This window comes from Notamacropus eugenii, chromosome 1 (assembly GCF_028372415.1).
Source record: "Notamacropus eugenii isolate mMacEug1 chromosome 1, mMacEug1.pri_v2, whole genome shotgun sequence".
NCBI classification, from domain to species: domain Eukaryota; kingdom Metazoa; phylum Chordata; class Mammalia; order Diprotodontia; family Macropodidae; genus Notamacropus; species Notamacropus eugenii.
The window spans coordinates 613,009,185-613,153,363 of record NC_092872.1 but is presented as its reverse complement, the minus strand read 5'-3'; the positions used below and the strand labels follow the sequence as shown (position 1 = coordinate 613,153,363).

Sequence of the window (144,179 nt, the reverse complement as noted above, 5' to 3'; positions counted from 1 at the left end):
TTCCTTGACATTAAATAAAGCAAAGGAAGGTTTAACAAAGGACGAAAGTGGGGTCATTTATACCAATGACCGTGCTGCCTCCCAACTCATCTGAGGGCCAGCTTGCTGCCAGATGGATTCTTGCCTAAAATAAATCAGACTGTAGAAGCCAAGCCTCACTGATTGAGCTTATGTAGGTAAATTAGCTTGACTTGTTGCTCATAATATATATTCTTTGTCTATTCCATACCTCTTAAATCAAACCCTTCCTCAACTAGCCAGTGCCCATTTTCCCTATAGTACTCTTCCCTCCCTAATACAAACCCTCAGACCAAGCTCCTCATGGCCAATATGCAAACTCCTTCCCAATTTCCAGTTATTACACGAAACTGTCCCTTACAGGCACTCTGAGTGCTCTCACTCTGTGCCCACCCTAGGCACTCACTTCCACCAAAAAGACTAGGGAAAACTCAGTACAACATATTCAGATAAGTGGTACAAGACCAGTTGGGACTACCAGGCTTTCACCGATATTCTGCCCCTAATGAAAAGACACCAGACACAATTTCCTTCAGTTTTAACATAGTTCAAGATAGTAAGAGGACTTCTTAATGTTGCATTTACCCAAGCACCTACCTTCTCACTTACTTTTCAGCCAGCTCACTGGATTCTCTCTTCCATCCTTCCCTCTCTACTCATGCTAAGTCCTTAGCCAAACTTCTCTCAAATGAAACCCTCCCTCAGTACAACCCTAGCACTCTCTCACTCTCTCTCTCTTTTTCTCTTTCTCTCTCTCCTTCTCTCTCTCTCTTTCTCTCTCTCTGCTCCCTCTCTTTCTCCCTCCTGCTATAATACATCACTACAGTTCATAGCTAATCAGAAACAACCAAACTGATGAAGGTCACTTCACACTTGAAATGTCTTTGAGTGATTGCATTCAATCCAAACATGTTCCCACCTGGTAAAAGTACCAGGACATAGTACTTTCTTTCGGTGGGTTAATTAATTTCACCAATTGATACAGCCTTTAAATTTGTATATGCTTTTATATGTATAAAAAAAATCATAGATTTAAAGCTGGAAGGATCCTTAGAGGTCATGAAGTCCAAACCCTCATTTTACAGATGAGGAAAACTGTCCCAGAGACTTTAAGTGACTTGGCAAGAATCACATAACTAAAAGTATCTGAGATAGAATTCAAGTCTTCCTGACTTACACTCTTATATCTTGATGCCTCTCAATGTTTTCAACCCTATAGAATATAGGTTCTTGAGGGTAGGACTAATTCATTTTTGTCTTAGTATCCCTAGAGCCTAGCACAGTGTCTCACAGCTAGCAGACAATAAAGACTCTTTGGTTGACTGACTGATGTCAAATAGGCCTTCCTTCTACTCTCCCATGATTCAACTACCATCCCATCCTAGAACTTCCCTCAGTAGCCGGGCCTTCTTTCTCTGGAATATCACTCCAACATGTTGTGCTCCTTTTCCTATTGTTAAGGTCTTTCCAGTGACCTCCATTTCGAGTAGGGCCCAGGTCAGCCATGTTTCATTCCCCTCTGGACTGTCTTTCTGATTCTAAGAGCTCACCACCAAACCCTTTCCCCAAGGTATCCAGGCCCCTACAACCACCTTTATGTGTTGCCTTCCCCATTAGAATGTCTTTCCCCATGAGGTTATCTTTCCTTCTTTTTTTTTTTTTTGCTTGTATTTGCATTCCCCAAACTTAGCATAACAAGTGCTTCAAAAATGCTTACCACCTTATCACTCTGTCTTAGCATTTCCCACATTCTATTTGCATTGTTAGAGAACTGTTTTGTGTGCCTTCACCTTAAGTACTTCACTTGGAACTTTCTCATGATCAAACACAAAAAAAGCTTCTTAATAATAGTATTAATAATAACAATATTTATATGGCACTTTAAGGTTTGCAAAATACTTTACAAGTATGCTATTTGATCCTCACAACAAAGCTGATTTTATTATCTCCATTTTACAGTTGAGGAAACTGAGGCAGCCAGAGGTTAAGTGACTTACCTGGGGTCATACAGTTAGTAAGCATTGTCCATTGAGCCACCTAGCTTCCTATTCTTGAACGAATAAACATCTGTCCTTTGTGTTGGATTTAGAGGGCAGCCATAGCAAAGTTTTAAATGATCATGTGACCTGAGGCAATGACTTTGGGGAAGAGAAGGGGGTCCTAAAGTTCAGCCAGTTCAACTGCTTATTTTACAGTTGAGTTAATGTGAAATGACTGTGAGGGAGAGCTGTGACTGAGACCCCAGTGCTCTTTCTACTAACCATGTTACATCTAATAGAAAAAACATTCAGGCCCTGGATAGTTAGAAGCTTGAGGTAGGATGAGATTGGAATTTTTGTGGGAATATGCACATGAAAAGTGACGAATTACGGAAATAAAATGCTTGCCATCCATTTTGGTTTTAAAAGTTCATTGTGGGGGAAGGGGCCTCACCAGAGCCGGCCAGAGATAATCAACAGAGTAGAGTGGAGGTGAGAGGTGAGCATGAAGTCCTCCTGGCAAATAGAGACTCATTCTTCCTTAAAATGATGTATAGCTGTGACCTTCAGCTCCTAATTAGTCCCAACGCATGCAGATAGCACTTCAATCCCAAATTGGACATTTGGGGAGAGTGAGGAGGGAGGCCAAGGTAAGAATTCTCTTAGCAATATCCAGGCCTTCTTGAGAAACAGAGACTAAAGCACCCTCAATTTTAGCCTGGGCTATAAAAACCATAAGTAATGTATTTTCTTTCCTCCCCCTGCTTAAGTTTTTTTTTAAGTGTTTCTTCCATAAGTCATTAATAACTAATTTTACAACCACCGTATCATGTGACATACATAAAATATTGCTTGAGTCTTTTCTGGCAAATTTCGGTGTTGAGCCAATAATTGAATCCAAATTATCTATTAAGTTAATTCTTTAGTAGACAATATTTTACACTTGAAGTCATTTTTCACAAGTGCTCAGGAATGAAGTAATTGTGGAATTAACGATGATGGGTTTTTTTTCCCCTGCTGAACAAGTAAAAATAAAATCATTGGGTTCAGTCCAGGGAGAGAGGGGGGTGGTGTCAAGTTGCTCTGTGAACTCTCTTTTCAGTTTGTTCTCTACCTTCTTAGAACTAACTCTTCATTCTGAAAAATCATCAGGCAGATGACAGAGCCCTGTGACGATGTGACAGTGTCTGTTAATGACAAGCTCTGGACTGCCTACAATATTTTAGAGTTTACAATCATATCCTTGCTCTTATTGGATCCTTACAACTGGTCTGTTTCCTGCCCTCAACTAGCTTAGAGTCAATGAACTCTTTCCTAAATGTCTTCTTTACACACATAGTCCTGGTGATTGGTGCTATGGGAGATACCAAGGAGAATACAGAACTGCCCTTGCCCTCACAGAGCTTATATTCTCATTGTAAGAAGGATAAAAGAAATGCCTCAAGTCAAAATCATCATAACACTGTTTTTCATGGACACATAAAAAGGGCAGGAAATGAGATTTTGGGGGATGGAGGTGTTTTCCTCCCTAGGAGGTCCCTCAGCAACCAATATGGTGATCACAATCCTCCACAGAAACCTTCCTTCACTTCCCATCCTCTAGAGGTGTGATAGGAAAAGGTGTCTATTCACCTGGATTCCCATCCAAGTCTCTTCCCTCTTAAACCCACTCAGTAGCAGGTGTGTGAATTCCACTGTGACCTTTCTTATTTCCATAAGCTTCTTTCTATTCACTTTACCACCACAGCCTCTAGGCTTTCATTCTCTTTCTCCTAGACAATTTCAGTAGTCCCCAATTGTCCTTCCTACATCCCTTCTCTCCCCCTTTCCAATACCTCCTTCACACGGGTGTCAAATATATTCATGCATCCATCGTATCAGATCTACTCAAGAAGTTTCAGGGGCTCCATATGACCCTAAGGATGCAAGGCAAACTCCTCTGTTTGGAGTTTAAAGCCTTTCACAATCTGACTCAGGGCTATTTTTTCAAACTTAATGCAAATTACTTTCTGTCAGATGCTCTCTGCCTCTGCCAGAGTGACCTTCTTGCTGTTCCCCATTCACAATTTTCCAACTCCCACCACCATGTTTTTGCATAGACTGTCACTCCTGCTTGAATTGATCTTTTCTTACCTCCATGACTTAAAACCCTTAGCTCTGCTCTAGACTCAGCTCAAATGCCTTCTCCTTCAAGAGACCTTTCTTAACTAGGTGTTATTGCCTTCCCACTCTCGGTCACTGTGCATTTTATTTTGTATCCACCCTGGATGTACCTATCTGTGGACATATTCTATCACTCTACTACAGTGTAAGCTTCTTCAGAACAAGGACTGACTCACTTTGAACTTGCAGCCCCTGTGCTCTGCATGTCACTGGTACTTAATAAAGGTTTGTTGATTGATTAGACAGTGTAGTGAATATGGAGTCCATTACTGGACTTTGAATCGGAAGACTTGAGCTCAAATCCTGCCTTAACTGTAGGACCCTGAACAAATCACTTAACCTCTCTCAGCTTCGGTCTTTTCAGCTGTAAAATCATCATTGCACCTCCCCACCAAGACTGTTGTGAGAATCAAATGAGATAATGTATGTATGACACTTTACAAATCTTACACATAAAATTATAAATTTTATATATATATATATGTAAATAAACTATATAAATTATTTTTTGCTGCTATCATTATCATCATAATTACTATTGTTAGGATTGATGGCTCCTCTTTACATAACTGGAATCACGATGGGACTATCTTCTGTACTACACATCCCTCAGTTGTGTTTGATTCCCCTCTATGGTTTCCATGGTTGTGGGCAACATGCTACTGTCCAAAAAAAGCTTCTGGAGTCAGAAGACCCTAGCTCAAATCTTGCCTCTGATGCTATTTGTGTGGCCTTGCACAAATCGCCTAATGCCCTAGGCCTCAGTTTCCACATTTGTAAAATGAGAAGAACGTTCAGGGCTTCTTAAACTTTTTCCACTTGAGACCCATTTTCAGCATTCATTGGTGTTGTGTGGCCTGAAGGTATGCAAAGTGCATGTGGTTTGTGTTCAGAACCAAGGCTGCAATGAAGTTGTTAGATGCAACACTGGACAAGAGCTACCAGAAATACTTCAGATTCATTAAGCATTTGATTTTTTAATTAATTTTTGGTTGTTGTGCTTTCAGAAACCTTTTACTGCTGCCAAATTTTTCACGACCCCGTAATTTCAGAAATACTGGGAGGACCTCTGAGGTGCCTTACAGGGCTAGACCTTTAATTCTAGGATTTGGAACCCATGATTTCAAGGACTTTTAGCTCTGCCTTTCCTCATAGCCTTCAATAGCCTAGAGAACTAGGATCTCTTACCAACACACACAGACATGCACACAAACACACACACACACACACACACACACGGCAGACACTCTGAGGCATAAACAGCCAATAAAGCCTTATAAACAGACTTCAGCAAAACCTGAAGCCAAGTATTTGTTATGCCAACAGATCATGTTGAACTTGCCAGATTAAGCAGCTGTCTCAGCAGACTGAGGGACCTGCCAACTAGAGGCAATCATCTTAGGGTGCTCTGCCCCCACCCAAGACAGTACCTCAGGGTGGGCTTCTTTCCAGGAAAGGTGTGGGCCAGCTCCTCAATAGGTATGACAGTTCAAACAGAAACATCTCTCAGCAGAAAAGGCAGACTCCAGGCCCCCTTCCAATCAGATAGGATCCTTGAAGTCACTGTTCTTGAAGACAGAGGCTGCACCATCTACTTCTTAGGACTCTCCACCAAGTAGTATCTCGATGACTATCATTGATAAATTGCCCACCCCCCCACCATGAATGAGAAAACCCCAGACCATGAAGGGATTTCAGGGATCCCCCTAGTTCTTTTTCCAGCCATCTAAACTGCCTCAGAGCCAGGGCAACTAGTTTTGAAGATCTCTAGAGAAGGGAAACCTCTTTCTTTGCTCAAATGCTTTTCTACTCAGAAAGAAGTGTGTGTCAGCTCACCATTGGGGAATCTAGAATCCCAGAATTTCAGAACTGAAATGGGCCTCAGTGGCCATTTAACCCAAGCAGTACTGAAAAGGAAACCATTCTACACCATACTCAACAAGTGGTCCTTAAAATGGTAGCTCCTTGAGGGCAGGGATTGTGTTTGCCTTTTACTGTATCCTCAGTGTTTTATTACAGTGCATGATACATTACGAGTATCCAGTGAAGCTAGAGGACATTCAGACACTGTCTGAAGACGTCCAGTGAGGAAGAACCTACCATCTCTGACAGCAGTCCATCCTACTTGGGGATAGCTCTAATGCAGAGGAACCTGCTCTAATGGTTAGACAATCTTTCTTTACAACAAGCTTAAGTCAACCCTTTTACAAATTCCACCTATTCCTGCTCCTAATTTTGCTTTCTAGAGTCAAGCAAGGGCAGCTAGGTGGAGCTAGTCTGAAGTCAGGGGCCTAGAGTCAGGAAAACTGACAAATCAAGCCTCAGACACTTACTACCTGGGTGACCCTGGGCAAGTCACTTAACCCTGTTTGCCTCAGTTTCCTCATCTGTAAAGTGAGCTGGAGAAGAAAACGGCAGATCACTCCAGTATATTTCCCAAGAAAACCCCAAATGGGGTCAGGAAGAGTCAAACATGACAGAAACAATTGAACAACAAGAGCCAAGCAAAACAAATCTAATCTTTCCTCCACATAAGAGCCCTTTAAATACTTGAATATCATTATTAAATTCTCTCCCCCTCCCACCCCACCTCCAAGTCTCTTCTCCAGGCTAAACATGCCCAGTTCCCTTCAATTCTCATATTGGCCTAGCTCCAAGGCACAAAATCATTCTAGCTGCCCTTCAGCCTTACAATGTTCTGAGGAATGCTTTCAAAATACTGTTCCCAGAATATCTGAGTTGAAAGGGAATTCAAGGTATCCTTGAATGGCTACAACCTTGTCTAGTCAAATCTTCATTAACCAGAATGGATGTCAGGAAATGGGGTACCTTGATCAATTTTCTGGTTATCTGGTATTAGGTAAAACAATCTATTTGCTTCAAAATTTATTTTTGAAAGCCTTCCTAAAATGTCTGTCTGCCTTGAAATTACCATCAAGGTGAGTTTACTTTGATACACAAGAAAAGTGGTTTCTTAACTTTATAGTCTCACCTTGTTTTTGACCCAAAATGTATTCCCCAGCTAGATCATACATTTTATTCACTAGCCTTGGCTCCAGATGGCATTTATCATTGGAGCAGATGCCTCCGAAGTGGTGATAAGAGCCTAGCCAGTCCCTTAATCTGCCCTGCCTTTCCTATGTGCAGAATAACTACTCCAAATTCATGCCTGCTGAACAGGGAGGACTATGGGGTTTAGGGGAAGGGGAAGTTCCTATCATTCAGAGAATTTTCAAAGCCTTATAGAAGTAATCCAAAACCAGATCACTACCAAAAATCAGAGACTACACCTTGAGGCACCATCAGACAGGATCTAAATCAAGGTTATGTCCACAGGTTCATTTTTCAGTCACTGATTTTAAATAACCTGTATTCAAGGCACTCTGGTAAACCAGCTCTCTGGGAGAGAAAATGTAACCACAACACACTTTTAAGTTTAATTTGTATTATTTATTAGCCTTTTCTCCATCACTTTTTTAAGTCTACACAATCACCAAAACAATAGTTCAAACTGATTTGTAGAGATTTACTGATTTCCAAGGTGGAAGTTTGACAGTTGGCTCTCGCCCATATGAACTGACTCCTGCCCAGCCCTAGGTGCATCCCCAGGCACCAGAACCAATAGATTGATATAGGCTGCAGAGGGAGTCCATATTTGGTAGACTCCTGAACCTGTCTTTCTTACTGTCTCTTCCCCATACCACGGGGAAGTTCTATACCTGCATAAAATGAGGAATGTTGACCGACATGAGGCTTACTCTGGGAAAAAGAACCCTGTCAGGAAGTCTTTTTATTAGCTTCAACCTTTACTGATTCATCAGTACTGGAGGTTCTCAGTAGCACTGCACTTAACCTTAAAAAGCAAGACCTGGGTTCAGTGCTAGGGAAGAAACATACAGGTAAAATAATCTGTTGCAGGTAAGGTATGGACACAAGTGAATATAATATGTCATCATTTAGTCATTACAGTCATGTCCAGCTACCCCAAATATAATATGAGGAGGGTTCACAATACCAGAAAAGCAGATAAGGAAGAGACAGCTTCCAGCCAGAGAAAAGGCAGGAAGGAATGCAGAAGGCTTCCTGGGGGAAGACATCAGTTTATCTGAAAAAGATCTGAAGATGATTTTAGTGTTGTGTAAATTCAATACTGATTGCTAGGTGGCACAGTGGATAGAGTTCAGGCTTTTGGAGTTGGGAGGGACTGAGTTTAAATCCACCCTTAGACACTTCCTACCTATGTGACCCCTGGGCAAGTCACTTAACCATGTTTGCCTCAGTTTCCTCATCTGTAAAATGAACTGGAAAAGGAAATAGTAAATCACTCTGGTATCTTTGCCAAGAAAACACCAAAAGGGGTCACAATGAGTCAGAAATGACTGAAACAACTGAACAAAACTCAATACAAGTTGGCCACGTGATATGGCAACTCACAAAACTCATGTCATCTTGTGATGAGGTAGGTAGGATCAAGGCTACAATCACCCCCGAATTCTTCTCCAGTCAGACGCCTTCCAGAATGTTGTGTTCAGTTCTAGGAACCACATTTTATAACGTACCTGGCTGGAGAATGTACAGAGAAGAAAACAACTAGAATGGTAAAGTTTCAAGTACATGCCATCAGAGAATCTATTTGAAGGAACAGAGGGTGTTTAGTCTGAAAAAGGAAAAGACTTAAGGAGGTTGTGATGACTGTCTTCAAGTACTTGAAAAGCCATCATTCAGGAGAAGCATTAGACTTTTTTTTTTTTTCATTTTTCTGGCTGGCTCCAGAGTACTGAACCAAGACTAATGGGTAGGAGTTGCAGAGAAGCAAACTTAAGTTAAGTAGAAGGAAAAGCTTCCTAACAATGAGAATGATCCCCAAGCAGAATGGGATGCCTCAGAAGGCATGGCACAGCAGAGCAGTGGCATGATCTAATCTATTTATTAGGAAGATTAGACTAACAGCACTGGAACAATGGAGCAAAAGGAGATGCTAAAGGCAAGAAGACCTATTAGGAAGTTATTGCAAAGGCCCAGGGAGGTAACAGTAAGAGTCTGTATTCAAGGGGCCATATTGTGACTATAGAGATTGTGGGGGACTGAGCCAATGACTCCCCTTTGCCCTTGCCCTACACATCTGAAGTCAAGAGCAAATATTTCACAAACATATCCTGAGACCAATGGTAATCCTAGCTCAGGGTAACCAGTTCCACCCATTTCCTAGGTGATCTTTCAATAACATTCTCACCCATCCTTCTCTAATTCAATCCCCTTCCTTTCCTGTTGGGGGTGTAAGCTCAGTTTTCACGTGGACAGTCTCGGGCAGGTAAAGGTGAGGACTTCTAAACCTCAGAGTTCTCATGAGGCCCCCCAGGGAACAGCTGGGAATTGAGGCATGAAACACGGGCTATCTCATGCATTTCCACCTCTTCTCAGTGGGAAACTTACTGGGGAGAGCATCCCACCCTTGAGACTGGCCCGTGGTCTGAGCACACCTGTTGTTAACTAGCTAGGGGCTGAGAGCAGGCACAGTATTCACGTGCAAACTATGCGGCGGGAGAGCTTAAGTAGGGACAGGAAAGCCTGAAGGCCCTCTTCTGGATGCGGAGTCCCCTCCGGGGGCTCTTCGCACTGAGGGGCCCTTGGAGGAAAGAGGGTCCCCCCCGCTTTTGCTCCCATCCTCTTGCTGTACGATCCTTGCCCCTTGGGAGGAGGAGGATTCCTCTCTCCTGAGGAAGAATTCACCCTGCACATGTAACCAAGACCCTGAATAAAGCCTAACTCTTGTTCGACTCTGGAAAGTCTCTTCTCTCAATACATTTATCTGGTTGGCCACCGAAGACCTGCGAAAGATAAGACTCGGGTAGCCCATCGGCCTCTAGGCCGAACACTTTCCCAAAAAACACTGGATAAAGGAAGCTTGTCCTCATTTTATATAAAAAATACACATCTCCAAGAGAAAAGACCCTATTTTCTCTGTCACTAACACTGTGTGATCTTGAAAAAGTTATTTTCCATTTCTGTGCCTCTCATAAAATAGGGGGCGAGGGGGAATTGAACTAGGAGATTATATTTAAGGTCTCTTCCAGGTCATACAAGTATCACCTCAGAAGCTAATAAGGTTTAGCCTGAAGAAAGGAAGATGATGTGGGAGAATAAGATAGCTATCTTCAAATATTGGGGAAAAAAGATAGGAATAAAAATCATAGGATCATAGACGTAAACTGAAAGGAAACTTAGATGTTATCTAGTCCAGCTCCTATTTCTATACATGAGAAAACTAAAGCCCAGAGAAGTTAGATGATTTACCTAAAAACACACAGATTAGACTGCTTGGCCCTGAGTGGCAGGCAGAATTGAGACCCTAGAGCGTCAGTGTCGTAGCAAAGCTGATTTATCATATTGAAATATACCTTATATTATACCTTATGTTATATACCTTATATGTAAGAAAGAATATAAAAAGAATGTCCTAGTAATTAAAGCCTAATAATCCTAATAATTAAAGTCCTAAATAATAAATAAATAAATGATGAAATAGTCTGACGCAGGAGGTAATGAGTTCCTTGTTCCCTACTGGTCATCAAGAAGTGACTAGATAACTATATGTTAGGGACAGTGAAGATAGCATTCATGATTTAGGGAGGGAGGGGACAAGAAGACTTTTGCAATCCTTTCCTACACTAAGATCTGGGGATGCTATGTCTCTGAATACCAGTCAGTCTAGTTGAACAAAAAAAGCCAGAGCTTTGTCTCCTAGGCCCATGGATTCCTACCCATTCTTCTCCTTTCTGTACCCATTTCCCTCCCCAAGAGGCCTAACTGAAACTGTCAGCTGGAAGGTACAGTAGCCTGGCCACCTTCTCAAAGCCCAGCCAAACCCCATGGGGTCTATCTCTTGACCTAACTGCCTAGCTCTAACTACCATACAACTTCCATGTAATTACATCCCCATTTGGAGCTGGGGGCAGAGTGGTTTCCAGGGAATTATGCACTACTTAAGGAGAAAGTGTTGCTAATAGAAAGCAGTGGATGTACAAGGGCTGTTCCAGACACCTTGCTTCTTTCCTTTAATTTAGAGCAAATCTCTCCATTTATTGACCTGGTAACATATTTGAACACGGACTCTTAAGAGGCCCTTCTCTCAGACACCATATATCTCGCAGATAATTCCCCTTCCACTGAGGTGTGTGCAGAACTCAGCCCTGAAAAATTCAATGGTGGGGGGGAAGGTTGATGGGCCACTTAAGCTTTGAGCAAGAATGCACAGCTACATGGGAGCCCTTCACCTAGGCATAGAGACTATTGTGAGGGAATCATTTCTCCACAATCCAGGTTCAAATCTCTATTACCCCCGATTCCTTTCTGCCCACTCTACTGCCAAGGGACTCTGCCCTAAACACATTAAAAAAAAAAAAAAACCAATGTTTTCTGCATAAGAAGAGAAGGTCAAAGGGATGGTTCAGATAAATATCTTTTAAAAAAATACCCTCTGACCCTTACTGAATAGAATTTTAGAGAGGAAACTGTGCCCCACTAATAGAATTTATAATACATATCATTGACTCCTTGGAAGACAAGTATCTACTCACTCCTCAGTGGGTCCATTTCCCTCTTTTCTGTTACAAGTATTCAGTGACCTTTCTTCCAGTGCTTAACGGTGCCTGGCACACAATAGGTACTGAATAAATGCCCATTGACTTGTTGACTTCCCTTTTTCCACTGTGTGACATTCCTCCTGAGTCAGATCAGGATTCTCCTCTGCCTCCTTTTCTTTCCCCCAAGTCATACTACCTCTTACATCAGTGACAATGGCTTTACATAGGGCTGGGCAGCAGTCAGAGACCAGCCTTCCTGAGGAGAGGAGGACCATGAAAGATGAGCACCAGAAGCCCAGTTTTACTCTACAGAGTCCATTTTCCTTTTTCCTCAAGTCTCAAAGTCCTGTTAAATCTCAGGATTGTAAACAGTGCAGGCCTCGCTGGAGTACACATCCCTCCAGCTGTCTTCCCTACCCCATCCATCTCCAGGGCTCATCCCCTAAGTATGAGCTGGGAGTGGTGCCAGCCGAAAGCATCCAAGCTGGTGCAAAGCAAGAGCAAATGAGAACAGCCTCCCATAGCATCTTCACGAAGGTGAGTCAATAGAATCGATGTCTCCCATGCCCAGAGTGTGGGTGATCCCCCTAATGAGCTAGCTCAAAGGAGATTCATCAATCTAGAGGTGGGAAAGGACGGAAAATTGGAAGCTGGGGGGAGGACAGTTTTTCGACTTCTTCTTTGGCTCAGTAATCCTGTCCTGGGCCTCCAGATAAGCAACCACTTGGAGGAGAGAGGGAACGGGGCAGGAAATGGGACCTCACAATCTGCTAACCTCATGGTTAGCATAAAGGAAATAAAAAATATAATGGAAGGAGGGGTTGAAGGTTCAAAATGCTGTTTGTCTTGGCTGCTCAGTCTAGCCAAGTTTGGAAAACGTGGAGAACACAAAATGGAAAGCAGACGCCTGACAACACCCCTGAATTGTCTTGGCAATTCAGACCTCGCTGCTTGCCTTGATGCTGTCAGCCCCAACTCATTCTCACTCAGCTTTTCCTTTTTTAGGAATCTATTGCTATGGTTCTTTGCCTCCACAAAGGTACCAAAAGCAGAATGAGATAAGGGGACTTGGTATGGAGCCATAGGATGGAGGGCCAGTGAAGAAATTCACCTCGTCCTCAGAGAGAAAAGTACCATCCAAGCCATGTAAGAGGCTGGCTGACCCAAAGGACCAAATGGCTTCTCAGAGTGATGGATCATGGCCCCTTCCCAGAGCTGCCCACCATGTACCTTCTGCTAGCTAATCATTTGGCAAGTATCCCATCTCCTGCTTACAATTCCCAAGTATCATTCATAGCATCTGGAAAATTCAGAGTTCTTCCAAGACAGTCTCCCCTTGTCCTCAAGGGCATCACTAAGAAGAAAAGAGGAAATCATTTCCATTTCCCAACCCTGTAACAAAGGAGGGGCCTTGGGCAGAAGGCTGAGGGGACCAGAGACCACAGCCCACACAGCAAGACCACAGTGTCACTAAACGAGGATGAGCCCAGGCACTCTCCTTCCTATCCAGTTCTGGACCCACGCCATCCTTAAGAACAGCTCTCATTTCTATTACTTTAAGATTTACAAAGCTCTTTCTCCCAAAAAAAATCTGGTGAGGTTTTTATCCTCAGATGAAGAAATAGGTTTAGATTCTGAACTGACTTGCCCAGTGGCCCCAACTAACAAACGTCTGAACCAGAGCCAAAAAGGGGCTCCTCTGACTCTGAGTGAATGCAGTCTGCCCTTCTAGGGACACCTTTCCAGGGCCTCCTGATACAGGCCTAGGATACAGTCCAAATCTGGAGTTCCTCTCCTCAGGCCCTTCCTGAACTCCTCTCAACAGTAATCTCTGGACCAGTTGCTCTCATTGGAGGTCACAGCACACCTGATCAAAAAGACCCTGCAAGGCCCCTCCAGTCCAGAAATTTCTCCCTCTTAAGTATGTCATGACACTGCCCCCTTTGCTGCAATGAACTAGAAAGAGTCCTTTGGACTAAAGTACAGAAGGGAGTGAGGGGGTGGGAAAAGAGGAGATGGGGGAAGAGGCCTTCTCTTTTCCCTTCAACAAGGTCAGTGGATCAGTACCTCCCCTTAGCTGATATTCATCCATAAAAAGGATTAGATGCAAAATGGATAAATTTGGAGATTGAGGAAAGTAAATAACAGGAGTGAAGAGGTTCTAAATGGGACAGATTATAAACTCCTTAAGGGCAGGGACAGGGACTTCCATACAGTATGCTTGTGTGGCCCCACCTCCTTGTGCTCTCCATTACACAAGAGAGAATATGCCAGGATTTGTGATGTCAACAGTTTAGAGAACTCCTGGTATTGAACTACCTCCACCAACTGATCTGTGAGTTGGTAAGTAAATTCTAGGGAGTTGTCTAAGGCCCACAGAGGCTAACGTAAGTTATCCAGGGTCACACAGGTAATATTAAAGGGGGAATCTGATCAGGTTTTCATTAGTCTAAGCCTCTGACCTGATGGGACTTCACCTATAGCATTGTACCTAGCTCTGAGAAAGAGGGAGGAAAGAAGGAAGGAAGGAAGGAACGAACGAACGAACGAACAAACGAACTAAGGAGAAAAGTTGGGAGGGAGATAAAGGGGAACATCCAGATGGAGTTGGGGCTAAGATTAACTGTCAAAATGGCTTTAATGAGGAAGAAGGAAAGATGCTGAGTGAGTGCAGGACAGACCTTACCTATCCTCCCAATGTTCCACCAGGACTGCCTAGCTATAAGAGTACACATGCCAATTCTGCATGCATTCTGCCTCCCCCCCCCGCATTCTTCCTAATTCACTCCCATTGTTCAAGGCTTTTTTTAAAAATTCACTGCCATTGTTTGTGACAGGGTTTATGTTTTGATGTGTGGTATTTTCTTAGGCAACCCACGCTGAGTGTTTCATCAATTTCATAGAATTTCCTGTACACCCACCTTAGGGCTATAAGTACTCACTGTAATTATGCAAAGCAAACAAGCTCCAGAGGAATTCATCAATCAATCAATCAGCTCTTATGACTGCAAGGCGCAGTGGGGCCTAAAGAAGGGCAAAGTCCTGACCCTCCAGGAGTCTGTAAGTCAAGTTGGACTGAGAGCCCAGCTGCTATTTGTCTGCCTCCAGGGTTGCAGGTCAAGGGTGGTACGGATAAGATTTGCAGTGTCCGGACTTGGGTTGTAGAAAGAGGCAGATAGAGTGCGGTGCACAATATCTTACTTTCCTTTTCAGAAACCCTTTCCTTTCTTCAAGGTTGCAGCACTTCCAGCAACCCTGTCTATCCCACTCCATCTCCATCCCCCTCCCCATCACCACCTACCTCCTACTCTTCAGTTTATCTCTTCTAAGGTGTCCACTGATAAAGATTTAAATCAAGACCCCTTGGGGTGGAGGGGTCTGTCATCTAGTATAACTAGACATATGGCATTCTGGGAAAGAGAATGGAAATAAGGGAGAGCATTGACTGGAGTCAGAGGAGGTGAGTTCAAATCCCACCTCTTAGGTTTGATACCTCTGTGATCTTGGTCAAGTCCCTTAATCTCCTTGGCCATTGGTAAAAACAAAGCATTGGGCTAGAAGACTTGGAAAGACATAGTGGAGGATGATGGCATGCTATGGTCCATGAGGGTATGAAGAGTGGGACATGACTGAACAACAAAAGATGATGTCATCTCTGAGACTTCTTGTAGCTCTCTTTCTATGGTCCCAGAGGTGATCCCAGAAGGTGCAAGAGGCCAAGAATGGAAGGGTATTATAATGTAAGATCCTGGAGAGGAGGGATAGTTTCATTTTTTGTATTTGTATCACCAGGACCTAGTGCATGGGAGGTGCTTAATAAATGCTTAATGACTGATTTATTGACTTGGAGTCAAAGAACCTTGTTTCAAGCCCTACACCTACTGCCTGTGTGAACTTGGGCTAGCCTCTGTAAGCCTCAGTTTCTTTAAGAAAGTTGAGCTCAGTAACAGTAATTAGCTTTGATAGAGTCCTTTAAGAACTGTGAAACACTTTCTATGTTACCTCATTTGATCCTCACAATGACCCTGGGAGGTAGGTGCTATTATTATTCCCATTTAACAGATGAGGAAACAGAGGCAGTCAGAGGTAAAGTGACTTGCCCAGGGTCATACAGTAAATTTCAAAGGCAAGATTAGAACTCAGATCTTCTTAGCTCTAAGTACAGCGCTCTGTCTACTATACACCTAACTGTCTCTTAAGATGACCTCTGAGGTCCTTCCTATTTCCTAATATCTGAAGATATAATCATGCACATTTGCATAGCAATTTAAGGTTAACTAAGCAATTTATTACAACTGCCTTGTAAAGTGGGCATTGATGAGAAAACTAAGTCCAAGGAAGAGGAAGCAACTTGATCACACAGGTGATATGCCAAGGGTTCCATCTGAAGCCACATCCAGCGCTCTCTCTACCATATCACAATGCCTCTATATTTGTATAGCTCATTCTAGTGGGTACTGTCAGTGGCATCCACTATGCTATCTTCCCCCTCCTAGTCATCTGTTCCTCAGCCCTGTGGAGACCAAAGAAGCCATTCCCTCTCTCGGTCTAAATTTCCTCATTTGTAAAAAGTGAGGGCAGCTAGGTAGCAGAGTGGATAGAGTGGCAGGAATGGAGCCAGGAAGCCTCCTCTTCCTGAGTTCAAATCTAGCCTCGGAGTTTATTAGGTGTGTGACCCTGGGCAAGTCACTTAACCTTGTTTTTCTGAGTTTTCTCATCTGTCAAATGAGCTGGCGAAGGAAATAGCAAATCATTCCAGTATTTTTGCCAAGAAAACGCCAAATGGGGTCACAGAGAGTCCGACATGACAGAAAAGACTGAACAACAACAAAAAATAAAGGAAGCAGTGGTTGGATTCAGTGACCTTTGAAGTCCCTTCTAGGTTTAAATCTATAATCTGCAGATAGACTCAGAAGAGTAGGTTCCCTATGAAATTCAAGCCCTACCACACATGCTGCTCCACAGTTCCACCAAGAAAATGAAAAATTAAGCCACATCCCATTCCACAAAGGTGGCTGACCCATGACTTCAAGATAGATAGTAACACACCCTAAGTGGCAGGCCCATTTTGGACAGAAGGACAACGTACAGTAATGGTATATTGGCCACTCTTCAGCGTTCCTTAAGAGTGCCTAATGAACAGCAAAACCTTGGTCTCCCGGAAGTTCCCATATAGAAAACGCTGACAAAGTGATGATTATGTAACTGAGACAACACATCGTTAGCAGAAATGTTCCCCAACCCAGGATGAAGAAACACTGCCCCGGGCCTGAGCCACTCTCAAGGAGCCTGGGAATCACAGAAAAATCCAAGTATTGACGAAGTCTTTTTTAAGCCCGGAATCAGACCTGATTGAAAGTTTTCTGAGAATAGCAACCTCGGGACCTAGAAGAGTACACATTATTAAGTCAAAGGGTTAGAATATTTCTGAAGTAGCAATAGAATCTTCATTCACTCCCTCTAAACTAATGGAAAAGAAGGGGAAGAAAGGGTTTTGGAAATCAGCAACCCAGCCAGGTGGTCAACAGAAGGGGCTAGCCTGGAGAAAATCACTCTGAATCCCAAGTTTCAGTCATTCTAGCTCCCCAGGACGTAGGCTGAAAATAGCTAGCTTGGAGAGGTAAAGGGAAAGTCTTCAGGGCAACCCTGCCCACCATGCAAACACCCAGAGATGACCCCTCTGTACAAACCCATCTTCCTAGGTATTTCCTTAAAATCAGCTTTCCCATCACCTTAAATTATAGGTTGTCACCCACTAGAAATAGCACTGAATTTGGAGCTAGGCAGGCCTAATTTGAGTCCTGTCTTTGCTGACTTAAACTTTTATCAGTAAACATTTTAGGAAAAATTAGCAGGAATGAGAGGTAGGCAGGGGGAGGGTGGGAAGGAGTGCTGAAAGTGCTGCTGTTAATCTGCAACCCTGGAGAAAAGAAAGGGTCTCTGAAAGGGAGAGCAGGACATACTTTGCCTGCTTCACAGAGGCTGCTATGTGGCAGAGTTTACAGGGCCTTGGGCCGAGGGTTAGGAAGTTTTATTGTTGTTTAGTTGGTCAGTCATGTCAGACATTTCAAGACCCCATTCAGGGTTTTCATGCGAAGATACTGGAGTGGTTTGCCATTTCCTTCTCCAGTTCATTTTTCACAGATGAGGAATTGAGGTAAACAGGGTTCAGTGACTCATACAGCTAGTAAGTATGTGAGACCAGATTTGAATTCAGGTCCTCCTGACTCCAGGGCCACCTAGCTGTCCCAATGGTCAGGGACACCAGAGTTCAAACGTGGCCTCAGACACTTACTAGCTATGTGACCCTACACAAGTCATTTAACATGCATCTGCCTCAATTTCTTCAACCATAAAATGGGAGTGGTAATAGTACTTAACTCCCAAGGCTTTTGTAAGGATAGAATAAGATATTTGTAAAACACAGCACAGTGCTAAACATATTTTAAGTGGTTAATAAATGCCTATTTCCTTTCTTTCTTACATTAGTCACTGGGCCTCAGTTTTCTCATCCAGTGGAAATCACTGGCTCTGGCATCAAAGAGCCTGGGTTCAAATCTTGCCTCTGGAGTTTATTCTCTGTATGACCTTGAGCATTCCTTAACTTTCCTGGGCACCACATTCCTCACCATGAACTTGAAGGGACTGACCCCAATGTCTTTAAGAGCCCTTTCAGGACCAGATCTGTGATCCTGTAACTAAGGAGGTCCCTTCCAGCTATAAATCAGTAATCTCATGGGATAGTGTGATCCTTAATTCCTAACCTTACATTAAGCCTATATAAAGAAGTAGAAAGAACACTGGATTTAGAGTCAGGAAGTCTAGATTCAAATCCTAGTAAATCAAGTCAAAAGCATTTATTAAGCACTTACTGTGTGCCACTGTTCTTTACCACCTAAGTGACCTTTAGAAAACCATTTCACTTCTCTGGTCCTCAGTGTTCTCTTCTGTAAAATAAAGGCACTCAACTAAGATTCCTTCCAACTCTTGATGTGAGCTAAGAGTTAACCACACTCTCTCTGAAACTTGGAACACTTTGATATTCTGTGTAGATTATAAATGGATGAGGGCAGTAGGAAAAACTGCAGAATAAATAAACTTTGCTTTCAAAGCCCCTAAATGTGGATTTAATTTTATCCTACAGTTCACATTTGGAAAGTTGCTAAATGCCAGCCTTTGCGTGCGTCTGTGTGCCCAGCACAGGCTACTGCTGCTGGTGTCTGGGTACAGGACACAACTTCACAGGCAACCTTCAGAATCCTTTCAGTCCATCTTCCTATTAACACTGCCTTTGAATGCGCTGCCTGGTACAACCTTGGACTGCTTAGAAACCAACTACAGAGACAAACCAAGGCCCTTGGGAGTTAACCCCTGGACTCCCCACTGACTGAGCCTTCCTCACAGCACCAGCCAGGCCCTCACTCAATCAGCAAGGGGCTTCAGAAAACAGGCAGCCAGACGAAGGCCCAACCCCTCCAGCTTCTACAGGCTGAAGTAGTCTAAGACTTTGCACACCTCCCTTGTTCAAGGCAAACTTTGTCAGCTTGGTCAAATTTCAGCTGTTCCTTTGAAACAAATTTCCAAGACCTTCCCCATGGCTCAAGTGGAGAGAATACCAAATCCTAAGAATGAAAAGAGTACAGGCCTAGCAGTCCAGAGATCAGCTCGGCTAAAAGGAACCGTGTGACCCAAGGAGAGTAACTGAGTCTCACAGGCTGCAATTTCCTCACCTGCAAAATGAATATTAAAAATTCTTACCCGGCCAAATTTGCTGGCTTGCAGTGAGAATCAATGACTCTGAAATAACACTTTATGAAATAATAGCTGTGAAACAGTACTTTAGAAATCATAAAGCACTATTTAAATGCAAGGTAGTATTCTATACCTTAAAACTGGATTAGCAAAGTAAATAGTTTCCCCTGATAGTCTAGGATAAAATCAAACCCTCTATGAACATGAATGTCGTTAATAATAATCATAACACATCAATCACATGGTGATTTCCAGTTTACAAAGTACTTTATGCATGACAGCCCTGGGAGGTAGGTAGCCCATTCTACGACTGAGAAAACTGAGGCACAAAGGGGTAAGTGATTTGTCTGCGGGGAACACTGCTTAACAAGAGGAAGAACTGGGACTCAGGCTTGAGGTTTGTAACAGAAAAGACCAGTACTCTTCCCAATGCACCACGCCGTCAGTCATTCAAGAATAACAAGTCATCCTTTCCACACTGAGTATTCATCTGGTCTGCTATCTGACTAGTGCCCATGGTCAGGGCGGAGGGGATGACAGGCAATGGAAGGATATCGGATATATTTAGAATCAGTCAACAAACACTGAACTGGGCTGGGTACTCTGGGAATGAAAAGACAACAGTGTCTACCCTCAAGGATCACATATAAAGACTACACACACACACACACACACACACATACACAACGTGCAACGTACATATATATACATAAATACACACATAGGCATACATACATATATACACATATATACACAAACACATACACATGTAGTGTATATGCACATATATACACACACGCATATATAATTAATTATTTATGTCATATTGACTACCCTGGTCTTCACTATTTGAAGGCCAGTTGTGTTATATCTCACCCTTCCCCTAGGGTTCTCTGGTATCCTTAAGGGAATTTGGGGTGTCTAGGCTCTCTGTCAATGATGCCAGACCCTACTGATGGTATTCATTCAAGTTAAGGGGGGTCCCCTGCACCCCAGTCCCATTTAACTACTAATGGTCAGATTAGTTTTTTCAAAGGAATATTTACTTCAAAAGGTATAATCAGAAATATACAAACTCTACAATAAGTAAGAGGCAGAGGGGGTGGTCTCCCATACCCCAGTTCCATTTATACTAAGTCATTTTAGCTTTTACAAAGAAATATTTACTTCCAAAGGAATTATCACAAATAGGCAAACTTCTTTCCCCAACATATTGTGGTACAATCCCCACCACCATCACCTTAGTCTTTGGGGAGGGGGATGTGATTAGGTTTGTAGCTTAGCTCAGTTTCTATAGAGCACACAGTCCCAAATCCAAGTACTTGGGCTCTAATACCAGGCACTCAGCCTTCCCCAGGCTTCCCTGACAAGCTGGATGGCTGAACAATCTCCTACCTGTAATCCCAGCTCCAAAGTCACCACGGTCCAAACTTCTAGGTTTGATGGGAGATCACAATTGACACCTAAAACTAAGGACAAAAATGTCCAACAGAAACCCCAGTCCCATTTCTCAGAACTGGGATAAAAGAGAGAGGGGAAGTTACCCTCCCCTCCCAGTTCATTTCATAGTGCCCATACTGTAGGTAAATCATAATCACCCTCTGGAAGCATCCAGAATGAGCAAACAGGAAAGGAAAGAGATTGTCCCAATTTGGTCAGTTTTAAAGATACTGCCTGTTCTGGATAAGTGTGTGTATGTGTTCATCCTTCATTGCTCAAGAAGACCATGCCATCAGAGAAATAATGACATGACTTCCATTTGACTTTGTTTTAAGTGGGGGAGGGCTGTGCAGGTCACCAGACTCACTTCTCCTCCAGAGCCATCTGAATCCAGTGACCAGATATTCATCAGGATGACTGGAGATGATCCAGGATGAGGCAACTGGGGTTAAGAGACTTGCCCAAGGTCATGCAGCTAGTGAGCGTCAAGTGTCTGAGATGAGATTTGAACTCAGGTCCTCCTGACTCCTGCACTGGTGCTCTATCCACTGCACTACCTAGCTGCCCCCTTCTGGCTAAGTAGCCAATGGAAAAAATGCTACACCCACCTACACAATAGGAAAACATAGACTGCAGGGTTCCTCCTTGTCAGGCAATCTCATCAGGCCCAGGACAAGTCCTATTCACGTACTTAGTCAATACATGGCAACTTGGAGAGTGTGGAAGGGACTGGCAGCTGGAGGGAATCAGGAAATCCCTCACATAGAATTGGTGCTTGAACTGAGTTTCAAAGGAAGGTCAGAATTCTACAAAGCAGAGATGATGAGGGCTAGCTATCAAAGCATGTGAAGCGTGACTTATTCAAAGGCCTAGGGAGGGTGATAGAATGGACATCTTGTACAGGGGACTCCAAGTCATCCTTTTGGCTGAGCAGGAGTTGGCAAACAGTGGCTAGTTCCTCTTGGTGTACTGTCAGTGAGCTAAGAATGGATTTTACATTCCGAAATACAAAACTTTACTTAACAAGGTAAAAACTATTCTTAGCTGTAGAGACATGCACAGTTGGCCTGATTTGGCCCATGACTGTAGTTCACCAACCACTAGGCTAGATATAATATAGAGCAGGGGTGGGGAATTTATGGCCTCAAGGCCATATGTGGCTTACTAGGTCCTCAACTGAGGCTCTTTGACTGAATTTTCAAGTTTGAATTCAATGGGCCACACTTGAGGACTTAGAGGGTCACATGTAGCCTTGAGGCCATAGATTCCCCACACCTGGCATATAATCAGTAAAAGGGGTATGTGGTAAACCTGGAATGAAAAACTGGAGCCAAATTGTGAAGTACTTTCATTTCCAAGTTGAGTAATTTGTTTTATCCTAGAAGCCCCGGGGAGTTACTGAAGCTTTTGGAGCTGGAGGATGTCTTGGTCAGATCTGTGCTTTAAGAACATCATGTTGGTATCTGTGTTGAAGATGAGTGAAAAGATGCTTCAAGATGCCGAAATGATGAGACTTGAAGCTGGAGACCAATAAGGAGGCTCAGCAGCCCAGGAGAAAAGTGATGAGGGCCTAGACCCAGATGGCATCAGAGCAGAAAGAAGGGGACAGATGCTGGGGAACTCCTAGGAAGGGGAGGCTGTCTCTAGCCCCATCCCTATGTGGAACAGGGAAACTGAGGCTTGTTTCTTGGGCACCTCCTTCTCTTGACCAGGTCAGTAATGGATCCCACAATATTGCCCAATAGCTCCAGGCCTCAGGGAATCTAGGGGTCATAAGATCATAGGAGCCAGAGCAAGAAGGAGTTTTGTGGGTCATCTAAGTCCAACTCCTTTATTTAACAGATTGGGAAAATGAGTCAGAGAAAACAAGAGGAAATGACCTGCCCAAGATCATAAAAGCAGCAGAACCAGAATTTGAGCCGGGTCTAACACCAAATAGGGCTCTTTCCACATCTTGTCTTCCTTGTAATTCCTAGTGATCAGGGACTCTGGAGGAGCCCTGGGAGCTATTCTGAATGAGAACACATTGACGGACACAGCCAATCAAATGCACATGTGCAGCAAACATTGTTTCTTCTTGCTGGAACCCAGGGGAAACCGTGTAGAGGCTGAGACAGCAACTTTTACTTTCAATAACCATTTAATCTAATTTTACCCACAGCTTTGAAAAGTTTGGAAGGTAGCCCATCAACCTCATGCTCAGGCCCCATCTGCAGCTTCTCAGAGCCTTCCTTCCATGTCTTCACCATCTGGACCTCCTTCTACTGTCACTGCTTCATACACACATGTACATATGTACACGTATGCATGTGTGTGTTATGTGTGTGTGCATGTGCATGCCATGTGAAACACATATACAGTATACAAGTTGTAAATGTATATTATATAGATAGATAAATAAATTCTCTTAAAATAATAATAATAAATTCATCACTTTGAAAACAACAATAGGAAAAGTAACAAATCCATTAAGTGTTAACATTTTTATAAAAATGTTTTGTTTTCAAAAAAAATTAGTGAGAAGGGAGGCATTGTGTTATGCGATTTTGCAAACTTCTTTAATATCTGGCTTAACAGAAGAGCTGGATTATTCTCATATCTGCTTCTGCACTTCATCAGTTAGGAGATCTTGTTTTGGTTGAAGTACATGAAGAAAATCCAGCTGCACCCAGATTGGGAAAAGGAGGAATATTTTAATGAGTAACATTTTAGTTATTGCTGTTGAGCTATTTCAGTCCTGTCCAACTCTTCTAGACCACCTTAGGGGTTTTCTTGTCAAAGATACTGGATTAGTTTTCCATTTCCTTCTCTAGCTTATTTTACAGATGAGGAAACTGAGGCAAAAAGGGTTAAGGGACTTGCCCACAGTCATAAACCTAGTGTTTGAGGCCAGATTTGAACACAGGTCTTCTTGACACTAGGCCCAGCACTCTATCCACTGAACCAATTAGCAGCTGCATCTAACATCATAGGCAGGTATTATGATGAAAATAGTTTTCACCTATCCAACTCCCTGAAAGGATTTTTGTAGCCCCATAGAATACACTTTGAGAACCCTGACTTAAAGAAATATCTACCTGGATACCCTACTAGTACCTTAAACTCAACAGTATATTTTCTTTCTACCCAAACCTGCTCCCCCTTCTGATTTCACCATCACTCTATGGGCACTACCATTCACCCCCCTACCTTGGGGGTCCCTGATCCTTCACATGCAAATATTTAACAAGGTCTCCTGATTCCATCTCTCACATCTCTGACATGCCTCCCCACCTCTCTTTTCAGACAGCCACCATCATGGTACAGACTTTCATTAGTATCCACCGGGACGATTACAAAAGCCACCTGACAGGCCTTTCCACTCCACACTCATCCATCCTCCATCCTGCTGCCAAAATTGTCCTTTTAATGCATACATCGGGTCATATCATTATTCTGTTCAAAGCTATTCAATGATTCCCCATTACATACTGAAAAAAAGTTCAAATTCTTTAGCCTGGCATTAAGGCCCTTTCTAACTTACCACTGTCCCAAATTTCCAGTCCACAAACCTTATTTTTGATTCTACATCCTCATTGAACTCTCCAAGGTCTTTGTCATTCATTGTTCAGGCTCTTCCTTTAGACTGGAATTGCCCCACTTTCTTTTTTCGCCTATTGAATTCTGACCTATTCTATGAAATTCAACTCAGAGATTGTACCCTTTTTGAAGAATTTCCTGATTCTCCCTGTTATTAATAGTTTTCTCCCTGACACTCCACATAGCAGATTTCCTATGACTGTAAGCTCATTGAGGACTAGGATTGTGTCTAATATAAAGTTTGTAGCTTCTCCAGTACCCAGCACTATGGCATTCTTCTAAATCAGCAGATCTCAAACTCTTTGGTCTCAGGACCTCTTTACCTTTAAAAAAAATCATTGAGGAACCCAGAGAATTTTTGTCTATGTGGATTATAACTATCATTATTTACCATATTTGAAATTTAAAATATCTTAGTATCATTATGATAACAATTTTGCCCTGAATCACCTTCTGAAAGGATCTTGAGGACCCCTGTGGGTTCAAAGATCATCCTTTAAGAACTTCTGTTCTAAATATTTAAGTGTTTCTTGCATGAATGAGGGATGAGGTACATGTCTGCAATATATTTTGAATACTAATCAATGATGTGAGACTAAAGGCCATCCCAAGGTAATGTAAAAACATTTTTCATCAAGGAAAATTTCAGTTCTGTCTACTCTGCTTACTAAGGCAGAGAACTCAACAAGCACACATTTAAAAGATTTTATGTAAAAATAGTGGAGCAAAAATAACTTTTCAGGTACACAGATAATTTGTTTACCAGGACATTTTATTCCTTAATTATTATATTTAATCAAGAGTGTACCATAGAAATTTTTATGGTTGCTGCTGCCTAATTTACCTCAGGAGCTTGTTATGTTAGAGTGGCAGGGTGCTGAGGGACTGGGGATTGATTGATCAAAATCTCCAACAGAGACAAGCTTCAATAGCTGTTTCAAACCTCTTACCAGGCTATTCCCAAATTCTTTCTCTTTCCTTTGTCTCCTATTGCTCTACCCATTCCTAAAAAAAATAAATGAAATCAACTAGAATGTTGCTTAGTTTGTTCTCAGTGGGTATCTTGCTAATATTTTTAAGGTCTCCTTCCAGTATTCTGGGTAGGTTGGATGGATAGGGAAATGTGAGACAAAAAGAAGACTGGATAAAATCACTGGAATAGTAAAGCCTACAATTCATCTAATTCAAATGCTTCATTTTACAGTTGTTGAAACTGAGAGCCAAATAAGGAGAAATGTCCTTCCCAAAGTCACACACTTAGTTAGTGCTGTACTAGGACTTGAACCCAGACCTTCTGACTTCCAGTTCTGTTCTCTTCCCATTGTGCCAATGGACCATCATTCTTTTCCCACATAACCAATAAAATGTTTTGCTCGCCATTATCAGGGTAATTTTTTGCTGCTGAACTAGTTAAACATACTAGTTTAAGATCAGTAGTTTCCAATCTATGAATCAAGAAGTCAATGAAAGCCCCCTGAGACTCCTTCAGAAACTCTTGACCAAATTGTTTCTCTCAGAATCTAAGACTCATGGAGTATCATAACATGAAATGGATTTCAGAGGCCATTGAATCCAGAAATCCCTTATACACTCAGGCAATAAATGATCTTCTATATTTTTCTGGAAGACCTCCAGTGAGGAAGACCCCTCACTACCTTCCAAGGCAGCCCCTTCCACTATGGAACAATTACAATTATTAGAAAGGGTTTGGAGTTGGTTTTTTTTTTTTCCATGACATCAAATTTAAATATGACTTTTTTCACTTCCATCCATTACATCAGGTTTTGCCATTTGGGGCCACACATGACAAATTTGATCCTTCTACATGTACCTCAATCATCTGGTTACCTGGAGCCAGTTATCAATTCTCTTCCTGTATTCCTAGCCAGGCTTCTTTTCCAGGGTAAACATCCCAAGTTCCTTCAACCCATTCTCATATAATTTGATCTTGAGGTCCTTCACCATGCTGTTTGCCCTCCTCTGAGAGTTTTTCAACTTATTGATTTCCTTCTTGAAATGTGATACCTACAACTAAATACTGGTCACATTGCATCCTGAGCCACCTCCAGTCATCCTGATAAATATCAGGCCACTAGACCCAGATGGATCAGGCGAAGAAAAAGGTTGGTGACCTTGCACAACCCTCCCTCACTCAAATCAAAGTCAAGTATGAGTCATGTCATCATCTTGATGTCATGGTCTTCTTTGAGAATGAAGGACAAACACAACAACAACAACTAAATACCATAATCCAGGTGTGCTGTGACCAGGGCAGGATGGAATGTTTACCTCAGCAAATTCTGTCTAAGTTAAAGGTGAATGATGCCATATTGCCAATGTAGAGAGGATTCATGAATGAGAATAGAGGTTCACTGGATCACTTCTGGCCTGGAATGTCCCTGCCAACTCCTAGGCTCTGTGATTTGATTATCTTCTTGCCCTTTGTCTAGTGTTCTATTTCAAGCTTTCTATTTCAGATATTGACTCAGTGTAAGGAATGGCTTCCTAATAATGGAGCTATTGGAAAGGAGAATGGGTTACCTCCAAAGACAGTGGATTCTTCCCCTGTAGAGGCCTTTGGGCAAAGGTTGAATGACCACTTGCTGGGATTGTCATAAGGAGAATTCTTACACAAGTTAGATAGGTTAGATGGCCTCAGAGGTCCCTTATAACTCTGATAACCAACTTGTGCCATGGGTGAGTTCCTTCCAAAGCCTCCATTTTGGGGATAGACTTTGGCTTTTTATGCTTCATTTCCATGTCTGGCTCTCCCTGATTTCACCACTTTGCATCAGTTGCCTTCTCACCTTGGAATTTCCCTTAGTTCCTGTGGCCTTCTCACTCTGAAATATCCCTTCACCCATTGTTGCATACTCTAGTGGAGCCTCCATCTTGAGGACAGGCACCAGCCAGACATACCTCATTGCCTATTAGCTGTGTTTCTAATTCTCTGGACTTGCTACCATGCCTCCACAGAGAATCTTCTCCCCACCACCCCCCCCAACCATCTTCAGTTCCCTTTTATGCACACCCATTGGAACGGAAGCTCCCTGAGGGCAGGGAGCTTGCTTACATTTACATCTTCAGCACTTAGTCAAGTGCCTGACACAAAGTGAATGTTTAACAAATACATGTTGTCTGCCTTTGTACCTGCCCAATAGTCCATGATTGTTTGGTGCAAGAGAAACCTCACTATAACATTATCTACTACATAGCAAAATTCTGCATAAAGTGAGTCCATACTGGGTCCCAACCAGATAGCTGGTCCGATAAAATGACATCAGACTCTTATCATAAGACAGTTTCACTTCTAAGACTACCTGACAATGACTAACCCCAGGAAATCATCTGAGTTACTTTACTGGAATTGTACAAGCATGGAAAGAAGGCAGCAGCATAAGAAAGAAAAATGTCTCAACCTACTAGGATTTTCCATTAATCTACTACTGACCCAACCACCTTTCCTCAATAATAGTATCACAAATTCTTTTGCTTTCCCTGGTCACCCATCAATGGTGGTCAGTGGCACCAAGAAAGTTATAATGAAAGACACATGATCACCAAAAGAATGCTATCTTTGGAATGATTGAGAGAAATGGTGCTGAATTCATACTCCTTCTCTTTGACAGACCTTGAGAGAAAGACCCTGAGAGACACAGAGAAAGAGAGAGAGACAGAGGGAGAGATGGGGGTGAGGGGGAAGAGGGGGAGAGAGAAAGAGAGAGGTAAGCAGGGGAGGAAACAAAGATGGTGAGTCTTCAAGGGAAGATAGTAGGAGAGTAGCAAAGCATTCTCCACCTCAATTTATCCTCTGACCAAATTGGCTGCTATATTTCCTGTTCCTCATCCATTATATTCTCTCCAAACTCTACGCCTTTCTATGCTCCAAGCCCATGCTACTTTTCTAATGAAGCATCATTCATTGTAATCCTTAACTCCCTTCAAGTTTCAGTTCAAGTATGACTTCTTTCAAGAGACCTTTCCTGATTCCCTCAAATGTAAGCATCCCACTCCCTAAATGACTTTTTATTTTGTATATTTCCCAAATTCATTCATCTTTGTATATGTTGTATCCCACATCAATCATGTCAATCCTACTCAGTAAACTCCAGTGGCTCCTTCTCACCTCCAGGATCAAATACAAAATCTTCCGTTTGCCATTCAAAGCCCTTCGTTACCAGGGCCTCCCTGTCTTCTTACACTTTATCCTCCCTACCCTATACACTCTTCAATTCAGTAACACTGGCCTCCTTTACTGTTTCCCAAACGAGACTCCATCTCCGAACTCTGGGCATTGTCTCTGGCTATCCCCCTTGCCTGAAACACTCTCCCTCCTTATCTCTACCAACTGGCTTCCCTGGATTCCTTCAAGTCTCAACTAAAATCTCAACTTCCACATTCATGAAGCGATTCTCATTTCCACCTTAATTCTACCACCTTTCCTCCATCAATTGCTTCCTATTTATCCTGTACATAGCTTGTTAGTGAGTGTTTGTTTGTTTGTCTGCTCCAGATTGTGAGCTCCTCAAGGGCAGGGACTGTCTTTTGCCTTTCTTTGTAACTCTAGTGCTTAGCACAGTGCTTGACACACTGTTCATGCTCACTAATAGCTTGTTATTGATTGCTTATTAACTGACAATACTTACTGACTGACAGACTTCACCATATCTAAATCAACATGTGCCAAAAAGTTCTGGAACAGTGTCCAGCCTCAAACTTCAATATCTTAATAATTGGAGAAAGCAGCATTCATCATTTGGAGGAAGCCTCTGTCATCTGATTTTATAAGCGTGGAAATTAGAATACAGAAAGCAAAACTGACTCTGACAAAATGTCCGACTGGGATTGAGTTAGAAGATTGTTAGCTTCTGGAGAGCAAGGGCCGGGTTCACCATTCTTTTTTCATTTTCACATACCCGCAGCAATCTATTGTGATGCCATGTATACAGCAGGCCATGTATACTATTAAGGCCTGCTTTCTTTCATACTTCTACCTACCACCTGTCTACAGAGAGGAGGGAAAACCGTATTTCACCATCAGTCCTCTGGAGTCACTGCATTGATCTATGTTCTGATTTTTTTCATGTTATTTTCTTTTACATTTTTGTGATCAATATAAGTATTGTTCTTTCTACATGCTACTCTTTGCATTACAAGCCTTCTGAAATCTCTTTCCTTCTAGGATGGCATGGAGTGGCAGAAGGAACACTGAAACTGAAATCACAGGACTTGAGTTCAAGTTCCCACTAGGCCATGTATGACCTCTGTCACCTTGGGTGAGTCATTTCATAATGTCTCTCCCCTCAACTACTACCACACCACACACACACACACACACACACATACATACACACACATATACACACACACATACATACACACACACACATATACACACACACACACACACACACACACACACACACACACACTGTCCCCTGTTGTCTCCTTTTCCTCATTTGTAAAATGTAGGGATTGTACTGGATGATTTCTAAGGTCCCTTCCAGTCCTAAATCTATGGTTCTCTGACCTAGAGACTATCCCAAAGTGTTGTCCCCATTCTGCACTTTCCTCTTGTCTCTTAAAGAAAAGGAACAAGCATTAATTAAGCACCTACTATATGCCAGGCACTGTGCTAAATGTTTCACAGATACCATCTCACTCAACTCTTACAACAATCATGTAAGGTGGGTGCTATTATTATGCCCATTTTACAGGTTAAGTGACTTGCTCAGGTTCACACTGAGTTAGTTAAGTAAGATTTGAACTTAGGTCCTCCTGATTTAGGCCCAGCATTCAATCCACTATGCCTTCTAGCTGCCTTTTGGCTAAAGGGTCAAGGAACTCAATTACCAGACTGCCCAGGACTGATCACCAAGCCCTGACCTCTGCCTTTCCCCTTTGTCCCCCTTCCTCCTATCCCCTGGTCCCCATTGTTCTTATTCTCCATCATGGATGCAGACAAGATGCAATTATCATAAAGGAAGCTGTTCAACAGAATAGGCTTTTTATGAAGTTATGTTTGTTTGCCCAGGCACATTGGAATCTTTCAATTTTATCATCCTCCTGAGATTGTATCTATTTCCTTCCCATTTCGAAAGGCAGCTGTTGATCTCTGTTATAATGGCCTGGTGATTTCTAACAAGCTCCTCGCCCTTCCACTGATGGCCCCTCTCAATCACATACCTGAACCAGCAAGACTTGAATTTTCCCCTTTTGATTATCATTATTTTCTCTGTTAGTAAACAAAACCATCCACCACCACCACCACCACCACCACCACCATCCAGGCTCTCTTTTACTTAACCCTTCCAGAACCAACCAGGAGGCTCAGTTAGAGTTTCCTGTGCCAGCTGCCTAGATTTATCAAGTGGCAATACTGCACAGACAATATAGATTATATCACTTCTCTGAGGCTATGTATGTATAGAACTCCAGAGTTTCAAAGCTAGAAGCTTCATTTTGATGAGACCAGATTGGGGAGGTCAATGGAGTCAGTTGTTGGAGGAACAGACTAGAAAAATCTAAATGCCAGTCACCTTGGTGAGTGGGCAGAGCTGCTTATAGAGGAGCCCAACAGAGCTACCCTCAGTAGAAGTCCAAGTCTATCTCATCAGCTCAGCTAGCTCCATCCACAGAGTGATCAATATTCTCCCCAGACATTCATACACCCCCAACTGAACTCATGAGTATGGATGAGGCTTCCCCAGGTTCCCCTTTGCACATCTAAAGGGGGAAAGGGGAGTTGTAAAGCAAATTCCTAAATGCAAACCAGGTTTCAGGGGGAGACTGACCTACTTAAGAGAAACTGTTTTCAAGGACACAATAAGCCCTAAGCTAGAAAATGGGAGACCTGGGTTCTGCTTCCTACTAACAAGTCTCCATGGACCTTTCCCTCAGCTGTACAGGGGGAAGAATGCTGTAACACTGACCCTCCCAAACTTACAGACTTGTTCTGGGGAATCACATATGGTAATGGATATGAAATAATCTTCCCAAACTACTTTTTGCCTAGTTTAATGACCAGAAAAAGATGACGTGGATTTAGAATATCAGAGTTTCAACCTGGGCAGTCCAGAACTCAAAAGCAATTTGTATTGGATTGCTTCCTAGGCCAGGACTGCTCAGGTTGGTGCCTGGATATCCTAATTCCAAATCACTTTTCTTTGACCATTAGACTAAAGATACTTAGTTTTGTTCAACTTACTGTACATACTTGTATTCATTTAACAAGGACTCACCAAGTATCTATTTTGTGCCAGGCACAAAGTCTGTTAGGCATCGAGGATTCAAAGATTAAAAAACCAATTGAGGTTCACTCTCTTGTGCTCTAGAAATGAGTTGTGGGGAGAAGAGATGAGCAACATGTATGCTAAGTAATACTGCTTCTTTTAAAATGTTAATAGAATTTAGACTTTTCCTAGTTTTTCCCTTTGCCCCAACTCTCATCTCCTAAGGCAATCGCGTGTGTGAGTGTGCGTGTGTGTGTGTGTGTGTGTGTGTCCTTCGTTGTCAAAGAAGACCATGCCATCAGAGAAATGATGACATGACTTCCACTTGACTTTGTTTTGAGTGAGGGAGGGCTGTGCAGGTCACCAGCCTCACTTCTCCTCCAGAGCCATCTGAATCCAGTGACCAGATATTCATCAGGATGACTGGAGATGATCCAGGATGAGGCAATTGGGGTTAAGTGACTTGCCCAAGGTCACATAGCTAGTGAGTGTCAAAGTGTCTGAGGTGAGATTTGAACTCAGGTCCTCCTGACTCCTGCACTAGTGCTCTTATCCACTGCACCATCTAGCTGCCCTAAGGCAATTAGTCCATATAAAGAAAGTATTTCTTCTACAATGCATATTGGCATCTTTGAGAGTTGCCTGGACCACTTAGAGATTCAGTGATTTGTCTAAGGTCACATAGTGTATATCAAAGAGAGGACCTGAACCCAGGACTTTGTGACTCCAAGGCTGGCTCTCAATGTATTCTACATACAATGCTTAGCGTAGTACCTGGCACATAGTAGGGGTTTAATAAACATTTATTGATAGATTGACCTACTACCCTGACTCTGGCTATGGAAAAAAAATGATCTACTCCTAAATCATGTAGGATTGATGGGGTCCCTAGGCAGTGGAAAATTATCCAAGAACTGGTGGAGATTCTTCTTAGAGGGTTGGGGTCCCCATTTTATTGAACAAACTCTATCACTCATGAATCAGCTAATCAGCTTTGATTCTCCTACTATCCCCCAAGCCTTTCTCATTCTATCTTTGAGCCTTTTTCATTCTGTAGAAGACATATTGGATTTTATTTCTTATAACACTTGATGGTGAAATAGCCTCATTTAATGGAGGAAATTTTAAAGATTAAATTTTTACTTTAACAGCACATGGATCAATGGTTTCCCTAAATGGTTTCCTTGCCTTAGGTCTCTCCTCTCCAATTTACCCTCCACACATCAGCCAAAGTGATTTTCCTTCAACTCTGACCATGTCCTAACCCTTCTGAGGCAGCTAATAGTGTAACAGATAGAACTCTAGATTTAGAGTCAAGAGGAGCTAAGTTCAAATCTAGCTTCAGACCCTTACTCCCTTTGTGACCCTGAGTAAGTCACTTAACCTCAGTTTCCTCAATTGTAAAGTGGGGGTAATAACAGCACCTACCTCATAGGATTTCTGTGAAGACCAAATGATATAATATTTGTAAGTACTTATACAGTGGCTGGCATATAGTAGGTGCTATATAAATGTTTATTCTCTTCCCCTTATTTCCCCCACCCCTACTCATTAACTCCAGTGGCTCCCTATTACCAAATGGGATAAAATACAAACTCCTCTTTTAGCTTTTAGAACCCTTCACCACCTGGTCCCAGACCTATCTTTTCAGTTTTAGTGGTTATTCTACCTTGTTCTGTGCTCTGAAATCCAGACAAACTGGCCTTCTCTCTGTGTCCTTCACATCTGATACTATATCTCAATCTAATCTATGATGCTTAGCACAGTGCCTCACATAGTAGATGCTTAATAAATGTTTGTTAATAGATTGACATACCATCTTGCCTCTGGCTATAGGAAAAAAAATAATCTACTTTCTCAATGTTTTTGCATTGGCTGTGCCCAGTGCCTAAAATGTACGCCCTTCTCATCTCTGACCCATGGAATCACCCTCTTCCTTCAACATTCAGCTCAAGCTCCATCTTCTTCATGAAGCCTTTCCTGATTCTGCTCAGCTATCTGTGCCCTTTCACTCAAACTACTTTGTATTTATCTGGATTTATCCATTTAATACTTACTCAGTATATATTTGTAGATGTACTTGTATCCCTCTTTGACTTGAAAGGATTGTTTCATTCTTTGTATTTGGATCCCTAGCACTTAGCAAAGAACCTGGCACATAGTAGGTATTTAAAGAATAGTTGTTGATTGAATGATTGACTGACTTCAAGGCCAGATAAACACTCACTTGCCCCCACCCTCCCAAACAGCCTCATGGTCCAGAGAGGTCACAGGAGTTGGGACTGTCTGGCCAGATTCAAGCCCTTTGCCTTGTCTCCATTTAGCTGCCCTTTCTTCTGATCCTACCCCCCTTCCACACTTACCAGTCTGTCAAGTGAAACTTAGGAAGTTCACTTAGAGTTTGTACTGAGGGGCATCATTATGCTATAGGCTATAATCTTCCAGGAAACATGATAACAAGGAATTTCCCCCACAAAGGAGGATTTCTCACTCCCAAGTATCAAGGGAAATGAAATCCACAATACCTTCTCTACAATTCTAAAATCCTAGAAAGCCTGGTAGAGCCAGAAAATGGGACCTAGACTTTGATCCTAGTCAGTCAGAGCTGTCCTTGGTGTCTGGCAAGTTAAGGCAAACTGATTCAGTGCCAGAGAGGAAGGGCCCTGTTTCTGGGAAGTTTCTCAAGGAGGGAGTTCTCAGAGAAGAAGATAGCTCAACTTTTCCAGGAGGCTAAAACAAACCTAAGGCTCAACCATAATCACATCCAAAGCTGAGCTAATTATCTTTCCTCCAAGCCCTCACTTCTCCCTAACTACCTTACTACTGTCCAGGGAACCACCAGCCTACCACGTAGGCAGTCTCCAAACCTAGATGTCATCCTCAATTTCTCACCTTTTTTCACTCCTCATAGTCAATTTCTTTGTAAAGTCTTAACATTTCTATCTTCATAATATCTCTCCTATATGCCCCTTTCTCTCCTGATACTTCCTTCACTCTGATGCAGGCCTTTATCATCTCAATCTTGTACTATCTCAATAACCTGCTGGTTGGTCTTTCTACCTCAAGTCCTCCCCATTTCTGGTCCATCCTACACTCAGATGCCAAAATGACCTTGCTAAAATGCTGGTCTGACCATGTCCACTCCCCCATTCCCATTGAATAAACTAAATAGCTCCCTATCATTTCTAGGATTGAAAATAAAATCCTCTGTCTGGTTTCTAAATCCCTTCATAACCTGGCTGCTTCCTACCCTTCCCATCTTCTCATACTGTACTTGTCTCCATGTATTCTTGGATCCAAGGACATCTACCTTCTTGCTGTTCTTTCCACTTAAACATTCCATCTCTGTAGTTTGTGTTCACTCACTGTTCCTCAAGTCAGAATGGCTCTCACTTGTCACCTCTGCTTGCTGGCCTCTCTGGCTTCCTTCAAAACTAATCTCCTTCCTCATACAGGAAGACTTGTCTTCCCCTCCCTATTACCCCCATTGCTAATGCCTTTCTTTTGATATTACATTCCATCTACACTGCATTTATCTTGTTTGTATATAATTGTTTACATGTTGTATTCCCCATAAAAATTAACTACTTGAGGACAGACACTGTGTTTTTGCCTTCTTTGTATTCTCAGAGTTTAGCATATTGCTTGGCACATAGCAAGTATTGTTGACTGACTACATTTCTACCAATTTATGTCTTCAGAGTAATCTACCCTGGCCAAGGTGTCCAAAGCAATGTTCTTAGCCTAGTCAAAGGGAGGCCAGGCTGATGCTCGTACTGGGCTTTGAATTTTGGCATCCTGGGAAACTGATTGGTTTTTCAATGTTCCAATATCTTTTAAGAGGAAGGAGTAAGGTTATGCACCATGGGTATATGAATACATGCCCCCCCTCCCTGCCTTACCCCAAGTGAGCACTGTTGTGACAGCCCATGCTTCTTTTCGCAAGGCAGAGTGAGAAATTGGAACAAGCCAAGCGGAGTAGCTATGTTTGCCGAGAGGGAGATTGATTTTGTCTCATTCCAGGCTGTTTCAGGCTGGGCAGGCAGAACGGGTTTAGAAATAGCTGATAGTCAGGAGCTCATAAATGTTATTGCTGGAAGGGGCCTTTGAGATCTTCTAGTCCGACCTCCTTATTTTACAGAAGAGGAAATTATTTTCCAGAGAGGGGAAATGACTTGCCCAAGGACACAAAATGTGTTAGTGAGAGAACTAGAACCCCCATATCTTAATTACCCGTTCAGTTCTCTCTCCATTGCACTGTGAGTCACCCCTTGGTCCCAGTTTTTGTGGTCAATACATGACCTTTCTTCCCCACCAACTACTGTTGGTACATCAGAGATGACATCTCTTCCCTATCCTTACTCCAACAATCAAACAACTCAAATGCAACAAACAATTTTCCTTCTCTCCTATCTGTTCTCTTATGAAGTCAAGCATTATACCCGTCAGTCACTGCCTTGAGCTAAAAAGTACCTTCCCACAACCAAACTCGTCAGAGTCCACTGCAGTTACAGCTTTTGTACCATTCCTCTGCCCTTCACCCTAGCCATATGTTGCCAGATTCCCTGCCCACACTTGGGGACCAGGTCATTCAAATCCCACTAGACCTATAACTAGAAAGAGGTGGTCAGGATTTAGAGGCCACTGAAAATTCTTGCAATTTTTATCAGTATCAGTAGAATTTATCACCTAGTTAGCAAGAATAATTAATGAACCAAGAGGGGCCCAGGCTCATCTTTTGGCAGACCCAAGGTCCCAGGGGATTCCCTTTATTTTCCCTTGTCACCTAATTCTTGCACTGAAGTTCATTAAAATACTCATCCAATAAACTTGAAAGCATGCCTGTTCCCACCTCAACTTGTGAAAAAAAATCAATAATTAGTGAAAATGGGAACCTGCTAGATGTTGACTAGGCTGAGCATCTTCCCAACCTGTCCTTCACGCTAAGCTTTCCAGCCGCACGCCTATCTCCCCTTCCAACAGAGCATAGTCCTAAATGTCTTCTCAACTAACAGTGTGCTTCATGTCATCTTGCAAGCCACCACTTACAACTCCCCTCCCACTTTGGAGCATCCCTTAATGTGTTGTCTTCCTCCATTAGAATGTAAGACCTTCAAAGACAGGATCTCTCAGAATTTCTTGTAGTTCTATCCTTAGTGCTTAGCACAGTGCCTATCATATATAGGAAGTACTTAATAAGTGACTTTTTTCATTCATTTATTGGTCTATCCTTTCATTCACAATTGAATTGTTTTCATGATGGAAGGTCTTGTAGGATCCCAAGGAGCCATCATCATCATGGTGTGATGCAGTAGGGAGAGCACGGCACTGGGAGTAAGCAGGTTAAAGGCAAGTTTTTGCCTTGTTTTGGGCAATTTTCAGTTTTGTCACTCAGCCTATCTTCTCATCTGTAAAATGGGATTATGAGATCTCTCCACTACTTAGTTTAAAGGATTGTTGGGTAAGTGTTTTGCAAACTGTGAAGCCCTAAACCAAACCAATATACGTTGTTATCATTATTACCTGGGACTACAAATTGAAACATCAAAGGTATAAGAGAGAAGGCTGTCTGCCCACTAAGCCCAGGACATACCTTAGAATTCCTTTTATTTGAAAGAGAGGCAGGCTAAGGAGGTTACTTACTGATAGGATCATAGCCTACCCTGGAAGGGAGCTTAGTAGTCATTTATCCCAGCTTTATTTCACAGGTAAGGAAATGGAGGCCCACAGAGGTTAAGTGACTTGTCCAAGGTCACCTGGAGACTATGGAAGTGAAGATCAGGTTCACTTATTCCAAATCCAGCATTCATTCCAGTGTACCATTCATCAATGTGCACTCCTTTGTTATTTGCCTTTTCCCAAAGTGGAAAGCAATAATATTGTGGTTGACTAAGGTTCTAAAATGACTTGAATTTTGCAAGTATATATTTTTTCTAAAGACACAATTTCTATTATTTATACATGAACTTCAAAGATAGTATGGCACTGTGGATAGAGACCCAGTCTTAGGAGGGAAGATGTGGATTCCAGTCCTGCTCATGATACATGACTACTGGGAGCATGGGCAAAGTCATCCATCCTCACTTTCAGTATCCAAGGCAACTCTATTAAGTTAAGGAGATTACAGAGAGTTGGAGAAGTATCCTTTATACCCAGGAGTTTCCCACTCTGTTGAAACTGACAAATCCAGACCCAAATCAAACAAACAAAAAATTGTCAATATAGACATAGGAAGGTGCTGAAGACTGGATATGTTAACTTGGCTTAATATAGTAAGGAGTTTGTCTTATCCTCCCCGGCATCTCTGAGGTCCAGAGAGGGTGGGTATTATTGAATCAATGTTATGAATAGGGAAATGAGACAGCAGGAGATTCTCTCCAGCAGGAAGGCTAGCCTGTGTTTTATCCCTAGTCTGAGAGAAGGCTGACTTCTAGCTTCTCTACAACTGATCCTTTCTTTCCAGGCACAGAGGTTTAAAATGAGAGTGTAATTTCCCAGTTAAGTTTTGGATTCAATAAGGTATTGAGGATGAGAGCTGAAACACCCTTGCAGATAGCCTCATGCCCTGGGCCAGTAACAACTCCTAGGGTAGAGGCAGCACAAAAAAAAACACACTTATTATGTGAACTTTACTGCCTGTGGAGTGTAGGCACAGAATGTTGGGATAGACCTTGCCCCAACTAGAATTATGAAGCAAGCAAAGTCAGTTTGAGGAGGAAAAATACTAAGGCTAGCATTAGATGATATGGGTAAAAGTCTTTGCTGTTTATTAGCTATATGACTGTAAGTCATTCTAGCTGCACTATCCCATCCCACAGTGTTGTGAAGATAAGGTTATTAGGATTCCATACTTTGCATCTACTCTTTCTGTGACATTTTCCTTCTTCTTAGCAAATCATTGCCTGCTCCAGGCCCTGAATATCTCCACCCTACTACTGAGTTCTTGTGTAATCCAAATTGATAAATTAATTCATAACAGGGGTGTTTTTCCTCCAACTGAAATTCAGCTATTTAGAGATTCATTCCTTTGGGCAAAGGACAAGATGTGCTAGTATTTGTTTAGTCACCAGCTTGAGGTGGGGAGCCACAGAGAAAGAGAGAGAAAAGTGTGCTCACAACACACTTTCAAGTTTAATCTGAATTACTCACACTTTCTTAAATTTAGACAGTCAACACAACAATAAAGCTCTGATTTGTAGCCTTGCCCATTTCCAAAGTGTAAATCCTCACAGTGGAAAACTAACAAATGGCCCCTGATCAAGTTGGCCCCAATCTACCCCCGGCTAAGGACCTGTGTCCTCTTTTAAAATACAATCATCACCCTACCTAGGGAGGCAGATGGTAAAAGATTTCCAGGCAGTGGTGTGCAAATCATACAATGTAGGCAGCTGCCCAGTCTCTCCACATGGCAGACTAGCCCAGGGTAGGCCAAGAGCAGGCTGACAAACATTTCTGGTAGTTCAGTAAACTTGCTGCCTTTACCTATGCTTTCAGCACAGGTAAGTAGAGGATAGTAATTGGATCTTTTCATCCTTGACTTATGTTTAACAGTAGCAGTGGTTTCAGGATGCTGAGACCTGGACCAACCCCCTTTCAGGTAATGGTTATAAAGTAACTTAATGATGATGCATTTGGGTAGGAGAGAAGGTGCAGCTGTTAAAGGCCCCAGGAATCACTCATGGTCAATTTGAGGCCATCTGGATCCTCCTCATTTGGAATATGGATTCACCACACAGTGCCCTTCACATTTTGGACAACAGCCTTCTTAGCCCTCTTTAGGGAAAATATGATCTGCCTTGATGGTGTTGGTATTGTGGTACTAGGGGAAAGCAGAGGGAAGAAAGAGCAATTGCTTTCCTTTCTTCCCCCCCTTGGTCATGTCATCTTGAATGGCTATATTTTCTTCTCCCCTTGGGACCCAAGAAGCAGAAATAAGTCATGAATAAAGATCCCCTACCTCCTAGAAATATGTCACTGAGTCATAGACAGTGGGAGGTCATTCAACTTAATGAAAAGTAGGAACACCATCCCAAAGGGAATTGGCCTCTGGTTAATAAAAAAATTTTTTAAAGGAATTAGAAAGTGGATAATTTCAGTTGTTTCACTCTTTTTTTCTAAAACTGACTGTTCAGAGATAGCCCAGGTCATATAGGCTAGGAACAGATAGAAATTCTTTCTTCCCAATAAACTTCAAGATGGAACTCAACCCATCCAAACACCTACAATAGACACATTTAGCCAACTCAAGTTTGTCCAGGCCTTTGAAGGATGAAAGGGAGAGAACCCAGAGGTGCTGAGCCCAGGAGAGAAAACAACAGTAGTCAGGGGACAGACGCCTAAAGTGAAGTTGAAAGCAAATTGCTTCCGAGTACATTTATTGGAACCATTGGTTAAGCGTGAATATTGGTCGCTGCCCCCAGCCTTTTCCAGCCCTATTGGTGAGTCTGGACCAGGAATACAAAGGGGTTAAATTTCCTTTTTTTCCATTATAGACAACATTATTAAAAAAAATAAACTTTACAATAATACATTTCGTTCATCTTCTGGGTATTTTTTTGTTGTTTTGTTTCTTAAAAAAAGGAAAGGGGGAAAACCACACAGTATATGTATATGGAATGTATATATACATATATGTCAATAAAGGAGAGTTCACTATATTCATACAGTCTATGTATTTCTCAGGAGGGGCTAGGAAAGGAGAAAAGAGAGAGGGAGAGAGAGTTAAACACATATAGACTTCTATCTGTGGCCTCTCCCGTGGCTCTGCTCATCTCCCTAAAGGGAAATCCACCAAATAAATCAACTAGAAACAGAATAAGTACTTGCTTTGCTTTGCTTTGCTTTTTAACACTCTTACCATGATGGTGGAAGGAAGGGCCCCACCCCTTCCTTGAGACCAAAGCTTGTTTTAGTGATCACTGCCTAAGTACTGAGGAGGGCTAAGCGCCTTAGCCTCGCACAGATGAATAACAAGGACCCAGCCTCAGAGGGCCTTTCCCCAGAGCCTCCCCCCTCACACACATACACCCTTCACAGGTATCCTTAGGGAGCAAAAACACCAGCATAGAGATTGATTGGAACAGGTAATGCCCGGCCCCTCTAAGGGCATGGGATTGTGGGGAAGGAGGAAGAGAAAAAGAGGGAGGGAAAAAAAAGACAGTTTTTAAAGGCGCCATGAGGAAATGCTCAAAGGCTGCTGCTGACTGGCCATGCTGCCAGTTTCTCCCCCAGCCTCAGTGGCCACACACACACACGGCTGCCGAGCTGCTGAGTTTGGTCCCATGGACAAGTTCCAAAGGTAGAAATGTACCAGGAGGGCATCTCCCTCCAGCCTCTTCTGGTCACAGCTTTGGGTCCTTCCAGAGTCAAGTGCTTCATGGCATCACCTTTGTCTCTTGTTTCCACAAAGAGAGGGAGAAAGGAAACACTGAGAAAATGCAAAGGGCATTTTGAGAGCCGATTGCCCTCCCCCGGCTCTGGGGGTACCCAGCGCCAGCTCTCAGGCCAATCACTTGCTTTGTCTGTTTGCTTTAGAAAAAATTCTCCAGAGCGGAAAGCTGAGAGGAGATGAGTTCAGAAACAAGGTGAATTTTTTTTTTGCAAGGAATGTGTGTGTTGGTGTGTGTTTGTGTCTGTACATATTATGTTTCCATTTTGTCGGGCAGATTCTTGTGTGTGTGTGTGTGTGTGTGTGTGTGTGTGTGTGTGTGACATTTTGTAGCTTTTGGAAATCTTCAGATATGGTCCTCCCCATCACCTACAATGCCAGGGTCAGCAATAGGAAGGTGACTGCAGTCAGGGTAATCACAGGTCTGGGCTGGCCATCCACTGAGTCAGGAGATCCCACAAAATTGGATCCTGGAATGATGTTCGTGGTAAGCTGTATACATGAGACAGGAGGAACCCAATACAGACAAGAAAAGCAAAAGTTAGTATCACTGCAGAGTCAATGTGGCTTTCTTTAGTGATTCTGCTGGGGATGGAAGGAGATTGAGACTCTGGAAGGAAATGTGGCTTGTGAGAATAGTGACTAGGAAAGAAAAGGCAAAAAAATCTCAAGAATCCTGCCTGACCTTAGTACCGATTATACATGGTAGACACCAAGTTTGCCTCTGGGGATACGTAGACAAAAGTGATACCATTTCTGCCCTCATGGAGATTATATTCTATCAGGAGAGGCAACATGTACATATATAGGGACATGCAAAATTAATTCAAGATGATTTTGAAGAGAAAGGTACTAGCAGTTGGGAATCAGGAAAAGCTTCATGTAGAAAGTGATCCTTGAGCTGAGATGACAAAAGGATTACTATCAAAATGGCGTCTCTCCTGCAGGGATAGCTTCAGGCCTTTCCTGGCCCCTATCCTGCTGTAGGTTCATAGGATTTGAAGCTGGAAAGGAACTTAGAGATAATCTATTTCAACTCCCTCATTTTGCAGATGGAAAGAGAACTTGGGCAAGAGACAGTAGTCAGCAGAGGAAAAATTTGAGCCTAGGTTCCCATGATGTTTCCATTATGCTGTGATGACTACTCCCTCACTTCTAGAGGTGAACATCTTCCTGTCTTTGGGAGCAAGTCCTGCCCACCATGATTTCATTGATGGACAGAGTAAGTCCCTGTCCAGCTTAGAGTTGAAACCTTAGTATTAGTGTAACAGGGTGTAAGGGGCTGGGTTAGATTGCTTCTGGATCCCTGGACCAACAGACCCCATCTTCAAGTCTACTTCCTGCCAGGCACTAGGGGTTCCAGCTATTCCCCTTCCTCTGGTTCCCCCACCTCAGCTCTCCTGCCTCCTTACCTCTGTGAAGCACATGCTCAGTTCTTTGGACTTGTTGAGTTTTAGCCCCTGCTCCTGTGGAAGAAATGCACCCTATAAGAACTGCGTCACTGGGATTTGGGTAAAGGAGAGTACTGGACCCAACCTTCTGACTTGGGACGAGGGTTATCATTGCTTTTCCTAACATCTGGATGGCCCTTGACAGTTCACAAAGTACTTTCACAAACATTCTGTCACTTAAGCCTCATGTCAGCAGACCAAGTTGTCTTTTTTGTTTTAGAGATGAGCAAAGTGGTACAATTAGGGTTTGAATCCAGGTCTCCTAACAGTAGACTCCTATTTAAGTAGTAACATCATCCAAAGAGTGCTGGATTTTGAGTTAGGAGGCCTGAGACACTTGTTAACTGTGAGCAAGTCATTTAATCTCTCAAGGACGAATCACCCTTGAGATTAACTAATCCAAGCATGCCTGGCACACAGTAAGCATTTAATTAATATTTATCAAATTGAATTCAACTGATGCTTTTTTCATTTCTGAAATTGGAATACTATTTATACTACCTAGCTCACAGAGTTACAAACCTTAGAGTACTGTGGAAATGTGATTATTATTACTATTATTTCCCCTATACAACAATATCTCTGCCTCTATAGGTGAAACTCGCCTCCCTGCCCTCCTTTCCAGAACCCTGTTTCCTCCCCTCTCCATACATGCTTTGATCTTTCCCCACCAGAATATGGCAAACCTTCTTCAACAAATCCATTTCTAGGAGACCTTTACAGACTACCCAGCTCCTTTCAATAGCTACCACAGCTAACAAATTCCTCTGATTCTTTTCTCCCTCACTCCCATACCACCTGACTTTCTTACTTCCTCATATCTGCGGGTAGGAAGTTGATTTCATCCAGTTATTTGGATAAGGCCATATGTTTTTCGTGATACTCAGTATTTCCTCCTTTTATTACTGTATAGCAAAGTACTAAAGGTCTGAGGTCAGAGTACAAAGGTTTAATCTCTAGATGGGCTAGTTAGCTTCAGGTTTTTTTATGTCCTCAGACTAACTATATAGCATCTCCCTTACCCCAGCCAAATGTCTTAAACCTGAGTGCTATTACCCACAAAGTATAGTTAGCGAGCAATGGGGAATAAAGGCTAAGACAATGCAGATGGATCCTTACAATCTTTTGTCACTACTGGTCATAACAAATCAAAGCATACACCTTATTAAAAGTATTCTTTTTGTGTGAAGAAGAAAAACTGGCATCTATGCAGTATTTTAAAATTCTTTGAAGTACTTTACAAATGTCATCTCATTTAAATCTCACAAACCTTTGAGAAAGGTGCCATAGGCAGCCTCATCTTACAGATGAGGAAACTGAGGCTTAGAAAAGTTAAGTGATTTTCCTTGGATTGTACTACTAGTAAGTTGTCAGAGGCAAGATTTGAACTCCGATCTTTCTGAGCCCAAGTTCATCACTTTATTCATCATACCATCCTGCTTCTTCACAAAGTACAACACACTGATTAAGGTGAAATGGCTCGCGAGTGGCAGCAGCTATTCTATTGCTATCAACACCAGAAATCAAAGGGAAAACTGAGAAATCACACCCAGACCACTAATCTAGCCAAAACAAGTCCTTGAACATTACAGGCATGCTATAGCACAGGGCATCTGGGCTGCTGAATAAGGTCTCCAGACATCCCTGAGAGACCCACACCCATAATGCAATCAGTGATGACGGTAGTAACGATGGTTCCTCTTAGTACCATAGTTATATTACAGGGAAATCTATCTAAGGCAGAAACATATTGATGTCAAGACAATACAAAGAATTGTCAGGCCTGATAATATGGTCATAGCTTGCCTATCCAACCTGATTTCTCACAATTTGAGGAGGCATTTTAGGATAGGAAAGAGCAGCAAACCAAGGGTCCAAAGACAGTGGTAGAACCACGTAGATTGAACCCATCCTTTTGTATGACCTCGTCATCTCCAGGTGGTCTCTGACATCTGTTCCAACAAGGGTCTTCTCTCTTTTAAGGAGAACCCAGAGATCAAGCCTATTCTGAAAAGTCTCATATCTGGTATATTGGATTACAACTCAAGGTGAACACATGGTGAAAAGAGTCAAGGGAAGTCTCGCCATCACCAAGTCATCTAGACTAAAGTGTTTGCCATCTCTCAGCCAACAGCTAAGCCAAGTGTATGTAAATGAAGTTTGAATTCTAATGTGCTCTGATCAGAGCCAAGCATGTGATTGAATTATATTGGCAGGACTTGTTTGGAGCCTTCAAAAGAGAGGAGGTAGAGGAAAGAGATAAGATGGAGAGAGAGGAACATTGGAGAAGGAAGAGGATGAACAGGAAAAAGGAGGATGGGAAAAGGTTTAAAAGAAGAGGGAAGGAAAAGAGAAAGGGGAAAAGAGGAATGAGGGAAGAAAACTAAGAAGAATAGAAGGTAGAGAAAGGAATAACTCCCATCATCTGTCCCACGCTGTCATAAGAATACTGATCATACATACTGGCTCAGGTGCCTTCAGCCTAGGACTCCACCTCTTGTCAGGAGAAAAAAGGGACAGGTTGTGGATCTAGTAAGCTAGGATCAGGTAACCAGATGGTTATTTTCTACAATGTTACCTCTGAAAGTTAAGGATATCCTCCTTTCCCCTTACTAGCCTGCTACAGATTCAAAAATGCATCTGAACCATACTTAAACATACTGATGTTTCTAGGAATGAATTAATGAATGAAAAGGCATTTATGAAGAGCTTGCCATGTGCCAAGCATTGTGCTAAATGCTGAGAATACAAAAAAGAAAGTTTAATCATTTTTTTAACTTTTGAGCTCCAAATTCTCTCCCTCCCTCCTACCCATCCCCCACACATTTTGAAGGCAAGAAATGTGATAATTTTACATGTGAAATCATATAAAACATATTCCCATGTTAGCCATGTTGAAGAACAAGAAGAAGAAGTAGTAGGAGTAGGAGTAGTAGGAGTAGTAGTAGTGGTGGTAGTAGTAGTAGTAGTAGTAGTAGTAGTAGTAGTAGTAGTAGAAGGAGGAGGAGGAGGAGAAGGAGGAGGAGGAGGAGGAGGAGGAGGAGGAGGAGGAGGAGGAGATGATGAAAAGTAAAGAAAGTAGAAAAAAAATATTCTTCAGTCTGCATTCATGTCCATCAATTTGTTCTCTGGAGGTAGATAGCATTTTTCATCATAAGTCCTCAGAATTATCTTGGATCATTTTTTGATCAGAATAGCTAAGTGAATCACAGTTGATCATCATACATTTGGCTATTACTATAAGCAATGTTCTCCTGGTTCTGCTCACTTTGCTTTGAAATAGTTCATATAAGACGTCTCAGGTTTTTCTGAAACCATCCTACTCATCATTTCTTATAGTGTAATAGTATTCCAACACAATCATATATTGTGGTACAGTCTTTAACCACAGTCCTGCCGAATTCTGCTCTGGCCAGATCTCATTTGAATTATTGTGTTGAATGCCTGAATGCCACATCTTAGGAAAGCCGTTGATAACTTAGAGAGTTCCAAGGGTAACCAGGACAGTGAAGAGGCTCGATTCATACTTTATGGAATTGGTTGAAGGGACTGGGAGGCTTATTGTGGCCAAGGGAAGACTCAGGGGAACATAAGGACCACCTTTGAAGGCTGTCATATAGAAGAAGGATTAGACAGGTTTGATTTGGTACCCAAAGGACCAGGAGTATGGCAAGGTACAAAGATGCAAACTTAGTATTGATTTAAGGAAAAACTTGCTAGTAATTAGAGCCTTCTGAAAGTGGAATGGTCTCCCTTAAAAGGTTATGGGCTCCCCTCCACCTGGGGTCTTCATTCAGAGACTAGATGACAGAGTGTGTTGTAGAGGAGAATCCTCTTCAACTGAGTGACCGGGGCCTCCTTGTTATTCTAACCCTGGGCATTTTCATTGGCTGTCTCCCATATCTCCCTCCTATTCTCCACCTCCTGGTTTCCCCAGCTTCCTTCAAGTTCCAAATAAAATCCCACCTTCTGCAAGAAGGCTTTCTCAATCCTCCTTAATGTTAGTGCATCCCTCTGAGATTATCCAATTCTTCCTCTATCTAGTTTATTTGTACACAGTCGTTCACATATAGTCTTCCTCATTAGACAGTGAGCTCCTTGAGGGCAGGGATTGGTGTTTGCCTTTCCTTGTCTCCCCAGCACTTAGTACAGTAGATACTTAATAAATGCTTATTCACTGACCAAATCCTTTTTAAGGAAAGGCTGGACTAGATGGTCATACAAGTCCCTTCCAACTCTATAATTCTGTGGGTATGGAGATAATGTCATACCGAAAGTGCACTGCAGTATTTGATTTGACAACCCCCTCCTTCTTGGAAATCACTCATCTTTTGGATTTCATGACACCCCACAACCCCAATTCTCCTCCTATCCTTTTGATCATCACTGTTTGCAGTCTCCTGTTCCTCTCTGGGCGTCTTAATGGAAATGCTTCCCAAAGCTCTGTTCTTGATTCTCTTTTCTCCTATTTTTCCCCCCTTGGCAATCTCATTTATTCTCAGTAGTACGATGGAGTTAGGGGTGGGGGTGAGAAGCAAATTCATAAGATCTGCATATCTCAGGCTTTAATTGAAGTAGTTTGCAGGTGTCTATGGGTATAGGGAACAGAGAAGAAAAAAACAAGGAAGAAAATGGATTGCCTAGCAATGTGAAATACTAGCTTTCAGTTCCTTACACTAGTGGAGCCCATTGCTCTTAGGGTACCAGTGAAATTCAAGGAGCTAGAGGTCCAAGTCCCACCAATATGTTCCCTTTCTCACATACGAATCCCAACTTGATTTTAAGCAAGAATAGGGCAAAAGGTTAGTCAGCACCCTGAGTGAGCCACCTCACTGAACGGAGAAGAATCCTTTGCCTTGGGCTTCCTGGAGGAAGGGTTACCCCACTAGATGGACTGTGTGTGTGTGTGTTTGTCCTTCATTGCCGAAGAAGACCATGCCATCAGAGAAATGATGACATGACTTCCACTTGACTTTGTTTTGAGTGAGGGAGGGCTGTGCAGGTCACCAGACTCACTTCTCCTCCAGAGCCATCTGAATCCAGTGACCCGATATTCATCAGAATGACTGGAGATGACCCAGGATGAGGCAACTGGGGTTAAGTGACTTGCCCAAGGTCATACAGCTAGTGAGTGTCAAGTGTCTGAGGTAAGATTTGAACTCAGGTCCTCCTGATTCCTGCACTGGTGCTCTATCCACTGCACCACCTAGCTGCCCCAACTAGATGGACAGGCTGAGGGGGAAACACTCAGCAATTCTGAATCCCACCTTAGCTGCTTACTCATCTATGTGGCCTTAAACAAGTCATTTGCTGACAAGCCATCCAGACAGCACCTCAGACACTAAATCCTTTATAGAGATTCCATCAGGGAAGTCCTAACCCTGGACTTAGAAACTTTCATCCTTACCCTGTTATCTTCCTCCCCTCCCCACAGTCTTGCCGCCATGGCAACAGGAGTGATAATGGGGGAAGGGGAGAAAGTAAGGAAATGGAATCTTTAGAATATCTGTATATTCAGAATTGAAAGAAATAAACGTAGGAGGGGTGAGTAAAGCCCCCTGATTTTCTGAATGGAGCACCTCTCATGGAGCTAACCTTTGCTCAGGGGAGGTATTCCAGGAAGGATCTCAGACTCACCAAGGAAATCACTTTTCTTCAATCCTATGTGTTTGTCTTATAAGCAGCTACGGCTGCTTGGGGTTAGGAGGGAGTGGATTTGGGGAGAGAAGAAAGTAAATCACCCCCCTCAAAATCCAAAGTTGAGAAAGCTAGTACAAAGAGAGAAAAATCTTAAAAGTGAAAGAAGGAGTCATTTCCATGACTTTCTTTATAGACTACAGGAGGAGGGGATTCCTCAGGGAGAGAGTTTATCCTCTGATTCTCATTCACCAATCATCCTTGTTACAACCTTCTTCCCCCGTCACTAAAGACCAATCAGAATAGTTCACTATGTTGTCCTAACAAAGAACTAGAGCATACGTCCTTCAGCAAGGAACCAGAGCACATGCCCAAACCCCTGGGAAATCCCCCAGTTCAGCAAACAAGGGGTCCCTGCTACACGAAGTTGACCCTGTAGGTAGGTCTGTCTACTTGGTGACTTTTTGTCCCTGAAACCCTCCCCCCAACTCCACATAACCCAAATTTCTTTACTTCACTTTTCCACACTGCCTGAAATTCCAAAAATTAAAGTGACATTTGGGTTAATAAGCCTATGCTTTTAAAAATATTAATACCCCATGGGAGAGCTCAGAGGCCAGCATCTATCATTAACACCTGAAAGGGATTCACATTAACTGCTAGATAAGACCCTAGGGGAATTGATCCTAGGGTACAGGAATTTGGGTGGAGATAGAATGGAAGGGGAAAGGAGGCTGTTTTGAAACAGAACACTTTGGGGAATAGGACAGGCTTCGGTGGGGTGTAATTGACTCAAACTCATGGCTGTATAAAGACCCTAAATATCAGGGTCCCTAGAGTAAGACAGAAGCACCACAGAGAGAGTCAGAAAGTAAGGGAAGGAAGGATGCCAAATACAAACTTCACCTAATTGTAAAGTGGAACTGGGTCTAGCCCTGAACTCAGGAAAAGGCTGAATCATCGCCAGAGACTTGGAGCTGGAAGGGATTTCAGAGGCTATCTAAGCCAACCCCTTCCTAAGCAGAAACTTCCTCTTGCCATATTCCCAACTAGTGATTCTTCAGACTCTGCACTCTACTCAATGGCTCCAAGGGATGGAGACCATTCCCTTGGTGGAAAGGGGAGATACTCTTCTTCCTGGTCCTTATCTGTTGGACAAGATGATCCCTAATGTCCCTTACATCTCAATCAATCAATCAACATTTATTAAGCACCTACTACATGCCAGGCACTGTGATAACCACACAATTGTGTGGCCTAAGACCACCTAGGCTCTACTCCCAGGAGCCACATCTCAGGCCTAGCACTATTAGCACCAAAGTCCAATCACCCTGTAAGTTAAATAGGCCTTTGTGGGACAGCATATGAACCTACACTAGAGATAACAATGCATGGAAAAATTCACTCTAACTTCCCAACAACTGACTTACAAACTTTTGGAACACACCCTGTTCCAAGCTGGAGGCCACCCATATCATTTTTATGATATTCATTATACTTGTTTATTTGGTTCCCTTGTCCAACATCTTCTAGTTAAATCATCTTACATGGCCAAACTGGCAAATGACTCTTGTTGAGATTTCCAGAGGAATGTGTATCTGGTAACAGATTCATTACGGGCACTGGGGAACATTAGCAGTGCAGGAAGACGCTAACTGGCTACAGTCTTTGATGATGGGGAGGGCTACCGCCCTACAGTCCAATCAACCCTATTTATAATTCTGCCAGGGACTTATTTGGCAACACAAAGGGTGAGAGCAGAAATCGATTGGGGTTTGGATCCAAGAAAAACAAAGGCAGCATCTGGTCAGGGATTCTCCCGGATTTAGGGAACTTTGGGAAAGGAAGCAAGAATGCAAAAGCTTTAAGTCGATTCAAAATTTCAGTGTCCCCCAGGAGCTTGCATCCAGAATGCTGACTGATCCAGGGAAGTTCGAAAAACTCCACTCAGGAAGTGACAATGTAGTCAAACTTCCAAATAAGTTAGCCAACCAGGTTTTAAACAGTTCCCTGAGGCCCCAGGGCCAACCCAGAAGCCCAGAGGAAGGTAAATCTGAAATCTCTCCAGTCCTGTTTCAAAGTAACCTCTCCCTGTTCATCCACCCCTTTGTTCCCTGGTCCATTGTGATAGAAAAACATTTACCCCATTCTCTAGTCCATCCCCAAGGTCCCAAGGTTCTGCGGTTCAAAGACTGGGTATAGGGGAACTAGGAAGACGAGGAAGCTGCTCCATCACCCAAGTCACATCCAGGGGTGTGGGGGTGTTGTCCTCATTCTTTGCACAAGTTTAAAATGCCAGGAATCTACACAGGACCCACATGCACCACAAAGAAAATATCCCACCATTGCTTTTCTAGCAGGCAAGTAGTGAGGCTTTGAGACTCAGCTGTCAAATAGGAAAAAGGACAGGGATTCTGCTCCCTACATTCCTAAAAGTAAATTGCTTTCTGGTGTGATTCTGCGACCACCAGCTTCATTTCTGAGCCCCAACCCAGGTGCCAAACAGATGGATCTGGACAGAGACATTCAGAGCTGGAAGAACCAGGCATCAGAGGGGGAGCAGAGATGCAGGGGGTGAGATGAGGACCTGGGGTAGGCAGCTTGATGAAATTTTAGTATCAAACCCTGGAGAGGAGCCACAAGACCCCTTTCTACTGCCATAGGCTTTTTGTAGTTCCAAAACGTTCAAGCCAAGATGAACAGGTGGGCATGAACAAGATACATTCAGAAGACAATGAATGCATTGAAAGCAGAAGCTCTCTTCCACAAAGCCTTTTATTCCTTCAGGAAAGGAACTCAAAGAGTAGGTGTGAAAGGCATTGAGCCCCTCAATGGCAAGTCTCTTTCTTCTTCTGTCCTCTAAGGGTGGCTGGGAGTTCACAATTATCTGTGATCTTTCTGTTGCCCATAGCAAGGTCACCAGAGGTCTCAAAGCCAGGTCTGAAAATTGCAGCAATTTATGTTGTAGGAAGACTCTGAGTGATGCTTCACAGACTTACTCCCTATAGGCTCAAGAATTAAGTTAGCCATGAAAAGGAAGAGAAGTCCCACCAGACTCAGAGTCTAGAAAGAAATCAGACTGTAGAGAAGTACAGCTCTGGGAAAAAAATTAGAAATCTGAGGAAAAGTAGAAAATTTTAATTCGATGTTTTATATATTTAATACTAATAACTCATGCCAACTCTACTTTTTCAGGTAATCACCATAAGCAGAAGCACCATTGCTTTGACATGGAGAGAGTTGCAGAAAAATTTCCAGGTGAGCAAAAGGGTTTATTATGGCCTGATTTTTTTCATCTTGAGAGGCTAATGCAAATGCATTTTGATGGAAAGTTGTTATATTCAATGATTGCATTAATTTGGGTACACCACCTTTTGGTTACTTAAGAGAAGAGGTGTCTAGCAGTCAACTGACCTGTAACTGTCTAGTGAAGAAGGAACAGGAGCAAAGATCTGGACTTACTCAAGCATATCTCATCTAATTAGAAGCTGTCTCTTTTACCCAGCCTTAACAGATGGGCTAACAACAGCTCTGGTTTCCACAGGAATGCCCTCCCCCTCTCACCAATAGGCAGCCGAACAAGAAATAGAGTACTGCCTGGGTGGTTTCAGTCATTAAAACTAAACCCACTAAGGAAAGGCGAGGAAGAGGAGGCAGGTACTTTTGCTGGCAAGTGACAGATAAAGGAGAAAGAAATGTATTAGCAGGGCAAGGTATCAAGCATGCTGTTTCCCTTGCCAAATTCCGGCATTCAAAGTCTTCCAGACTTTGTGCCAACTCTATCTATTGACCCTCCCTTATCTCCTTCCTAAGGCCACTACAACTCTGCTTCTGTAAAGCTGACCTTTAGAGGAAAAGGGGAAGAAAGGGACTGGGTCTTATATTCTCTGTCTCTTATATCCCTTATATTCCTTAGTGCTTAACACAGTTCTAGGTACAGAGTAGGTACTTAATGAATACTTCTTTAATATAAGAACAAATGAATGAGTGAATGAATGAATGCAGTGACTCCAGGGGTGACCCAATGAGAGGCAATACCTTCTTCCCTAAATTTCCACCTAGTATTCCACTTCCATTCTAATCCCTTAGCCTGAGATCTTTCTCTTGATTCCCCATGTCACACCTCCATATCTTGGAATGCTTTTATATGAATTGGGTCACATCTCCTCACCTGGATAGATGTACAGGTAGTGATGACACTAGTCCCCAGGCTGGTGCTGTCATTGAGATCATCTGGCAAGGATGGGGTCTTCTCCATCCTAGGAGACTGAGTGGCATGGAATAGGGGATTCTTGGGGGACACATTCACATCTGTGCCATTGCCAAAAGCCTGGATGGCATTTCCTAGAAGGGATATGGAAGAAGAAAGACAAAAAGATTCCAAGATCACAGTGACCACCTCACACCACCTTTCCCTCCTACCCCCCTACCCTCAACCATCCTGTGACAGCACCAAAATTAAATGAGAAAAGCCACCATGGACAGTGGCTTGGTAGAAGAGTATCCCTAGTGGCTAAATTAACAGGGAAGATTTGACTAGAGCCATCAGGGCAGCTGCATTAGAAAACAGCGCAAGTTCAAGCCCCCAGAACATAAATCCCAAATGACCAAACACCTGGTTTGGACCTGGAGAATCTGCAAAGACTCAATCTATTTTATAAACCAAGGATCATCTATTTAGAGATGATCCATGCCAAGCTGTCAAGAAGTAAAGCAAGAGCAGCCAAGAGATGGCCAGGGTATTCCAGAGCCACAAGAACTTACGGAGACATGGGTTTTCTGTAAAGTCTTTCAGGAACTTTTCACATTCTTCCTCCATGTTTCCACTCCCTCGGCAGCTACACCAAGGGGACACCACAATGCTGGTGGGGTTGGAGTCCACGTAGTTTGGTGTCATATCAAACCCTGAGAAAACAGGGAAAGAAGGAAAGAGGAAGGTGAAGATGGCAGCAGATTTTTCCCTTTCTCGCTCTCTTCCTGGGACCCAAAGACATCATATACCCTAAGACAGACATATGCTTTCTATTAGCATCACGGTATTAATTCAGATGTCACTGTTTCCATTACCACCGGGGGAAATTGAGGCATAAAGAGTCACCTGCCTCCTCATTCATTAAGGCAGAAAAGAAAACTCCAGAGTCCTGCTACCTGAATATCAGAAAGTTTGTTTTCTCCTTTATTAGGGCAATTAGGTGACATAGCTGATACAGACCTGGGCCTGGAGTCAAAAAGACCTGAGTTCAAATCTGATCTCAGGCACCTACTGGCCATGTAATCCTGGGCAACTCATTTCAACTCCATCTGCCTTGGTTTCCTCAACTGTAAAATGAGGATAACAGTAGCACCTACCTCCCAAGGCTGTTGTGAGAATAAAATGAGATATCTGTGAAAAATGCTTAGCACAATTCCTGGCACATAATAGGTACTTAATAAATCCTTGTTTCTTTTCCCTCCCCTTTATTAACTATCCTTCCTTTCCAACCTTTTCCACATTTCAAGTCCTACCTGTTAACCCCCAACTTCAGTATCCCTTCTAAACTTCTGGATATCCCAAAGGCAGCTAGTTTACTCTACCACATAGCAGAGCTGGTGCCATCATATCTCTAAGTGGCTCCCTAGTAAGGAAAGAACATCCTGTGATTTCCACTACTAGCTGCCAGTGCCTGAGACCTCAGCAAAGTCAACCCACACCCACTGAACAACTGACTCAGCCTACAAGCCATTCTAAACCCTGCAAAGACTAGGAAAGGCAAAAAGGTCACCTTCACTCCAGGGAAGATCAGCATAGAGGCTTACCAATCATGCCTGCATACGAGCCCAGACATGCCTGGTAGTTGTCTGAAGGGCAGCTGGTTGTTGTCTGGTAAGAGACACGACAATTGGCATGGAAGTCTGCCAGCCGGGACCTGATGAGATGTAAAACAGAAAAAGACATGAGTCTGATTTGGCTGGTTTTCTTCTCCTCCTTTTTTCTTCTTCTGGTCCAGAGGAGAAAGTTCTCTTTTCCATACCTTCCAAGGAGTGCAGGGTTAGAAAGGGAGGAAAGAAAATAAAGAAGTGAGAGGGAGAAATAAGAGGGAATAATTTTATGCTCTCTTATACCGTTCAGTGCTTTTTCGTGTGGGAGTGTAAGTCTTGTGTCCCTGCTAGATTGTAAACTTGTTGAAAGCAGGAACCCTGCATTTGTGTTTGCCTACCTACTTCAGTCAGTCGGACAATAAACATTAATTAAGTCCCTACTATGTGCCAGGCACTGTGCTAAGCAATGGAGATACAAAAAGAGGCAAAAGACAGTCCCTGACCTTAAGGGCCTTACAATCTCATGGAATTGTGAAGAAAACCCTAAAGTACTATAGAATATGAACTAGAAGTAGTAATAACATTTATCATCATATCTCCCAACTCCCACTCCAGCACAGTGCACAGCATAGATAGTGCATGTAATAAAGTGTCACATATCATTTTATATGTAGCATTCATTACATTATGAATTGTAGGTATAGAGCTGGAAAGGACTTTAGTAGTCTTCTAATCTAATTTCCTCCTATTACTAATATGGAAACAGTTCTGGTGAGACAAAATTACTTGCTCAAGAGCATAGAGGTACTCAGGAGCAGAGTCTGGATTCAAGCCCAGGTCCTCCAATACAAATCCAGGGTTCTTGCCACAGCATCATGCTGCTGATAGGGAAAAGAATGAGAAATAAAAATAGAAAAGGGAAGGAAATAGAAAAGAAGGGGAAGGGAAAATGGGAATGGGAGAGGAAAAAGAAGCTTTGGGAAAGGGAAGAAGAAAGGGAGAAGGGAAGGAGCATAGAACATATTTGTTTCCTGTGGTTCTTTCACTCCAAAACAAACTAATGGCCCAGCAGACTGGGAAAGGATGGAAGGAAGGAATGAAAGAAGGAAGGAAGGAAGGAAGGAAGGAAGGAAGGAAGGAAGGAAGGAAGGAAGGAAGGAAGGAAGGAAGGAAGGGAGGGAGGGAGGGAGGGAGGAACGAAGGGAGGGAGGGAGGAAGGAAGGAAGGAAGGAAATAAGCACTTATTAAACACCTACTATGTGCCAGGCATTGTGCTAGGAACTTAACAAATATTATCTCACAACCCCAGGAAGTAGATGCTATTATTATCTATGTTTTACAGTTGAGGAAACTGAGGCAGACAGGTTAAGAGATTTGTCCAGGTTCATACAATAAGTAAGTGCCTAAAAATGGATTCAAATTCAGGTCTTCCTGACTCTGGGCCCAGGGATCCATCCACTGTACCACCTAGTTTCAAGAAGAGCTAGGAAAAGTGACTTGGGCCTAAGGCAGGAGACCCAGGTTCTAGCTTCCTCTCTATTCAACTGAGTGAGCTTGGACAGATCCCTTTGAACATCAGTTTCCCTATTTATAAAATGAGAATATCACCACCAAGCCCATCTACCTTACAGAGTTGTGTGAGGTTTAAATGAGGTCATCCTTTAGACAGAGACAAATATCAAGCATTCATATTATTTATTGGTCTCTCTCTTGGTTCAAATCTGAACAACAGAATCTAACCTATGTAGAAGTTTCTTCTGCTGTTCTAGTTTCCCAGGTCTGAATCACCACACGCCTTCCAAAGCTATATAGCCAGTTCTGAACAGGGGAACGCATGGTGTAGTTGAAAGAACACTTGACATGTAAGAGGTCCAGGTACAAATCCTGACAGCATTATCTCTATTAACTCATTATCTCTATGACCCAAGGTCAGTCACTTCCCCTCTCTCAACCTCCATTTTCTCATCTCTAAAACAAGATGGTTGGACAAGAAGATGCCTAAGGTCCCTTGAAGTTCTATGACTAGAAAAAAAATTATCTTCTAATCATTTACCATTGAAAATTCAGAGGAGGGGGTGAGGGTGGGAATCCAAACCAATGGATTCTTTGAGGAGATGCCAATGAAACTCCAACTGAAAAGAAGGGGCAAGACCTATGACTTTGGGCAGAGGCAGGGGCTTCCTTTCCCCCTTTCACCTTATGAAGAAAACGCCATTCAGGCTGGCTGAGAAGAAGGCATTACAAATTTCATCCAACCTAATCACCCAGCCTCCTCACTTCCCACCCTCACTACCACCTAGCTCATACACTAGTCAGTCTAAAAACTGTGTGAAAAATCTCAGGCTCCAGTCTGTAAAAATTCACAGGGTAAAACCTATCTGATCTTTCAGGGCTCAATGTTCTCACAGTCTCAGAGGGATGTCACTGAGAAAAGCTTGGACTAAAGCTGAAACCCTTCCAGACATCAGCATCTCTCCTACTTTGCTTTCTTCCTCCTTTTCCAGCCCTGAGGACACCTTTGCTCATCCTCATGGCCCTTCAGTCCCTTGAGCACATTTGGAGTCAATGCTTTTTTGGTCTTTTCAAGGAGTCTGTTCAGGCTGGGCCATTCCACTGGTTCAACCATGGGGTTTATGGGGCCAGGCTTATTGGTGTGATCAATAGCCACGGAATCATAGAGTCACAGAATTAGAAAACTGGAGAAGACCTCAGTAGCCACCAAGTTTAACACACATGTGAAAGGAATCCCCACTCTGCTTGAAGACTTCTAAGGAGAGGGGAACTACCACCTCTTGAAGTAGCCCATTCCACTTTCAGACAGGTTCCATTTGTACCCACATGAATCATCAAAAGCATATCATTATCACCTGTTTTGATAAGTTTCAGAAGTTCTCTGTTGTCTTGGTTACACAGCCCAGAAAGACAACAGACATCTCTACTGTTGCTTCAGGTCCACAAATAGCTATCTCAGTAGCCCTTACCAACTACCACAACTCTGCTCTTAGTATATACACATATATATATGTATGTATGTATGTATCTATATATTTATGTGTAGGTATATATGTATACATGTACATATATACATGTATACATACACATGCATATACACACACACATACATATACACTCTGAGGAGAGGTTTTGCTTTGGAGCTTAGTTTTAGAAGAAGGTTTATGTGCCAGAGGAGACTCTGGGAAACTGCTAAGCAGCCCCTTGGCTTTGAAAACCCAGATGTTGATGCTTCCCTCTCCAGTAACTATGTATGTATGTATGTGTGTATGTATGTATGTAACGGTCAGACAATTGGAAGTCTGTCTGTTGGTCCTTGTATGTTGAATGTAACTAAAGTGATTGCTGATCCCTGAAAAGTTGCCTTTCCTTTTAAAAATGCAGACCTAAGAACCTGTGATAGCAGGTCCCCCCATGTATGTCAGGGTGCTTACTGATATAATCATCCAGACAAGGATCCCACTTCAGGTTCCTTTTTCCCATTGAAGCTTTGCATCTCTCTCTGTTTCTTTCAGGAACCCTTCATTTTCCCTAACAAGGTAGAAGGTGGTTCTTTGAGTTCCTTCAATCTTCCCCTCCAGGAGACAGATCAATCTACCTTTGGAATACAGATGATAGTCACTCAGCTGCAGCAGAAATACTAACATCTCACACTAGATACCAGTTATTGCATAAGTTCCTCTACTGTTCATAATAGTTGAGATTTCCAGGTTTGTTTCTTGAAATTACTTGTGGATATTTATACCTCTAACCTAAGTTAAAAAAAAGTTACAGCCAATTCTTAATAACTTAATAATTCTTCATAATTTAACAATTCTGAATTGAGTTCTATTTTCTCAGTAATTCCAAAATCCCAACCCTACCCATCTACTCTTTAACCTTGCACCAATCTGTTTCCACAATTCACCCCTCCCACTCACTCAATTAATTTGCTCACCACACTAATTTTTGCACTTTTCTTAGCTTTCCAATCAACCAACTTCTTGACTTGCCAGCTACCATTCCCTTCTCCTTCTTGAATTCACCTCTTCCAGGTTCTACTCTCCCTAGTCTTCTCCTCCTTAAACCTACTTCTTTCTTTTGTATCCTCCTTACTTGTTATTGATCTTACTTCTCTTATAATCAAGCACTGGTGTCTGGAGCAGAATCTGGATCTGGAGACCATTTTTCAATTTTTCTCAACTTCTTCCAAATTCTGCCAAATTTCTTCTTCCCAAATTTAACTTCTGACTTCATCACTAGTCCAAACTATTCCAAGTTACGTAGGTGATTTTCTTTTCATTCAGCCTAAGTCCTCTCATTTTCAAAGCCCTTTATAACCTAGCCCCCTCCCACCTTTCCAGTTTTCTCACACCTTATTCCCCAGGATGGCCACATACTTTTTCTGATCTATTCTACAAACAAAGCATTCCATCTCTTGATTCCATGAATTTTCTCTGACTGTCCCCTATGACTAGAATGCTTTTTCTTGTACAACTGCTTCGAATGACTTCCCTGGATTCCTTTAAGTTTCAAATAAAATTGCATCTTTTACAGGAATCCTTTCTTAAGCCCTCTTAGTGTCTTCCCTCTCTATTATTTCCTATTGATCTTGTATATAATTTGCTTTGTATACACTTGTTTGCATGTTGTCTCCCCCATTAGATTGTGAGCTCCTTGAGGGCAGAGAATACCTTTTTTCTCTTTTTGTATCTCCAATGCTTAGCACATTGCCTGGCATATAGTCATCACTTGAAAGTTTATTAAGCGATTTATTACAACCTTATCCCCACAGAAAATGGAAGCAGAGTGATCCTTTCAGCCATAGACAAATCAAACCCCTAAGCCAGGCTGGTCAGCTAGAGATAGAATAGTGGCTATCATGCTGAACTCAGAGTGATGGAAAGCTTGGAAAGACCAGCAGCTGTGTGACACACTCTCTCTCTCTCTCTCTCTCTCTCTCTCTCTCTCTCTCTCTCTCTCTGTCCCTCTCTCTCTCTCTCTCTCTCTCTCTCTCTCTCTCTCTCTCTCTCTCAGTTTCCTCATCTATAAAATGGAGATAGTAAAAGTATTGATAGAGGATCAAATGAAATAACAAACAGAAAAGTGCTTTGCAAAACTTAAAATGCCATATCAATGTCAGCTAGCAATAATAGTACACGGAGATGCAGAACTAGACAAGGGTGTGTAGATGGTTCAAGACAACCCCATCCTTATTGCTGCAAAAGCAACTCCCAATACATGCCTGAGTGAAGGCATGTGAGCAACATACTCTTTACACAAGACTAGCCCACATTATATTACTAATTTCCTTCCAATAAACCTGGAAAAAAAAGGCAGATGAAATAAATCCCATCTCCCACATCACAGTAAAAGGAAACATAGATTTTTTTTCATTCCTTCCTCCTATGCCTGAATTATACATTCCATAATCAGGCCCCAGAATGGAAGAAAGTATTTTAGATTGTTCTTCCCATCTGCAGGACCTGCTGGCCTTCTTTCCCAGACCAGAATGGTTTTTGCCACAACAGTAGAAAGAGAGAGATGCAATGTAGGCTAGATCAGAATCAGTCTGGACACTATTTATATGAATAAAGAAAAGCTGAATACACCCCTGATCTTTAGAAATCTGAATGGGGCTCATAGCCATAATAACCAAAAAGAGGCAGTTGGTATTTGAAGACTCAAAAGAAGATAAGCAATGTTTTGGTCTTCATTCTTTCAATCCATAGTTACTTTCACAAGATATCAGAGGAGATAGAACAAGGTCTCAGCCCTAAGGAGACTCTAGGAAAGGGATGGGGAGCCTACAGTCTTAAGTCTTCAACTCTGAGGCCACACGTGACCCTCTAGGTCCTCAAGTGTGGCACTTTGACTGGATCCAAACTTTACAGAACAAATCCTTCTAATTCACGTTTGAGGACCTAGAGAAGGCTCCCCAGCCCTGGACCAGGACATGGTGTTGGGAAACTACCAAGGACAGGATCTCCAAAGAGCTAGCCAAATTCCATATCATATAAAAGGGAAAAAAGGGTATTATTCCAATACTTCAATGACATCCACAACATTCAGGATTCTTCATGCCTTCTTCTATCTGCACAAACTACCTATCATTCAAGGCCCATCTCCTTCATGAAATCTCATTCATTCTTGCAGATGCCATTCATTCGCTGAGGGCAGGGATTGTTCCTTTCTTTGTATTAATATCTGCAACACCCAGCATGGATCTTGGTACGCAGAAGGTACTTAATTGTTGATTAATTGGTCTCTCCCTCCTTTGGGAACCCATAGTATATTGTAATCAAATAACACAATGTAGCAATAAACTCAATCATGACTTTCATTATTCTCTAATTATTTCACCTCTTCTCCATGACTTAAGAGGTAAATTTCTCCAAACAGGAGAAAACTACTTCTTTCTTCTTTTCCATCCCCTACAATCCTGGTGGAATCTCAGGTCCAGAACAAACATTTTATACTTCCTGGTAGACTGACGGACTGATAGAAATTAAATATGATACATCACAAAAGAGTTTCCTTAAGGCCCGTTGATCTGTGCTAATCAGAGGAGATAAAGTACATCTGCTTTAATCTTCCTGGGAATAAGCATATTGTCCATCACATTTGGCTTCCATGCTCTGGTTCTGCAGGAGTTGGAAGCCTCCCAGATACTTTAAATTTTAGCATGACGTACTGGAGATCTCTCTTTCCTTGAGCGTAGTCATTTCTCCCTCCAACTAGATTGCCTCTCTGGCCTTCAGCCTCAACTCCAAGCTCTTTCATCAATTTTTCTCTCTCTCCCTCTCCCTCTCCCGACTATCTAGCTATTGCTTAAGAGTATTCAAGGGGTAAGTGTAAAAGTTGGGGAGAGAAAACTTTACTTATAAATTAATTCTCCAAGGAATGAAAACATTTTTCCTAAAAGCCCTAAAGGAAGGAGGATAAGCCATTTGTAGGAGGAAGTAAGTAAAAGAGAAGGTAAGAAAGGCCATGACGAGGCACTTTTGACACTGCAAAGGCCTTTGGGGAACGAGTCAGGATAGATCTCAGGTAGCTGGGTACAAGGCAGTGTGGTACGGAGGTGTACTTAACTGCCCTCAAACAGGCTTGCTGATCATAGTTCAGTTTTCAGTGTGACCATTTCCACCTCAAAAATCAGCAAATCAGGGCTTGAGTTACTGTTTTACTAACTGCCTATGCTTTAGAAAGTAATGGAGAAAATGTTGGCAGATTAAACTTGAGTCTGTTGTAGGTTCATTCTCCGCTCCCCCCCCCCACACACACACACACACACACCCCTTACTGTTAAACATTCATGACCAACAACAAAACCAGCACAATCCTGAATGGAAAAGGTCACGGGATTAGGGCTCAAGGCCAAAATCTAATTCACAAAATAGATAGAGAAGTTTGTCTGAAAAAGATCTAGACCTTACAGGGGACCACAAGCTCAACAAAAGTCAATGTCATGATATGGAAATCCCAAAAAGTTAATACACTCTTGTACTTCATGAAGATAGGCTGATGAAAAAAGGGGATGATCGAGAAACTTGTTGTACAAACGCCTGGAATTCTGGGCTCAGTTTAGGAGGAAAGCTGATAAACTGGAGAGCCACTAGAATGGCAAAGGGACTCAAGTCCATCACATCTGAAGACCTTTTGAGGAACTAGGGATGCGAAAAGACTGGAGGGAGGGAAGGGAAGGGAGGTACCTTAAAATACTTGAAAAATCTATCATGGGGAAGATACCCTATTTTTATAAAGCACAGTAGGTGCTTTATACTTTAAGAATTTCTAAAACTGTCCAGCTATCTTAGAACCTGAGGGTAGAATAGAAGTTGAAAGAATTCACCAGTTATCTCCTGAAAGAAAACTGCAAAATACAAATGTTCCTTGGGTTGGACTGAATTTAGCTGAATTGAATTCAACTGAGGAGGGGCACTAATTTTGCTTAGCTCCAAAAGATAAAAGTAGAAACTATGGGGGAAAGGGACAAATTTAGGCTTGATATTGAGGAAAGTTACCTAACAATTACAGCGATCAAAAAGTGGAATTAGCTTCCGCAGGAGGTAAAGGGTTCCCCCTCACTGAGAGTCTTCGAGTAAAGGCTGCATGACCACATATTGGGCATGTCATAGTGGAGCTTATTTCTACCTCGGTGGCATCTCTCCAATGTGCCCCTTTCTCTCCTCTGACACTGCCACCACCCCATTGCAGGTCCTCAATCACCTTACTCCTGGACTACTATGATAGCTTGCTGGTTGTGTCTTCCTGCCTCAAGTCTCTCCCCAGTCCAGTCTACCTTCCATTCAACCAGAAAATGGACCTTCCTAAAATGCAGGTCTGACCATGTTACTCTCCACCCCTTTCAATAAACTCCTGTGTTTCACTGTCACACACCCCCAGGATTGGCATTCAAAGCCTTCATAATCTGACCAACCCCTTCCTAGCTTTCCAGTCTTCTTATACCTTACTCTATCCACATATTCTTCAATCCAGTGGCACTGGCCTCCTGGTTGTTTCTTACACAAGACTCCATCTCCTGATTTCAGGCTTTCCTCATGTCCTGGGTAAAATCTCACCTTCCACCAGAAACTTTTCCTATTCCCACTTACCTTTAGTGTCTTCTCTCTATGGATTATAACCAAGTAATCATTTGTGTATATGTATGTATATATATATATACACACACACACACACACACACACACACACACACATATGTATATATATATATATATACAATATGCATATTACACATATGTGGGCATACACATATATGTATGTACATATATATAGTCCCATGTAACTTTAGTATACAGCATATAGTATAGTATTTAGTATATAATTCTACTTAACTTTAGTGGCTTCTCTCTGTTGATTATAACCAATTAATCATATATGCATGTATATATCCACATGTGGACATATACATACACATATGTGTACATACATATATGTATACCAATATACATGTGTGTATACACATGTGCACATGCGTATGTGCATGCACACACATGTGCAAGTATGTGTTTATATAGATATATATACCCCTATATGTATGTCTACATACATACACATGTGTGTACACACATACATATATATGAATTAGATAGACAGATCTTGTTTATACATAGCTTCACATTGTTTCCTCCATTAGACTGAGTTCCTTGAGAGCAAGGATTGTCTTCTGCCTTTCGCCTTTCTTTGTATCCCCAACACTTAGCATGGTCCTTGGCATACAGCAGGTGCTCAATAAATAGAGATGACTTCTCCAGTTCCTCTCACTTCTGACATCCCTCAGACTCTTCAGGAACTTCCGGCTTCTGCTCTGTCACTCAGTCTCTCTGGGGCTGCTCCTCTGTTGAGCTCGGAGGCAGCTCACTGGTAACCTCCTTTAGGGCGGGGCTGCACCTGATTTAATTTTTGTGTTCCTAGCACTCAGCACAGTGCTTCATGAACACTGAATAGAAGACCTGCCCTTAGATCCCTCACAGGGTGGCAAGCGAAATCACAGAAATGAAAGAGTTTTGAAAAAAGAAATAAATAAAATGGGCTTTACAAATGTGAAACAGTACTATTTATATAACCCTGCCTGCCAATGACATTGAAATGGGGGGGCGGGAGGAGCGGGGGGCTGCTGTCTACCACTACTAAGTAAAAGGAGAAGAAGAGCTTCTCTTGGGATCAGCTTTGGATGTAAAAGGAATCTTTGCCTGCCTTGAAGATATGAAGTCTGTCATCTCAAAGGAGTGAGCACACACGAGACAAACATCTCCTGCCTCCTCACCACCTGACCAGGACCAAAGAGTCTGGTGCCACAATGCCATGAACCCAGAAGATCCATTGCCCACCATCAAAAGCCCTCTTTCTACCACCCTGAAGGGGGTAAGCAGAGAAGACCCCACAAGTAAAATGCTCTTGAGATGGCAGCGGGTCCTGTGCCAACTACTCAGCAAGACCTCCCCAACCCAACAACTCCCTTCCTCCTCAGGTTGCTGATATCCCCCTGTGACAGAAGGATCTTATCCATGCCAGGACCTCAGGAGAAAACATCCTACTCAGTGAAAATAGGGGAGAAGAGCAGAGGGCAGAAAGGAAAGGTGAAAAGAAGTGATGAAGCCTTCTGTTCATTCATTCATCCTCACCACCCTTGAGTCCAAGGCAAGCTAGGATGATAAATGATGGCAGGTAGAAAGACACCAGGTTCATATCACCGCAGGCTGCTGGGTTGCTGGGATTTCTCTCTACAACCCCACTTACACATGATAGAGCCCACCATATTGGATGCCTTCTGTCAGTATCAGACACTGAGTAGTATCTGTTTCCTCTGAGGTACGTGAAAAGTTCCAGGCCCAAATGTGATGCAAGGCTGCCTTTGTGCAAACACTCATGGCCCCATCCTTGGTAGCCAGCATTCTCCAAGGCAAATGTTATTCTTTTCATAATACATGATGTGCCAGTTGGTAATCTCTGCACAATCTCTAAGCCAGATGTCACTCTTCAGCACAATACACCAGGAGTTAGTTGGTTTCTTGGATGTAGTGCTATCTGTCAAGAATAGACCTTTTCTGAAAGGACCCCATGCTTTCTCAGATTGCTGCCTTTTAATGTCTTCACAAAAGATAGAGCAATGGAACATGTGCACGCGCACACACACACACACACACACACACACACACACACACACACAGAGTCCATCTCAGCAGCAAAGTGAGGAGAATGAGCCAACTGCCTACTCCCAGCACAAGGCACCAGAAAACTAACCTTCTCTTTGGGTTTGCATCCTCAGTAGCTGTGGCCATTTCAACCAAAGAAAGGACACTCATAGGAGAGGTGAGAGAGAAAACTGGACCTCAAATTATTTCTATATAGGAAATGTACACAGAGGGAGTGAAGGAAAGAGAAAAGGGTTGGATTTTCAGAAAACTAATTCTTCAGCCCCACCTGTTTCCTTTTTCCTCCCCATCTCCTCCCAAATTCACTCAGATTATGTGTTTTTCCTCCTGTAGCGAGCACCTCAAGCAGACATAGCACAGGTTTCAAAGCTCCATTATGATCACCTTTTAGATTCTCTCTCCCTCTTCCTTCCCATCTCCCCATCTCTCTGTCTGTCTCTAACTTTCTGCCTCTGTCTCTGTGTGTCTGTGTCTCTGTGTGTGTGTTTCTTCAGCATCAGGCTTGAGGGCCAAAACGACAACCCAGATACACACACACACACACACACACACACACACACACACACACACACATATTTGGGGACAGCAATTAGCAGCCTTATTCCTAGAAAGTCAGAGGTTTAAAACAGAGTGACAAAACCCCAGAATCTCTGACCCTCTGAAGCCATCTAGTCTACCGTGTCACTGAATAGGCATGTCTTCTATGAGATCATCTAGAAGAAGAAGAAGGAGAACCTTCCTCTCCCAGGGCAGCCCATTGCCCTCATGAATGCCTCTCATGACTGGGAAGCTTCTCCTTACACCAGACAGAAATCTTCCTCTCTGATATTTCTGCCCATTGCTCCTGAATAAAGAATGAGAATCACAAAGCCATGAAACCATCAGACTTCAAACCACTAAACCCAGATTGATGAGGAATTGGCTGAGCTACTTTTAGGCCCAAGTACCTGGACAGAAAAAAAGGGTGCCCACTGACAATAAATGAGACCCTCACCCTCACTGAGGTCTCATTTACATGCATCTCCCCCATTCAAGACACTTTTTCCAAAAGAATTCATCTAGAAAAATTCAGAAGAAACCTAAAGTGAGATTCCCCACAACAGAGCCCTCTCAGCCAAAGTTGGAAATGTTTCCAGAACAGCTTTGTGGTTTGAAGGCCCTTGGCATCTACGAACTCAGGAATTCTCAAATGTAGTCGCCAGATTCCTCCGAACCTTCTCAAGGAGGAGAGAGCTAATACAAGTGAAATTTCCCTTTATGCCCCTGACTCAGAATCCAAATTGGATTTGACCCAAGTGCACTCATCCACATTCATCTCCAGAGCTTCAGGAGCAGGGGGAGTCCTTGTTCCACCCTGGGCCCTCTTTTCCCTAGGAGAGACTCATAATTTGGTGACAAAGGATCAAACTGAGTTTTCTCATCATCCTCAACACTGACATCCCTTGCGTTGGGGACCCTGTCCAGCAGTCTCCAGCTTCTGGGTTCAGTGCAAGCAAAGCCAGCTTTTCCATTTGTCACTACTCTGGCTCCTCCCTGCACACAAAGACACTCCTGGGGCCCTGAGATCTCAGGCAGTAGGCTTGGCTCCTGCACCACACTGACTCACGTTCACACCACACACTAATCTGCTTCTGTTCAGTTTCAGTCACCCTGACCACAAGGCCGACTGTCCACCTGAATTCTCAGGGGTCAGCTTCTCCCAGCCATGCTTCTCAAACACCTGCATTGCAGGAATTTTGATGTCCCCTTAAAGGGCCAGGCTAGAATTAGCTATGGCAAGCAGCTTTGTTCTCCTACAATCCTACAATCTGGAGTGCATGGGCAGACCCCTCCCACCTTTGCCTATGCCTCTTGACTCTGGCACTGCTCTCCGTAGGATATAAGCCTAGCAGGCTCCTGGATAGAAGTAGAGGGCAGAGCCATCTCTGAGGTCCTCTGTACAGGAGATGGTCATCAAGGCCATATTTCATCCAGGGCTTCCATTTTCCCCTCTTTTCTTTCTGTAGTCTATCTGACCCAGAACTACGGTCATTCCTGCTTTTTTGAAGAAAAGAATCCAGGATAGCTGAGAGACAAGCTGCCACCCACCCTAGCACCCCAAAAAGCTGCTTCAGCTAGTCAGAAGGCTCCCAAGTACGACCTAGCTTCACAGGGTAATAAGAAGGAACCAGAACAACAAGGTTCAGAGGTCATCCCCAGGAGCAGCCCAAGCTGCCACCTGGTACAAACAAGCAGAGCGTGCAAATATTGTGTTCACAGGAAAGAAAAGGCTCTCAAGAAGCCCAGATTATTCCATATGGGCTTCATAGATAATTTGCAAGAATGTGGGAGTGGGGAGGGGGAATGACTTTAATAGAAGTGCCTTGGAATGGCTTTCAGATGATTCACTCCAGAAGTACAGGAGATACCTGAGCAGAATTAATGTTCCATGGCACCAGGAATGTGGAAAGTGAAATCACCAATGGGGCTGCTGTGCTTTGCCTTGTCTTATCTTCCCAGACACTCCATTCACCTCTGTGCCAGTAGACTCACCTCTTTAGACTGCCCATTGCCACCTGCTTCATGAGACCAGATACCAACAAAATGAGGATTCTGTCTTTCACTAGAATACCTGCCTTTTTATCAGATCTGTAAATGGAATTTCTATGCCCAGGGCAAGTACCACAAATTGTACCCAGGGTAAACAGCCCAAGGTGAATGGGGAAGGTGCATAGCACTATGGGGCAGAAATACTTCTAAGTCATGGATATGAGTTGGTAGATAGGCTTCCCTGAAGAGCAGGGAGAGCAGGATGGGGTGATCCATCCCAGAATACCCCCAGGTAGTTTGCTATTTTAATTATTCTAATAATATAATTATATTGTATATAATTTATATAATATGTTATATATTTACATGTTATATAAAATATAAAACCATATATTATATCATATATTTATATAATAAAAATAATATAATAAAAATTCCTATTTTTCTATTTTAACTAATTATTCCTGCTAATTAAATGCTAAGCATTGGGGTTTCCCACCTACATTGCTGAAGGACTGCAAATACTATTAGCACCTTCTGAATTCAATGCCCTCCAACTTCATTACCCTACGTCAGATCTCTAGTTGCCTTGTCCTAGGTATATCTCTGCTTCTCAAAGTGCCACTGAACCTGTTATTCTCTCTATGGCTTCCACTCATGGGTGAAACTTTCAATCCAAATTCACATAAGCCAAAATATTATAAATTTAAAAAGACCCAAGCAAAAATCAAATCATCATATCTGGTGCTTAGCACAGTGTCCAGCACATAGTAAGAACTAAATAAACATTTGACATGACTTGATACATCCATTTGTACAATCACCTACATTTCTTAGTTCAGCAGTAAGAACATTTCAGGAATAAAAACTGTGCACAGGGATTGTAGTGGAATCAGGGAGGAGGGAGTGATGAGGGAGAAGGGCATCCTGGCCTTCAATGATCTAGGATACAAGGACAAGAGGAGATTCTCTAGAAGAGACTCTGCATTTGTCCTTCCCAAAGTCAGATAAAGTCCCAGCCATATTAATCCACCAGGAGAAGGAACCAAAGCCCCCATTGTTTCCCACCTCTCTGTCTTTACTGTTGTAATATCACTAAAGTGGATTGTGGTAGATTATTTCAAACAGTTGGAGCAGAAGGAAACTGCCTCTCTGCTAAGGAAAAGCCAAGAGATAAATGATATCTCCAGGCTACAAGTCTTTAATTCCTACCCTTTACACAAAATAAAATGGATCTCATGAGTAACAACCTTTCTCTGGAGTCACCTAAGAAAATCACAGTCCCCTTTGTCCACTATCTCCCTACTTCTCCACTTCATCCTGTGCCTGCCCAAGCCCTCCTCCCCATTCGGTGAGTGCCACAAGGATTTTTGTGGGAATCAAGGAGTAGGATTCAGTGGCTAAAGACAATAATCCCAGTTGACCAGAAGCAATTGATAGGGTACAGGTCCCAGTATGGACACACACCCAACTCCACCAGGACACACAGAAAGTAATAAAGCTAGGTGGGATAAAAGCCATCCAAATCCTTATGGTTCTAACAGTCCTCTATTCCCTTGCTCCTCCCCACCACCATCACATCTGCACACATGTAGATGTACACATCCCCAGACATGCATGCATGCATGTATGCATGTACTCACAATCCCACCAGTAGCCCCTAAACAGAAGAAGAGGTGTTTCCTTACTCAGGGCACTGACTTGGAACACGATACCATATGGCCTCTCCCAAAACAGACAGACATGCAGATACAGTCGCCCACATTCCCCCCACCATCCCTTCACCTATGTTCCAAACCTATTATTACACTGTAAGAAAAAAAAGAATTAAACGTATGCATCATTTGATTTTAATTGAAGGACTGTTCTATTTCATTGAACTGCTAAGTAAGCTGAACAAGAGATTGTGTTTACATAAGCAAACCCCTAGTCACTATAGACTTGCTGTCACATTAAGTCAATACTTATGAAGGCTCTCTATTTAATTATTCAGTGAGGATTGACTTATTATTGTGTTAAGAGTGTGGTTAGCCTTGAGCGAGGTAGCCAGCCAGCTGAAAGATTTCTTTCAACTTTCTCTGAATGCTGATACGGTCCCTGCCAGTGGTTCGAGGTTGCTTTTCTTCTGTAGCTCAGAGAAATGTTTTTCAGGTTCCATACCCTTGGGTGGGGGTGGCAGGTACCTGTGGAGGCAGCAGGAGCAGGTGGGCAGGGACAGAGAAACTAAGCAGGTCCAATTCCACCAGCATCAGTGGGTTCCTGAAATGCTCTAGCCTCACCCTGCCATCTGTCCCACCATCATGGGTGGACCATGTGCAAAGGTCCATTTTGCTGTTTGTTTTTTTCTGGGCCTGGCAGTCTTCAGGCTTTATTTTTTCTTTCCTCATCAAAAACTCTGAGGGTCTCTGACTCAATGTCCAATCAACACTTCTACCTCCATCCCTTCCTCTCCCAGGAAAAGTTTCTTTGTCTTCCTAATCTAACCAAACTCCATTATAGCATGGCCAATTACTACATGAATGTAGTTAATCAGTGGCACAGAGAGGAGCCAAGGGTCATGTCAAAAGGATCTGACAGCTGCTCAATTTCTGAGAAGGAGAAGAGAAGGGAACAGGTAAGACATAACTAGCACTTGGAAGGACGAAAATTCAAGAACACCTTGAACAACAAAGCTGAGTCAATTGATGCAGTATGTTTTTTACCCATAAGGTACAGAAAATAGAGATAGGAAGAGATTCTTTTATCTCAAAGTAAAATTATAATAAAATGTTTGCCTGATGCTTTAGTGCTAAAAATTGAATTTTACCAATGACCTTTCAGGTAATGACTGGGATCAGTCATTGCTTTCATTAGGGCTTTGGCAGGAATCTTTTAAATGCCCTGATCTAGAAGCAAGAAATAACCAGAGGCAAGGTGAGAAAGCTTAACTCAGGAGCTCCTCCAGAAAAGAGTTGTGCAGCAAATGGTCACAGCAAGGCATCTTGTCATCACAGTTAGCAGAGAGAGTTGCAGGGTCTTGTGAAGGGTCTCCGGCATCAACAATTAGGGAAGGCACAGAGACTATTCAGGTAACCTGGGGAAACTACACCATTCTGTTTTCTGCCAGTGCCAGACAGTAAACTACATATGCGTAGAAGTCCAGGGTGGTCTCCTATAAGAAGAATTAGAAAAGGGAACTAAAGAAAATGCTTCTCTAGCATTCCTTTAAAGAATGGAAGGAGCATTACAAAGGAAAAAAAAGAGGAAAGAGAATTAAAAGAAGAATCCCAACCTATGTTAAGAGGCTAAACCTTTTATGAAGAAAATAGCTTCTTGTTCTACGTAGGAGGTAGGTATGTTCAATGGTTAGAGCTCTGTGCCTTGAGTCAGAAAGACCTGAGTTCAAATCTACCCTCAGATACTTACTATGTGACCCTATGCAAGTCATTTAACTTCTGTCTGCCTTAATTTCTTCAACTATAAAATGAGGATAATAATAGCACCTTCCTCCCAGGGCTGTTGTGAGGATTAGATGAGATAATAATTGTAAAGTGCTTAACACATGCCCTGCACATAGTAGGTGCCCGATAATGTTAGTTGTTATTATCATGTTGCACAGAATATTATGAGGAGCCATAGGATATGGTTACATTGGTTACAAAAAGCAGAGAAGAGTCATGGACGTTGATGAGTTCCCAAGGAATGCCAAGGAAGCCATATAAGAAAATGGTAGTGTTTGTCAATGAAAAGAAAAGTAGAAGGCATGTACTACAACCCACCCAGTCAGAAGGGGGAGGTGGCTAAGTTCTGAAAAACACATCACAAAATGAGCATGTGAGTAGGACATAGTGATGAGAGAGGACTTTGACCATCCTGACATATGCTAAGCCTTTCTGCTAAAAGCATAAAATAAGTAAAAGGTTCTATAAAGACAACATTAGCATGAGTTAAAATCTCAGCAGGACCTGAGGCTGGCCATGAACGTTAAGGATGAAAAAAAGAGCTTTTTACATTCCTTAAGCTATGCTTGGAGCATGGACAAGATCAAAGAAGGGGTAGGACTAACTATGTGGGGTGGACTAGATGACATTTACAGACACCTGAGATAATTGAGAGTAGGTTTCAGAACCACTTAGATTTCATATTTTTTCTCTACCAAGGAGAATGATCATCAGACAAGAGAGTTAGACCAAAAATGCATAAGGGGTCATTAAAACCAAAGGTAAATGATAAGATGGCAAAATATTTAGTTATCTCCAAAGAATCCAAGAACCAATCATATCTTACATTCTATTACTGAGCTGCGATGGTGATCTTCAGAGGGCGAAAAAACATGGGAAAGATGCTATAGGACTAAGGATACACAGGTACTGTCTGGATTTACAAAAGTTGGAAGATGAATTCTTCGAAATGCAAGGTGATGAGTTTGACATTTATTTCTGGCAAAATTCTAAAATATGCTGTTTTAGAGGTTTTTGTGAGCATTCAGGAAGGAAAGCAGTAATTACTAGGATAGGTTTCTTGGTTCACCAAGGAACATGAAGTCAAATCCACCTTCAGGCATTTGCTAGATGTTTGAACCTGAGCAAGTTATTTAATATCTGTCTACCTCAGTTTTCTCAATAGTCAAATGGGAATAATAATAGCACCTACTTCCAGGGTTGTAGTAAGGATCAAGTGAAATAAGTTCTTAACACAGGGCCTGGCATGTTGTTGTCCAGTCATTTCAGTCATGTCCAACTCTCCATGACCTCATTTGGAATTTTCTTGGCAAAGACATTGGAGTGGTTTGCCATTTCCTTCCCCAGTTCATTTTACAAATGAGGAAACTGAGGAAAACAAGGTTAAGTGACTTGCTCAGGATCATAAAGCTAATAAGTGTATGAGGCCAGATTTGAACTCAGGAAGATGAATCTTCCTGACTTCAGGTCCAGCACTCTATGGGTCACCTAGCTGCCCTTGCCTGGCAAGGTCTCCCATTGCATCTTGAACCATCTCCAATCATGCTGATGAATATCTGATCACTGGATCCAGATGGTTCAGGAGGAGAAAGTGAGGCTGATAACCTTGCACAGCCCTCCCTCACTCAAAACAAAGTCAAGTGCAAGTCATGTCATCATTTCTTTGATGTCATGGTCCTCTTCGAAAATGAAGGACAAACACAAACTGCCCTTGCCTGGCATATGATAGGCGCTTAATAAATGCTTGTTTCCTTCCTTTCTTCCATCAAGAACATGTTATATCAAAATAATCTTATACCTCTTTGGTCCAGGGCTACTAGACTTATAGATCAGAAGAATGCCATAGATTTTGTATAACTAGATTTCAGGTATACATTCAATGAAGTCCCTCGGAATTAATATCTTCATAGATGAAATATAGAGACATGAACTAGCTAAGTAGATTAGGAACTAGTTGAATGATCAGTCTCAAAGAGTGGTGACTTTCAAAGAGTGATGAATTTCAATGTAGAGAGAGGTTTCCAGAAGAGTACCATATGCCTCTGACCTTGAACTCACTTGGTGCAACATTTCTCTTAATGACTTAGCATACATCAATTTTGCGAATGACATGAAATTGGGAAAGCTCATATTGAACCAAGCAAAAATCTTGCCAGTCTAGAACTATGGGCCAAACCAAATAAGATGAAATGCAACCAGAATAAACTCAAAATCTCATGTTTGGATTTTTTTTTTAATCTACTGCCCAAATACAGATTGGAGGACACGTCGCTTCCCAATAATTCCTATGACAAAGAAAGGGATTTTCACGGACTGCAAGCTCTGTAGGAATCAACAGCGTGACTGGGCAGTCACAAAAGATAATGTTGCCTCAGACTGCATTAATAGAAGTATAGTGTCTTACATAAAGGAGGGTTGGTTTTGTCATACTCTGCCTTGAACAGATCATAGATTGAGTTCTGTGCTCAGCTCCTGGCACGGATTTTCAGAAGGACACTAACCATCCAGAGCACACCCACCAGGGGAAGATGACCGATGTAAAGAAAACTTTTCTAGCAACTAGTGCTATCTCAGAAAGAAACAGGCTGCCTTGGGAGGTATAACCTCCCTATCGCTAGAAATTTAATGGAGGCTAAATTACGGGAGATCTTGTAGAGGAGATTCCGGCCTAAGAAGAAGTTAGAATAGAAAACATCTAAAACTCCTTCTAAGTGTGATGATGATACTTTCAGGTTAAATCATTTCCTTTTAAATCTCGATATAGAAAAAGCCTGCAAGATAGATGGATGTTAGTCCTCTTGTTCAACCACAAAGACCCCACTGTATTTAGAGCCCACTCTATGTGCTTCTAACCTTACCCCTACTCTCCACAGACATCTACTGACCCTGACTTTTCCTCCTAAAGGATGACCCCCTCAGGTTCTCTTTTTATAATGTTGGTTCCCCAAGCATCTCATTCAGGGAAACAAAATTTGGGTCAAGACCTCAGGCAAACTGCATGGTAGGTAAAGGAGACATGGCATTGATTTAAGGACTTCAATTCCAATCTAACCCAATGCCCACAAATATGCCCCAACAGCTTCTATCTACCTCATTGATCAAGAGGATGCCAGGTGATTCACTAAGGAGCACGACCCCTTTCATTATTTCCTAGAAGCAGAAATGCTCCAAATGAGATCCCATTGACTAGAAAGAAGACCCTAATTCAGGCATTATTAACCTGAGGTTCATAAACTTGGTTTTTAAAAATATTTGAGTAAGATTTGTTTCCTTTGCATTTTGTGCATTTAAAAATATTATTCTTAGAAGGGATCCATGGCTTTCACCAGACAGCCAAAGGGGTTCACAACACAAGAAAGGTTAAGATCCCCAGATTTAATTGCTGAGTTTTTCCTTACACAAGGAGACAGCCCCATTTCTCTTCTGCTCAAACTCCCCTGTTTGACTCACTCAGTAGATAAACCCTCAAAGAAAGGAAGCCAAGATCATCCCCAGGTATGGAGTAAGAAAAACAGAGGCTAAAAAGAGCAACAGAGTGAACAGCTGGCCACCTAGAAGGGGGAACACAGATTTTGAACCTTCTACTGATTTCAAAGGAACAAGAGAGGACCTCTAGCAAGGCCCCAGTGGGCCCCAAGCTGTAGCCCCTGAGCCCAGAGAGCCTAATCATCACCCCTGCCCACGAATCCTTATTCTCAGCACACTATATAAGCATCCAATTTTATTTTTTTTACTACCAGACAAATATCTGGGCAGGTTTGCTTTTGCCGCTGCTCAGAGACTCTCTCATTATATAGACTAATGAGAATGCTATACTCCTCAGGAGCAGTTTATCAAGGCAGCATCCATTATGAATGACATTTTTCCTGAACTAACAAAGGATGTGAGGCTGGAGAAACTGGTTAAAAGGAAATGTTTAGCTGATTCCAGAAACTGTTCAGAAATTAATTACCCACCCCCTTCCTGGCCCAATGCTGTTCCTCCTCCCCTCCCTTCTGCTCTGACTCTGTGCCCTGTCCAACGGGCTTCTCCTCCGCCCAGGCAGCTAGGTTGGGTAGCAGGGAGACGATGAAAAATTAAGTTTCCCCTTGTCCCTGGCTCCTGTGAATATACTGCCTTTGGAGGATAGGAAATTCTTAAGCAGCAGCATCAGTGAAGCGTATAAGACCAGATTATTTGTGGTCCCAACTTGCTGATGCAAGATGAAAAATACAGCAAACTGCAGCTGCTGAAGTCAGCTTTTCTGCTTTTTCTTCTTTCTTTCCCTTTAGCTGTGCTTAGAGTTTTGCAGAAGGAGATACATAATCCATATATGCATACAGATATATACTATTGTATGTATGTGTTATAAATATCATATATCTACATGCACATGTATGCATACAGATACATACACATACATAACATACATATATGTGCATTATGTGTATATGTCTGTGTGTATAGATAGATACAGATATTGACATAAATGATATAGATGAAACAGATATAAAAGGTTAGACCCTGTAAGCTCAAGCACAGAGAACATAGCACCCAAGTAGGCTCTTCCCCATTGCTGGTGGCCCCTTCATCCAAATCATGTCCCCACACTCTCCCCTGCTAAGATGTCCATAACCAAGGCATCTTCCAGATGTGCCTCGCATACACCTGGATACAAACATGGAGGTTCTGTCCACACACTCCCACACAACCACACATCCTATTCCTGTATATACACCCACATCAATCAATCAATCTCTCCATCACATAGGACCACCCAGCTTTAAAGAAGCCATGTCTCACTTCCTCCAAATTCTGCCACAGGTATTTCTAAAAGACCAGAGATGGGGAACCTGCAGCCTCAAGGCCATGTGTGACCCTCTAGGTCCTCAAGTGTGGCCCTTTGATTGAATCCAAACTCTATAAGTCCCCACTTGAGGATCTAGAGGGCCACATGTGGCCTTGAGGCTGCAGGTTCCCCATTCCTGCCTTTCACAAGGAATTAGCCTCCGCTTCCCTCCACTTCTAAGGCCAGTCACTTTTGCTGCCACATTTCTATCTCTTCCTAGGAGGATGGAATGAAATAATAAATGGAAAGAACTTTATAATTTCAAAGCACTACGTAAACGTGAGTTATTGGAACACTAATAACAATGTAACTGATGTTCTGGACCACTTTGGTTTGCAGAGCGCTTTACCTACATTCTCTCAGCTGACTCTCACAATAATCCTATGAGAAAAGTAAAATATCCTTGTCCCCATTTTACAGATGAGGAAACAGCAACTGAAAAGTTATATGACAACAAGGGTTAAACTGCCCCAAACATCCTGTCCCCCATCCTCCCTTTCCAGTTTTCTTGTATAATATTCTCCTCCCACTGACCCCTACCCGCATTCGCTATAGATTCATCAACACTGGCCTTCCTGCTATTCCTCACACATGAAAATTCAGATCCTGACTCCAGGCATTTGCATTGGCTGTACCCCATGCCTGGAAGGCTCTTCCTCTTCATTCCATCTCCTTGATTCCCTGGCTCAATCCCACTTTCTATAAAGAAACTTTTCCTGGTTCTACTCCCCCACCCATCCAGGTACTAGTATCTTTCCTCTGAGGTTATCTCCCATTTTCCTAGTCTATATCCTGTACGTACATGTTTATTTGCATGTGTTTCCCTCATTAGAATGTGAGTTCCTTGAAGGCAGAAACCTTGGGGAGTGGGGTTAACCTTTCTTCCTCTCCTCATCACTTGGCACTACGCCTGGCACATAGTATGGGCTTATAAACGGTCATAGACTTGGCTTGATACCAAGTGAGTGTCTGGGGCAGCCCTTTCACCTAAGCCTTCCTTATCCCAGGTTCCAAGTACGGCCACCATTGGCTGTACAGAAGCAATAAGATTCTATCCTGCCTGAGTACTAAGGTTGCCCCATTTTTAGGGTTTAACTTGTGCTATCCTTTATGCTACATATGCATCACAGAATCTCATAGCTGAAAGTGACTTTAGAATTCCATTGTTGTTTTTTCATCTTGTTCAATTCTTCATGATCCCACTTGGGGTTTTCTTGGCAAAGATTCTGGACATTTCCTTCTTCAGCTCATTTAACAGATGAGGAAACTGAGGCAAACAGAGTTAAGTCACTTGCCCAAGGTCACACAGTTAATTAGTGTTTGAGGCCAGATCTGAACTCATGAAGATGAGTCTTCCTGACTCCAGGTCTGATGCTCTATCCACTGCACCACTTCAAGTGTAGAAGACATCAAAGTGGTACTGAAGATAACATAGAAATAGGAGTGGTCCAGACACAACCAAGAGAAGTAAGACCAACAACACTTCAAGTTCTAGCTCTTCAACAAGCTTTCCCTGAGAAAGTTGGAAACAGGAGCTCTCTATTCCCTTACACCATCTCAGCTCTAGTAATCTGAGCATTTTCCTTCCAAAGCCTCCCCTGGAGACAAGCTGGATGCTGAGAACAGGGAAGGGGGATAGATCTAAGGAAGCTTCGTGACAACCCACCCCCAATCACTGGGCTTCAAGGGGCCTCAGGTACAGGTAATCCTGCCCAGACAGGCTCCCAATGGAAGACTCAGATCAGATAATCCACAGCATCTGCCTTTCGATCAAACAATAAACATGTATTGAGCACCTACTATGCAACTAGGTGGAGCAGTGAATAGAGTGCCTGGTCTGGAGTCAGGAAGACCTGAGTTTAAATCTGGCCTCAGACACTTACCAGCTGTGTGACCCTGGGCAAGTCACTTAACCCTCTTTGCCTCAGCTTCCTTATCTGTAAAATGAGTTGGAGAAGGAAATGGCAAACCATTCTAGTATCTTTGCCAAGAAAACCCCAAATGGGGTCAAGGAGATTCAGACATGACTGAAAACAACACAAAAAAGTGTCAGACGCTGCTAATAATGTTCCTTAGGTACAAGTCCAGCTATGTCATTCTTCTCTTTCAAGAAGCTTAAGTGTCTCCTTCTTGTCTTGAAGCTAAAATACAAACTCCTCCCACTTTTTGCATTTAAAATCCTTCCCCGTCTTCTGTCTAGCTTGCAGGCTTATTTCAAATGACTCCCCTTCACATAGACCATGTCCCAGTCAAACCAGACTACTTGTTGTTCTCCAAATATGGCACTCCATGTCTACACAAACTTTCCCCCTCCTTCCAGTGGGCTCTCTCTTCACTCCTTCCTCTCAGAATCCTTGGCAACCTTGAAGATTCTGTAGCTCTACTCTCTCTTAATGGAAAGACTTTCCTCATCTCTCTAGTTGGTACAAAGTTTCTACTTCTTCAAATTATCGGGTCCATACTTACTATTTATAAACTGTATCCCTATATCAGAATGTAAGACTATCGAGGAAATGAAGGGACTGTTGTCTTCGAATCCCCAGCACCTAGAAAAATAATGCCTTACCCAGAAAATGAACTTGGCAAATTCTTGTTGCTTTGGTTTACTGTGAAATCTACCAAAAGAGCTCCAGAGGGAAGCTCCAAGTTGCCTGTGTCCCAGGCCTTGGAGAGTGGCCAGTGGGGGGCCTGCCTCAAGTCCCTCCCCATGCCAATCCATCCTCCATTCAGCTACTGAAGTGATTTTCCTAAATTGCGGTCTGATTATGCCACACATACCTCCAATCAATAAACTCTAGTGGTTCCCTATTGTTTCCAGGATCAAATACAAAATGCTCTGTCATTCAAAGCCCTTCATAACCTAACCCCCTCCTACCTTTCCAGTCTTGTTACACCTTAATCTCCACCACAGATTCTTCGATCTGGTGACACTGGCCTCCTGGCTGTTACAAAAAAAGACTGTCCATCTCCAGATTTTTTCTCTGGCTGCCCCGATGCCTGGAATATTCTTTCTCCTCTGCCTCAACTATGGATCCCCTTGGCTTCCTCTGAGTCCCAATTGAAATCCCATCTTTTACTGGAAGCCTTTCCTAAACCCTCTAAATCTGAGCACCTTCCCTCTCTTCATTATTTCCTAGTTATCCTGAATATAGCTCACTTCGTATGTATTTGTTTGCTCGTTGTCTCCGCCTATTAGACTGTGGGAAAGGGCCATCTTTTGCCTTTTTTCCCTTGTATTCTCAGTGCTTAGTCCAATGCCTGGCACATAGTAGGTGCTTAATAAATGTTTATTGATTTATTGGATCCTCTCAACCTTCCTTCCCTCCCAAAACAATATAACCCCATAGCACTTTTTCTGCCTCTTGCCCCAGATGCCAAAACTCCCAGTCACAGCTCTGATTTCCATATTATGAAGTTTCTCTTCCCTCACGCATTCCCATATACATATGCAATTCAAAACATACACACTGAATATCCAATGCCAACCTCCTCAGAAGGATCTAATTACATCAGCCAGAATTACATGTAAAATCACTCCATCTTTTAAGGTTTCACTCTTCTGTTACTCCTCCTCCTCCTCTACACAGAACACACACACACACAAACACACACACACACACACACACACACACACACACACACACTTCATTTCCCTCCACCCCCAACACCATTTCCCCTCTTCCTCCTATTTTCATCTCCCTTTTATTTATTGTCTTCCCCCATTAGAATGGAAGCTCATTGCAGACAAGGACTGTCTGTCTTTCTTTTTGCTAGACTTTGTACTCCCAGCACTTAGAGCAGTGCCTGACATATAGTAAGCTATTAATAATAAGTGTTCCCTTCCTTTCCTCTCTAACTTTGAACCTATTTCCCTCATAGACCATTTACTCCATGTAACTGTGAGAGAGAAGTGTGCCTCAGACTTTGGGAGGGATTGGCTTTGTAACTTGCTATCCTTATTACATCTTAGTGAATAACCCTTTCTCAAAACTAATTAATTCTGGTTGGCTAATTAATAATCAATGAGGAGCACATCAGATGGGGGCTCATTAGAAACACACCAGAAGCCACAATCCTTCAAGTAACCCCTAGAATCTTAAAGGGAGGAGTAATCGGCTAACCTCTGAGTACCCAACACACCAATGCAAGTAAAAGTTAAGGAGGTAGCTCTGGAGGGGCCACTATATTTTTCAAGATCCTCAATTGGAACTCCCTACCCTAGTGAAATTGCAGGTTCAAACCAACAATAAAATAAAATAATTATTCATAAGGATTTATGTAACATGATATAGTGGTCTGAGAGCTGGTCTCAGAATTCAGGTTCAAACAGTCCTGAGTTCAAGTCTTGTCTCTGATACATACTGGCTGTGGGACCTAGAGGAGCCATTTGATCTCTTGCTACCTTCCTGGTTACTACTGAAGACTTCAGTTGCAGAATCCCTTTAGATCATAGGTTGAGAGCTGAAAGAAGCTTTAAAAGGCATCAGTTATAACACTTTCATTTTATGGTTCAGGAAACAAGATCACAGAAGTAAGATAGGTGGCAAAGATCCTGACTCCAAATCCAGGTGACTTTTCCACTATGCTGGAGGGAGCATCATGCCACCTTCCTAGTAATTTTTAATGTCACCACTTACTAGCTGGGAATTAGTACCACTAAACAAAAGGTTTAGTGACAGCAAAATTATGATCTCCATCTCTTTGTCTGATGGCATATCACAATAACACCCTTTATTCAACCTCCCTTTTTTAATCATAATTCCAGCTGTTTCTCAGATAAGCTTACTTAACCCTGGGAGCAGAAAACTACCCAGATTCTTTTTCAACCACTTTGAAAATGCAGGGGTGGGCTGAACCTAGTTCTGATTGGTTGGCCACCTGTTGAATTTTCAGTGTCACCTTGGAAATCAATAAATGCTATAAATTAGAGCTTGATTTATTATTTTATTGATTGTTTCAACTTTAAAAAGGAGTAAATGTTAGTAACTCCTGTTAAACTTAAAACTGTGTGGAGCATACTTTTTTGAGAGGTGGGGGAGAATAAGTTGTTAAACATTTACCAGCACATCCCCTTCGATAACTATAGTGTAAGCCAAGTGAATACAGCAAAATTCTAATGGTAACCAAACCAAACTTTTACTGAATTTAATATATTAACAATGGAATGAGTTTCATATTTTGTGTCTTACTAACTCTCTTCCTCCTCTTAGAACTGAATCTATTATTTTTTGGAGACAAACAAGTTAAGTGACTTGCCCAGGGTCACAGAGACAGTAAGTGTCTGAGGCCTGATTTGAATTCAGATATTCCTGACTCTAGGGACTAACTGCCCCACAAATCTATTGTTCAGTAGAAGTTCTTGTCAATCAATCAACAAGTTTTACTGTGTGCAAGACACAGAGCTAAGTGCTGGCAATATGAAGAAAAATCAAAAACAGCCCCTACCCTCTAGGAGCTGACATGGTAACTGAAGAGATAGCATGTACATAAATAAGCATATACAAGGTCTATACACAGTAAATAAGATAGCCTTAGTAAGAAAAATATAGACAGCTAGACTTGCAAAAGGTGGCACTGAAGGGAACCAGAGATTCTAAGAGATGGAGGTGAGGAGGGAAAGGACTCTGGGCAAAGGGCCAGGATGTAAAGAGTTATATTTGATCCAAGAGGCAATAGGGAGCCACTGGAGCTTATTGGGACACATGCATTTTATAAGCACTTCCTGGAGTACACTGGCAACTGAGTTAAATTTCTTGCCATAACTACAGCTTCTCTTTCATACCTCAACTAGTTTTCCCTACTCAGGCATTTTTAAGGATTGAAAACCATTCTTCAAAAATAAAGACTATTTTATAATTTAATCAACAAGATAGCCAAGTGGAGTGGATTCAAGATCCGCCTCTCACAGATACTAACCATGTGACCCTGACTGAATTACTTAACCTATCAGTGCCTCCCAAGCAACTCCCTTTCTACAGTGCAGAGCAAATTCTAATCTGCCTTGAAAGGATAAGTGTCCCCATTGGGAAATCTAATAGAGTAGGCAAGCTAAGGTCTGGACACCTTACCTGGCCCTCTGCCTTTTTTCACGCTGCTTTGAGCCAAGAAGTGTTTTCACTTTGTTTGGCTAGTGAGTCTTGCCATTGAAATCACAGTTTTGGGTTTGGAAAACAACAGATGAGGAGAATGATTAAACACCCTTTGTTCTCAACATTGGTGAAAAAACTGCTGCCCACACTTATTTAAAGACTCAAGGGAAACTATCAAACTTGAATTTCGTATTTTCAAATTATGCTTTAAAAAGAAAAATAAATTTAAATTTCACTGCTTCAGATATTAATCTGAGGCCAGATTTGAACTCAGAGGGCTTTCTGACCCTAGGCCCAGTATTCTTTCACTACGCCACCTATGTACTATGCAATTCAGTGACACTGGCCTTCTATCATGCATGACAAGCCATCTCACAATTCCATACCTTTTCAACGCTGTCTGTTGCCATCCTCTCTTGCCTTCATATCCTGGTTTCTTAGGTTTCTTTCAAAACTCAGTTCAAACCTACCTTCCATAAGAGGCCTTTCTGGATCTCTGCCTCTTCTACAATCCCTTGCTGCTAATGCCTTCCCTTTGAGGTTACCTCCTATTTGCACTGTCTACATCTTGTATGTAGTTGTTTGGATATGTTAGAATGTGAGATCCCTGAGAGTAGGATCCTATTTTTGCCTTTTTTTGTATAACCAGAGCTTAGCTGACACATACTAAGTACTTAATAAATGCTCATTGGCCAACTCCACTCCACTACCTTTCCTCATCTAATCTAATCCCCATCATTTTACAAAGGCTGAAATGGAAATCCAGAGAGAGAAGCATCCTGGCCAAGGTCACATGAGTAGAGCAGCCATGCCAGGAGTCTTGGTCTTTTGCTTCTTAGTATACTGTTCCTTGAGGGTATGAACTGTCTTTTGTTGCTATTTGTCCTCCAGTGCTTAGGCTGACACACAGTAGGCACTTAATAAATGTTTATTGACCAACTGACTTGACTATTCCTTCCCCTATATGATACTGACTTTCTTTAGAGCAAACAACAAAGCCTTCCAAGCAGTCAAATTAGATGTCACAAAATCCAGGCACTAAAGCTTTTACACATCACTCATACCCTGTGGCCCTTATTCAAAGCTTCCTGACTCTTGTTTTATAAACTGTTTCAACAAGCCTGATTATCTGGTTTCCCTCTAAAAGATGAGAAGCAATAAATATAGGGACAGACCTATTAAAAAACCTGACAAGAAAGAGACAGAAATATTATTCAAAGCAGACACCAGAACTTTTTTTTTTTAAGGCAATCTAGGGCCATTTAGCACAAGGACAAACAATTCTACACACTTCAATAGCCTTTGAGGATGTGGCTGTATTACAACATGAGTACATTGCCTGGTACGTGTAACAATGAACCTGAGTCATCAAGACAAGCTTAAATTATGTTCAGCATTGTCTCCTTAAGAAGGCAGGGAAGTGTGTAATATGTTTTATAAAGATTTTCACTTAAAACAGTTATTTTTTTTAACATGAGTGCATAAAATGATAAGATTTGGTTTTCTGGAAAATTTGCTTCTATGAAACAGCTCATTCCTAATGGCACTGAATTAACAATACTAACGATAATAACAGTATTTACATAGTACTTAATAGATTGAAAAGTACTTTACATGGCTTAACTTCTTTAATCCTAACAGCCACGTAGTGTTTCCACTGTTATACCAGTTTTAGATAAGGATACTGAGACTGATTAGGCAATTTGCCCACCTTGTAAGGAGGATTCAAACTCAGGTCTTCCAGATTCCAAGGTCAGCACTCTACCACCTGGTGTTGTTCAGTTGTGTCAGACTCTTTGTGATCCCATGGACCACAGGATTTTCTTGGCAAGAATGCTGGAGTGGTTTGCCATTTCCTTCTCCAGTGGATTAAAGCAAGCAGAGGTTAAGTGACTTGCCCAAGGTTACACAGCTAGTAAACGTCAGAGGGCAAATTTGAACTCAGATCTTCTACACTCCAGACCCAGCAATCTATCTACTGACTCATCTAGCTGCACCTACTGTATCACCCAGCTACCTCTAAATGAGCCATAATAATGGAATCATTGCCATGTTCACATAGGGTACAAACAGATTATGCTCCTGAAAAATTCAGCCCTGTGGTTTGTAACATGTTTTGGCCCTTGAGGCAGGACCTTGGACATAACCAAGAAGAGAATTCCTAGGACCCCCTGAGAATTTATTAGACTGTAAATTCCCTAAGAGCAGGGACTCTTTTGTGTCTTTTTATATCACCAGCCATTAGCACAGTGCCTGGCCCTTAGGAGGTGCTGAACATTGGTTAAGTTAATGTTTGTTAATTAATTAATTAATGTTTATTGATTGACTGATTAAAATTATCAAATAATCCATTCTCCTCCCAAGAGAGGAAGGGGCAAAAGCTCTTGTCCTATCTGCCCTTGCACAGAATTCAGAGGATAGGAAAGCATATTGGCAGGATCCAACAGTGATCAGAAGCAAACCTCCCCTATGGCAATCAGTTCCAATCTTATCAAACCTTTCAACCCCTCCTCCACCGCTTTTGTTCACACCACACTCCCCACCTGGAATGTTCCCAAAGGTGGTGGAAAATATTTAACAACCAGCTCTTAGAGGGTGGTATGCAGGACACACTTTTATGTTTAGTCTGCATTATTAACATTTTCCTGATCACTTTCTTAAGTCAACACCCAGTAGAACGATAAATCAAGCTCAGATTACGGAACCATACAATTTGAGATGAAGCCCTTTAGGGCTATCCCTCGCCCTTCCCCCAGGAGCCCATAGTAATAGGTTAGGAATCACTGAATTAGATAATATCTTTGCCCATTTTCAAGCAATAAAGGGTGGCTCTGAAAATTTAACAATCACCTCTCAAGAACCAGTTTGAACTGACTCCAGTACACCCCTGAATGTCTTTACTCCTCTTTCCCATCTTTTCCCTCTGAGATGAAGTATGGTATGGTCAGAAGAAAGCTGATCTGGGAATCGAGCTGACCTGGATCTGAATTTTGCATCTCATACGGATTCACTGGGTGACCATGGACAAGCCACATAACATCCCCAAGCTTCAATTTCTTCTTCGGTAAAATGATAACCTGTCCTACCCTGCCTCCCAGGGTTGTGAGGTACAGATCAGCAAATATATATAAAGTACTCTGCAGGTTTTTAAAGCAGATTAGAGAGGTCAGGCATTACTGTTGACCATCTGACAACCTTCAAGGCTTAAGTCAAAACTTGCCTCCTCCAAGAAGCCTTCCTTGACTTCCCTAACTCTTCCCTCACCTAAATTATAGCTCTCACTATCTGTACCACCTCCTGAGGTTTATCCTTTCCTTGTATTCTTTGTTAGCTTTTCATTTTTGTCTGTACTGTCTCCCTAACTGGACTCTGCTCCTTAGGTCAGGGACCATCTGAATCCTGTTTGTATGCCCTGAGTCTCCAACACACTGAGAACATGTGATGGGTAGTCAATACACACATGGCTATTGATTCATTCGTTGATTCATTGATTGATGTGGTTGTTTGGCTCCAAAAGGCCCCAAAGGCTGGTGGAGAGCACTCCAGGTTGATTGCAATGAAGACTTATTGGAAAGGAGAGAAGTCACATGCTTTATAGTTTATACTCTTTGCCTAGGAATATATGTATACATATATGTGTATGAATGTATGTATGTACATATATGTGTAGAGAGAGAGAGACAGAGAGAAAGAGAAAGAGGAGGGGAGAAATGGAGTGAAGGGAGGAGGAAAGAAGAGAGAAGAGAGGGAAGGGGAAAGAAGAGGGAGAGGAGGGGTGAGGAGAGAAAGGAGGGGAAAGGAAAAAAGAGGAAAGGGGAAGGGAGAAGAGAGGAGAGGGGAGGAGAAGGGGAGGGGAAGGGGAAGGGAGAGAGACAGACAGACACAGAGAGACAGAGACAGAGACAGAGAAGGATCTCTTCTATCTGCCATAAAGCCAGATATTCTAGATCACAAGACTACAGAGTAGCACATAAAAAGCCCCCCCCCCCTGCCCCCCACATTACTTCTACTCCCTGGGCCTCAATTTTCTCATTTGCATAATGGAAAAAAAGTGTAGAACTACATCATTAGTTGCCATTCTTTCTAAATGAGATCTCCTTTTAGAAAAAAAAATGTCATAAACTCCTATGATAGTAATTGTGCTTTTAGAGGCAACTAGGTAGCATAGTAGATAGACAGAGAATTGAGGTGGAACCTGAATTCAAATCTTGTCTCAGCTACTTACTAGCTAAATCACTTCATCTGTTTGTCTCAGTTTTGTCTCATCTGTAGAATGGGGACAATGAAAGCACCTACCTTCCAGGATCGTTAAGGGGATAGAAGTACTTTGCAAATCTTAAAACAACGTATAAATGCTAGCTAGCCTTAGTAATAGTATCCACTCATTAAGGAACTACTTAATTTGATAGGGAGTTCTTAAAGGCCCTCCCTCACCTTTTCCCCAGGAGCCCACAGGGCATAGGTTGGGAATCAATGAATTAGATAATCTCTAAAGTCCCTTCTGGCTCTAAAATTCTATGATGTCATCCTGGAAGACCCTGGGGAAAGGAAAGGGGGAGAGAAAGTGATGGCTCATTTTGATGGGCCTCTCCCCTCTTAACCACCTGGTGGTTTATCCCAGGCAAAGCCAGGCCCTGGCTGAGCTGGGGACCGCTGGAAGCCCTGCACTAGTTAAAATACATCTATCTGCAGCATTCAGAAAATAGCTATCTACAGTATTGCTTTCAGCTATAATGGAAAACTGATGGCTTTTATCTCCCCAAGTTTATGACTATTGATGGGATGGAAGCTGGAGTTTGATGACCATTTAATAGCCGACCCTGCACAGTTAGAGGAGCAGGAGAAAGCAATGAAAGCACCGAGATGATTGTCTGGCAGAGAATTCTCCGCTGACGTCCAGGAAGCAAAACAACCTCCCTCCTCGGGCTTGGACAGAAAAAAAAATCAAAGTCATCATCATTTTTGTTTTTCCCCTCCTTTCTGTCACTGACCTCTAGGAGGCTGATGTAAGGATGAGGGAGAGAATGCCTACCTAATCCTTTATGGATAGAGAAGAGGCAAGAGGAGGCAGAAGGAAAAGGAGCCCAAGTCAATAACCCAAACAGACACACACCTCTTTCCCCTCCTTACCCTAGCCCAGCCCCAGGATTCTGAGCTGCCAGGGGATCAGACTCCCTTAGGTACCAACATTTTTTGGTGACAAGGTAAGGCTGGGTTCTACTAACCATGGGAGAATTCTGATAATAAAGAACCCAGAGAGCTTGCAAAAAGAGGGTGGTAAAAGGAGAACAGGGAGTTTTGTGCTTCTCTAGTTTGGGGTCCTATCCTGGGTCCTTCTATACTGTCCCAAGAACCACTAGGACCTACTAGCCCTGAACACTGCAGTCAAAAGTCTCTGCAGTTATGGATCCTACAAGTCATTGAGGACTTCCTCTTTCTGACACCTTTCTCTCTTCCTTCCTGTGGTCCAAGTCCACCCTAAACTGATGTCCTAAACCAAAACCCTTCATTTTTTCAGTTACCTTCTGAGAACCCTCTGAAAATTTCTGTAATAAGCTGGCATCAGAAGGTATAATCGTAGGTACCATGAACCTTTACCATATCAGGTCAGCGTAAAGCAACGGAAAGAACATCAAGCCAGGATGAAGAACACCTAGGTGTGAGCTCCTTCCCTGCTTCCTTTACACCTCAGAGTATCCACAATTGACTAGAAAAGGAAGAAACTGCTTCCTTCCTTCTGAAGATATTCATCAAGCAAGAGACTGGAGGTGCAGAGACAGGACTGAGCAGGCATTCTCTCCTCAACCCTTCCATCAACCTCCTCAACACAAAGGAAAGGGAGAAACATACACGATGATGAGTACACTAAGAAGGCAGCATGGAACCATACCAAGAATAAGAACTGGATATTCTGAGAACTTAGGCAAAAATGGAACCTGGGTTCACCAAACCAGCTCCACTCATTAAAAGTAGCCAAACACCATTCCCAAGGAATAGAGGGCAGGTAGAGCTTAAGTACCATAACATAGCAGGGCTCTTTAATGGCCACCACTTTTTATTGGGCATCCTCACTCTAGGAATCTTTTCAGAGCTTCCAAGCCCACAATTTGACCTAAAGTGCTCTCTCCAAGGTTACTAATGACCTCTTGACTGCTAAATCTGATGGTCTTTCTTCAGTCCTCACACTCTTTTTGCCTTCTCTGAGGTTTTTGATACTGTTAATTATCCTCTCCTTCCTTGATTTCTGTACCATTGTTCTCTCCTGGGTCTCTTTCTATGTGTCTGTCCCCTTTGTTGGATCACCATCCATCTCTTCCACTCTTTGCCCATGCTCCCCAGGATTCCATGCTGGGTTCTCTTCTCTCTCCTGGAGATCTCATCAATTCCTGTAAGTTCAACTGCCACCTCTGTGGTGTAGATGGCTCCAAAATCTATATACCTAGCCCCAATCAAATTTAAATGATGCAACATCATTTGCCTGCTGAATGAATCTTCTCATGGATGTCCTATATGTATTTCAAATTCAACACATTAAAAATAATTATCTTCCTTCTTAAAATTATCCCCTTCCAAATTTCTCAACTTCTGATAAGAGCACTACTATCCTCCCAGTCACCCAGGTTTGTAGCCTCAAAATCATCCTAAATTTTCCCCCCAATGTCCAATTGGTTGTCAGGTCTTCACAATCTTTCATTCCCTCCAAACTGGACTTCATCTTGATATGCCATCGCCCATCTTCATGCATTATATAAACAGACTCTCCTTTCCTGTAATGAACCTCCTCAGCACCACCACCTCTCCTCCTTCAAGCTTCAATTCAGGTGCTAACTTCTATATAAAGCCTTTCTGATCACACACACACACACACACACACACACACACACACACACACAGAGCCAATTTCACCTTCCTGAAATTACTTTGTATTATCTTATCTCTGTGTATGTTGTAGCAAGTCATAAAGCTTCTTGGGGAAAGGGAGTGTTAAGTTCTTGTATTTGTAACCCTAGAACCTTGGACAGTTCCTCTACAATTACATTCATATGTGTTGAATTCAATTAAGTCCTATCTCCACCACATCTCTTACATACATCTCTTTTTCTCCAATCATAAAGCTAACACCCCAGTTCAGGCCAGCACCTCTAATCAGCAGGATGACTGCAATATCCTGCTAACTGTTCTCCCTCCTTCCAGTCTCTTTCCTCCTTGAGCCCAACCTCCATTCGTCACCAAAATAATCTTCCTAAAACACAAATCTGACCATGCCATTCTTCAGCTCAGAAGTCTTCAGTAGCTCAGGATCTCCACAAACTGACTGGTGCTTTCCCACCTGTATTTCATACTACTCCCTTTCATGAACTCTCCTCTCCAGTCAAAATGAACCACTATCTGGTTCTTGAATTCATCATCCCATCTCTCACCTCCCTCCATTCACACAAGCCATTTGGTAACTTGGTTCCATAGTTGCCATGCATGCAAGGCCCACCCTGTATATCTCCACTTGTCTGAATACTTTTCTTCCTTCAAGTTTCAACCTTTTCTTAGCCTTCAAGTTGTCAGTATTCTCTTCTTTTTCTTATTTTGTATATGGCACATCCTCCGGGTCAGACGTAAGCTCCTTGAGGGCAGGGACTATTTTTTCAATTCACTTTACCACACATTTATAAGTGCCTATTATGTGCCAGGAATTCTTCTAGATGCTGGGTTTACAAGGATTAAAATGAAATTCCCTGCCTCATGGAGCTTACATTCTATTGGGGCTGGATTATTCCAACCATCTACTGCCTTCACTCCTATCACCCAGTGGGTAAGTGAAACTGTAGAAAATCACAAAGCTGTGCTGATGGGGTCTACTCCAAATGTGTGTTACATCATCTCACTTAGGTCCTCACTGTGGCAAGGCAATCCTTTTACATCTCCCTCATTGACTCATTAGCCCACCCACCACAACTGTTCTAAATCTTCTCATCTCTCCTCCAACTTTCCTTTGCTCCCCACTCCCCACCCTGACTCTCTCAGCTGAGAGCCTTGCCTTATATATCACTGAAAAAGCTAGCCTGGTATCATATGGGTTAACCCACACTATCTACTCGGTATTCTCCCCTCTTAGCCCAATTATTAAATGATAAAGATTCACATCTTCTCCAACTGCTTCTTCCCATTAGTGAGGAAAAGTTGGAGCCTTGGTTACCCCCTGCTGCCTCAGCCCCCCAAGTCTTATTTGCTTACTGGTTGCCACTCAGAAGCCATTGCTAGCAGATTTCTTGAGGAATTTCAAATCAGCCCACCTGGAACCAGGGGAAGATTGCTGTTGTTCAGTCATTTCAATCACATCTGACTCTTTCTGACCTCACTTGGGGTTTTCTTGGCAAAGATACTGGAGTAGTTTGCCATTTCCTTCTGCAGCTCATTTACAGATGAAAAAACTGAGGCCAACAGGGTTAAGTGATTTGCCCAAGGTCAGACAGCTAGTGTCTGAGGTCATATTTGAACTCAGGTCCTCCTGACTATTCAGGACACCACCTAGCTGCCCAAGAGGAAGATTAGCATGTATCACTCAATGATCCTTGCTTAATATAGTTAAAGCTCCCCAGGAAAAACAAAATACTTAAGAAATGGAATGAAGGGACTCAGAAACGGGACAGTGCAAGAGCTAAATACCCTAAAACCACATTTTTTTATTGGTTTTTAGGGATTGTACCTTAGCATGGGTAGGGAGAGAATATATCCTAGCTAGTCTTCTCTGACAGGCCTCATGGTCTCTCCTTGGAGCACTCTCACTGATAATGTTGTAATTCTAAATTCATATTTTAATCGTTGTCCAATACTTATCCCTCTCCTGTGTTTTCTTTTTATTTTCCTTGGGGTCTTGGAAAATTGCTCAAGAGTATGTGATATGTGCAATCACTCTATTATTACCCCCAAGCTGTTTTTTTTTCCACAAGATGATACAAGGGCCATATTCTCTCTAAAAACCATGCTTAATGCTTTCATTCTTAAGAGAGTGACCCAAATCAACAAACAGATATCACACCCAAACAAACGCAATTAACAGTAAAGGGCATTTACATAGACTTTACAATTTACTAAATGCTTTACTCACTTTATCTTTATCCAGCAACTTTGTGAAGCCAGTAGAGCAAGAATCATTATTCCCACTATACAGATTAAGAAAAAACTACTGCAGAAAGGTTAAGAGATTTGCCCTAAAACACACTGCTAATATGTGATTCAGCATTTGAACCTAGGTTTTTCTATTCCAGATCTAATAATCTATTCACTATACGGTAATCTCAAATTCAACATGTCCAAAATGGAACTCATTAACTTTCCCCACCCCCACCCCTGAAATCCACCTACCTCCCCTCCTTCCATCCAGCTGTTCACAACTTCAGTCATCCTCCACTCTTACCTCTCCAGATCTCATCAATTGCTAAGTTTTGTTGATTCTACCTCTGTAACTTCACTTGTGTCTCTCCCTTCTCTCTATTGTTACTACAACCATCCTTATTCAGGCCCTTATCACCTCTTACCTGAATTGTTGCAATAGCTTCACAGTTGGACTCCCTGCCTCAAATCTCTCTTTTCTCTAATCTATCTACCACACAGTTGCCAAACTGGTCATCAGAAAGCCCATGTCAGATGATAACATTCACCTACTTGGGAATCTCCAGTGCTTCCCTATTTTCTCTAGGAAGTGATACAAACTCCTTGTTGGCCTTTAAAGTCCTTCACAATCTGATTCCAACCTGTCTTTCCAGGCTGATTTCATCATACTCCCCCTTCATGCGTTGAACAGTTTAGCCAAATAGGCTGTCTTGTTACTCCTGTTCTCTGGACAGCTCCATAGCTTTGGATTGTCCCCTATGCCTCAAACAGAGTGCCTCCTCACATCTAGCCCTGGTAAGCCCAGCTCCCTTCAAGGCTCAGTTCCAATGGAATCTGCTATACAAGCCTTTTCAGATCCTCCTCTCCTGCCCCATCTTCAGTCATTAGTGGTATCTCCCACTCAAAATTATTTTGTTTACCTTTTTTATTTACTTATCTTGGTATGTATTGTTTTCTTCCTCCAACAAAATATAAACTCCTTGAGGAAAAATACTATGCTGTTTTATCCTTTGTAAGCCCAGTTCACAGGCTGGATTTGGATTTGGATTTGCATACAACACCCCCAACTTCTCAGCCCCTGCACTTGAATTCACAGGTTGTATCCTCTGGGAAGATCACTGACCCAGGGTCAAGGTACTCTGTGGGTCTGTACTCCTAATGCTCTAATTCAAAGGCCCCCCCAGATATGTTTACCTTTCAATCACCAGTCAGACAGAGGACACAATTAGCCCAAAGCAAAGACATTTACTGAAATGGCAAAGAAAGAAAAGAAACGACAAATATCTCCTCGGAAATGCAGTTTCCCTCAAATATGCCTTCTATCAGTAGGATTAAGGGACACAAATAGAAGTCATGAGCAGAAGGACACACACTTGGGAAGCATGAGTGTATTCCAGGAGGATACAGAGACAGAGCAGGAGCTTAGTGGAAGTTTGTTGTACAGACAACCTCCTAGCAAAAACAAAAATTAAAAAATGCCCTAGACTGTTTGCCCTACCATCCACCAAAGAAACTCTGTTCCTTCTCCCTATCCTCCCATCCTTCCCTTTCAGTGTCTCTTGAATCAGGGGCACAAGAGTCTTCTCTTCAGGTCATGTGGCTTCAGTATCTCTTGCCTTCCATCCATCTGGGATGTGAGTTGTTCTCCAAGCCCTGGACAAGGGGCCTCAACTGATTTAAGGCACACTGTGGTCTAGGAGGCTTCCAGTTAGAAGTAACAAAATAGAGTTGGTAGCGTTGCAGGCTTAGAATAGGAGACCTGCAGTTTTATTCCAAGCTCCAACAGGTATTAGCTACGATTATGGGTAAATCCCTTCTGAACCTTGGTTTCCTCATTTGTGAAATGGGAATATTTATACTACCTGCCCCATAGGATTGTCATGGTGATCAAATGAGATGTGCATGTAAAGGACTTTAGGGCCACTAAGGGTTATATAAATATAAATATTCTGTGTCTGTGGGGCTTCTGATGGCCCATGGATGTAAAGGTGAAAGGTAAAACAGGAAGTAAAGGTGAAAAAGTGAGGACAGAATTAGAACGTTCCAGGTCACTCACTGTTCCAGAAATGAGGAGCTAAGGGGAGTCTACATGGGTTTTTCTCCTCTCCCACCTCCCACCCCATGCTCTGCCCCAAGATTCTGCCTGGAGAATCATAGATTGTGGCACATAGAGTCCAAGCAACTTGTTCTCCAGGGCCACACAGCTTATTAGTATCTGAAGTGGGATTTAAACCCAGGTCTTCCTGACTCCAAGGTTGTACAACTTCATCTGTCATACACAGTACACACTTCTCTTCCAGGCAGGGGGGCATCTTCAGGGTCTCATTAGTATCCTAAGCTCATCCCTTCCACAGTGTCTTCATGAATGTTGTTCCATCTGTTTGGAATGACTTCCTCTCTCTCAGTCCCAAAATCACCCACCCTTCACAGCCTATCTCAACTCTCACCCCCCTCATTGAAGCCTCTCTTAGCCACCCTGGAGCTCAATGATCTCCCCCTTCTCTGAACTCCCCAACATACTTAGAGTCTGTACCATATAATTTAGCACTTAATCATCAAAGTATCCAGCAGGATGTCCACTTCTGGAAGCCGACCTACAATGGCCAAGCTATCCTGTAAAAAGAGAAGAGGCACCCTCAGAGTAGTGCCCAGCAGAGTATAAGTCAAACACAGGATTCCTAAGACCTTCTCTCAGTCACATAGCAGCCCTGATTCCACTGCTGGGGACACAAAGCCCTGCACTCACCTCCCTCTTGTCCTACAAAGGGACTTGAGGCTAACCCTGGGTTGGAGTCCTATTTATATTCATCTGTGGTGGCTGACATTTTTTTAAAAAATAGCATGCCAGGAAGTGGTGTTTGGGTCAGCACTGAGTTGTTCATAAATCTTGCACCTTTGGCCCACCGAGAAAAATGTCATTTATTTCCAAAGGCCTATCCTAAATGGGATCTCAAGAAGCACTATTTATGGAAAATGCACCACCCTCCAGGGCCCATCACTATATATGAATATAAGCTCCTTAAAGGAAGGGACTGTTTTCAATTCGATTTTCAATTTGTATACCCAATATCTATCTAAAACAGTGCCTTACACACAGCAAGCATTTAATAATCATTCGCTGGATTGAGGTGAAATGTAAACAAAGATCATTTTTTAAGAGGCATTGCACTGATAGAACCAGAAGTTGGCAAAGCTTGTGGGGCAGAAGGAGGGCACTCTGGGGTTCCTAGTCATATTCTAAATCTAAAAGGTTCCCTGAATTTCTGAGATTTCAGATTGAAAACCCTTTCAAGGAAAATGAGTCTTTTGGTATTTCCTAGGATCCACCACTGATTTAACGAAAATCTGGAAGCCCAGCATCACATGGACGTATGACTCAGCTAAATTTTATAGGGGGAACCAAACCTTAGAACTAGTTAGAATTAGAGGTAACCAACCACCTCAAATCCTTACCCCTTCTCCTCACATTCCACTTGTAGTCAGTAAGCATGAAAGCTCAGTAGTGAGATGGGTAAGACATTGCATTTAATTCAATAAATATTCACTAAAAACCTACTGTGTGTAAGGCACTGTGCTAGATGGGGAGAGAGGGGGAAGAGGAGTGGGAGTGTAGGCCAATATACAACAAATCCACAAATAAGCAAATATGAGTATAAATAAAAGTATATCCAATGTAAGACAAAATAATTTCCAGTGGTGATACTGATCACCAGGAAGGATATGGAAAGGCCTCACGCAGACTGTTGGACCCAAACTCTGCTTTCTGGTTTGGACTTCCCATCCCACCCCCAAGCTCCACCGAAGAACTGTCGATGTGTATTCAGAGGCTTCATCGGATGCCTTGATTTTTAGAAGAGGCTTAGACACTTTATCGTTAGTGACATTTAATAAGATGGCATGGCAGAGTCCACTAAATATCACCCCAGTGATGTATTAGACCTGTCAAAGGTGTTCCTCTCAGCAAATCAATGAACCAGCTCTGATTTGGGGCCGGTCCCCGTGAGCTCTGGCAGAGCCTCCTTCCCAAGATTCCATGTCAAAGCTTTAAATGATACCAGGACAAGGACAGGTGGGCTCCGTTTTGAAGGGGAGATAGGACATGGCAGTCCTAAGAAACTAAGAAATGAGTAGCTAAGGCACAAGGCGTATATTGGGAAGATATCCAATAATGGAAGCTTCACTTCCAAAAGGCCAGATCTGAGAGGTATGTTTGTTATTCATCAGTACTGACTTCAGCTCATCCAAAGGAGAAAGGATCATCCACGTCCACTCAGCCTCCACCATCACTATCACCATCACAGTTCTCAGCTTCTACCTTGTGAATCAACAAGGTTTTCCACCTAAAAAGTTCTCCATGGAGGAATTATATTGCTTAACTGATAAGCAAAGATGGAAAGGGAAAAGAGGTATTCATGCCTCCACAGTATGAGAATTGAGGGGTCTAGGAAAACAAGTGGTTAACTGTGGAAACTGAATGAACCACACTGACACCATCTTGTGACTCAGTTCTGGAGCTAGCTTGGTTTCCCTTCTATATCCTTTCTATTCATTTATGGTTCTAGTCCATTCAGTCAATGAGTCACACTTAAGGACCTAGAGGGCCACATGTGACCTTGAGACTGTAGGTCCAACTTCTATCCTATGAGAAAATGTTATTCAGTTGTGGGAATTGAAAGAAAACTTGTTTGCATTGTTTTAACCTAGCCCTGTGGGGCTGGGAAGCTGGACCATTTCTATTGCTTAGAGACTCTTAACTAAAGACCTAGATTATGCTGATCAGAAACTCAGTCAGATCCAAAGGCTGATTCTAGGAGTTTTCTCACAACTGTACATCTCAAGCAGCCCCTATGTCTTTATCTGAAAACTGGCCCCACACTGAGTAGTCAGTTAAGTTAACCAAAGGAACCATGTTCCTTTGATTGTTTACAGACACCATAAGGAGTGAAACACCTCCTTTTCTGATTTCAGGGAACTGTACCTGTTCACTCTCTCCCTCCCTACTTAGAAAGTTCTTAATCTTTTGTCCAATTAGAAATCAGATTATCTACTGTTGTATTGTTTCCTTTTAATCAATTGGCTTTATTTGATTAGTTGTTTTCAATATGTAGAAGTCTATTTCTCCCTTTATTCAGGGTCCAGATCTAAGTTGAGGAGGTCTGGTCCCCCTTTGTCAGGTGATTGGGATGCGTTACTGAATAAATTGATATGCTCAGAAGATACAACCTTTGTTTCCTCAGTCATTTCCTCTTTCACCCACGAGAACAGTCCACCTGGGAACCAAAGTCAGGTACTGTGTTCTCTGGATTCACAGTTGGGGTTCATAGCACATCCTAAACTGTCAATGGGTATGCCCAGGGCTCCAGCCCATGGTAACCCACCCTGGACCTTCTTATGGAGGCTAGTGGAGGAAGGATGAATACACTTCTCAGTGTCCTGACCAGGGTGGGCTTATAGGGGGAGGGGAGAGCCAGCTTGAACCACAGCCAGCGGTAAAATTTTCAGCACAAGCATTTATACCTAAGAAACTGGCAAACACTATAAATCAAGGCTTGATTTATTATTCTGATGACTGTCTAGACTTAAGAGAGTGATGGAGAAAAAAATTTTTTTTAAGTGTGCCCTTTTTCAGAGCCAGTTGTTAAACATTTACCAGGACACTACTTCCTGAGTGTGAGAACTCCTGGAAGAAAAGAGGAAACCAAAACTTTTCCTCTTTTCTCTCAGCCCTTACCCTACGAGCATGCAGAGAGCCCTCCAAACATACCTTCCTGCCTTGCCAAATTTGGTGAATCTTATTCTTAACAAATCAGTGGGCTTACAGCAAAGCCACTCCCCCAAGAGCATTTCATGAGTGAAGGATGAAATCAACTGGTGACACCATAAAATTATAGAACTTCATATCCTAAAGCAATCAGCTTTTGTGTATAGTGATCTCCACACACACATTCTGAAACATGTTAATGTTTATTGATGGGTTGATCTATTCCAACCATCTCTTTTTAAATACAGGCAATCTGAAACCATTGGAAAAACTATTTCATCATGGTCATTTAGTGGTAGATTCAGAATTAGAACCCAGATCTCCTAACTCCCAGCCCAGTGCTACTGCCATTACATGGTTATCCAATTCTTCATGACTCCCATTTGGGGTTTTCTTGGCAAAGACACTGGAGTGTTTTTGCCATTTCCTTCTCCAGTTCATTTACAGATGAAGAAACTGAGGCAAACAGGGTTAAGTGACTTACCCAGGATCACACAGCTATTAAACCTCTGAGGCTGTATTTGAACTCAGCTCTTCCTACTCCAGACCCTTTGCTCTATCCACTGTACCACCTAGCTCTCCACCATTACATGGAAGTGCCTCTATTTGTTATTAGTCTTTTATCTCCTGCCTGCTACCCGCATCTCAACCGTGGACTTTGCTATGGCTAAATTAAATTTCAGAAGGAAAATAATTTCAAATGAATATACCATAAGAGCAATTCTTGATTTATTTATATCATGGAAGCTTTTAGGCCCCTTCTCAGAATTTTTAAATGCATAAAATAAAATATAAAATATGTCAGAAATCAATGGAAACTCATTATATTGAAATAAAGACGTAACTTTTACCATCTAAGTTGACAGAGCCCCTGAAATCTATCCACAGATCATCTGGTGGATAGGAAAGAGCTTCTTCACATGAGAAGTATAATAGATCCCAGGTTAAGAATCCTCTACAGCTTCACGTTTTTCCCAGTCCCTAGCCATCCAAGATTCCAGAAGGTAATTCCATCCCAGCTACCTGAGTGGTCATGTATGAATAACAGATAGCTTGATGGGAATAAATGGTTCTAAGATTTAAGGCTTATCTGGCCACTGCTGTAAGCAAATGAAACAGCCTGCTCATTGCCCTGGCCTTAGACCATTCCTCTTCTATGGGACAGGACCCCTTGAGACTTTAGAAAAATGTTTAAAGTATACAAATGGCAGCCCCCCTTCCATTACCCAATAGTGCATAAAAAATTTATCAGCTAAAAGTAACCCTGAACAAGCTTGGTATATCTGGTTTAGTGCCTCTACTTAGCGTCAACTCTGAGACCCTTGGTTTTCTTGACCCTTAATGTTCATCACCCATTGGTCTTTTGCACACTCCCTTCTGGTTTATCTCTACTTTTGTACTGGTTAATAGCTATTTGACTCTTTAAACTCTTTCTCTCTGGGGTCTAACACCTACTCTGGGCATAGAAACATAGATCTATATGAGAGCTGGAAGAGATCTTAGAGATCGTTAAAGTGAATCCCCTCATTTTTGAGGGAAGTGATCTGCCCAAGATTACACCATCAGCCAAACCATAACTAGGACCCCAGTATCTTTAATCTGTTGTTATTTCTATCACTTAGAACAATTATGATTCTTTCTACATGCTTTCTGATCTCACAGACTCCCATGGAGAGCCTATGCAGGTGACTCCTATATCTACATACCCAGCCTTCAACTCTCTCCTGAGCAATAGTCCCTAATCCTCAACTGCCTGCCTGCTATCTCCACCTGCATACATCATAGGAATTTCAAAGTTAGCATGTCCAAAATGGAGCCCATTATCTCTTCTCCTAAGGGTATCCTTCCTCCTAACTTCCCTATTTCTACCAAGGGCACCATATTCCTCCTTCACCCAAGTTTGTTAGCCAGGGAATCTTCCATGAGTCTTCATTCTCACTCATCCCCAATATCTAATCACATGCCAAATTGTGTTGATTCTAGACTGTGAGCTCCTGAAGAGCAGGGACTGTCCTTCACCTGCCTTTGTATTCCAAAATCCTAACACAGTGCCTGACATACAGTAAGTGCTTAATAAATGCTAAGTGACTGACTGACATTTCTCAGATCTGTCCCCATCTCTCTGCTTGCCCCACCTAGTTTAGACCTTCCCTTTTCCAATCCACCATACACTGATATTCCTAATGCACAGGTATGCCATGTCATATCTTTAGGTTTTGTGTATAAAATGGAAGCTTTTCAGAAATTAAAAGCCCATTATAATCTTGTTCCAGCCTAATTCACTAAACTGATCACTGTTCTCATGCACTCTGCACTGCAGTCAAACCAACTTCCTGCTAGTCCCTTTGCAACATTCTGTCTCCAGAACTTTGTACAGGTATGATTTTCTCCTACAGGAGTCCTTTCCTGATTCCCCTAGTTATTAATGCCTCCGCCCCACTTTTTCTCTGTGAATATGTTGTATCCCTGTAAAAGAATCTAAAGTCTTTGAGGGCCAGAATTTTCTGATTTTTTTCCTTTATATTCTCAGTGCCTAGCCCAGTACCTGGAGCGTAGTAGACACTGCATAAGTTATTATTGTTTAACCAATTGATCCAGGCTACCTATTTCATGAAAAATCATGGTACCTTCCTTTCCATGCACTTATCTCTAGGTGGATGAGTCTCCAGTTGTCTACATTTAGGCCCAATCTCTCTCCTGAGCTCCAGACCCTTATCTCCAACTACCTAATGGACTGCTCTACCTAAAAGCCCTATCTGAATCTCAAATTTAACATGTCTAAAATCAAATTCACCATCTTTACTACTGAAAAAGCTCCTTCTCCTGACTTTTGTTTGTTGGGTTGTCTTTTAATCTTGTCCAATCCTTTATGACCCCATGGACCATACTGTCTGTATGTTTTTCTTGGCAAAGATACTAATGGTTTGTCGTTTCCTCCTCTGGGGGATTAAGGGAAACAGAAGCTACGTGACTTGCCCAGTACCATACAAGTAAGTCTCTGAGGTTGGATTTGAACTCAGATCTTCCTGACTCTAGGACCAGTGCTCTCTTTACTGAACCACTAGCTATCTCCTCTCTCCTATCATTTTCTGTTAATGCAAGGGTTCCTAACTTACAGTCCACAAATTATTCTTTTTAATTGTTGAAAGTTGTATTTCCATATGATTAGTTTCCTTTGTGATCTCATGTATTTTATTTTTGCATTTAAAAACATTTTGAAAAGGGCTCCATGTCACAAAAAAATTAAAAAACACCTTTTTTAATGAAACATTTTTCCAATCATCTCAATGACTTCTCCTCATCCACCTACCCCCCATATCCAATCAATCATAAAAGCACTTCACAATCACAAAGTTAGGAGGTATCCTCAGAAGTTATCTAGTCCAAGCCCCAATAGAAATCATTAATCTCATCTATAATGTGTCCCAGAAGGCGTCACCCAGCCTCCATCATCACCCATGTAATTATCTATAAATTGTTACTTATATTGAACTGGAATCTGCTTTCCTATTAATCCTATTTCTACCCTCTAGGGTCAAACAGAATAAATTTAATCTATTTTATACATGACAACCCTTCAAAGATCTGAATGCAGAAATAATATTTTCCCTAAGTCTTTTCTTTTTCAGTCTACATTTCCCCAGTTTGTTCAACTACTCCCCATTTTAATTATTTCAAATCACTTTACCATCTTGATCATCCTCACCTTGACACATACCAGCTTGTCAAATATCCTTCCTCAAATGTGATGCCCACAAATAGACAGATATGCTGACCAGGGCAAAGCAAAACAGGGTAAGAATCTGCCTCACTCTGAACGCAATGTCCCCTTGTCTATGACCTAAGATCATGGATGCTTTTGGAATTACCATTCCATACTATTGACTCATGTTGAATTTATCATCTCTTTTACATGAAACACTATCTAACCAAAACTATCCCTTCCTACACTCATGCAGGTAATTTTTTGGACCCACATATAGGACTTTACATTTATTCCCCATTACATTTATTTTTTTAGATTTAGTACATTCTTCTATCATGTCAAAATCTTTTTCATGCCCTTTCTGTCATCCCAGCCCAATGGCTATCTCTTTCAGCTTTGTTTTACTCTCACATTTAATAAACATACCACCTATGCTTTCCTCCAAGTCATCAATGAGAATGCTGAACAAAACAAAGCTAAAAAACAGTCTTGGAGCATTCTACTAGATACTTCCCTCCACAGTTACATCCACCATTAATCACCTGTTTGGGGTGGGGGTGAAGATGAGAGTGGGGGTGGGGCAAACCATTCTTTCAGTTCAGAATCCATCAAAAGGAATTCTATCAAAATTCCTCTTTAAATATCTCAAGCATACATGTCCTTTTCACTCTCTTTACTATCTGCTACCCTCATTACTTCTCATAGAGATGATGAAATAGTCTCCTAACTGGACTTATCTCCTCTCTGGCTCCAGCTCCATCCCATCCATCCTATTTACCACTGCCAGAATAATCTTCCCAATACACAGATCTAATCATGTCACTCCTCAGTTCAAAAACATTCAGCAGTTCCCCATTGCCTACTTGGACTTCTATGGACTTTTCCATCATGCCTTCCTTCCCCAAGAATTTCATCATTGGACAATTTCATTATCCTGCAAGACAGAATCAGCCTTGATATTCATTCAAGTTTTATCACTATCTTCTGCTCCTCTAATTGGATATTCTGGCTGCAAGACTGGGACATGGGTTGTAGGGGCCCTATTTAAGGAGGAGACTGAGCACTGTTTTCTCCCCATTGTCCACCAGAGACACTGCTTTTGGACTTCTCCAACATGTTCCCACATTAAGTACCTCCCCTCTTTTCCCAACCACAATCCTGCCTTTCAGTTTCCTTCTATGATGTGTTGTCATTAGATCACAAGTTCCTTGAGGGACAGAATTTTTTTCTTTTACTTGTATTTCCATCCCCAGCAGTGGCTGACGCTCAGTAGGTTCTTAATAAATGTTTACTGACAGACTGATTACAGAAAAAAGTCCAACCTCCTCAGTCTAGTATCAAGAACCACAATCATTTGATTTTCTTATTTTTTTATTTCCCTCTACTTAGTGGTATGCCAGTAAATTTTTAGCAACCATCTCTCCAAAAAAAAAAAAACCTGTAGGTGTATGACATACTTTTAAGTTTAATCTGCATTATTAAATTTTCTTCATCACTTTCTTAAGTCTAGGCAATCTATAAACAATAAATCAAGTCCTGATGAGTAGCATTTGCCAATTTCCAAGGTATAAATGGGCACAGTGAAAATTTAACAATAAGCTCTTCTGAGCCATTTTGAGCTGGCTCCAGCATAAGTCTGCCTCATCTGTAAATTTTAACTCCAGACAGGTCTTTCTCCCTCTTCTACATCCTACCCTCTATTCCTCCACGGCAGTTTGTTAGGAGTTCTCTGCTGAACTTTCACTTTTCTTTTTCCTGGTACTATACGTGATTCAGAAGAAAGAACACTGAATTCAGAGTTCACATTCTGGATCTAAACATATGTGACCACAGACAAATCATTAACCATTTCTAGAACCTTGGTTTATTTGTAAAAATGGTGGGCAATAATCTTTCCATGATCTACCTCGAAAGGGTTATTGTGAAGAACGCTTTGGAAACCTTAAAGCCCTAGACAAATGTGAAATTATCTTCTGAGCTTTTCATGCACATCTCAGCATAAAGGAACATGGACCATGACCACTTAAAGTATTTATAGGGCTTTCAGGATCTCATTTGGCCCTGTTCACATTGGATTCAAGTGTTATTGTAGCAGGGGTTGGATCAGGGCAAGCATGACTGGGCAGCTCAGTGTATGCATCATGGAATGGTCTCTGCAAATCCATCCCCTGAACATATCATATACTCCAAGCCAAGCCCGACTACATTATAATTATGAGCACCCCAAGAAACTCTAACTTACTCTCTCTCTCTCCCCTCTCTCTTACTCTCTCTTCTTTCCCTCTCACTCTCTCTCCTCTCCTCTCTTTCTCCTGTTCCTCTCTCTCCCCCTCTTTCTTTCTCTCTCTGTCTCTCTCTCTGTGTCTCTCTCTCTCTGTCTCTCTCCCCCTCCCTCCCCCCTTCTCTGTCTGTCACACACAAGCACACACATACTCCCTGCCAATACTCTCTGGTAACAGAGGACCACTGAGCTGCCCTCACCCTCCAGGGGCAGCAGTAAGCACCAGGGGTGTTCTCACCGGCACAAGTGGTCGGTCCGGCACACATTCCGCAGGTCTAAGCAGTTGGGCTTCTCCTTGTCCTCGTAGGAGCAGCTGGGGAGGATGGTCTGCCGGCGGCGCTCAGCACAGGCCTGGTCGCGGCATGAGCAGAAGAGCATGCGGTAGGTGTACTCGCTGGGTACCCTGTCGAAGAACTGGCGCAGGGCCTTGTGGCACTTACGGCGGTTGCAGCGCTCAAAGTTGGAGATCTCGCGGTTGCAGGTGGAGATGTAGGCTGAACGCAGCCTCTTGCAGTTCTCGTTCAGGTTGCAGGCCTTGGCAGCGTCTAGGCAGTGGTTACTTTTCGCGTTCATGGCCGGATCTGCCCCTGTCCCTGAGGAGGAGGAAGGGGGTCAGAGGTCATCAGGAGTATGGAGCAAAGGCAGAAATATAAATAATAATGAACCCTCATGCCTTTTAAAACACACATATACATCATCCACTATCTCATGGTGGTGCCCACAATAGTGGGCACTAGGAGGGCAAGCCAGATGAAGAAGCTAAGCCCAGAAAGGCTAAGTAATTTCCCATCAGAGGGCTTGAGTTGGAATGCTAACTTTGACTTCTTGACCTATGTGACCTTGGGCAAATTACTTAACTTTTACAGGCCTCAGTTTCCCCATCTTGATGATTTCTAAAGTCAACTCTAAGTCAATGATCCTTATTATTTAGGCTACAACCCAGTTCTACTGCTTACTTATACTATATTTAATAATAATCACTATAATAGCTGACATTCCCTACAGACTTTCAAGGTTGCAAGCACTGCTCATGCATTATTTCATAAGCTCCTCATCACAGTTCTACAAAATTGATAATACAGGTCCCCCACTATCCTCATTTTACAGATGGAGAAACTGAAGGCCAGAGAGATGAGTGAGCTAAGATCATAGTACCAGAGACTGAGAACTGGGAAGGATCTCTCTCAGAAGTCATTCAGGCCAACTCCATCATTTTACAGATGAGAAAACTGAGACCCAAGGCAGTAAGTGATTTGCCCAGGGTCACACAACTAATAACTGTCAGAGGCTGAATGTGAGTCTCAGATCCTGTGACTCTAGGTCCAGCTCTCTGGCCGCTAGCCTACCCTGCCTCAGTCCAGGGCTCTGTTCATCACAGTACAAAGTAGATGGCCCTGGCCAGAGCAGGATAGTTATGACTGATGGGCTAATAGATGCAGAGCTGGAAGAATCTTAGAAGATATTGAGCCCAAGCCCATTTTAATAGGTGAAGAAACTGAGATCTAGAAAGGTAAAGTGATTAGCTCCAAGTCACACAAGCTACCAGTGTCACAAGCAGGATTAGAATCCCAGATCCACTGCAGCACATTGCCTAGCTTGGAGCAAGGGCATCACATAAATATGGACTGCAAGACAAAGCAAGAGAGGGAACTGAAACGTCGCTGGACAAAGAGAAGCTTCAGTCTTGTTACTACCACCCCAAACCTTATCCTAGGAGTCCACCTGACTGAGCCCAAGGAGGATGTATCACAAACACCACCACTACGCCAGCGACTGCGGATAAAAAGACAAAAATCACACTCCCAGCAACCAATGAATTCACACTCCATCCTGAAGAACAACACCACATACAAAATAAATACAGGGTAATTTGGGGTTTGAGGTGAGAGTGAACACCTGGAGGATGTCAGAAAAAGACTGATGTATGAAGTGGTATTGGAGTTACTTCTCAAAGAAAACCAGAGATTCTAATAGGTAGATGGGAGAAGGGAGATCGTCCCAAGCATGGGAGCCAGACTGCACAAAGATGGGGGATGGTAGGTGGAGTTTCATGTGGGCCGAGCAGCAAGAATGACCATTTGAATGGATCAAAGAGTGTGAGAAGGAGAGAGACTTATAATAAGGCTGGAAAGGTACTTTCGCACCAGGCTTTTTGGTGTCAGCATTTAGATTTGATCCTGGAGGCAATAGGGAGCCAGTGAAGTTTACCCAGCGGAAGAGTAACAGTCAAATCTGTGCTTTAGGAATATGAGCTTGGGCAAGTCACTCAAATTCTCTGGGCCTCAGTTTTTCATCTGCTCAGTAAAGCGTTGAACGAGATGGTACTTCTGGAATGTTTTCTCTTTCTTCTCAAGTGACATTTCTCCATTGGCAAAAAGCTTAGGTTCAAGTAGTTGCTAGATGACTTAGCTCTATTTGGTATATGCCAGGCAAAGAAAGCTAGGAAATGATTCAGAGGAACAGCTGCAAATCGACTTTACCATCTAGTGGGCATTTAATAAATATTTACTGACTAACTGACTGTGTGACTTTGAACAAATTTGTTGATGTTTGGTCATTTTTCAATTACGTGCTATTCTTTTTGATCCAATTTGGGGTTTTCTTGGCAAAAATACTGGAGGGGTTTGCAATTTCCTCCTCCAGACCATTTTACAGGTGAGGAAATTGAGGTAAGCAGGGTCATACGGATAATAAGAGTCTGAGGCCAGATTTGAACTCGTGAAGATGAGTCTTCCTGAATCTAGGCCTGGAACTCTATACACTGGGTCACCTAGCTGCCCTTGAACAAGTTACTTCCCTACTATGGACCTCAGTGTCTTCATCTAGAAAATAATGTGGCTGGACTAGGCCCCCTCTGATATCTCTCATAGCTCTGACTCTCTGATCTATGATTTCTAGGGTCCCTTTCAGATCTAAGTATAGGACCCTCTAACTGTGGTGTTCTCTGAGTCTTGGAAGCTACTGACAAGTTGAGCCTCCAAGATTAACTGAAGGTTTTGTAGTGGTACTCTCTCTCCCTTCTCCCAATTAGCATGAACAAGAATCTGACAAAGCATTTTACCATGTGATATCAGTGGACGGAATCCATCAAGCCCTTTGTACCCAGAGTTACCCCTTAGAGTCAGGAAGAGCTGGGTTCAAGTTCTGTCTCTGACAAATATTGGGTGGGCCCAGCTAACCAGCAACTAACCTCTGAGTGCCCCAAGGGAATCCTTTAAGGCCATAAGTCACAGATAGGTGGCAGACCTTGTATTCATTTCATATCTAATTTTTTTTAATAGAATATAAACTCCTTGAAGGCAGGAACTGTTTTTTCCCTTATTTTTCCCTATTGTTGAGTTATTTCAGTCATATCTGATTTTTCTTGACCCCATTTAGGGTTTTCTTGGCAAAGATACTGGAGTGGTTGGCCAGTTCCTTCTACAATTCATTTTACAGATAAGGAAACTGAGGCAAAGAGGGTTAAATGACTTACCCAGGGTCATACAGGTAGTAAGTATCTGAGGCCTGATTTAAAGTCAGGAAGATGAGTTTTCCTAACTCGAAGCCTAGAGTTCTGTCTACCTGGCACCTAGCTACTTCTTTATATTTCCAGCACCTGGTAAGTAAGCACTCAGTAATTGCTTCTTTTATTGACTGAGCTGCACTCCAAGAAAAGTTCCCCACATAAGTACATAGACCCAAAAAAAAGTCCACCTGCTAGATTGTGAGGATAAAAAGATTAAGTCCTGTCTCTTTAAGGACTTACAGGGTATTTAAGGAAACAAGACCAATCGATCAACAAGCATTTATTAAACACCTTCTAAGGAAGGGAAATGGAAGGCAATAGACATTTATTAAATACCTACCATGTGCCAAGTACTGTGTTAAGTGCTTTCACAAATATTATCTCATTTGATCCTCACCACAACCCTAGAACTAGGTACTATTATTATCTCCTTTCTACAGTTGAGGAAGCTGAGGCAAACAGAGGTTAAGTGGCTTGCCCAGGGTCACACAGCTAGTTAGTGTCTGAAGCTAGATTTTAATTCGGGTCTTCCTGACTCCAGGTCCAGAGCTCTGTTCATTCCAAGCACCCGTGCTAGGCTCTGAGGGTTTAAGTCCAAAGAATGAAACTCTCTCTATTGGCCTATCACACACAAAACATGGTAAATTATTATCAAGCACCAATTCACAGTATGTCCTAAAAGTGCTAAAGGCCATTCAGGGGGCAGCTAGGTGGTACAGTGAATAGAGCAGGGCCCTGGAGTCAGGAAGACTTGAGTTCAAATCTGATCTCAGACACTTACTAGCTGTGTGACCTGGGGCAAGTCACTTAACCCCAATTGCCTCACCTCCCCCCTCCAAAATAAAATAAAAAATAAAGGCAATTGAGAGAGTGAAGGATAGGCTATGTCCACCAACATGCCTGTCCCCGAAAAAACCCCATATAGGTAGAAAGAGAGCAGCTGTTCAAAACCCCTTTCTTTGAAGTACTGAGAAAGGAAGCAGAGCTACCATAAATGATCAGGGGCCATGCTTTTGTTCCCCCAGCTCCCAAGTTACCCACCAGCCGAGGATGGGGGGAGTGGAGGGGAGAGGAAGGGAAGGGAGAAGAAGGGAGAGGATGGTTGGGGAGGGGAGGGAAAGGGAGAAAGGCCTCACCAAGGAAGGGGCTACTCAGAGGGAACGGGCCATGGTCGGAGGAGCTGTCCATGAGCATCCAGCCTTCTCTCTCAAACCCCAGTGTAGCTCCTGGGCAAGGAGGCAATGGCCCAGAGCTAAGGAGAAGAAGACAGACAAAAGGAGGGCTTGGGGAGAGACAAGTGCAAATAGGAACGGTAGCTAATTTAGGCCCATGGCTGCGTTAGGTTTCCCAGGTGCTTTGTTCCCTCTCCTCTCAGCATGTTCCTGCGCTAATGCCCGGGTAATTATAACCTCAGTTGCTTCCATTTGGAGCTTGAACAGAGAAAGCATTTGCTATGGGGGAAAAAATGGAAACCCCTGGGCCAAAACTTGGTAAATTTCCTAGAAACAAACAAACAACGTAAAATAAAAAGGCAGGAAATGAAGCAGTAGAAATGGGCAATTGCCTCGTTACCGGGAAAACAGCCCCTTCCCTCTTCTTGCAGGAGAAGAAAGGGAGGGCAAGGGACCCAGGGTCCCTTCTATGCCAGCAGATTTATGCCTGGCATATAGTTGGCACTAATGTGTTTATTGACTGATTGATCTCAGAAGAGAGGCCCACTTCAGAGTTCATCAGGACAATTGCCTTCTCTCCAGTACCCTTCTCCAAGCAAGACCCTTGCTATTAAAACAAGTGGCATTCCTCCTAGGTTTCAGAGCTGGAGATCAGATAGCTTGAAGTCTGTCTGGCTCAGCCTTCTCCTTGAACAGATGAGGAAACAGAACCAGAAATTGACTCGTAACAGCCGAGAGTCAATCCCAAATTCACAGGATTATTGATCCGAAATTGTAAGGGGCCTTATCCAACAAGGATCTAGCAGGCTCAGAGTCTCACATCTGATCACAGTCATTTAGGGGAAGAGTCAAGACTCGAACTCAGATCTCTACATACAATACTCTTTCCACTACACTGTAAAATAGTGTAAGGAGAAGTGTCCTCACCCCGCCTCACACACCAGGAGAAAGGCCCAGATGAGCTTTTCTGCCAGCGAAGAAAGAGACAGGGATGCATTCCCCAAGGAGAATCTCTGGCCCCCTCAAATTCCTTTCAACAAAGTGAAAATGTGAACCAAGACCTCTCTGCTGCCACACATTCTCCTTCCTAAACTCTCCCTACCTTTCATTCTACCAGCTAAACAATGGAGTTGATAGAGTGCTGAGCCTGAGTTTAAATCTAACTTCAAAAGCTTCCTAGCTATGTGACCTTAGGCAATTCACTTAATCTCTGCCTCAGTTTCCTCAACTGTAATAATAATAATAATAGCACCTACCTCTCAGGGCTGTTATGAGGAACAAATGAGATAATCTTTGTAAAGTGCTTAGTAAGATGCCCAGCACAGAGAAGATGCTGAATAAATGTGATTCCCTTCCCTTTCCTCTCATTAGAATTTCATTCCTTTGGGCCTTGAAGTCTTTTCCATCTTCAAGGATTCTCTTTCAAAAAGGAAATAGTGCCTGGAGGAGTCCCACTATAATATCAACTAACACTTTAATAACTAGTTGATCCCTGAACAAAGATTAGTTAACAACCATCTGAAAGCAAGAAGGGGACAAAGGATTGGGGGTAGAGGGGCAGCATCAGGAGGAAGGAAAGGGTCCTCAGTAAAATAACAAAAAGAAAGGTCGGAGGGCATCAGAAATAAACATCACCAACTTCCCAACTGACTATGTCCCCCAAGAGCACGCGTGTCACCAGTTGCCAGCCTCTTTACCAAAATCAGAAAGGTCTGGCTAGAGCCAACTCATACAAGTCGAGGAAAGCCGATTGTTAAATTTTCAGTGTGAGCATTTTCACTTCAGAAATTGGCAAGAGTTACAGATTAAGGCTTCCTTTCTTCTTCTGTTGATTGTAAAGACTCAAGAAAGCAACAGAAAAAAATTTTAATTATACAGATTCAACCTAAAAATGTGTCACGTTTATATTTTTTGAGAACCAGGAGTTAAACATTTACCCTTTTGTCTGAAGTCTCCCTCTAGTTAAGGGAAGCTGTAAGGGAGTAAGTGTGCTGAGTTACTGGAGGGCCAAGCAGAACAAACTAAGATCACACAAGACGTAAGGGAGAATTCTAGACTTAATTGTCCCAGGTCAAGAGAAACCAGAAACACAAGGTCATTCCCATGATCCTTCCCAAGCAAAACCTCCCCGGCTTGCCATAAAGGCTGGTGAGGAGGGAGGGAAGGGGTTAGCCTCAAGCATAGGTGGCAGATGAATAGATGGCAAGCGGCTGCCTGGGTGAAAGTCTATGCTTTAACGACATTTGGCACTTTCCAAAACATTAACAAACTGATCCTCCCAGCCTCTGGGGAGACAGTTCTGATTCATTATCCTCACTCACCCCATGTCACTGATGAGAGGCAGGTGTAGAGAATAAGGAGGAACCAAGGCCTAGAGAGTAGCAGGGCCTCTTAAAACCGTAATACTTTGTCTCAGGCCTTCTTACCTTCTTCCCTCTTCCCCCCCTTCCTCCACCTTCCAAACACACACTCATCTTTTTTTCTTTTCTGGCATTGTTACTGGAAATAATGCTTTAATTTTTTCTGGGGTTCCACAACTCACGTATTAGACACACAGAATATTCATTCCCATTTCACCCCAAACAAACTGCCCAACCCCATTAAGCACCTTTTTTCAGTCAACAAACATTTATTAAACACCTATATGCCAGGTACCATGCTAAGTATCGGTTATACAAAACAAGACAAAAACATGGTTCCTGCCTTCAAGGAATTCAGAGAGAGACAACATGAGAATAACTGTGTACATACAAGATATATCCAGTATAAAAGGGAGATATTAGCAAGAAGGAATTAGAAATAAGTGGGATCTCGGATGGCCTTCTTTAGAAGGCAGGATTTGAGTCTTAAAGGAAGCCAGGATGAAAAGGGAGAAGCATGGGTGAAAGCTTGTACAAATACCCAGAGACTGGAGATGGAAAGTAGGAAATAATAAGGTCAGTGGGGCTGGATTATAGAATTTAAGAAGAGCAAATTCTAAGGATATGGGAGAGATAGAAAGGGGCCAGATTGTGAAGGGCTTTAAATGCTAAGCAGAGGATTTTATATGTGATCCTAGAAGTAATAGGGAGCCACTAGAGTTTGTTCAGTTGAGAGGAGAGAGAGGCTATGTGGTCAGAAGTGTACTCAAAAAAGATCATTTTAATGAGCAGGTGGACTTCAGAGAAACCTGGAAAGACTTACATGAACTGATGCTGAGTGAAGTAACAGCAACTTTGTGCAGTGACCAACTTTGATGGACTTAGGTCTTCTCAGTAATACAATGACCAAAGACAATTCCAAAAGACTCATGGAAAATGCTGTCTGCATCCAGAGAAAGAACTATGGAGTCTGAATGCAAACTGAAGAATACCATTTTCTCTCTCTCTTTTTTTGTTTTCTCTTTCTCATGATTTTTCTCTTTTGTTCTGATTCTTCTTTCACAAAATGAGTAATGTGGAAATATGTTTAATATGATTGTACATGTATAGCTTAGATCGCATGCCGTCTTGGGGACAAGGGAGAAGGAAAAATTTAGAACTCAATATCTTATACAAGTGAATGTTGAAAACTAAAATTAAATAAATTTTTTAAAAATAAAAAAATTAAGTTAGAGGCAAAAAAAAGTTCATTGTGATAGCTGAGTGGAGAATTGATTGGAGTGGGATGAGACAGAAAAACCAATTAGAAGAGTGTTATAATAAGTCAGGATCCCAGAGCCCTAAAACAATTGGTCTCCTATCATGGACACACCTACCTAAGGACAAACACAGGGACCCCTGACCACCTATGGGTCACTGGGAAAAACTTCTAAAAGGGAAAAAAAGAAGGTGCTGGGACTCTCAGGGGTTGGAGTTAGGGCTTAGCAATTTCCTCTGGATTCTCCCATCCATGAGAACCTCAGTCAGTCAGATGTGCAAAAAAGCAGAGACTCACAATTGATCCCTGCCCTTTCCTGAGTTTCTCATATCCATCCTTCCTCTCCATCCCTCGGATTCCCCAGTACTTCCCTGGGCACCAGACTAGGTTCCAAAAGGCATACATATATCCCCAAAGGGTACTTCCTGACTTTCTTGTGGCTGTTACTGGTGGTAGGACAAGGATAAGGTCTGGTTGTGTGGCTTCTCCATGTGGTACAGTGGAAGGGGGCAGCGCCTGGATTTGGTATGAGGATGTATGTACATTAAAATCCTGGCTTGTATAACCAAGGACAAGTCTCCTACCATGGGCTACCCCTACCTAAGAACAGAGGGAACCCTCTAACCTCCTATGGGTCACTGGGAAGAGCTTCTGATGGGGGGGGGGGGGAAAGAGCTTTCTTTATTCTTCTATCTAAATGTAAGATCCTTATAGTAAAATTTGTCTTTGACTCTCCCCCTCATGCAGCCTCCTCTTATTCCCTTCAGGATACTAACCCTAAGTCAATCTGCAGTGGTTTAAGATATTCTACCCTGTGGTTTCTTCAGCAGGTTCTTGAAAACCAAAAGGCTTTCAAAACCCAAAGGACGCTATTTCTAATAGTGAAAATTCAGACAGTGTGGGGAGGAAGAGAGGGTGCACAGGAGGACCTGCCCTGACATTACCGCAATCCAACTGGCCTCTTCCTAAGACCAGCCCTGACTAATCACCCTTAAATGACAGAACACCATCTCTTCAGTATCCCCAGGCAAAAACAGACAACTGTAGGTCACCTAGTCCGTAGGCTGTGGGAAACAATATGCTAATCACACCCTCAAAAATAGGATTCTATCCTGATTAGAAACCTCCAGAGACCCCAACACATACAAACATACATGTACGTACAGACACACAGGCTTACAAATAAAACCATCTGACATTCTTTGCTATGTAGGATGGCTCTGTGGGAGGGGGGAAAGAGAAGAGACATTGGGAGAAATTCAGACATTATAAAAACCAAAGATATAACAAATAAAATTATTTTAAAAAACCAACATATCCATCTCCCCCACATCTTTTCCATGTGCAGCACCTGAAAAAATGAAGGGCTGGGGATGGGGGCACATATTCGACGACCTCTAAGCTCCACCATTCTATGCTTCTGTGATCTCCCGAGCCCCACCAACAGGAGCATGTGCTGTGGGTAGCCAGTAGTGAGCAAGGATGGCAGAACAAAGAGGATGATAGTAAACATCCTCCAGACTGGGATAGAAAACAGCCACCTCGGAGGATGCTTGTCTCCAGGCCCGGCCCATGCCTGCAGGAGGCGGGGCAGCCTCTACCAACCCCCACTCCAAAGAGAAAAACGAGGAGGGAGGAGGAAGCTTATGGCAATGATGCGTGCTTTAGTTTGTCCTTGGTCTCTACATCCACTCCCCTTTGTTTCCTCCTGGAATCCTACCCTACCCCCATGACCATCCTGTAGCTTGCTCCTACTCTCACCTGGTTCTCTCTCATCCCTGCTAAGGTGTTAATACATAATTAAGAGCAGGGTGCCTTCATAAGTTGGCTGAGGAACCAAATTCTTCTCTCTCTCTCTCTCTCTCTCTCTCTCTCTCTCTCTCTCTCTCTCTCTCTCTCTCTCTCTCTCTCTCTCTCTTCTCTCTTCTTATCTCTCTCTCCCTCTCTCTTTCCCCTTTCTCTCCTCTCTCTCTCTCTCTCTCTCTCTCTCTCTCTCTCTCTCTTACACACACACACACACACACACACACACACACACACAACTCCTGCTGAGAGGATGCCTAAGAGCCTGCATGCCAATAAAATAAGCTAGAAAAAGCTTCCTTACATACAAAAATGGGGATCATTGTGGGGAAATCTAGCTAGGCTTACCCTTACTTCTTCATACATACCACTAGTAATCCTTCAGGTCCAACCCAAAGCACATGGAAGAAATGACTCCATCCTACTAGCACCCCTACCAGCAAGGGAAGTAAGGCTGTGGAGAGGCATGATTTGCTTACTTCAAAGACTGGCAAGACATTAGGTTGTGGGACATTAGGGAACACCTTTCCTAAACATTCCTAAATATTCCTAAACATACCTTATTCTCCCTCCTGCCCTTCTTCTCTCCCAGTAAACCACAAACCATTGATGAATGCCCTTTTATTATAGAATCATATATCCAGAGATGGGAGGGACCTCAAAAAACGCTTAGTCCAGTTCTTTCAGTGTATACATGGGGAAACTGAGGTGGGGTAGGAAGCAGAGTAAAAATGAAATTACTTGCCTGAGGTCAAACAGGTAGTTAGCACCAAAGTCAGGATTTGAACTCAGGACCCCTAACTATAGAGTATTTTTTCCACTGTGCCATGCAGCTAGCCTCTACATACAAATTCTGTATTCCATACTTACTTCATGTGCCTTCTAATTCCCACCACATGCACATATGCGCACATGCACACACACACACACACACACACACACACATTCACACCCTCTAGATATTTATCCCTACAAGTTCACCAAATGGTATTCAAGGAACAGGCTGGGGAAAAATGTCCGACAAAAATTCCCAACTTAGTCCTTTCCTTAATTCTTATTTTTCAGAGTATGTATATAGTGCCACAGAAGGAAAGGGAAGAAGATAGTTCAGTGGTCAAACCATGTACAGAAGTCTGACTCTCAGACAAAATCTAGGTGCTTGTAAAGGTATGGTCAGACTAGACTTAGGAATTGGGAAAGGAAGCATGGTTGCTGGTCTTTGAACTAGGAAAAGACAACAGTCATTTGACGCATTGGCTGCCAACAATGCTGATCTTACATGTTGGTGGTGAAATAGATGGTTCTCCACATGACATAATTTAAGGGAATTTAAAAGTACTTCTCAATCACTTGGTACAAAATATCTTTCCTACTTGGTGCTATTCAGTCATTTTAGTCGTGTCCGACTCTTCATGACACCATTTGAGATTTTCTTGGTAAAGATACTGGAGTAGTTTGCCATTTCCTCCTCCAGTTCATTCTACAGTTAAGGAAATTGAGGCCAAAAGCATTAAGTGACTTGCCCAGCATTGCACAGCTAATAAGTATCTGAGGCTGGATTTGAACTTCAGACCCAGTGTTCTATCCACTGTGCTACCTATTTGCCCATCTCTCCCCCTAATGTGCCTGAAATTCTACTAGTTGAGATTTAATTCCCTTAACTAAAGTTGTGCCAGTTCCCTAGGGTCCTTAGTGCAAATTTTCCAAGGGTAGAAGGGAAGGGGCTCAGAGTAGAACCTTATGAGGATCATAGCTCTAGAAGGGATTTCAGAAGTCATCTAGTCCAAACCTCTCATTTTCCACATGAGGAAACTAAGGTCAGCATCATATTTAAGGGAAAGTTTTGCCATCATTCTCCCAATAAGAGGCCACTGGAACCATCTGTAAATACTCACAAGCTACCTGAAGGCAAGGGATGGGAGAGAAGAGACAGAAAAGAATCTGCAGAAGACCAGCTTCACAAGCAAGACAACTCCTAGCAGACCAACAGCTGGCTCCCTCTCCAGAGAGGCCTGAAAGTTTTTCTCAGGGGGCACACAGCAGGTCAGCAAAAGTGCAGCACCATCTGGTTTCCTCATTACCCCTAGGACTCTCAAAGCCCAACTAATGGGAAAGAAGAAAAACTAGTTCCATTCCTAGTCTCTTTGGACCCCATGCCACCCCTTATCCCCCTTCCCCAGATGATTTCCCCCTGGAGAGAGAGGTATAAGAGGTGACAGCTCTGCTAAAGCCCCATTTTTCTTGACACTCAGAGAATCTGACAGCTGTTAGAAGAGGAATGTGATTTAGAAATTTAAATAACACACTTCTGCATTCGGCTGGGGAGACAACCTGAGGATAAGCAGTTTATCTCCCCAGTCACAGTGAAAGGTGAGCAGGGAGCAGGACTAATGATTTCCTCTCTACTCCTTCTCCTCTTCCTTCTGAAGCCCCACTCCCCTCCCCTTTCATCAGAGGCACCCCAAGATTGGTCTGCCCCCACTCACAATGCTCTGGGCCACACCACCCATACTCAATGTATCTGCAAAATAGCCCAGGGCAGAAACAAGAGTAGGGCTTCTTCACTTTCAGAGGCACAGATTAGGAAAAGATCTTCGTCCAGAAAATTGAGGGTCAAACCCTACTAGCAGCACCATACACTGGGTGAGAGTTGAGCATGAAGGACTGAAGTCATGACTGCTGTCTGCAATCTCTTCCCTCTGGGATAGAGTTAGGGGTGATTGCTCCCTACCCAAAGGTTAATGCCCCGCTCTTCCTGCCAAAACCCACCATAACAAACCAATACTAAGAGCCAGAGAAGAATACTGGAGAGCCTTGCAGAGAGAAAGGAAGAAACAATAGGCAAGAGCTTGCTCAAAGAACCCTGATCCTAACTCCACCAGAGAGATCCACTCCTCCACCCCTACCACACAGGTCCCCTCTGTTCCCTAAACACACCCTGTACATCCCCACCTCTTCACTTTGGCCTTCATGTCTTTAAATACTATCCATCCTTCAAAACCCAGCTCAAATCCCTCTCCCTCCATGAAGCGTCTCCAATTCACAGGGCCTTTCACTTGTTTTCATCCCATGTATTATCTTTGACATTTGCTTGGCCCCAGACATCTAGAGATTTGTTTTTAATTATCTTTTTTGTACATTCTGCTTCCCCCGCTAGCAAGACTATGAGTTCCTAGAGGATAGGAACCTAGAGTTAGGGTTAGGTTATCAGTCTTTGTGTTTGCAGTCAAAGAAAATCATGATGTGGTGCTGGACACATAATGGATTCTCAGTTCACAAGTTGGTTTACTGATGACCCTGATTGGGCCCCTCTGAATAATAGCTAGCATTTAAATAGTGCTTTAAGGTTTACAAAGTGCTTTCCAACGATTATCCTCACAACAACCCAGTGAGGCAAGTGTATCATTACCCCAACAGATGAGGAAACATAGGCAGGCACAAAGACATTAAACAACTTGCCCAGGGTTACATAGCTGGGTAATGTCTAAGGCAGGACTCTACTCAGGCTTTTCTGACTCCAAGTCCTGAGTTCTATCCACTACACAACCTAGCTTCCTATGGGACAAGGGGTAGTCCTTTAAAGAAAGATATCTACAAAGGAACCAAAAAGGACTATTCTGAATCTCAATTGTTTCCTTCAGAATATGGTTTCTTACCACTATAGAAATAGAGGCAGCTAAGTGGCACATTGGATAGAGCAGGTCCCTGGAGTCTGGAGGACCTGAATTCAAATCTAGCCTCACTTACCTAGCTGCGTGATCCTGAGCAAGTCACTGAACTCTGTCTGCCTCAGTTTCCTCATCTGTATAATGAGCTGGAGAAGAAAATGGCAACCACTCTGGTATCTTGGTCAAGAAAACCCCAAATGAGATCCCAGAAAATCAGACATGACTGAAACAATTCAACAACATAAAACCACAAATAAGGATCCATTTGGACAACATACGTAGACTTAGAAAACTATGTATTAATATTACTTATGCTTTATTGTGCTGTTTATTTTGTTAATTATTTCCCACTTACATTTTAATTGGGTTGGGTCACATGCCCCAGGCTGCAAATCTGATACCTCTGCTCTAAGGAACGCCCTTCTAAGGGAGCTCAGCTTTGTGCAGGTCCACCACTGTGGGATTTTTTCCACCCTCAGAGATCCCTCTGAAGCCAGCTAAAGCCATCATCACTTCAGAATGGGCTCCTCACTTACAGCATGGAGTCCATATATAAGTTCTAGTTCCCTAAGGGGATCATGATTCGAGAGAAAAAACCAGGAGTTCCAGAATAAGCTTAGTCAGAAACTTGCTGGGTAAACACAGGCAAATCATCTCATTCAGGAGCTCTTGTTTTATGTCATGGTAGTCTGGTCAAAGTCTCTGAACTCCCTTCCCAGAGTGTTTTCAGATGCATCAAATAAGATTCATAGAATTACATAGGAAACAATCATATTTAAGTCAAGATGTATTTTTTTCCCTTCCTAATTCACACATGCGCTGAAATACGCTCACAGACCTATGGAACCCAAGTTAAGAACCTCCTTCTCTAGGCCCCATTGGGGTCCTCCTCTATAAAATAAAGAGGTGGGACCAGACAAGCAGCCTGCCAGCAACATTCCCAAGGGGGGTCCTGAACCAGCCTAAAACATAATTGGCAGATAGTTAACAAAATAAATAAACATGACAATAGAACATAGATAATGTTTCTATTTGGTTTTCTAAGATAATATGTAGACTGCAAGGCACCATTTCTATACGTGTTTGTTGGCATCACTGGGCTAAACTCTCCCTAAGTTCTGTTCCAGAGCTGAAAACATCCAGTGATTCCAGGACTATTAGCCAGGGCCCAGCCTGAATCCTTCAGTTCTGCCTCTGGTGGGGGAAAAGGAGGGTGATGAGGAAGAAGAGGACCTGTGACTATATTCCCTCCTTCCAGGAGAATTCACAAGCAACTCCCACTGACAAGCAAAGGCCATCTGCCTTTCTAGTCTCTCCTGTCACAAAGCCCTGTGTCCCAGTTGCTGTTTCTAAGAAGAATTCCTTTCATCCTAGCTTTGATCTCTGGCTGGGCTCCTCCAGCTCTGTGTACCTACCTCACCCCAGCCCATCCCAAGCAGAAATCCACCCTCTCCCTCCTTTCCTCCTCTCCCCCTCCCCCATCCCCCCCTTTCCCCCTCCTCCCTACCTCTGTTCTCTCTCCCTCCCTTCTCTCTCTCTCTCTCTCTCTCTCTCTCTCTCTCTCTCTCTCTCACACACACACACACACACACGCACACCCACACACATATACACACACACTAAGTCATGCACCCCTGGGGGTTCCTCCTCACCTGCCTTCTCCCTGAGAACCACAGCCCCCTGTGCTGCCTCTGCTTTAAAAAGTCTTTTCTTCTGATATACCTTCCTCTTGGTTCTTTCTTGCTTTCACACTTGGCCCACCCTCTCCTTCCCAGCTACAAGCACTCTGACTTGGGAGTAGAGACACATAGATTTGAATTCCAGCTCTGATGATTATCAGCCTTCCAACCTTAGACAAATTGCTTTAAACTCTTTATGCCTCAATTTCCTCATCTGGAAAATAGGCATAGTTATGAGAAACATGCTTTGTCAAATCGCTACCAAAAAGTAGGTTGTTATTGTTAGGCATAATTATCATTTCAGTTGTAACTTGAGAGAGTTTAGAATAATAAGTATCATGCTGGGTCACCACACATGACATTCCCCAATGATCTAGGGGATGACTTGCTTCATAAGCCTTGGAGACCAAGAACAGAGCAGCTGGCCAAGGGATCTCAGGTCCCATAACTAAATCTAAGGCCTGGTTAGTTGGGGACAAGAAGAGAAAGGAATGAAAAATGAACCACCTACCCCAACCTACCTAGGTTAGGATGGTATTCTGAGGGGGTCTGGGCACCTTGATTAGCATGTTCTAAGTGGGCACCAGCAAGTGGGGGTGGGGTGCTTGAAATAACAATAATAGCTGTGATTGATAGCAAGCTTAGCCAAATGTTTTATACACAGTATCTCATGTGTGCCTCACAGCCACCCTGAGGTAGGTAATACAGGTGTTATTATTCCCATTTTACAAATAAAGATGTGGATTTAAAAGGGGTTGAGTGACTTGTCCAAGATCACGTAGCATCTAAATGTCTGAGCTGGGATCTGAACTTAAGGTTATCCTGACTCCAGGTTTAACATTCTCTCCATTACAACACACTTCCTGACAGTATCCAAGTATCCAGCTGAAGGTCCTCAGGATCCAGGTAGAACATGATATAATGAGACGAATCAATATAAAGTTCTCAAGAAATAGGCGCTGGAAGAAAGAGAGCAATTGACCCAAACACCCAGGATGCTGCCCTTCCCCCAAATCCCTGGTATCCCAGGCTTGAAGAATAATACTGATAATGGTGTGATGTACCCCACGCACACTTATACACTCATACAGCACATTTATATAGTCTATATGAATACCAAGAGTACTCTTGAAAGGGGAAAAAAAAACAGTATGCAGGCTCAGTCTTGCGCATATCCATATATTCACACCACACATATATCCAGTGGATAAATGAACCCCTAAGAGTAGCACTAAAGGGGAAAGAAAGCCAATAAGCAGCTTTAACCTTGCATGAGATGGGACAGAGGGAGAGGAAGGCCCACCTAATCCCATTCCATCACAAAATGGCGGCACTCCTAGGTTTAGTCTAGGCCCTTTGCTTTTAGACTTGAAATAGAGACCCAGAGGAGAAGTAAATTGCCCAGGATTAGTCAGCAATTAGGGGCAAAAAGGTTCCTAATCCTCATGTCTCCCAGTTCCCAGTCCTGTGTTCCTTCCACTGCCCTGGGGTGTTAACTCCTATCTGGTGCTCTTACCTCTCCATGGCCCTATCTAGCAAATACTTTGTCCTACAGGGCATTAATACCCCAGCAGCATCAGCCCCTTTTCCTCCTTCCTACTCCTTCCTTCCCCTACTACTCTTCAGACTTAACACACAAATAAGACTACTGATTCACCATATCCTAGGGATGGCTCTAGTTAGAGGTGAGCTGGCAGAGGCAAACAGAAGGCCAAAGAGCCCCAATGCCCAATGAGGCCTGGCATCTATACCAGCCAGAGGTAACATTTCTCTAGCCCTTAAAGACTTTCAAAGAACTCTACATGCACTATCATATTTGAACCTCAAAATACCTCTGTGAAGAAAGGACTATTGGTATTATTATCCTCAGCACACAGAAAAGGAAACTGAGGCTCCAGAGAAGATGTGATTTGCCCATGATCAAACATCTAGTAAATGTTGGAGGGAAGATTTAAATTGAGATCTCTCCTAACTACAACCAGAGCAGGAGGACCTCAGCTCAGATCTGGCCTCAGACACTTACTAGCTGTGTGACCCTGGGCAAGTCACTTAACCCCAATTGCCTCCAAAACTGAATAAATGAATGAACAAATAAGTAAATGAATAATAACCGCAACTGCAGCATTATTTCCTTATATGCCCTCACTGGTGGGGAGGCCCCAGTGTTCACGCTTCGGATCACAGTTCTGGAGCTGTAACCTATCTTAGAGGCGATCCAGTCTGACATCCTGGTTTTACAGATGGGGAAATAAACAGGAGTATAACAGTAAGTGTCTAAACACCAACTCTCAAATATACACAGTTATATACACATATATACATACACACATTTTAAAGTTTCATCTACATTATCGATATTTTCCCCATCACTTTCTTAAGTCTCGACAATCCACACAATAATCAATCCTTGACATAGTGCTTGCTGACTTTTGAGATACAGTGCTCACACTGAAAATTTAACCATCAGTTCTCACAAGAGGTTAAGAGCTGGTTCCATCAGACTCCTAAAACTGAGGCACAGAGACATTAAATGGCTTTCTCAGGCTCACACAGTAAATGTCGGAGGCAAGATTTGATACCAAGTCTTCCCAACTCCCAGTTCAATACTATATCCACTATGCAAAACCGCTTGTCATTCCCTCAAAGTATTGTTCTATATGTACAGGGGAGGTGGGCAGGAAGATAAGAAAAGTGGCTAGGGAGGAAGGGGAGGGGGAAAGAAGGGGGAAATGTATGTCTGACCCAGCTGCCTGTAGGCAGCAGATAATAGGGAGCTGATACTGTGGGTTAGAGACCCAGTAATTTGCTCATTTGTCTTGTTGACATCCTCGTCTAGCAGAATGTCAAGTCCATTAAGTAAAGATTTTCTTCTAAGAGGACACTTGGGCTTAAGTTCAGAGTCACCTGATGTATGGGCTGGGATAGGGGCCCAAGGTGTTCCATAGCCAAGGAGGCACACTGATGCCCACTGGAGGGTGGACCACTGGGTGCCACCTCATTTCACCTGGAATTCCTCCAAAGGCCCCCCTAATTCTGACATCTGTGGTTCACCTCCCATCTGCCACCCACTCTTCTGGCTTCATGGTGTATTTCTTTCTCCCTTAGAGATATCCCTTGATATTCATTTTGACATGATTTCATCTACAAGCGTCATCTGGCACCTGTATTAATGTCACATTTGGCCTTCAGGGCCCAGAGAGGACAGGGCGGACAGAAAGGACACATTTGGTATAGCCAGGGTAAAAGCAGCTTGAGCATCCACAGGCATAAGAAGGAGAGACACGGCTGCCCATGACTTTCATCTCATCAAAATACCTCTTTTTTTCAGGGGAAGGGAATAGCCCAAGGGCAAGGTCTTTTTCAAATCCATTCAAAGAATGCAAGAAATCACATCTGGAAAGGACTTTAATAATTATCTAGTTCAACCACCTTATGAATGAGGAAAATAAAGTCTTTGAAGAGGAAAGGACTTGGTCAAAGTCACACCAGTGGCAGAACCAATGCTATCATCCAGGGCTCCTAATTCCCATTATAGGGCTCTTTCACCTGTACCACAATACATGTAAAGGTAGGGTGGAAGGAGAGAAGGGAGGACTCAATTTAGATGCCAATCCATTTTTATGGTCTCCAGATGTATTCCCAATAGGAGTCTAGAGAGAGAGATCCTTAATTGGCTAATTTGAACTGCAGCAACCTTCTGCTTGTGGGTCTAGAATTATTCACACACACACACACACACACACACACACACACACACACACACACACGGCACATTTGTCATCACCCTATCTACCCTTCTAGAGAATCCTTCATTCATAAAGTTTCAGTATCACACCAGGAAGATACTGCTTACAAAGCCAAAATACCCCAAGCCTTAGAAGATCACAAAGTTATCCTTAGATAGCCTAACAGCCCTGAGTACTGAATTTCACACCCAGAATGCTGCAGAGAAAGTTCTGGTCCAACACTTTTGTTCCCAAAGACCTTTTTCCCCTATGAAGAGTTCCATTGAGAGACTTTACCTGACTAAGAGAATGCCCCAACACCCTCAGATTCATCTCCCAATCAGAGTTCCTTCCACCTCCCAGCCATGGCAAGACTTTCACATCTTGCATCCCCTAGTTTTCAGAGGCAGGAAAAGAATAAGATGAAAGAACCAAGATATATCTAGTTCAGGACCAATAACAAACAACCACCAATGAAGAAGCCAGGACTAAGTACCCACCTTCTTCCTTGTTCCCTATAGCAGGCCCAAAGTAAGAAAAAGCACAAGGTCCAATGACTCCTTCTTTAAGACTACTCCTCTGAGCAGTAACAGATTTAAAAGCCAAAAGGAAAGAATGAGTTGGCAAGAAAGGCAATGGAAGTAGAGACCAAGAGCAAGATGGCAGGAGACAAAGATACCTGGAAGGTAGATGAGGTGAGATAGCCAGGTGTGATGATGTAAAGCATGTGAGGTTGGTGAGAGAGGGAAGGAAAGCCCTGGCATTCAGGACTAAAACAGGGCTTCCCAAGGAGTCCACTTACCTGAGAAGATTGAAGCAAGCCTGAAGATGTCTGAGAGGCGGGAGGTGATGGGCTCATAGGGTGAGGCTTCATAAAATTCCTCTCCTAAAAGAGAGAGAAGAAAGTGAAACTGATGGAGACAGGGTGAGGGGATGGAGGTTTAAAAAAGTAAGCTCTCCTTCTCTTCTTCTGCCATGATCCAAATGACCTGGGTTCGGATCATGCCTCTGTTACTTGTAACTTGTGAGTCCCTGGGCAAGGAATCTAACATCTCCAGGCTTCAGATTCCTCATCTGTGAAATGAGGGGGCTCAACTAGATGGCCTTCTAAGGCCCCTTCCGATTATAAATCTATGGAGTCACAGGATTCTTAGCCCTTTTTGCATGTCATGGACCCCTCTGACAAGAAGTCTGGTGAAACCTATAGACTCCTTTTCAGTGTAATATTTTTAAATGCATAAAAGAAACGCAATAGCGTTACAAAAGAAACCAATATGTTAAAAGAGAGTTATCAAAATGTTTTTAAAAACAAAATGACAAATGCATGGATTCCAGGTAAGAACCCCTGCTGGAGAGAAAGGGCAGGAACATTGGCCAAGTAGGAATCCAGGTTCTCCCTGACTCCCATATTCATATAGTGCTTTGTTCCTGGCCCTCCTTCCAAGAACCTCAGATCCCTCCCTTCTAGAACCCCATTCATTTTTTCTTCCTCCTATTTTTCTCCTTAACTGCATCTGTCAACTCCCTCTAAGTGCCTCTCTCCTTCCCTCCCATACCATCACATTCCCCAGTTTCACAGTCTTGTCATAGAAGGGTAGAAAGAAAAGGGAAAAGAAAGGATGGAGTGACAGAAGACAATTGGAGAAGATAGAAGACAAGTGGCATATTCTAGTCCCTAGCCACCTAGGCTAGGAGCATCTCTCACTCCATGACTTGCTGGGAATCTCTCTCTTTCCACTACCCCCCCATTTCCAACTCCAAGCCCTCAATTGGAAAGGAAAGAACCTCTTCAGATAGCATGGAGAGGAGAAATCAATGGATTCAGAGTCAGAGGGGAAGGAGAGGAGGGAACGACTCACAGCCTCCCCAACCCATTCCCAATCTGTCGTAAGCTTCTGGCACATTGAAGGCTAGGGTTGGTCTCTCGGGATCCACCTTTTCCACAAAGCCTACCCTGACCTCAGTCAGCCCACCAAAGCCTTCCTTGCTCTGAATTCCTAGGACCCTGATTATCTCTCACACTTATTGGGCATTGAGTTTGCACTGTCGGCTGACATCTCTTGTATTGATAGTTAAGTATCATATAGCTAATTTACAAGACTCAAGGGAAACACTTGGGAACCTGCCTTCAAAAGCACAAAGGGGCTATGAGCAAAGTACTGGACTAAAAGGAATACAAAGTATTGTGATGCATGACACTTATTTAATGTATGCTGTGTTCCTCCAGCCAGACTGTAAGCATTGGGGAGGGCAGGAACTGAGTGTATTCATCCTTGTATGCTCCCTGGCACCCAGCATTCTGTCGGTGCTCAATAATTTAAAGTAGGTTAAATGAAAGAAAGATGGTCTTTATCAAGTCATTCAGAAATGAGTAATTCTATTGTTTGTAAAATGCAAGGGGGGATTCTACTGATGGTTGATATCACATCAGGTTTGAAAAGAATACTCAGAAAACTAAGAGAAGCAGCAAGTCCCAGGAACACTGGATTCATAGGTTCATAGGATTTAGAGCTGGAAGTCATATCTAGTCTAACTCTCTCATTTTACAGATAGGGAAAGTGCTGAGGTTCAGAGCTAAGGTCACACAGTCAGGAAAAAGTAGAGTTGATTTGAACCCAGGTTCCCAATCCAGTACTTGACTCCCAAGCCTAAATCATGGCAGGATTCTGATATAGGGAATACCTGGCTGAGAACTTTGTGAGAAAAACCTACACAGTTTCCAGTTGGAGCTTATGGATAGCCTTCAGTTATGAAAGCATCTTTTTCCAGTACAGAAGAAACTGAGTGAAATGTACAGATGCTGGCAGCCTGGGCTGCGTAGATAATAGGAATAGGAAAGATAATGATTTAAAAGGAAAAAGACAAGGAACATGAGCTCATTAAAGAAACGAAACACCTCTGGAAGGGAATGAGGTAACCAGGTGTCAGCAGGGATTCTGCCACTATCTTGGTTACCTTGGACAAATCCCTTCCTCTTCAGCAGCCTTAGTTTTCCTCCATGTAAAGTGAGGGCGCTAGACCAGATGGTCTCAGAGGTCTTTTCTCTGGTTCTCTGGTTCTTTGATTCTATGATTATCACAAACTGAACAGTAACACCACCAAAGGGAATTTTGATTTCATATTCATATCATGCAGCATTTCCCTACTACCTCCTGTCATCTTCCTAGCTCCAAGGGCCTCAAATTCCAAACTTAACTTTATCTCTGCTAAAGGCAATTACATTTAATAAAGACCCACATCTAACCTTGCCCATCAGAAGACACCAAGAAAGTGGGAGGAGAGGGGGGTGAATACTTAGAGATGGGAAAGAAACCAAATCCCAGCAAGCTATTTTCCCATGTACAATTCTTCCCCATCCCTCTGCCCCAAACCCCAGCAAGGTTTGTTAAGCAGAGCTATTAAGAGGCATAGAGGAGTCACTGGGACTTCCCCTCAGGAGGTCCAAGGATAATTAACTCCCAGGTGGACCTTGCCGCTCACAGAAAAATTATCTTCCATTCAAAGACTCCCGGCTTTCCATGGCCAGCCTTGAGTGTGTGAATGATCCCTGACCCAGGGCCCAGAAGAGGACTTTCTTGTGGCTTTAAGAAAGCAGCCCTGTTCCAAGGAGGAGGGAGGAAAAAACTGAGAGAGACAGACAAGAGGAGACAAGGATGTGCCTGTCCTTCCTAAAAGGATTATGGAGGAAAAATCTCATCGCAGATAATTTTTGAACAACTGGTGCTGTGCTCTAGGAATCCTAGTAAATCTAAGTTTTAGGAGGCTCCTGGAGAATGGTCACATAATGGAAAAAAACATTGAATTTGGGGTCAGAAGAGACAGATTTGAATTCTAACTCTACCCATAACTCTATGAGCTTGGACCTACTCTAAGCTTCAATTTCCTGCTTGGTAGCATTAGAGAATTAGACTCCTTTGCATAACAGTAACAGCAGCAGCAGCTAGCATTTACATAGCACTTTAAGGGTTATGAAGTACTTTACAAATATTATTTCTTTTGATTCTTGCAACAACTTTGGGAGGTAAGCACCATTATTATCCCCATTTTATGGATGAGGAAATTGAAGCAGGCAGAAGTTAAGTGACTTGTCCAAGGTCACACAGCTAGGACGTGTATGAGGCTGTATGGTAAATTAGGTCTTCCTGACTCCAGGTTCCACTGTACCCACTGTATCACCTGACGGTTTTACATTCTATGAAGATAGGAGGAATAAAAATTTATGTCTAGGCCTTCTATCCAGAAAAGAGGTATCTGCAATCAAGAGCTCCTGAGATGATGGATGTAAAAGCCCTTTCAAAAGCATTGAGATCCATGGTTTCTCCCATTCATTTTATTTCTTCTATGCAACATGACTAATGTGAAAATGTGTTTAAGAATGTATGTGTAGAACCCATATAAGATTGCATGCCATCTTGGGGAGAGATGGGGGAGAAAGAGGAAGAAAATTTAAATTTATGGAAATGACTGTTGAAAACTGAAAACAAGATAATTACATTTTTTAAAAAAGCATTGAGTTCTATATAGTATAAATGTAGGGTATTGCTTAGCTGTATAACTTATTAGAATCAAAGAATTTCAGAGTATGATGGGACCTCAATGGCCATCTTATAAATGCCATACCTAACAAAGAATTTCATCTGTCACATAATCCAATCAGTGGTCATTCATCCTCTGCTTAAAGACCTGGGGTGAGTGGGGCACTCGCTATTTCCCAGGGTAGCCCACTCCACTTCTGGATACCTTGAATTGTTGGGAAGTTCCTCTTATCAAGGCTAATTCTACCTCTACCACTTCTAGCCAAGGTTGGTGGACAAGGCCAATCCCTCTTCCACAAGATATCCCTTCAAATAGTTAATGCCAGCTAACCCTGTCTCCTCCCCCTCCCACCCTCCATGCAAGTCTTCTTCAAACTAAAAATCCCTTCAGCTGCCCCATTACTATCTTATGAGGTAGTATAGAGGTACGTGAGGTTAGTTAGGACCTCTTAGGGCCACTGAAAGCAGACTACAGCACTTTTATTTCTAGCCCATGAATTTTCTGTTTCTTCTTTAGAGATTATTGTTGTCATTCAGTCATGTGTGACCCTTTTGGGAGTTTTCTTGGCAAAGATACTGGTTTGCCATTTTCTTCTCCAGCTCACTTTACAGATAAGGAAACTGAGGCAAACAGGGTTAAGTGCCTTGCTCACAGTCACATAGCTAGTAAGTGTCTGAGGCTGAATTTGAACTCAGGAAGATGAGTCTTCCTGATTCCAAGGCCAGGTGCTCTATCCACTGCACCACCTAACTTCCCCTCTAGTGGTTAGTTGTTACTAGTAACTGAGAAGACCACTTAAGGTAGACCTTCTATGTTGTCTCCCCTCTGCAACACCCAGTCTCACTCCCCTCCCCCTATGTTTTCAATATAACTTAAAACAGAACTGAAAGTTTCCAAGAGAAAGCAGATAGGTAAGCTTATTAAATCAATAATGTTGATTTTACATGAGGCATTAAGTCAATGTCTTTGGCCTTGGGTGGTTCCACTTTTTCTGGGGAATAAGATGCAAAATGTCTATGGTAGGTCTCTCCTCCTTTTTCCTCATTGCTACCTGGGGATGTCTTCCAGAGCTGAGGATGATGAAGCGGAAGGCATCTCAGAGGTCGTCTCATCCAGGCAGCTAAGGGATGTAGAAGCTCTGAGTTCAAATCCTGCCTCAGCCACTAATTAGTCGTTTGTGACCCTTGCTGGAGAAGTCACTTACTGTGTGATCCTAAGTAAATCAAAAGGAAATTGCACTTGTGGGCCTCTAAGGGGTCCTTCCAAGAATTCTGAACAAAGATTTCTTAGGAGGAAGAAGCTACCCTCTGCCAAAGGCTGCCCTTTACCATTTCTGGATAGCTGAAATAGTTCACTTCCCTCTTCCTCTAACCCACTCTCTTCCTCTTTTCCCCACTGCTGTTCATCCTCTCATAGGAAAGCCCCAGGAAGCTTCCACACCCATGGATTAAACATCTCTGTTTCCTGCAAATGATCCTCATATGGCAAAACCTGGAGTTGATTACAAAACAAAGCTAGCCTATTTTGTAGTGTTACGCTGTCATTTTCAACTACATACCCTGATTTCTTTTTTTATGGTAGATTCAACCTATGTTTTCCAACTGGGTCCTGAGTGGTCGGTTTGGCCTGAGTGGGACTTTGGATGAATCCCCCAGGATTCTAAGGCTTCCCCCTGCCCAGCCCCTCTCCCCCTCCAAAAGGAGACCTAGCAAGGGAGAGGTGCCAGCTTGGGTTTGGGAGTCAGGCTAACGTTGTAGACAAGGAGGGTGTCCAGGACTGGCTTACCCAAGTGAGGTCATAGTTCCTACTGATAGTGCAGTACTCAGGTGAATAATTCAAGTACTTGGAGCTGCCACCAAACACGCCTAGCTTTGAAGCCAGGATAATAACTAAACAGGAAGAATTGTCCAAAGAAGGGACCTATTGAGAGCAGGAGAATTTCTCAGTGACAACAGTGTGTTTGCGCCACTATTTTAATCTCTCCTCCATCTTAACCTCCTTCCTTAACCCCTCAGCTCTGATAGGTGAGCCTCTGTCACCTTCCTTGGAATCAGGCTATGGTCTAGCTGTTTCTCCCACACCCTTTTCCAATTTCTCTTTATATTTTGTCTTCCCCCATTAGAATATATAAGCTCCTTGACTTGCTTATATTTCTTTCCCCAAAACTAGCACAATTCTTGGCACACATGGTAAGAATTTAATAAATGTTTTATCTCTCCATCCATCCATCCATCCATCCACCCATTTATTGATCAATCTATCTCCAAGAGTAGATTTCCTGATTGGGTCATCCAGAGGAATGTTTCCCTTATTCACAACTGTATTTCTTTAGAGTGTCAATCTGAAGACCACCTACTGATTCCATTTGTGGTGAGGGGCCTCACCCTCCATCTCTGCCCCATTGCCTAACCTTCCCATCACCATCCATTATTTCTGTGTATGAGAGAGAAATGTGTCTTGGCGCTTATAGATCTTCTGACTTTTCTCCAGCCTCTTTGCCTTTCTCCTCTTCCCAACATCCCTGACCTCTCTCTATTTCTTATCTTTGATTCCTCTGCTAACTATCTTAAGAATCAAGCACGGGCTACCCCTCTGCATTCACACTGCTAAGTGAATGTAGTGGGAGGATTCCTGGTCTTAGGATCAGAACGCACAGGTTCAAATCCAGGCCTTACTACTTATTGGCTGACTGGGTATCCTTGAGCAGTTCACTAAACCTCCCCACGCCCCAGCCTCAATCTCCTACCCAAGATGGGGACAACAGCATTTACACTTCCCACCTTTCAGGGCTTTATAAAGGTGCCGAGACTGTTAATAAGCACCAGCCTTTCCAATCTATTGGCCCATTCCTTACACACACACACCCAAGGCCCAGGCCTCTGGGCGTTCCCCATGGCTCTGTCAGCCATTCCCCAGGCCCTCCACACCCACTTTCAGCCCACCTCTTTTACTTACCCTCTGTAAGCCCCAAGTGGATGCTCCAATAGATCTGTAAACACTGCAGCTCTTTCTTCATGCCCCGCTTGCACCGGCAATCATACAAGGGACTTTCCTGTAGTACTTCCAGGGCAGCCTGGCACTCCTTGTTGGCGAGCATGGTGTTCCGGTCCCGGCCAGCCAGGCACTGCCGCAGAGTGCGGTACCTGGAGCTACAGTTGGACTCAGCTGCACATAACTCATTTGCCCGGACACAGTCTACGGGGGGCCGCCAGCCGTGGAGCTCTGAGCCCTGCAGGGAGGAGGGGCTGGCCAGGGAGCGCAGGGACTCGTCTGGGAAGTGGGGTGGGGGTGGGAGGGGAGGGAAGAGAGGTATGAATGATAGCAGCCAAGACCAGCGACCAAGAGAACAGGTCTAGGGAGGTGATCTTGGGCCCTACCAGGGATTTCACACTCATTTTACAGGAAGAAAAGGTGAGGCACACTGAGACTTTCTTGGCTCTGCCTCTCCTTAGCCTCAACAAAGAATCATTAGAAAAACTAGGGAAAAAGAAAAAGAAAAAACTCAGAGATTCAGCATACTCATTATCTAATGCTGAAGAAGATTCAGGAGTCATAAATTCAGCAGCCTAGCTCTCACCCAAAACCCAAAGAGAAATACAAGACCTCTCAGACTAGTTCAGCTACACCATGGTGCTTGGTCCCTTGCTCTTTTGCCAGTTTGCTTATTTTCACAAACATTTATTAAACAACTACTGTGTGCAAAAAACTGTATCAGGTACTAGAAGAGCTGTAAGTCTTCCCTAAGACAGGGCTCCTGCTTCATGGAGCTCACATGAGAGATGGGAAGACAGATGGCTAAAAACAACCCTTGCTAGGATAGAGTCCAGGCAGTTTACTCAAAACAATCCTATATCACTGCAGTTATTGTCCTCCATTTTACAGATAAGAAAACTGACTCTCAGAGAAATGAAATGACTTGCCAATGGACAAAGCAACAAACAAGGTGAGAGTTGAACCCAGGCCTTTTGACATCACACTACTAAAACAGCACCCACATCAAGGTGATGTTTTAGTACAAGACAAAAAAAAAATGTTAAGAGAGAAGGTCTCCCCCTGGGTCCTGAGCTGTAAGCTGAGGCCAAGTCCTTTACGGGAGTCCAGAGAGTTCATTCATGGCTTTAATAATAGAAAAGCTGGAAACTATAGGACTTCCCTGGACTAGAAGAGGGAGGTTCTGACTGCTTTGCTCCAGTAGATCTTCAGTCCAGCTAATATTCAACCACCAGGTTACGATATAATCCTGGGGAACTTAGAGCTACAGAAGTAGATGGACAGAAGACCCAGGATCTGAGGGCTGCCCTGATGTAAGATAAAGCTCAAATCACATCTCTCTAGTTCCCCTTATTTTAGGCCTAGAAATAATTTATTTTCCTAATCCTACCATGATCCCCTCCACCGGGCCTTCCCAAGATACCCTCTTCATCCATTTACTGCTTCACTACTGTACTCCATTAGAAAATTGGCACCCCTCCCCCACATTCCCCTCTTGTTTGGCCTTTCTCCATTCTCTCCAAGTTTCTTTTTCTTTCTGATTTCTTTCTGATCTTATTATACATAAACCAACTGGGAAAGAATTTTCCTTTTAGTGTTCCTGTTCTCACTCTCACCCTCCTCCTTCTCTTCTCTTTCAACTCTCTCTCTCTCTTTCTCTCTCTCTCTCTCTCTCTATATATATATATATGTGTGTGTGTGTGTGTGTGTCTCTCTCTCCCTCTCTCTTTCTCTCTCTCCTTCTCCCTCTCCCTCTCTCCCCTTTCTCTCTTTCCTCTCTCTCTATCTTTCTCCCTCCTTTTTTCCTCTCCCTCCCATTCTCCCCTTCTATCTACACCTCCTTCCCTTCTCTCTTTCCCTCTCTCCATCTTTCTCTCTCACTCCTTTATCTCCCTCCCATTCTCTCCCCCCCTCTATCTACATCTCCTTCCCCCTCTATCTACATCTCCTTCCCCTCTCTCTTTCCCTCTCTCCATCTCTTTCTCTCTTACTTCTTTATCTCCCTCTCATTCTCTCCCCCTCTTTTTCCCTCTCTCTCCATCTCTTTCTCTCTCACTCCTTTATCTCCCTCCCATTCTCTCCCCCTCTCTATCTACATCTCCTTCCCCTCTCTCCATTTCTTTCTCTCTCACTCCTTTATCTCCCTCCCATTTTCTCCCCTTCTCTATCTCCTCCTGCTTCCCTTCTCCCCCTCTCATTCCCTCTCCATCTTTCTCCCTCCCCCTCTCTATCTTTACCTCCTTCCCCTCCCTTTCCCTCTCTCTCCATCTTTTTCTCTCTCATTCCTCTATCTCCCTCTCATTCTCTCCCCTTCTCTCTTTTCCTCTCTCTCCATCTCTTTCTCTCCCTCCCATTCTCTCCCCCTCTCTATCTCCACCTCCTTGCCCTCTCCCCCCTCTCTAAATGGCCTTAGCAGTAAATCAAATACAAAAGACCCAGCTTTCTATAAAATCAGAGTCTGGAAGTAAGGAAAGGGACTTCTTTTTGGACTCTCATCATCAAAGGGGCCAAATCATCTTCCTTTGGATTACAAGACTCCCAAGTCTCACCAGGACTGGGAAAAAAAACCACATGGGAACAGTCACATACACACACGCGCATGCACACACACCCGTTAAGTGATAAACTCCAGCCCTTTTCCCTCTGCTCAGCCCTGTTCTCTGCAGAATTACTCACTCCAGCCCTAGTCTGGTCCCCCAGCCCACCCCTGTTCCAAGGCCCAAACTCAGGGGCCAGGGAAGAATTCTCAGGGAAAACCCTTTAAAGCGCATTTGAATTTCCCATCAAAACCCACCAGAAGTAAAACTGATTTCCCGGTGAATTCCACCTTCCCCACCCACATCGGTTCTTTCTTCCCACTGCGGCCCTGCTTAGGGGGTGCTTCAGCAAGGAGACAGCGGCACCTAGAGGCAAAAAGGTGGATTGCCTGGCCTTTGGACCCACTCCCTCCTTCCCACCCAAAATAATCCAGCTCTTAATACAAATGACTATGGACCAGGGTCCAGGTAGAACAGAAAGAAAGTGGGGTTTCTGAGTAGAATGAGCAGATGGAAAGATGATAGATCAAAAGAAGTTTCTTTCACATGCACTGAGCACTCCTCTCTCCAAGATAAATCCCCCAAACAAGAATGGAGATGGGAAGAGGTTTCAACCTAGGGTCTTTGAGGGGAATGGGATCATGAATGCTCTGTGAAGCTCAGAAGGGAGTATCAGCGCTGGAAATTTGCCCATTAGCTCCAAGCAGAAGCATTATCCCAGTTTCTAGAACACTGCTAGGACTGTACCTGTGAAAGTGATTCAGTCTTGGGGGTCTAGGAGCAGCTGAGCTGACATAGCCCTGCCAAACCATCCAGCTAGCCAGCTGAACCACAGAATCTTCAGTTCTTGGACTTCCATGACCAGCATAAAGGTCCAATTCTCACCTCTCCCTTTGGTAGGGCAAGTTGACCCAATGTTGGGTCCCTCACTATAATCTGAAGCTTCTTTGCCAACATGAGACCTAAATGATATATTCCTGAACCCTTGCAGATTCAGTGCTCAGAAAACTTTTCTCTTAAGGGATAGGAAAGTATCTGCAGAGTATGGAAAATAGAGCAATTCTAACCCTGCAAAAGTATCTAGAAACCAAAAAGACAACTCTTGCCAGACTTCTGGGCCTTGGTGTTTATTGCAAAGGCCTTGATTATCCACTAGGTGTCCAGTTAAATAGTCATAGAGCATCAATGTGATGATCTCTGAAAGATGCCAGTTGCTCCTTCATTCACCCACCTTTTGTCTACCATCTCATTCTTCACCTTCTAATTGCCTTGATGAACCCTATTAACACCCAACAAGGATGACAACTTCTAAATACAGACGCAATTGATTCTCAGTCACCAACTCTGAACAGAAGAGGTTCCAGAAATAGCTCCAAACTCTGGAATAGGAAAAAGTTCACATCGTCCAAGGAAAGGAACATATAGACCACTAAACAGGAGCTGACCAAGAATGAGTGAGATGATTCCACAAAGAAGTGATATGCCTTCCCCCTAAAACCAAATACCAGCCCAAATGGGACCTCTGACCAGCCTTGCCCAGATGGCTTTCTTTCCTATTTCAGTCATTCTGTGCATTCTTCATTGAGATATTTGGCCAACACTACATAAATGCCACTCAGTTAGTGGCACCAGTTGCTTTGTTGAGGCACCAGTCAAAACTAAAGCTATTTAGAACACACCTCACCAAGCCCTCTACATTCTCATGTTAGAATCTTCTTCATCAGACCTTCCAAAAAGGGGTCAGAATGGGATTACTTTCTCTTCAAGCTCCAGGCTTGTTGTGGTATTTGTCCTTGGTTCTCTAAAAGGACCATGACATCAAGATGATGATATGACTTGCAGTTGACTCTGGGAAGACTTAACTCAAAGAGAAATCATCTAATGGTGGTTCTGGACCAAAGTTTCCTGGGGATCAATCCAATCTCTTATGAAATTAGCTTGATCTATACCCTGTGTCACTCCCAGACCTCTCAATACCATCCTACAATGTGAATTGCCTCCTCCCTGCCCATCCCAAATCCTACTTTAATAAAGTAAAAGGTTTCAGAAAGGGAAGAGAAATGAAAGGCAGAAATCAGAAGGGAATGTCAGATTCTGATTCGATCTCCCCTTTTCCCCATCTCTCCTTACTCCTTTTCCCCACCACTCAACACACAAGGACCCATCCAACATTCATAATTCCTTTCATCTTCATCCCCAAGGAACTGCAAAGGATGGAGGAATCTTGCACCTTTGTCCAACACATTCATTGACTCAAAGCTCTACCTCGGTACCTCTTTCTCAGAGAGGGAGAAATTTACCCCATCTGAGTTCAGAAAGACTACAATATTGGTATTAAAGTCAAATCTTGCTCCCTTAGGTGCCCTGGAGGTCACTGAAGGGACCCAGTCAGCTTTCCCCTGTCTGAAAAGCACAAATGCCTATAAGTATTGCTTATGATGAATGTGTTTCAGCGATGGGGAACCCCAGCTAATTTTCCTGAAATCCAATTCTTTCATTACCCTATTCCTACACTCTCCTGGGCCATAAAGGACTAAGACTTAAAACCACTAAAACGAGAGAATGTCAAGTTTGTAAAAAAGCCCCTTCAGCCCCTTCATATTCTTTCTGGTTCTATAGAGAAAGTCTGCAAGATTAGCAAAGGAGCAAAGAGACACAGGAGCATCCTTGCCCAACTCTCTTTTCTCACCATCACCACTACCACCCCTCAACTCCAAAAGAATGAGTAATAGTCAATGGGTTATCTATGTCCCAAGGCAGGGAGTGATAAAACCATACCAGGCCAAGGTACATCTCCTATAACCCCATAAAGGATTATTTCTTAAAACAGTTAGCCGCCTCTAGGGTGGAGCAGGGTGGGGCTGGGAGGGGTCAAAGAGTGGAGACAATTGACTGGCAGTACACTAGAGTTGGGCCACTGCAACTCAGGAGAGTCAGGCTTCCTCAAGGCAAAATCTCACCTCTCCCTACTCAGGTGGGAGAGCTCTTGTCCTTATTGTCTCTGTCCTAAGCCCCTATCTCATGTGGTCACTCCTGATATCTCCCTCCACATCTCCTTTCCTGGTTGTGCAGCCCTCTCTGGGTGAAGGAGAGCACCACAGTCCAAAAGAACTAAAGGTACCTCACATGCTATGCTCTCTCAGATACCCCCAACACAAGGGGGCACCTTGGCATAAACACTGGGACCCTATATGGGCTAGGTTGCTTTTGCTCACTTTTTTTTCTTTTAACAATGCCAGTGTGATGAGAACCTAGAGAATTAGATACAGATACGCACATGTTTTGAACTCCCACTAGTCAAGAACCACTCCTCAGTGGTCACTGCAAACTGAAGGAAGGCCTTGCCAGCATGCATTTCTTCCCCTCCCCCACCCTGGGCACTCTTCCCTCCCTCCCTCTTTTCTGTTATCTTTTTCTGAGAAATTGCAGTTCCCAAAAGGAAAGAGGGACTATGGGGGCGGGGGAGAGGGAGAGGGAGAACAGCCAAAGGGGCTCACATATTCTAGTAGGCTTCCCCAGAACCAGCAAGATGGGGTTACAAATCCAAAAGTGGCTTCTGTCGCTGTCCAACATTAACTTCCCCCTCCCACTTCCATCACTGCCCCCTGCTCCCAGCCACTTGGGCCCTCCTTCCCAAGGAACTAAACTTTACACACCCACTTCGCTACCACCAGGGAAGCAACCAGGCCCCCCAAGGCTCAATTCGGATTCACCGAGGAGCTAGGAAGGGATGTTTCCAACTCCAGCTTATTCCCACCCACCCACCCATCCCAAGCGGACCCCTCCCTGGTACTCATAACCCGGGAGGCAAAGATCAAAAAAAAAAAAAAGTCAAAAGGTTAGGGGGCAAGAGGTTTCAAGGTGGTCGGCCAGGATATATCTTGCAAAGTCTTAAAGGGCGATCTGTAGGAAGGGGATTGGAAGCAGAAAGAGACTGATTATTTTCTAAAGGTTGATTGGCAGGTCCCAAGATCTGTAGCAGGAGGGTCCTTGATATTCAGAGCTTTCCCACGGTAGGCAACCAGCCGCTTTGGAATACGCTTCGGAATCCATGCCCTCCCCTCCACCTCCCGCATCTATATTCAGGTTTGATTCTGCGCTACGTTCCACTCCCCAGTCCTCTGCCTAGACTCCCGTTCTGACGAGGCGTTTAAAAAAGAAAAAAAAAGTTGTCCCAATTAAAAGCCATTGTTTGGGGATAAATTGGTCTCGAGATTGTAATGATAACGTTTAAAGGGAGGAGCACGGGTCCTTTTTAATTTTTTTTTAATTTCTTCCTTCTACGTGTCCATCTCTCTCCATACCAGCTCTCCGTCCAAATCCCCAGGTTTCTTCTAGTTCCCTAGTTCTGCCCTCCTTGCCCCAGTTCTCCCCGGACCCCGGGCCGTGGCGCGCGTCCCTCAGCCTAGCTCTGGCTATCGGCCCGAGTGTCCCCGGCCCCGCTCCCAGCTCGCTCGGACTCTCGGTCACTCCCGCGCTCCCCAAGCTTGCTGCTCCCCACCCCCACCCCCACCTTGGCCCCTCTGGCTCTCGCTGGCCAGGAACCTAGCTCTCCCAGCCCGAGATTACTCACCCAAAAAGAAGAGGATGCAAAAGGTGTTTGCTAAGATCATGTTAAATAAATCCAACAGTTTTTGCCCTTTCCCTCCTGGGCTTTAAAAAAAACAACCAGTAACAATAATAGTCAAACAGCAATAATGAGTCCCAAATCCAATGCGGTGATCCCAGATATTCCACCAGATGACGGTTTTGTGTCCCTGCTATTCTCTCCTCTGGCAGGAAAGGGGTGTCGAAGGGGGAGTAAAGGCAGGGCTGCCGGGGAGCCTCTCGCTGGTCCCTTCCCCAAAAAGAAATAAAATATTTTTTTTTTTAAAAAGGTATCCCAGTCTTTTTGTTAGACGCCTCTTTAACCCTTCTCCAGGGATGCGCGAGTCACAGCCAGTACTATTCCAGAGCCCTTCCAAATGAGAGGGACGGGGCTAGGGAATGGAAGGGGGTGAGAACACAAGGTTGGAGAAGAAGGAATGGAACAGGCTGGGGGGTCTGAATAAAATGCAAAAACTGAAAGAAATCGAAGAACGGGTGGTAAAGCCAAGGAACAATCCAAAAGGAGCTTCGGTCAGAGGAGAGTGGAGTCGCTTCTTTCTCACCAAGACGAAGAAAGGATTAGAAAAATCTTCTCCCGCTAAGCCCTGCTCGCCTCACTTTTTTTCTGATGGAATTCCAGTGACCGTATGTGTCTCTGCGTCTCTCTCTCTCTCTCTCTCTCTCTCTCTCTCTCTCTCTCTCTCTCTCTCTCTCTCTCTCTCTCTCTCTCTCTCTCCCCTCTCTCTCTCTCCCCCTTTCCCTTTCCCTCCCTCCCTCCTCCCCCCACACACAATCTCTCACTCAAACCTCTCTCTCCCACTCCCCTCTACTCTCTCCTCTTTCTCTTCTACCTTCTCGCTCTCTTCTACAGGGCTAGATACTCTGGTATCCCAGTCGGAGCGAGAGACGCTGGGAAAAAGCGAAGGGGAGTCGAGGCGAGCACGGAGCTGCAGCAGGAGCAGGAGCCCGCGAGGCAAAGGTGAGCTCTGTAGCGGATTCCGCTTGCCTTCTAGCGGGCAGCTTTTCCCACACCTCCTGAAACTGACCAGCTCCTTAGCCGGAAACTGACCAGCGATCCAGCTCTCTCCAACAGCCTCAAGCTTCAGCCTGCCAGCTCTCGTTTCAACTGAACCGCTCCCTCCAGCGGATTTTTCTCTCAAAGCCCCTGCTGCCTGCACTCTCGGTCCCCACACACATCCCTTGGTACCCCCCAGAGAATGCCTGAGTTGGAGGTTAAAAGGCCCGGAGGCTGAGCCCCGAGTGACCTAGCCACCCACCTTCCGGAACATAAAGGGGCCCGGGAGGTGGGGGGCAGGGCAATGAAAGGGGCTATTCTTGCAGCGCAGCCTGAATGACTGGTTTAACCCAAAGCACATTTATTTAACCCTCTTCTTTCGGGCCAAGGGCCCTCGTTTTTAGGGTCCCAACAGTAATCCAGAGGGAGTAAATGGAAAGAGGTAAAGGGAGTAACCCCTGGGCGCGGGCGCGCAAACACACGCACACACACGCACACACACACACACACACACACACACACACACACACCAGCCCCCATCCTGTACACGCGCGCGCACGCACACACATATACACACACGTGCGCCCTCCACGCGGAACACGGGAACTTTCCCCTTAGCGATGGTGGCGCTGGCTGTCAGCCCTTTAGCCTGGAGCTTCTGGGGGTCAGACGGTGAGACCGATTCCTCCCCTTACCCTGTGTACCTCCCCTCCCCCATTCTGCCCAGAGCTGCTGGAAGACAGGAGGTGGCTGAAGCTCTTCAGGAGGCTGACCAAGAGGCTTCGCTGGGGCGACGAGAACGCGAATGGGAACGGGTTAAAGTGCCGGAGATGTGCGCGCACACACACGCACACACACACACACGCACACACACACGCACACACACACACACTCACACTCACACGGACCTGGAACAGGGGGATGGCAGCCTAGGTAAAGTGCTCCATTTGCTTTCCGATGGTGGTGGCCTCGCCTCCTTCTGTCCGCAGGAGCTACATGGAGAGAGGACCAGACGTGGGTCCGAAAACAGCTGCCTCCTCTGATACCCCTTGACTGGGACGGCGGTGGGGACGAATCCTCCGCCAGTGGGCCCCCTTTCCCATCATTGCTTGTATGTTTATTGTATCTATAGATGTGTAAATAATCCTCATCTCCCCCTAAGAAATGGCTTACCGGATGGGACTCAGGAGGCCCACCGAGGGCTAGAGCTGGAGGGAAGGGGGGGTGGGGGGTGCAGTCCTATTCCAAACTCGGTGGACACAGAGAAGCATTTGATTTAGACCCATTTGCACATTCAGCTTCTCAGCCCTGTTGCCCCCATTCTGTTGCTATCGCCTGAGAACAGAGGCCCTTGCTCTGGGATTTCCATGGCACTCAGATTCTTGCGTTCTCCTCCAGAACATGATCTTCCACTTTCTTACACACCACACACACGCACACTGCATTGAGTGAAGGTATTTGCAAGGCTTTTCACAAACTTTTCAAGTTGCTCCCGCTCCCACCAAAAGGTCTGAAATTGACTGTTCAGTATATTTGAGGGTGCTTTTTGACATTTTCTTTGTAAAACCAAGATCTTGGAAAGAAAGGTAAAGCCAGAAATGAGCTGATTAGGAAAGTGATGGTTAGCCTATCTCTGTAGGCTCAAATAGGAACTACCTAGGCCAGAAACCATCAGAGACTGCCATGCCTTTGGGATGGGAAACATCAAATGTTATCTCCATCTCTTCCAGTAGCCTAAGCATCATTCCTAGTGACTTAGAACATATTATTGTGTCTCTTTACTCTACTTTCACTTAAATGGTTGCTGGTCATTGCATTGGGACCTTCTCATTCCTACCTTTTCCTCTCCTTCAACTCAAGTGATGGTGTACGATACTTGCTCCAAGGCTGTCATGTTGGCCCCTGCCCAACCCCTGACAGAGGTAAGGATTGAGAAAGGAAGATAATTAGAGTTGAGGGAAGTCATTCCACCCTATCCTCCCCCTTTTCCTTGGCCCTTCCCAATTCCAATAAATTACTTCATGTCATGTCAAACAGGGCCTCCTGGCTTCTTTCAAAAACATGGATCAAAACCAAGATTTGCTAAGGGAGAAGGAGAGGCAAAGATAGGTACAAGAGATGACAAGTGACTAGAGTTGGCCCCACTGAAAAAACTCTAACAAGAAGACCAAAGGGGATGGGGAGTAAAGGAATATATATATTACATATATACACATACATATATAAATACAAGATCATCTGCCTGCAGTGGTACTTTTATCTTTGACCAAGACCAAACCTGTGCAAAATTACTGAGTAATTTGTCTTTAGGACCCCCTCACTTCCCTTTCTGAGCCCTCTCCACCCCTGGAAAGGGGGTGCCCAGGTCAGTTCCCTGGACTTAGTGATACAGTGGAAAGAACACTTTATTTGTGATTAGCAAGCCTGGATTCAAATCCCAGCTCTGTTACTGTTTAACCTTTGGCAAGCCACTTCATTTGCCTGGGCCTCAGTTTCCTCATCTGTAAAATAAAGAGTTGGACCCTCCTGATGAATACTCTCTCCTCTCTGGGTTCTTATGGTAGTGTTCTCTCCTGGTTGTCCTCTCCTACCTATCTGACTGCTCCTTCTCGGTCTCTTTTGCTGATTCATCATGCATATCATACCTCCTAACTGTAAACGTACACCAGGGCAGCTAGGTGGTGTAGTGGATAGAGCACCAGTGCAGGAGTCAGGAGGTCCTGAGACTTTGACATTCACTAGCTGTGTGACCTTGGGCAAGTCACTTAACCCCAATTGCCTCATCCTGGGTCATCTCCAGTCATCCTCATGAATGTCTGGTCACTGGATTCAGATGGCTCTGGAGGAGAAGTGAGGCAAGTGATCTGCACAGCCCTCCCTCACTCAAAGCAAAGTCAAGTGCAAGTCATGTCATTATTTCTGATGGCATGGTCTTCTTCAGCAACAAAGGAAGAACATACACAAATGGGCCCCAAAGCTCTGTCCTAGGGCCTCTTCTCCACTTTCTCTACATTCCCTCACTTAGTGATCCTATCAGCATCCATTGATTCAATTACTATGACTATGCTGATTTTTCCCAACCCTAGTTTCTCCTAAATTCCAATTCTACATGCCTCTTTGAAGTTTCCCGATTAGTATGAAAGATAACACCATCTTCTCAGACACTTAGATCCCAGCCTCCCATCTCTTTCTAGATTCCTCAATTTCATAATACTAACATTTTAGATTTTTTACAAATTTTGTCTTATTTTTTACATTTCTTGAATGTATGTCCTCATATCCACTCACTTAACTACCGCCCTAGTTCAGAACTGCAACTCTTATTACCTGTATTGTTGCAATAGCCTCCCTGCCTCAAGTTTCTTCCCTTGCCAATTCATCTACCACACAGTTACTGAAGTCAATTCCCTAAAGCAAAGATCACATTCTGTCACACCCTGCCCCTCACTCTACAAATTACCTTGGCTTTCTATTGTTTCCAGGGTCAAATATAACTTCCTTTGTGTTGAAAGCTTTTTACAAACTGGTTGCTTTCTATCTTTCCAGTTTAATTACAAATTACTCTCCTCTTTGAACCTTGATCTAGCCACACTGATCAGATTCTTGCTGTTCTACATGTGCGCATGCATATGTGTATGTACGTGTACACACACACACACACACACACACACACACACACACACACACACACACCATCATCTCCTGTCTCTATGACTTTTTATTGGCTATTCCCCAGTTCTAGAAAGCACTCTATTCTCATGTCCATGATGGTGATTCCCTTGGAATCCCTGGTTTCCTTTGAGATTCAACTAAAGACCTTTTACATGAAGCTTTTTCTGATACCTCAGCTGAAAGCTCTCTCCTTCCCATTGCCCCCTTATATTCACTGTGTATAAATCCTGTATATACTTAGAAGCATACATGTTTTCTTCCCCATCAGAAGACAAAGGTTCTTAAAGACAGTGACTATTTCACTTTCATCATTTTATACCCAGTATTTTAATAACTGTATGTGGATGAATGGATGGATAGATGGGTGGATAAAATTATGTAAAAGGCCACTTATTGCTTTGAATTTCATTATCCCATGAATAAGTAATCCCTCTCCCTCCCATTTTGTTGACTATGAAGAAGCAGGCTCTGGTTGAGTGGTTACTTGAATGCAGGGTGGCCAGAAGGTCCAAAGTCACATCTGACGTCAGGAACCACACCCAATGAGCTCTGGGCATGTGGAGGGTTTTGAAACATACCAGTAAACAGATCTCAAGGAACCAAGAGCTAGACGGAAGACCAGCAAGGAGGGGACTGGGAAGGAGAAGCACTAGTGAACTTTTTGGACTTCAGCGAAACTTGGAAGGAACACTAAAATGGAAAGGGGAGCCCTTTCAGGTGTAGAAGAAAGACTGCACAATTTTAAGAGTGTCTGAGGCTTGAATAGCTCAAATCCATGTGAAAAGGCCTGCTGAGGCAATGTCGTTAAGTTACAGTGCCCCCATACTTTTGTTCCTGAATGCTCATCTTCATGAGATTCAAAAGAAATCTGAGAAGTATAATTCAATGGTTACCCTAAGGAAAGATGGAGGCATTCACTGAAAGAGTCCTGTTCTGAGCCAGTTATTGTTGAGCATGAGAGGTTCTACTTCCTTCCTGGAGGTGAGAAAATTTAGACCTGAAGAGTCCCCAGGGGAGTTAAAGTAAAGAGACTTCTTCTTATCCTAGAATAAAAGCCATTGCCCTTGCTAAAACCAAGTTACATCCAGCCAATTTAGTGGCCAGGAAAAGTGAAGACTGCAGCTTTCATCAAAGACAGAACCCAGGGATTTCAATGGATTAATCCATCCAGAAGAGACACTAGACTCTGAAGAGTCCCAAAGTCAATTGACTTATCCAACCCAGCAGCAGCCATTTCTAGAAAGGAAACAGTCGAGCAGCATATTAACATATATCTAGTAGAGTCCATGAATTCTGTGTGTATTTGTGGGAGAGTACACTTCAGGTTTGGGGGAAGATATTTTTTAACTACCGTGCTTGCAATGTCATTGGAATAAATGCCTTTTCTAAAAAACTAATTCAGTCTCCTGGTTGATTAGTAAAGAGAAGCACATAGGTTGGGGTTCATGAGTTACAGTGTTAGGAAGATAGACACAGAGTTACCCCAAGAACCCAAATAACAGCTGCCTAACCCACCATACAGTGACAGTTGGGGAGCAAGTCCCAAGGGGGTACCCAAAAGTAATAGAAGTAATAGGGTCATGGGAATGGGAGCCAAGACTATATCCTAGAAAGGTTTGGGCAGAGTTTCTAGCTTATAAGTAGCATAGATTTAGTAAGTTCAGAATCATCCTATCAGGCCCTGAGCACACTATTTTGTTAACAGTATGAACATGCTTATTCCTTATTATATAAATAAGTTGTAATTTGACTCTTCTTTTATAAATAAATAAATAAAATCCTTCAAAAACTCACTCTGGCTATAAGGAGGAAGTTGGGGACCTGGTATGGCAGAACATTGAACTTCAGACTGGTGAGGGTTTAAGGCAATAGAAGAGACCCATTTGCCTTTTTGGAAATTTACTTTTGATCTGCAATCCTTGATCTATGACCCATAAGCCATTAATGCAGCTGGTGCCTGGGAAAGTATCCTTAAAGTATCCTCATTCATTTCAACAACCTCCTCCAAGCAGCTTCCTTGACCTCTTATCCCTCCCTAAGATTTCCATTAATAGAATCACGGAGTGACTGAAAAGGGACTTAAAGACTATCTAGTCTAACTTCTTATCTCACAGATTATGAAACTGAGACTCAAGTAGGTTAAATGACTTCCCCATAGTCAGTCAGATAGCAAGTGGCAAAAACAGGGCTTATTCCAGGTCTTCTGACTCCAAGTCCTGCATTTCTGCTATATGCTGGACATTCTTCCAACTAGATGTTAGGAAGAAAGATCCTAAATTCATAATGATAAATAATGACTGGAGGACCTTTCAAGTTTAACCCCAATGGTTGCCAAAGATTAAATACCAGAACTAAGTAGTAGACTTATTTTAAGGCTAGTACTCTAGATGGATAATTAACTAGTCCCATATTGAGTAGCAGAAGTTCAGACTAGATCACGTTTAGGAAATTATGAAGTGCTTTGAAGGATCCCAAATTGTTTGTTAACACAAAAGCTCATATCTAATAATAACACTTTCTTGATGGTAAGTATGGCTATGAATCATGGTGCGCCATGAGTTTCAAAGATTCACAATTACAAGAAATGGGAAGACGTATGGTGGGTGTGAGTGGGCTACAACGTATTACAAATGATAACTTGCACACAAGAAGAGATATAAAAGGTGTCATCAAGGACATACATGACTGGAAAAGGAGATGGGTTGATTGTGTAGCAAGAATGAAAGATACTAGATAACAGCCTGAATACTACATTAGTACCCTTGGGATTCTAAAAGAACTAAAGAGTAACCTCCAGTGCCCTGAGTAAATCTTTTATAGAGGATTTATGGAAAGGCATCATTTCAAACTCATCTGAAATAGAAGCTGTGGAGGGGTTATAATTACATTAGTGGAAGACATTCTTAGAATGATGTAAACACAGATATGTTAAAGTCCAATGCATCATGGATCCATCACCTAGTCCCTCTTTGCTACTCAATCATCATTCTCCTCTGTGTTATTTGGCCCCCAATCTTATCCTGCTCTGTAATTTCTTTTTTAAATTAAATTTTATTTAATTTTCAAAAATCATCCTTCTCCTCCTCTCTTTTCCCTCTCCCCCAACTTGAGAAAGCAAGAAAAACCAAAGTTCCATTACAACATGCATAGTTAAACAAAATAAAATTTCTCATTGGCCATATCTAAAATATATGGATATAACATACGTACGTGTATATGTATACATGTATATATGC

General features: G+C 43.1%; 1 protein-coding gene across 2 annotated transcripts; it reads right to left on the bottom strand.

The window, feature by feature from the left end:
- Positions 1-40,088: 40,088 nt before the first annotated feature.
- Positions 40,089-137,416, bottom strand: GFRA2 (GDNF family receptor alpha 2). 2 transcript variants are annotated; one of them, XM_072634957.1, is made up of 10 exons: positions 136,243-137,416; positions 129,097-129,411; positions 122,408-122,491; positions 102,671-103,025; positions 54,019-54,128; positions 52,987-53,127; positions 52,394-52,566; positions 42,547-42,600; positions 41,508-41,626; positions 40,089-41,140 (listed from the first exon to the last, which is right to left on the bottom strand). In XM_072634957.1, the coding sequence occupies exons 1-10, from the start codon at positions 136,280-136,282 to the stop codon at positions 40,933-40,935; spliced, it is 1,599 nt and encodes a 532-aa protein (XP_072491058.1). In that variant the 5' UTR covers positions 136,283-137,416; the 3' UTR covers positions 40,089-40,932. The 2 variants fall into 2 exon arrangements, with proteins under 2 accessions (XP_072491058.1, XP_072491057.1); XM_072634956.1 differs by having other exon boundaries at positions 40,089-41,626.
- Positions 137,417-144,179: the final 6,763 nt, after the last annotated feature.

Excerpts from the sequence above, each read along its gene's own strand:
- GFRA2 (XM_072634957.1), bottom strand. The coding sequence starts at position 136,282 with ATGATCTTAGCAAACACCTTTTGCATCCTCTTCTTTTTGG. Across the intron at positions 54,129-102,670 it reads CGGACCGACCACTTGTGCCG|GTCCCGGCTGGCAGACTTCC; the intron begins GTGAGAACACCC and ends ACATCTCATCAG. Across the intron at positions 52,567-52,986 it reads TACAGAAAACCCATGTCTCC|GAAATGCCATCCAGGCTTTT; the intron begins GTAAGTTCTTGT and ends TATCCCTTCTAG.